At 38.3% G+C, this 124,412-nt stretch overlaps 1 pseudogene; it reads left to right on the top strand.

Moving 5' to 3' along the window:
- Window positions 1–19,991: 19,991 nt before the first annotated feature.
- Window positions 19,992–69,797, top strand: LOC101099120 (annotated as a pseudogene).
- The last annotated feature ends 54,615 nt before the right edge of the window (window positions 69,798–124,412 follow it).

Genomic DNA, 124,412 nt, shown 5'->3' with positions numbered 1-124,412 from the left:
TTACACCAAGAGACATCATTCCACAAACCAAATGGCTCCTCACAACACTTAAGAAATTCATTTGTTTCCCTGAAGAGGAATTCTTAAGCTAACAGTTTATTTTTTCCTCCTAACTACAATTTGGAAAGCATTATTGTAAATAAAAATAAAGCAAAAACAAACATAACAAATCAATTTTAAAGGAGTAATGTTGAAAGGTGAAAGGTGCTATCACAAATATGCTTAAAAGTTCTGACTAGTACCTTATAGTAACAGTGCTTTATTAAAATAATTATAATGGAATTCTCTCCAACAAATACAAATTTATAGATAACAGTATACGTGTGTGTGTACCAATCAGTTTCGAAAATAGTAATAAAAGTCTAATATATGGCAGAACACTATGTGAGGACAAAGAAAAAAGAATGGGAAGTCTTTGGCTAACAGGCACACATAAGCAGAAACCTCAGGAATACAGGCATAGATATGACCCCTGAGAGTTAAATATATTGTGTAAGTCTATGTGTGGAGGGGTAGGGAAGTTTTGGTTGAAAAGGCAAGGATAGTAAACATGAGAACTGCTGAAGTAGCCACTCGAGCGACAATCATGCAAAACATATCGATGTGGTGCACTCGTTTTGCCTTCATGGAAACTCTAAGAGAAATTTGATTGATTAATTGGCCAAGTTAATGAGCAAACTGCAACCTAGCAGTCTGTCCCATCCAACCCTACAATGAACAAATGCATAATGTCTTGTGGAAGAACCAAGAAAGAAAGCCAGGCTAGAGCTAACCAAAAGCATATATCCTGTCCTAGGAAAGTGTCAATGAATCCAGAACCAACACTTTTTGAAAAAAAAAATTACAGGAAAAAGTATCAAGACTCTACACATGTTCATGAGAAGGCTGAAAAGGAAGGGAAGATGAGAGAGTAAAGCTGACTCAGAGCATGTTTGAAATTTTGAAATAATGCAGGTAGTTACGCTACGCTTAGGATTACACACTCAAATGCAGCATGATTGACAATAACTTAAATTTGCAAAGCTCTAAATTGGAAGCAAGTTTTTAATTTGGCAAAGAGACCGTTTCGTTCCACGAACGTCAAGTCAAAATGTAGCCATTTTAGTGAAGCCATTTTAGTGAATGTCTGCAACATTCAGTGCATTTGTCATAACTAATTATTTGACCACATCTTGGTCATTTAGATTTCTTGATAAGAATGGTAGAAAATTTGAGCAATTATAGCTTCGAAGTTTTGGTATTCAACATGCCAAAGAAATAAGGGTTCAAGCTGTTCCTGTTGGTGTCAAATATCATTTTCGAATAAACTGAGTCAATACTAGTTTGCATTTTAGGAAAGCAGAAAGGAAGAAAGGGAAGAAAAGGAAGCAAGGAAGGAAAAGAAAGGAAGAGGAGGAAGAAGGGAGGGAAGAAAGACAGAAGAAACTCATCCTTTTAAAAATATACACATGGGGCGCCTGGGTGGCGCAGTCGGTTAAGCGTCCGACTTCAGCCAGGTCGCGATCTCGCGGTCCGTGAGTTCGAGCCCCGCGTCGGGCTCTGGGCTGATGGCTCGGAGCCTGGAGCCTGTTTCTGATTCTGTGTCTCCCTCTCTCTCTGCCCCTCCCCCGTTCATGCTCTGTCTCTCTCTGTCCCAAAAATAAATAAACGTTGAAAAAAATTTAAAAAAAAATAATAAAAATATACACATGACTGCGTGTTTTGTGGTCATTTGAACTGAGAATGCCACACGAGGAAAGTGTCCAATTACAAGAACTCATTTTCCTCTGACACATTTTAAGTATAAGAGGGAAAGAAATTGTAATCAACCATTTTTATTATTTTGGCAGTATCAAAATATTTTTGCTGGTTTCAAAGATGAAGGACAGGCAATCTGTGGCATACAGAGCCTTCCCGAGAGAACAGCTCCAGTGGCACACTTAGGAAAATGACAAATTGGGAAAAAATTATTGCTGGCATCCTTTAGTCATCCTTTGCCTTCCTTTTAGCTCAAATGTTTTTGTTTTTGGTCTATTGAAATCCCCCAACTAAATCCACTTTTCACTAAAGTGTCCCAAAACACAAAATAACCCTATCTTCAATGAAAATGGCCGTTCTTTTAAGTATGATATAACAAAAAAAGCAATCGTATTGGAGACACTCATACTAAGTATGGACCGGGCTGATACAAGCCCAAACATCAAAGGCATATTTTCTAACTAAAATCAACTGATAGTATGGTATGTGTAGGAAGGTCTTTTTATCTATTTGTCTGGTTGGTTTGGGGGTTTTCGTTTTGTTTTGTTTGTTGTTTGTTTTTGCTCTTTTGTTTGGCATGGAAACTTCCAAAGCACCCCTCGCTTACTCTGATAGAGTAGTTTTATTCCATGTATTTTAAGAGTAATTACACAACAATTCAACAGATTTTTTTAAGTAGACTTCATGCTTAGTGCAGAGCCCAACATAGGGCTTGAACTCACAACCCTGAGATCAAGACTTAAGCTGAGATGAAGAGATCAAGAGCCAGCCGCTTAACCGGCTGAGCCACTCAAGCGCCCCTCAATAGATTTTCTAATACGTTGTTAAACTTGCTAGAAACCAACAACATATCATTCTGTTTGTCCCATACTGGCCTTGTCTTGTCTCCACAGTATTCCTCCCTCTCTTAATCAACCCAGGTGCTACTCAGGACAGGTAGTGAATTTTCAGCCCTACTTACTAAGGAGTTAGGATGAGAAAGTCTTGTCCCATTTCCCCCACAGGCCAGTATGAGTAGATCCTGTTCATCCACAGGTCCATCCTGTTACTGAAGTTCCAACCCCATAACATGCTAGCCCAGTCCATATGAGTAATTTTTTATCTCTTCCTCCACATCTTCTCTTCTGCTATAATTAGAGCCCGGCAATGACTGTGTCTCTCTTGTGAGCCCTTGTCTTTGCATCACACTCGGAAGCCAGGGTTCTGTAAGCATCTCACCTACTACCTTGAGCAAACCAAATATACTCAGCCCCAGTTTCTTTATTTGTCACATGTGGCTAACATATCCTCATAAGGCTATTTAGAATACTTGACCAAATGGACACAAATTACTCAGCACAGTGCCTGACATACAGTAAATGAAATAGCTTTGACTTCCCTTCGAAATAAGAGAGGTCTGTCTTAAGAAAATGTTAAGTATAAGTTTGTACTGGGACAGTAGTTTATTAAGTGTTCATTAACAATTCTAGTTTCAAAATCCGTAAGTAATGTATATTTGTTTTTTCTGTATTTATCCAAAACCTGTTTTAAAAAAAGAAAAAGATAAAACACCCCATTCCAAGATTTTCAAATATTTTAAATGATATTAGAAGATTCTGGGAAGAGATAGCAGTGGTGGCATAGTTTCGGGATCTCCCTAAATCCCCCATAAACAACAAGCAAAGACTCAAAGCCCACAGACAATATCTACAACAAAATTAAGTGACAGAATATCCTTATAAATCTCAAACTATGAGTCATTGGCCACAAGCCACCCAAAGTGGAAAGAACCACATAACATCAGAAGCTATTAAGCAGAAAATAGAGGTAAGGCACAGGGGGTTCTGAGGGCCCTGAGAACTGGAGAAACCAAATATTGCCAAGAGGTATTCATGGAAAAGCTTAGTAGGGCCAGCTGTAAGCAGCCACCAAAACTTCAAGGGAGCTCTTCAGCTTCTGATCTATGGATGAGAACAAAGAGACCATAGTAACGTGTGACTGTGCTGAGTTATCCAGACCCTGTGGACTCCTGAAACTAACCAAATGAAGCTACCTTCCAAGATGAAACCCTGTACTAAGGAGAGACTCAACAACAGAGTGTAAAATGAAGAGGAAAGGTGCCATAGAGATGGCAGGTGGGTAGGAAGAGCGTAGCTCTTCTACACAGGGAGTTCAGGGAAAATCTCACCTATAAGAAGACACTGAAACAAAAACCGGAGGGAAATAAGGGAGTGTGTTAGTTTCCTATGACTGCTGTAGCAAGTTACTACAGACCTACTGGCTAAAGCAACGCAAATTTATTACCTCGCATTGCTGGAGGTCAGAAGTGAGTTCAACAGCTTTACTGGGCTAAACTCAAGTTGTCAGCAGGGCTGGTTCTTTCTGCAGCCTCCAAGGGGACAAGCCATTTCCTTTGCCTTGTTCAGCTTCTGGAGGCCACCTGCTTCCCTTGCCTCATGGCTATTTCTGTCTCACTCCAACTATTGCTTTGGTCATCTCATCTACACTCCTCTCTGATCGCCTGCCTCCCTGCTGTAAGAACACTTGTGATTGCATTGGGCCCACCCACATATTCCCAGATCATCTTTCCATCTTAAAAATCCCAAACCACATCTTCAAAGTTCTTTTTTGCAATGGAAGATAACATTTTTACAAGTTTCAGGCTAGGATATAGACATCTTTGGGGCATATTATTCAGTCTACCACATGGCGCATAAGAAGACTAACCTTTCTGTATGAAAAGCAAAGTAAAAGGTGCCTTCTACTCTCTTAAAGCAAGAGAGTCCTTATGTTCATGTTTCCACTAGGATTTATTATTTTTTTTTTAATTTTTTTTTCAACGTTTATTTATTTTTGGGACAGAGAGAGACAGAGCATGAACGGGGGAGGGGCAGAGAGAGAGGGAGACACAGAATCGGAAACAGGCTCCAGGCTCTGAGCCATCAGCCCAGAGCCTGACGCGGGGCTCGAACTCACGGACCGTGAGATCGTGACCTGGCTGAAGTCGGACGCTTAACCGACTGCGCCACCCAGGCGCCCCATCCACTAGGATTTAAATTAAATTAGTTCCTCAGGGCTCTCGAAAAATGTTTAATGTTTTGAAAACAATCACTGCACTTTGGGTTTTCACTGTCACTGGAACCTGAAGAGAAGACATGTGAAAGAGAAGAAATTTAGATTAAAAGCGATTCAATCCATTTGTTTCAATCCATTTCAAAATCTGCTCTTTTCCTGGCAAGACTTAATTAGTATACCGAATTTTGTGTCAAAATGAAAAAAAAGAAACACTGTACATCAAAAACCAGCATGTCTGCTTCACCTGTACTTGCTAAAGACTGTCAAGACATAAAAAAACATATATTTATGAATCGGTTTGAAATATCTTCCCCCTGCTGAGCATTCATATGTTAATTTCAGTAATTCTCATATGATTTGCTCTAGTCACTCAATGTGACTCATTAGCCCTGTAATCTTAGTGGCTTACACCATAAACTCATTTTCAGGTCTGTAAAATGAGGATAACATATGCACTGCTCTTACATTAGTAAGGATTAAATGAGATGACGTAATGTGAAAGCTATGCAAGATTTAGCCAGAAGGGAAAGTTAACAAATATAAGCAACTACTCTTATCATTTAATCTTTAGTTTCACATTTGAATATTTTAAATAAATCATCCCCCCCACCCCCGCCAATAACCTTCACAGATCACTGAGCACTTGAAACCCAGAAGCCAGAGTGATTGTGGTTAAGTTAAAATATTAGGTCCTATCAGATCTGTCCTCTGGCTCCCATCTCACACTAAGGGAAAGCAGAGATTCTTACAATGGCCTAGAAGTTTCTGCAGCTCTCTGGGGGCAATTACTCCTCCTCCTCCTCAGTCCTTTCCCATGTTGCCTTTTCTGCTGATGCTGGGGATGCCACTTCCTTCCTGCCTCAGGACGTTTATCCTAGCTCTTCCCTGTCTGGAACACTTAGCCCCAGGAATTTAATGGCTTCTTCCCTCTTTCAAGTCTTAAGCAAGAGGCTTTCCCTCTTTACCCAATGAACATTTTCACTTTCTGCTTGGTTTTTCTCCAAAGCGCTTATTCCATTTCTATTATATGTTATAAATTACCTATTTATCTTATCTATTGTCTGTCCTTTTCACCCCTCTATAAACTCTAAGAAATCAGGAAGTTTTATCTATTCATTGCTCCATCCCTTTGCCTAGAACAATGTCACAGAGATACAAGATATTCAGGTGCCCTGTTTAAATTGATGCTTTCATTTTTGTTCTATTGACAGCAGACCAGAGCCCAGTCATTCACTGCAAACTTCTACCATCATATGAATAGTATGCCCCCCTCTGCTATCTTCCTTGGCAGAAGCAGGTAGTTTGTGGGCTTCCAAAAATTTTTATATGTACTTAGATTATATACTTTACTTCTCAATTATCACAAAGCAAGACCAAACATGACTGGAATATCTTCTCTAATTAAAAGAGCTGCAAACTGCTCATTGTAATTTGATAAATTTTTCTTCTCCCTCAGAACTGTCGTCTCCTAGCTGTTAATGTCCTACTCTGTTTAATCACCTATATCCCCTTTGACGCTCACAATGACTTTGCAGGGGATATACTATAATCTCTATTTTACCAATGAGGGAGTAGAGACTAAAGGAACCTGACAGGTGGTTAGAAAGTCCCAAGAGGAGTGGTCTGAACTTAGAGATGTTTCACTCCAAAGTCTATGTCCCTGGAACTCTGCTATATGGCCTCTTCAACAGAAGACTGGGCATTATTTCAAAGAGTCTTGAAGTTTGAAACAGCATTATTTTCTTAAATCCTCAGAGACAGATTAGTATTTGAAATATGTGTGAAAGTATTTCTATTCTGCACAATTTCCCATAAAGACGAATGCCTTGTTTTTATGTTTTTATAATATGTGCAAACTCCAAATATAGCTTTGCAGCAAAACATTCTCTTTATCACTGTAGAAGGCAGTCATCACTTCTGTGTTAAAGGGATAGCATAAGAATCATCAGTATATCCACTTAAAATTTAAGTTGGATCCAGGTAGAAACTGATTTATGAAATTGACTAAGTCATTGAGTCAACAACTGGCAGAAAGCCAGTCTCAAAAGAATCTAGACAAGAGTGAAAACAAAAGAAGAATAGGAAAAAAGCCCATTTGAGTCAACATCGATTCTATGTACTAAAAAAGAAATTAAAATAAAAATGGAGAAAACATCCTGTGTGAGGGGGAAAAAACTCATCAGGATGAATACCAGGTCTCATATAGTGCTCTCAGAGTTAGAGTTGAATTGCCATCAGTGGATTTTGGAGGGGTTCATTATTTTGACAAATCAATGTGCATATTGTGTGATGTTAAAGAAAAAAATGCTCAATCAGAAACAGCATTACTTGAAGCCCAGCCAAGGAGGTTACTAGTTTATAAGAGCACAGCCTATATTCTATTCCTGCATTTTTATTGACATCATTATTTTGGCCTCACAAACATTTTCTAAAATTTATTCCAACTTCTTCCTTTCTTGGATTTCTGAAAAGTATCAAAGCTCAACTTCTCCACTTTTATAATATGCTCTTCAGCTCAGAATATTATCTTTAATAGTTCTCTCTTAAAAAGTTGCAACCTAATCATAACAGAAAGAGACCATCATGTTGATTTGACTATATTGCATAAATCACTTCCAACAATCTCCAAGGATTTTTGTAGCTTGAGATTCATATCATTCCCCTATTTAAAAAAATCTAAAATATACCCCTAATATTTGCCCGATTATAGTTTTACTGAGGATAGTAATTCATGTGCCTAACTGGCAAATCAATTTATCATGTTCTTCATACTGTACTTGTTGATTAATAACTGTTTAGTTGACTATATTATAATACACAAATAAGTGAAAACTAGAAAAACTAAAGACTTCAAGGTAACAATTATACATCAAAAAACACAAAATCTAATATGAAAGACTAATTTATTTCTTATCCAGAGTGACTATTCAGGAGGAATTGCCCTTTTCATCATTTGCAATTGATACAGAAACCAGTTCATGTACGTTATAGTAGAATCAGTATACCAGTCTTACTTAACCCTAATTCCTCTGTGTTACAGACCAGGGAGATGTGGAAGCAAGTCGTACCTTCAACTGAAGTCATTAACTTCCAGTCTCTTAGAATCAGCACCTGTTCCAAATGTTGGAGAATGTTGGCCCAAACTATTTCTGCAGAGTTCTGTTATGAAGATTGAGATTTTCTGATTGGCCTTGACACAGTGAGAAAAGATATTCAAAACTACTGTGGACAAGGGGTGGAAAATTTTTTTGAGAGAGAGGGAGGGCATGTGAACAGAGGAGAGGGGCAGAGAGAGAGAGAGAGAGAGAGAGAGAGAGAGAATCTTAAGCAGGCTCCACTGCCAATGCAGAGCCTGACTCGGGGCTTGATCTCACTACCCTGGGATCATGACCTGAGCCAAAATCAAGAGTGAGATGCTCAACCAACTGAGCCAGCCAGGCACCCCCAAGAGGTGGAAATACTTAAGGGATCAAGTAAATTCCACCAGAATGTTAATAGGTTTTATTATAAGTTACATTTATTTTGAACAGAACCAACTAGTCAAAACCAAAAATGTACTCATTAGAAACCCATTTTCAAGGCATATCTGTGTGCAGTGAAAATAGGTACCTCCTGAAACACAAAGAACAAGTAAAAATAGTTGACCTACAAATGTGAAGCATCACAACATGGATAGGTGATTTACTTTAACCTTCAGACACTAAAATGAGGCTTAAATTCACAAACAATTCCAGCTGTAACTGTTAATTTACTCTTTTGACATTGGTGATATCACCACCCACAATGACTTACTAGATTTGGATTAAACATATGTTCATTTTAATTTGAGGACCATCTCACTAAGATGATCCTAATTGCTAATTTTTTGGCAATTTTGCTACCTTCACTTAAGTGCTTGGCATTTAATTGTCTACTTAATCCTCCTAACAAGAGCATTAGAACTTATCTCGAGGGGTTATCTTGAGGGCTATTGAGTTGATATATGTAAAGTGTTTAGATCTTGGCTCATAATAAGATTTCAAAAAGTGCTATTTGGTAAGCGGAATTATTATTCACATTTTAAAGTTAGAGAGAACCCCTAAGGTTATAAAGCTTCCAGAATCCATGTTCTTGTCCACAATTCTGTGCTTAGTGTGAATTGTATGAAATTAGAAATCATGAGTATAAGGGAGGACACCCATATCTTTAACATCCAATTCCCTTCCCCTACAGTTCTATTCGCTTGATATTACTTTTCACTAACCTCCATTTCATACCCTCTCTGATAGCACGTTTCCTTGCTTCAGACAGACCTTTGAGTCTCTCTGTGCACAAGCTATTTCTCACTTTTGGAACGATTTCCAGGGAAGCATATTGCGTCTTATGTCTAATTATTTGTTTCAATATCTACCTATTTCTGAAGCTTTCTGAAGCTGATTTCATCTTTTTTCAATCTCTAACCTATCTATATAATCCCTGACCTCTTAATATTCTTCATTTTTCCCCTTTGTATTGAGAAGTATGCTTGGAAACACCTCTATTATTCTCTCTATTGGATTCTTAGGAAGTAGAAACTGTATCTGAAGTCTAAGTTGTTATTCTCTACAAAGTCCCAATTTATTATAGATGTAAGCTTCTAAGGATGTCAGCATTAGGAAGCTGCAATTTGGCCAACAGGTTCCAAAATGATACTCTTATCAAGGAAAATTATTTTAAAAATTTGATCACAATATCCAAAATCCTAAATATGCTAAATATTGTACAATTGTGAAAACTACTTTTCTCTCCATTGAACAGGTCTGAAGTTCAAAAGCAAAAGTGTACATTCTAGCCATTAATATATCGTATATTGTGTGTCTAATAACTGAAGTAGAGCGTGCAATGACTCAAGGAATGCACAGTGTTCAAATAATAAATCACCTCAGTATTTAGAAAGTATTGTGCCATGAATCAAAACCTTCATTAGAATCGTAAGATATTTCACTTACGTTACATCACAGTGACTGTGAAATATTACACACATTTTCAATACAAAGTTAGGGAAAAATTTCCCAATACTGGATTGACATTTTGTGCATATTACTATGTCAGTCCTACATCCTAGAAGGATTCCTACAGTAGAGAGTGAGTATGATTGCTGAAGAATAGCCCTGCTGCTCATTCTACACCAAGGACTAACGGGATATCCGGCAAATGATGTTTCTTGTCTTCATCTCAATTTTCTCATCTACAAAATGGGCGGGTTGACACAATCCTGACTTGTTTCTAAATTCTATCAAAAATCTCTGTATATTCCACATAACTTTCAAAAGATTGGTAAAATAGTATTCATGAGAATGACTGAACTTTGTTACCAGACGGCATATTTAATATCTGTGATGTTCATACTTTATAATTGAACTTTCATAATTGAAAATTAATGCTACAGTGCTACACTCAAGATAAAATTATATTTCATGCTATGCTACTCTAAGCAGTTTCATAATTTGTAATAAAACATTCAGCATGTTTTTATAAGCATTTCCTTGATCTTTATAGAAAAATAACCTCCATATTAAGAAAACTTTAGGGAAAAAGTTGATAATGTACAAATGTTGCACAGAACTTTCCATTGGGTATTTTTAAAAAAATTATATATTTCTTTAAGTGATTACAAAAATTAAGGACATTTCAGAGACACGGGAGTGTTTTATTCTATTATTAGGAGGCAAATTTTCCTACCAAATTGACCTCCCCTTTGCTTCTGGGGGGCTCTATTTTCTACTTTCAATTTAGAAATACTGCATGAGGTAGGAAACATACCAGAAAGTAAACAAAATGTATTGGAGTAAATCATACCCATTTCCAAGCATGGATATTGGCACAGTTTTTATGAAGGCTATGTTTCTTTATAATGATCTCTACCCATATCAGTTCTGCTTATCAGTGCTTTTAGAAAACATATTCAGACAGGAAAGATATTCAACACTGAAGACCAAGATGCTAGGGAAGAAAAATGACTTATTGCAAATAATTCATTTCAGATAGTGCTGGAGATTTATTCAACCAGACGCTCCTGAGTTCTGAAGTCTGACGGCTTGAGCGAGACAGTAGCCATGGTTGTCTGCCTCTGCGATGGCTGTCAAAAACAATAGCTTTTAAACACTTTTTTTAATGGAAGTAAAAATATCAGGGAGAGTGGAAATCCAATTATTATTATTATTATTATTATTATTTTGCTTTTCCTTTCAACCACTTTAAATTTTTTTTTTCAAACGTTTATTTATTTTTGGGACAGAGAGAGACAGAGCATGAACAGGGGAGGGGCAGAGAGAGAGGGAGACACAGAATCAGAAACAGGCTCCAGGCTCTGAGCCATCAGCCCAGAGCCCGACGCGGGGCTCGAACTCACGGACCGCGAGATCATGACCTGGCTGAAGTCGGACGCTTAACCGACTGCACCACCCAGGCGCCCCGATACATGTATTTTTGAACTTAGGTTCATCCCGGATTTCCTACTTTATCCACCAAACATGTACCCATTCTTCTTCTGTGAACATTTGAGCTAAAAGGAAGGCAAAGGATGACTAAAGGATGCCAGCAATAATTTTTTCCCAATTTGTCATTTTCCTAAGTGTGCCACTGGAGCTGTTCTCTCGGGAAGGCTCTGTATGCCACAGATTGCCTGTCCTTCATCTTTGAAACCAGCAAAAATATTTTGATACTGCCAAAATAATAAAAATGGTTGATTACAATTTCTTTCCCTCTTATACTTAAAATGTGTCAGAGGAAAATGAGTTCTTGTAATTGGACACTTTCCTCGTGTGGCATTCTCAGTTCAAATGACCACAAAACACGCAGTCATGTGTATATTTTTATTATTTTTTTTTAAATTTTTTTTCAACGTTTATTTATTTTTGGGACAGAGAGAGAGAGAGCATGAACGGGGGAGGGGCAGAGAGAGAGGGAGACACAGAATCGGAAACAGGCTCCAGGCTCCGAGCCATCAGCCCAGAGCCTGACGCGGGGCTCGAACTCACAGACCGCGAGATCGTGACCTGGCTGGAGTCGGACGCTTAACCGACTGCGCCACCCAGGCGCCCCTCCTTTCAACCACTTTAAAACAGATTCAGAAGTCATTTTGCTAAGGAATTTGCTAGTGACATACAAATAACTTCATATTCAAAGTACAATGAACAAAGATGATATAACTATAAACACATCAGCTCCCTTTCTGGATATTTCCTGGTTTATCTCATCACTAAATTTTTGCTTGGTTTAAGCTTGATGATTCCCGTTTAGGATACTTACTATATTGAATGAAAACATGATTTGAAAGGGAGAGCCAGAACAAAGATCGAAGTCACAAAGTATAAGAAGAAAGCCTCCATTTGGCTTACTGCTTTTCTTTCTTCCGTATTGATCTTTATTGTTTACTTACAGACTTTTAGAGCTAGAGAGAGAATGACGCAATTATCTAATTCAACTGTCTATTTTAAAGCAAAGGAATTATTGTTTCATTAATGAAATGTAAAAATCATTGCTGCACTACAGTAATTCAATATTTCCTATTATGAATGTTTCTTGGTTCTATCCCTAATATTGCTATTTATTCCAAAGAATATTCTTTTCAGCAAAGTAAACCTTAAAAGTGCATAGCAATTGGAAACATTATTTTTGAATATATTTCCAAGTAACACTGTCCACTTTTGAAGCCCAATGCTTGGGAACACATGTGCAAGTTTTTTTTACAGCTACTCAGTGACCTTAGGACAGGTCACACCTCATCAAGCTGGTGACATTGTATGCTGTTCAGTGTCAGGCCTGCTGAATCAATCAGAAAAGACATAAACTGAAATATGGACTGTGTCTTGCTAGAATTAAAAATCAGATGTTACATCTGTTTTTTAGTTTGACATGTGCCCTTGATCTTCAGTTGTGAGAGCAACTTTGTTATATTTCTTTATGGTTTAAAAAGTATTTACAGGTGTTAGACCTCAATAATTTTAAGCAAAGGGATTATTCCTTCACAATTCAAATAATCTCATAAATAAAATGCTGTTTATAAACTGCACCTTATTGTTACAACTGGACTAGCCTCATAAAATAGGAAAATAGAAGTCTAGTCTTTTATGGTCCAATGTTTAAAAATTTATATGTACAAATATATGTAGATATTTATTGTTTATATTTATCCATCCACATTTCAATATGTATTAATTATGTGGCAAACTAAAGATTAACATATTGTGTGTATTAGTCAGAGCTTGTAAGCTAAACTCAAAGTTTGATCATTTGTAGACTTACGAACCACAAACAGGCATATCCGATAATCAGAAATGGAGTTTTGTCTCGTTCTTGGTTCTGATATTAGTCCTGGGGAATTCATCCAGAATATCAAAGCAAAGGTTGGAAGGAAAAGGTAACCAGGAACTACCAACATCTGTGATCCATGTCTCCATTGTGGAGAAAAAAAGTTTTAGTGGAAATTTATAGGAAAATATCACTGTCAATAGCGTAACAAACAGGCAGGTAAGAGTGGGAAGGGAGGTGAAACTTAAGGTAACACTATATTGAAGTAAATCTTATCTTACATTTTATTCCACTGGATTTATTCAAGCCTATTTATGAGTATTCTTTATTGGCCTTAATTTTTATCCCCAGTAATAACAGTCTTCAAACATACTATTTGCTAAAACCTGCATGGTTCTAAAGTGAACTATTTTTAGAAAACTACGTTCAACTTAATGGGAATAATTAGAACCATGAGGCCTCCAAGAAATGTTTTAATCCATTTAAACCTTTGTGAGTTTTTAAAATAAGAACTCCTGCTATGCACAGATTATTGGGTCAATATTTATATTTAAATAGGGAGAAATATAATTGTAAAACACAAACATAATTATGTTTGGCTACAGCATTTTACCTTTTCCAAAATGTTTTAATGGACTCCGCCTGATTGGGATGTCACAACAACCATATATTGTAGGTAAGTGAGTTATTATTGTACTCCTTAAGCATCTCCTGCATTGCAATTTCCCTCCCTGTTTTCATCTAGCACTGTATTTATTCTTTCCTCATGACAATGAAAGAAAAAAGCCTGAACTTAACCTGCTCGGGAAGTCATCAAACACTCATTTTATATGTATATGTGCCCCAAATTATAGTTGAAGTCTTAGCAACCTCATCTTGATCTCTGTTTTAAATATCTGAACACTAGTACGGCCAGTTGTAGGGGAAGACCATTCACCGCTAGTAGGGACATGATATTGGTTTCATTTACATGCCTGGGAAAAAAAAAGAAATATTTTATATGCATATCATATATGTAGCACACATCTGCATATATGCATGCTATCACTATTTATAAATTTAGAGGCGCCTGGGTGGCTCAGTGGGTTAAGCGTCTGACTTCAGCTCAGGTCATGATCTCACGGTCTGTGGGTTTGAGCCCCATGTCGGGCTCTGTGCTGACAGCTCAGAGCCTGGAGCCTGTGCCTCCCCCTCTCTCTGCCCCTTCCTGGCTTGTCCTCTGTCTCTGTCTCTCAAAAATAAACATTAAAAAAGTTTTATAAAAATTAAATAAATAAATAAAAATAAACTACAAACTTACAAGTGCAAAATGAGCAGCAGAATTCAATAGGATGAGGAACATATTATTCCCAGAATCAAAGAAATGTCTTTTTGACTTTGGTATTCTACCCACAATTGGGCAGAATAAAGAAACAAGAATTTCAATCTGAATTTCCTCAGATGCTGGCCTCACTTAAAATTATAAGCGTTACCAGCTCGTTCAAATGCCTTGACAGTAAAATTACCAGTAGTCCAAAAGTGATTTCAAGATCTCAGGCTTCATCTAGATGTAGACTTCATCAGGATAACTAAAAATGAAACTAATAACGAGATGTGCAGTACATAAACAATATTGGCCAATACTATTCTCAGGGCACCGCTGATGGTTTTCAAGTTAACAGAGAGACAGTCTGAAGCTTTCTGGTCCCAGTCGTCCTGAGGTTTCCTATATTAATCATGTGTCTGGCTAATAGAAGCCTGGGACTCAAATATTTGCAGTATATGGGATATCATCCCCAGGTATCAAGTTATACCTGTAAGGTTTACCTGAGAGCTGGAGGAAAAATGAAACTTGCAACTTTGTCTTTCTAAATACCCACTAAAGCCTGTGAGACTAGGAATGGGGGCGCAAAAGGGCCCAACATTCACAGATGTTAAGTCCCTGAGAGATCTTACGTTAGAAAGGCTGAAGACAGCACAAGATGCCGGATTTCATAAGAGGATCTGAGCATGACAGGAGAACTCACCATATCCAACCACCCAGGAAGTATTTTGAGCGCTCCAGGATGAAAGGGTCAGGAAACAGAGATGGGTTTAGCATGAAGCAAATGAGGTTTAAGCTTTGGGGGCCCTCAACGTGCTAAGAGCGTCTAAAGAAGTGTTCACATGGTCATGAATTTTTGGAAATTCAGCAAAAATAAGATATTTAACCCTAACCATTAAAGACTACCATCTCTTTCCATCCCAGCCTGCTCTGAAGTTGGAGTCATTACAGGCACGTTTGAGATAGAGTGAAGTAGAAGTTAAGTCAGGAATACATTTATAGCAAGCTTAATGAAGTTTAATGAGATATATTTCTTTGGTTCGCAGGCATGTATGCCTTAGGTTATTGTCAGCTGGGAGAGGCTTAAAGGAACACACTGTTGTGTAGACACACCCAGTTTCATAACACAAGCATACAAGTCCAAAGGTCAAGTCACAATGTGAGCAAATGCTATAGCACCTGGAACCAGAGCATATGGGTAGAGAAGACGATGTGAAATGTACACAGCCAGAAGGTAGACTGTGGAAAATACCCTAATCGTTAGATGAGTTAAAACTGTAAACAGAGAATTTGATTCACATTGATATCTAGTCAAAGAATTGACTTGTGTCAAGAATATGCTTTCTGGATAAGTGTATACAATTATAAATGCACTATGGTGGTTTTCTTAAATTCTAAAACCTGGCATGGTGGTAGCAATTGTAAGTGGTGAAAATATCTCTAAACACAAATTTTAATCAACTATCTCAGAGGAAGGGCTGAATTAGCTTTCTGTATCGAAAATACTATGTTTCTTATGTAAAGAAGTATTCAAAGAGTATCAGCCCAAGAGGAGAAGAAAATAATATCTTAGAGGTGTGGAGATTTTGTGATATCTTCGTCATTAGTCAACTTTTTCAAATGTGATGTGGGTTTTGAATTCTATATCAATAGTTTCTTTCATAGCTAAACCTGCATTCATACTTTTGTATCCTTTTCTCAAAGAGTTTCTACAAAATTGAATAAACTTCAGACTCCACAAAACTTCTATCTTCCTCCAGGTGGTGTATTAATAATATATTGATTTATTTTGTACCTGAATCAGGCTGTTGAATAAGGCTCTTCCAATAGTTTGAGATTTCTACTAACACCAAAGCTGAGGACTATTGGTGCTAAATAGCACACATTGTCGAGACTGCCCACATACACATCTCCATGTGCCTACTGAAGGTTCTGTCTGCTGCTGCAAACATTATATACCCTTCCAGGCTTAGGTAAAATCAGACTAAAAAGTTCAAAGAGAATGAGTAAGAATCAAGAGTCATTAATCTAAGGAGAGAATATAATGTGCTTTTCTCCTCCAATTCAGGTCCACCTTCCAACCCTTCTCCACCTCACCCCCAGCACCCACAATCCCGCCCAGACAGGCTGACCAGTATGGGTGCATCAACGGGTGCTCATGCCCTCTGGCTCTCTCTGGGTGCCACTCTTATGGAGAATGAACAGGAGATGGGAAAGAGGAAGGAGAGTTATAGTGTTACCAAAAGGTGGCTGTTCCTAGCAGTGAAGGACACAACTCATGTTGGTTACCTTCTCTACACAGCTCTGCCTCCAGCTTCAGTAACCACTTTCTCCCTAGTATTTCAGTCTTGGGGATAGTTGTTGCAGTATTGGAGTGGTGGTGGGGGTCCAAAGCCGATGGCCAAGAAAGAATTCTTGAGAGGTCTTTGGTGCAAAAAGATTACTTTATTAAAGCATGGGGACAGGACCCCATGGGCAGAAAGAGCTGCACTGGGATTGTGAGGAGTGGCTGATTATATACTGGGAGTTGGTTGGGGAAAGGGGCGGTAAAGACAAAAGGGAGGTTTCCAAAAGGACTTTCATATGCTAAAGAGGAGTCCTAAGATACTAGAGGCCTAGCTATTGTCAGGCTAAGATATGTTTCCCTCTAGCAAAGCATTAACTTTTAAAAACAGTAGGGAGTTTCTGGAAAAAAAGTTCTAATCCCCTCCCTCAAGTACTTGTCAATGGCAGAAGGTTATAAACAAATTTCCTTTTCTCTATATTTTCTTCTTGCCTTTGTTCCCCACATCACCATGGAGGGGAGGGTGATGTTAAGGCTCCAGGAAGCTGAGTCTATAGGTTTCTGGATATTGCCTTTTTTTCTTGTAAATCATTAAAATAGTTGCAAACTGATGGAGACTAATGTCCTGTATGACTTTGGTCTCTATCAGTTAACCATTTGTTTTTCCCTTCCCTTTGTTCTTGGGCAGCCAGGAGTGCCTGAGAAATATCACACCTATCCTACTTGGTGGGGGAGGTGGGGGTTTGAGGGGTGACAGCTTGCCTTTTGCTCCCTCATCAAAGTGACTGTAAGAGTTCAAGGGTATTGAATTTTCCCTTTTGGTTTTCTTATATCCTTCCTGTATCTTTTTAAACACTCATTTTTTCATGAATGAGTGAAATTTATTGTTTTACTTTGATCATTTTATAACAAGCTTTTATTTTCTCATCCTTAGGCTTTCCCAGGTGAGTTCCTTTTTCTAATTTTGTGTGTGTGTGTGGTGAAATGTACAACATTGACTACCTTAACCACTTTTAAGTACACATTTCAGTGGTATCAGTTTCATTTGTATCCATTATACAACCATTGCCATCATCCATTTCTAAAACACTTCACATCTGGAAAAACTGAAACCCAATACCCATGAAACAATAACTCCCCGTTTTCCTTCCCCGGCTCCTGGCAACCATCACTTTACTTTCTGTCTCTAAAAAGATAATTCATAGAATGGGATAAAATATTTATAAATCATTTATCTGATTAGGGATTAATATCCAGAATATATGGAAAACTATAAAAACTCACCAACAAAAACACAGACACTTCAACTTATAAAACAGCAAAAGGCTGTTTTGAATAGACACTTCTCCAAAGAAGACACGCAAATGACCAAACAAGCACATGAAAAGCCCTTGAACATCAGTAATCAGTAAGATCATGCAAATCAAAAACCACAATGAGCTATTACCTCGCAACCCATTAAAATGGCTATGATAAAGGAAAAAAAAAAGGTACAGGTGGAGATGTGGAGAAATTGGAATGTGTGCACTGTTGTTCGAATGCAAAATGGTGCAGCCACTGTGGAAAACAGTATGACAGTTTCTTTAAAAAGTTAAAATACAGGGGCACCTGGGTGGTTCAGTTAGTTAGGTGTCTGACTCTTGATTTTGACTCAGGTCATAATCTCACGGTCGATGGGTTCGAGCCCATTGTTGGGCTCCACACTGCCAGTGCAGAGCCTGCTTGAGATTCTCTCTTTCCGGCCCTCCCCTGCTCTCTCTGTCTGCCTTTCTCAAAATAAATACACTTAAAAAAATACATAAATAAAAATAAAAATACAATTACCATATGACCTACCAATTCCACTTCTAAGTATATACTCAAAACAATTGAAAGCAAGGCCTCAAAGAGACATCTGTATGCCCACATTCCTAACACGTTGTTTATGACAGCTAAAAGATAGAAGCTATCCATGCCCATTGATAGATGAATGGATAAACAAAATGTAGTCTATATATACAATGAAATATCATTCAACCTTAAATAGAAAGTAAACAGTTTGTCTCTTTTCAAGTTTTGTAAACTGCTTCTCATTTGACCATTTTGAACGTGGTATCTATTTCCTACTGTCACTTAAACTAATGTCTACCAAAACCACGTGAGGGGGTCTTCAAGAAAGCTAATCTCTTTGACTGGTTATCAGTAAAAAGGGGAAGTGGATCTTTGAATAACGTTGGATTTCCAGTTTGTCAGTGGCCTTGCTGATCTTCCTTCTATGCTTCCGGGTCTCCTGCCAGAAGGGGTTCCTCAGACGACTCAGAAGAGCTCACACAGGAACACATTCCCTGCAGCAGGGAATTGAGCGCTGGGAGGTCACCAGCAGAGCTTCCTAAGAGGATGCATGTGCCGTAGGAGAGGACCCCGATTTGAGCTTCTGTCACTCGCAGAAGCAAAGCAGAACCCCGAGAATCAATCAAGAAGAAACTGCTTATTATGTGCTCAGTTACACAAAAGATATTTTTCTCTTTCCTTTCCTCCTTTCCAAGCTCCAACACTCTGGAGGATCCAGAGGTGATAAGAGTAGGGATACCAGATAAAATACATGATGCCCAGATCAACTTGAATTTCAGATAAACAGTAACAACAATGAGCATAACTTGTACTATGAAATACTTGGGTTATACTTATAATAAAAATAATTTGTTTATCCGAAACTCAAATCTAACTATTTTTCTTTTGTGTCTACTTTTGTTTTTGATAAATCTGACAGCCCAATCTAAGACGAGGAGACAGGCTCTCAGGATTAGAGCTTTCCCACCCCTCCCCCAAACATCATTTTTTTTTAGGCTGATCAGTAAGGGAGGACAAAAGGAGAGTTTTAGATCAGAAATGAGATTGAAATGCTAAACTATTCTGGACCATACTAGCCTTTTTTTCTATGAAATGGAGAAAGTTCTAGAGTCTACATAAATCTCTTTAAATGGTGACAAGGAGAAAAGTAACACATATTCATGTTTTTGGGCCCCACCGCACCAATTTCAGGTTTGCCCAACAAGAAAATTAAATTCAAGAGCTTGATAAAATGTCCAAATACAACCTTGGGTTGTCATTAATTCTACTGTGAAGACTATCTACACACAGACTAACGACTACCATCCCTAGAAATAGATACAATGTGTTTTTGAAATAATGGCTGGCTGTGAAAACAGATGTAAGAGTTTTTATGTGGGTTCTCAGACATCAGTGCAGGCTTGGGAAATACCAGATAGCTGAGATGGTGATGAAAATGGGGACTTTCCAATCCCTTCTTAAAAGCCCCTGTGCAGACCTAAAGTACTTGGCTGGAGGTTCAAGTGGAATAACATGAATGCAGCTTTGATAGAGCTTGCTGACCATGCTGATTCCTCTGCGGTGTCCAGGAACTCTTATAAAGAAGGATGTATAGAAAGTGATCCTTAAATCCCACCTCAGATGCTCAGTATTTTTTAAAAAGACTGAATGAACCTCTTCCTAAAGAAAGAATATCTCTGTAAGAATGCCCTACATCTCAGAACCTGGCATCCCTCCCTAAAATGGGCACACCACCAGAAACACAATCTCATTTCATAGAAGGGACAGAAAAGTGTGCAGTCCAGTCTTTTGTGGTAAACAGGAAGACATAAAAATATAAGTAATTCTGAACTTGTCCCACGGGGAAGACACTTTGGAGCCCTAGTTAGAATAGGTTGTTTAGATGTGAGCCCACTCTTCTCCTGCAGTTAATGAAGCTTATTTGGGAAGAGGGAAAGAGGGAAGAGATAAAAAGTTTTTACAGTCACCAAGATCTGTGGCAGGGCTATTTAGTGATGATTTCCATGGCTTGAGACTCAGTAAATCTTCTTCTGCTTCTATGAGTGAGTGCTCAGGTATCAGAGGCCAACTTGGTAGATCTTATGAACTGATAGGATTCTACCTGAGAGTGAAAGATAATACAGAAGGCCTAACTCGTAGGGATAGAGATACATTGTCTTCCACAAGCTTGTCAGAGAAGCCCTTTCTGAGAAGGTAGCATTTAGGATAAGAAGTCAGCCTTGCAAATAGCAAACGGGAAGAGCAACCCAGACAGTTGAAACAGCACAAGGTAGGATTCAAGGTCAAAAGGAGCACGACATATTTGAGGTATGAATAGAAGTCCATTGAGTGGGAACGTGGTGAGAGAGCAAATGGCTCAAAGGAGTTAGGGAGGTAAGTTAAAAGTCGAGCAAAAAAAAAGAATAAATGAGCAAATAAATGTGCGATTACTATAAAGCATATTTGCATTCCACTTATCAGTCAAATTCGGGAAGAAAGGATCTTCTAAGCACAAAGTGAGTAGCGACTGTTTTATACAGAAAAGGAAGGCAAAAATCAATCCTCAGAACCTGCAGAAATAAAAGAATTTAAAGTCTTGGAGAAAGCCAACACGAACGTGAGAAGTAGATACAGGGCTTCGCAGTAAGGAAGACACCCTTCTCCCCACCTTTCAAGAAAGCTGATGAAGAAGAAATTTCCCCCCAAGGTTCCCACACTGGGAAAGCACCAGTACAAAGAAAAGCCCCCTTGTTTCTTTCCATGGACAGTGGAAAGTTTCTGCTTTGTTTTTGCTTTTGTGTGTGTGTGTGTGTGTGTGTGTGTGTGTGTGTGTGTGTATTTTAGTGAGATAAAAGCTATTTACTGACACTGAGTAAAACATATACAAAGAATTCTGAGGAACAAGCTGAAAACTTTCCCTTGCTTATTTTCTCACACAGAGACCCATATTGCCCTGAAGGCAGGATGTACCAGTTTTCCTTTCTGGAAAAGCAAACAGGCAGTGAGCTTCACTGAGAGAGCAGATTTTGTCCTTAAAGACCTGCAGGGCAGAGATCTTTCTAACGAGTGCTAGTAGGTATGGTTGCCCCCAGTGCCAAGACAGACAGGGCCAGCTAAGGGAATCGAGGGCACAGACTAGTGTCCGTAAAGCTTCAAGAAGACCATGGCTCAAAACATGTTAAGGGATATCCTGTGTGCTTAGGATTTTCTTACCAGGGAAAGAACACCCCTTAATTGGCTTTTGAGAAGACAGTAGTCATTCCCACTGACAATAAGTAAGTATGACAGAGTCATAGTGAGAAGAATTATTTAGATAACTATGACCATAACTGTCAATTTCTAGACTAAGTAGAATTTAGTCTTCAAAAAAGAGATCTTTCAATCATGAAATTTTGGAACTGGAAGATAACTGGAAGTACAAGTCATTAATCTCCCTATTTTTCAAATTAGGAAAATGAAACAGAGACAAAGCAGGTGATTTAAAGACAGCTATAACAGGTGCAAGGTCTATGAGTTTCATGTGCTCTCCCCCTCATTCTTCTTACTGCTCCCAAGGGCGGTATAAACGAGACTCCTAAGACCTCCGAAGAGTGTAAAGGGAGTCCAAGCACAGCATGCCTATTTGTGAATTTAATCAGTGGAAGTTTTCATCTATTTACTTATTGCAAGAGAAAAACTGGGGCAAGGGTATGCTTAACATCTCCTTCTTTGAGAGTACATAGCCATATGTACGTGTTGCCTACGGAAGTCTACCACAGCTAGCTCAGTGTACTTGGAGCAGAAGCGAGCATTGATCAGAGGAGAAAATGAGTAAGACTCTGGACTCAGAGACATAGGTTTGTAACAATGCTTTGCCAACAAAATGTACTTCAGAGAAAGTAGTTGTTCATTTTTAATTAAATCACCCTTTTATTTCAAGGGCAAATACATCTGTTTTTTAAGTATAGAGAGTAAAAGAAAAAATTAAAATATAAAGAGCTTAAAAAGGGGCAATAATTCAGAAATAATTACCAGGATCAGTAATTTTAAGAGTTTGGGACTCTGCATATTTCTGATGTCAAAATTTCAAAGTGAATTTTAGAACTCTTGCATCCCAGAGCGTATTTAATACCTTTGCAAATAATCAGCTCTTGTTTTTATTTGTATTTCACTATCAAGAACATGCTTTTCTCCCTTGAAGGTGCAATTAAAAATAATGATAATAATAATAATATATGAACTGCTGTTTTAGATAGTGTGATCTCTTAAAAATGTTATCATCTCTCTGACTCGCTCTATTCCATTTCAATCTATAGTTCTGTAAGCAACAAAATGATGTGGTAGGCAGAATAATGGACCCCCAAGAGAGTTCTAGGTCCTAATCCTCAGCACTTGTGACTATGTTACTTTACATGGCAAAGGGGAATTACCTGTGCAGATGGAATTAAGGTTGTTGATCAGCTGACTTTTGGGATGAGCACTGGGTGTTGTATGGAAACCAATTTGACAATAAATTTCATATATTGAATGAATGAATGAATGAATGAATGAATGAATAAATAAATAAATAAATAAATAAATAAACTAATTAGATGTCTGAAAAAAAAATAGAGGGATTGAGGCACCTGGGTGGCTCAGTCCGTTGAGCATCCAACTTCATGATCTCACAGCTTGTGAATTTGAGCCCTGTAAATCAGGCTCTGTGCTGACAGCTCAGAGCCTGGAGCCTGCTTCGGATTCTGTATCTCCCTCTTTCTCTGCCCCTCCCCCCACTCATGCACGCGCGCTCTCTCTCTCTCTCTCAAAAATAAATAAGCATTAAAAAAGTTTTTAAAAATAAAATGGGGGGGGTATTCTGGATCATCCAGAAGGGCCCAATTAATCACAAGGGGTCCTTAAATGTGGAAGAGGGAAGCAGAAGAGTCAAGTGTCAGAATTACACAATGTGAAAAAGACCTGCATAGCCATTGCCAGCTTTGAAGACAGAAGGGGCCCGAGCCAAGCAATGTCGGGCATTGTCTCCACGAGCCTCCAGAAAGGAACTCAGCCCTGACCTCATCTTGATTGTAGCCCAGTGTGACCTACATTGGACTTCTGACCTCTAGAGGTCCAAACAATGAGACTAAGATGATAAACTTGTATTGTTTTAAGCTACCAAGTACGGTAGTTTGTTACAGCAGTCACAGAAAACTAATATACATGACAAGGGAATATAAAATCACCCAGGTTTGCAAAAAATATTAAATAAGTTAGAGTTAAGAAAAATAATTGAATTTGGAAATTAACTTCTCCACAATTTCATGCCACACTTTCCAAAAGGAAATTAACAAATTCAGCTTCTAAAAGAACATGAAAGTGGTGTTGTTTGCACAGAATATACAACTTGTTTAATGTTATTTTACCCTAACCATATTCTCTATTCTTCATGATTATTCCTTTTAAACTTCTGAACTATTATAAATTTAAAAATAAAACTAATCTGTACCATTTTAGTTAAGTATTCTAATCAATCACTCAATATTTGTTGAGTTCTCTCTGCGCAGCTGTTCTCAGAGAATTTACTGTTTATGTTAAAAGATTAGTTTTTATTTTTTAACATAAAAAGAGTGGTACAATAAAAGTAGGGATTTTACAAATGAATTTTACAAATTCCATTAGATGGAATGATTCGAGAATATTCTAATAAATATTCATGGAACTATTAACAAAAAGGTATTTTTATTCAAGACTTTAAGGGGTAGTATAAAGCTTAGTCTGAGATAGATCTGCAAACTTTCAAAAACCAGAAATACAACAACAGCTCTTTTAAACATGTGATATAAATATCAGTGCTTAATTTTTAGAAAAATAGTTTGATTTACATTTGTATTATAAAATAATGAATATCAATCATTATTAATAAACACATATGACTCTATTTGAATAATCTTATCCTTAAAAGAGAAAACTTAGCATTACTCACCACATACTACAAAATCTCTGATTACTTGGACATTTTTGCCTTCACATATGTTGTGTTTATTATCGCTATCCTTTATGAGAATTTATTTTCAAATTACAAAAGCAGCACATGTTCATTTTAAATAGAGAATAACATAAATATGGTAAAAGAAAAAAATGACAAATCTTGTCTTCTCCAATCATTGTCTCCATTAAGATACCAATATTAATAGCTTGGCATATGCTCTTATTAACATTTTTGTATGTTAACATAAACTAATCAATGCGTGTTCCTAAGTATCAGAGGGTGTTATTGTTGTTTTTACAAAAGTATGAACTTTCACTATACAAATGAGTCTTTTCTTGAGTCTGTTTTCCTTTTACTAATGTTTCACGGATGTCAGTATTGTCACTAACCGCATAACATTCCATAGTTTGGACAGTAACACAGCATAATTTCTCCAACATTTCTCTATTGAGGACTATTTTAGATTGTTTTCAATTTTTATCACAGAACACAATGTTGATTCACATGTCTTTTTTGTATACACAAAATATTTACGGCTTATGTTTTTCAGATAGATTCTACAAAACACACTGCTGTGTTAAATGTATACTCTTAATTTTAATAGGGGCGCCTGGGTAGCTCAGTCAGTTAGGCGTACGACTTTGGTTCAGGTCATGATCTTACGGTTCGAGGGTTCAAGCCCTGCATAAGGCTCTGTGCTGAGAGCTGAGAGCCTGGAACCTGCTTCAGATTCTGTGTCTCCCTCTCTCTCTGACCCTCCCTTGCTCGTTCTCTCTCTCTCTCTCAAAATAAAAAGCATTAAAAATGTTTAATTTTAATAGATATTATAGATTAAATTCAAGAGTCAGATTACATTCCAAGAGTTGTGGCAATTTGACTCACAGACAGTACATGAAAATATGCATCAGTTATCTAAATAACTGGATGTTTCAATCTCCTGATTATCAACAAACTTATGGTTGAAAATGGAATCTCATTGATCTTTTAATTGAATTTCACTCAAATTAAGCATTTCTTCCTATACTTCTTTTCCATTTGCATTTCTATTTCTGTGGAGGCCTGATTTTGTTTTTTGTTCCTTTTTTGTACTGAATAGCTTTCCCTTTCATTTCATTCTTAATTGGTAGGAGCTTTTAATATTTAGAGATATTTGTACTTATTCTACCATATGTCTTATAAATATTTTCTCTCAAATAATTTTTATATTTTGATGTTTTATTGTGTCTTTTTCCACATAGAAAATTTTAATTTTTATATAAAAAATTTGTCATTTTTTTTACTTTTGAGGCACCACTGTAATTTTTTATTGAGAGGAAAGTAGTAATTAAGCACTTTGCATTAGTCCTACTAGTTTTCCATTCATTTCTTAATTCACTAAATTCAATATTAAAAATATCCTGAAACTTGCGTACGTACCAAACTCTCTAACATTATAGTTTACCAAAAATTATTTTCAAAACAAAGTAATTCCTAAATTTAAAAATTCCTAATTTAAAAATTCCTAATAGGGGCGCCTGGGTGGCTCAGTCGGTTAAGCGGCCGACTTCGGCTCAGGTCATGATCTCACGGTCCGTGAGTTGGAGCCCCGCCCGCGTCGGGCTCTGTGCTGACAGCTCGGAGCCTGGAGCCTGCTTCCGATTCTGTGTCTCCCTCTCTCTGACCCTCCCCCGTTCATGCTCTGTCTCTCTCTGTCTCAAAAATAAATAAACGTTAAAAAAAATAAAAAAAAATTCCTAATAATTTTTTAAATGACATACACCTATAGAATTTGAATTTAGAGAAGATTATCATCTTGATTGTTGATAATTGATATTTGCTGAGTTAGTAGCAGTGTCACTGGCTAAATTACTCCCTAGAACATTCAGTATATTCTGTCATTATCAATATGAAATGTTGCACCTTTAAAATAAGACACAATAAACACATGTATCCATGTGTTTGTCTGTAAACAAATGAATAAATGTAGAGATAGATTAATAGCTTGGAGCCAGGTAAATTAGCAGGGATGGTAGGGATAATATGTGAGAAAAATTCAGTTTAGGGTAAAATTTTGCCATATTCTGTTACCTGAATCTTCCTAAATCTATCTATCTCCTTTATGGTAGTATGAAGGTCTGAACACCATTACATGAGAGATTAGGAATTGGCATCATTCTGAAAACCCATTACACCGCTGTATCTCATTCAGTTGAATAGAATGCAAAAGGTCGGCCTGGCATTCACATTCTCTTTTCTCCAAGGAAAATCCACTGATTTCAGAATTCTCATCAATCAGCTCTAGAAGCTGAGCAGAGCTTTTGACATCTTTGTGAAACAAAAGGGGATAAGTCTTGGACTTAAAGGTCCTGGGAGTACGCGGCTACCTGAAAGACAGCACCATTCTCCTAGTCTGCCCTGGGGTGTGACCTGGAAGCCGCGGAGGTGCTGGTCCTGGCTGGATACCGTGTGTAGAAGGAGAACAAGCTGAGTCTGGCACCCCCGGGGACCTGGACTGGCAGGTGTGCAAAGGGCCCGCTCCGGGCTGGCTGCCCGGAGAGCAGAAGGATCTTGTGGCCTCTTCCCCTGAGCTCTTGGGCAGGAGATCCCAGAGACTCAGCCCAGCACCAGGGAGGTACCCTCACTCTGCATACAGCTGAGGTTGCCCGGCCAAATCTCGAGGTCCCCAATGATGCTGCAAAGTGAACTTCAACTACAACCCGGAGCAGGCAGATGAGCTAAAGCTGCAAATTGAGGAGATGGTGGAAGTGATAAAGGGGAATGGGGATGACTGGTGGCTGGGGAATAAGAACAAGAAGCTGGCAGCCTTCCCATCCAACTTTGTGGAGTTGCTGGACAGTGGGCTCCTAAGCCTCAGGAACCCAGACATGCCTTCAGTCAGCCCTGGTCTCCAGTAGGCCGCCCAAGCTGAGCAGCCTGACCTATGACAGCCCTCTAGACTACCTGCAGACAGTCTTCCGCACTGAGATCTACAGGGTCCTGTCCAACTACCAGCCTGAGGCCCCGGAGGAGTTGGTGCTGTGGAAGAAGGATGAGGTAAAAGTACTGAGGAAGACCATGGAGGTTAAGGAAAGTGGTATCTCGGGAATCAGCTCCTACTAAGGAATCAAAGAAGATGCTGCTCAGAACAGCCCTCCCTACAGTCAAGAAGCTGGTGACAGCCCCCCCACTGGGCACAGCACAGCCAAACCATCTGAGACACCCAGTGGAGCCAGTTAGGAGTGCCCATCCCAGACTCAGGCTCCAGTGGCAGCTTCCTCAGGGTGGGTCCAGGCCACCCTGGCAGAAAGGGATTGAAAACCCAGGCTTCCTGGCAGGGCTCTGCAACCAATCATGAGAAAGAGCAGAGCAGCCTAGCAAAGGCCCCTTCTGTGAATAAAACCCCCACCCCAGAGAAGACTCTGTCTCCAGATAAGGCCCCCACCCCAGAGGAAACCCTGACTCCAGATAAGGTTCCCATCTCAGAGGAGGCCCTAACTCTGGAGTTCAAGGTTCTAGCCCCAAACAACCCCACCCTGGAGGAGAGCCTGACTGGACAAGTGCCCCCAGCTCAGACAGTGTCATTTCTGGGGATGAGGCCCCTGTCCCAGAAGTCCCACCTGAGGATGAAGCCCCTAGCCTAAAGATGGCCCTTCTTGGTGACAAGACCTCCACCCTAGAAAAGGTCTCGACCCCTGAGCAGGTGCTCTCTGAAGAGACCTTCACCAGAGACAACACTCAGTTCCATCACTTCTTTCTAGAGCAAGCCCTGCCAAAGTTCAAGTCTCTTGTAGCCAATAAGACTCAATCCCAAGAAGTCCACATGCCAGAGGAGCCCCACCTCTGCATGATGATGTACCATCTCCATCAGAGGGACAGCCCCCCCTTCCAGTCTAAATCCAATCCAGGGTCCATGCCCGCCCTTGAGAAGGCTACAACCCTCCTCTCCGAGGCACCTGGGAGCATGAGGCTACCTCGAAAGAGGCTGTACTCCCCAAAGAGGAAGTGCCCCAGAGAGAGCGGGTATCCTACTCGAAAGAATCCTCATCCCATCAAGTCAACTCCAGACCTCGAAGACACTCCCACCCTACTTTCCTTGGTCCCGCAAAATCTCAGGGACAGCGAATGTGATAGGTGATATAATGAGGCTACAGGATGAGATGCAGTCTTTAAGAAAGTGTGGGAGCAGACGGGGAGTGTAGCTAGAGAGGAAGCTGGCCGACATCTGGGAGGAGCTGAAGACCGAGAAGTAGAAGCTCCAGCTGCTGGAGGTGCAGATGAAGCAGGGGACTCGGGAGTTCAGGATCCAGGCCTCCATCCATGCACAGATGCAGAGGCACTGAGGATGGGGCAGGGAGGGACTAAGGCAGGACTCCGGGGGGGTCACATTCCAGCCACCTCCATCCTTGCACACAACTTTGAGAAATGCAAAAACCTGCCTTGTACGTGGAGGGAAAAAAAAAGACAGGAAGTAAAAAGAAAAGATTTTAAAACAAAAGGTCCCAGTAAAATCTCTCAAGCTCTAGATTAGGAACCTAAAAGCTATGGTTTAAAAGAGTAAACAGGAAACGTGCCAGCCCTCATAAGGGCTGCAGCTACCTTCAAATGAAATAAGCATGTTTAAATAATCTAGCAGGATTCTTATCCACCTGACAGAAGTCAAGGTAAATCATCTCTGAGTAAAGATAATTGTGCCTTAAGCATCAAATTATTTTTACAGATTTTCACACCAATATCCAATTCTCAATCACAAATAAGCACATGAAGAGATGGATTAACTTGATGAAAAACAAACAATAAACAGTAGAAACAGATCTTCAGATATAAGCAGATAAGCAAAAGAGACTTTAAAAATGAATACGTTGGGGCGCCTGGGTGGCGCAGTCGGTTAAGCATCCGACTTCAGCCAGGTCATGATCTCACGGTCCGTGAGTTCGAGCCCCGCGTCGGGCTCTGGGCTGATGGCTCAGAGCCTGGAGCCTGTTTCCGATTCTGTGTCTCCCTCTCTCTCTGCTCCTCCCCCGTTCATGCTCTGTCTCTCTCTGTCCCAAAAATAAATAAACGTTGAAAAAAATTTTTTTTTAAAAATAATAAAAAAATAATAAAAATGAATATGTTGCTTAAGTTCGAGAAACCAAAAGACAAGAATAAGAATACTGCAGAAAACTAGAAAGTACTAAAAAAATAATAACCAATAGAAACTCTAACTGAAAGATACAAAACCAAAATGCAAAAGTACTGGATAGATTTAACAGCAAATTAGACACAACTGAAGAAAGAATTAGTAAACGATGAGGCAAGCTATAAAGAAAATAAGCATCTGAAAGCATGGAAAAACAAATGGAATATACAGAAGAGAATACAGAAGACATAGGGACATGGTAAAAAAAAATTACATGGTCTATTATATGTGTAATTGGAGAAGAAAGAGGTAATGAGGTGAGGTAATATTTGCAAAGACAACAGCTGAGAATTGTTACAGTCATACATTTCTACAGTCTCCAATTGTTACGATGCATTGGTATACTATAAATCATAAAAATGAATGACTTCTAGTTATATCAAAATAATATAGATTAATCTTACACACATGATATTAAGGAGAGGCAGCCAAATACAGATATGATTTATACATATAAAGTTCAAAAACAGACAAAATTATGTTATAATGTCAGAAGTCAGAATAGCAGTTATCTTTAAGACAGAAGAAGAAAATACTGATTGAAGAGTCATAAGGCAGGCTTCTGAGTGCTGACCATGTTCTATGTGTTGACCTTGGTGTCAGTTACCCAGGCATATTCACTTTGCAATATATATATATAAATATACATAGTTTACATTGTATAAATTTGTAATACTTCATATAAAAGTTTAAAAATAAAGCAAAGTAATAATTATAATATGCTTTTGGTAGAGAAAAATGTTAATTCCAAAAACAAAAAAAAATTTATTGTTGTAATATTTATTTATTTTGAGAGGGAGAGAAGGAGGAGAGGGACAGAGAGAGAGAGAGAGAGGGAGAATCCCAAGCAGGCTCCACACTGTCAGCACAAAGCTGGATATGGGGCTCAATCTCACAAACCGCGAGATCATGACCTGAGCAGAAAGCAAAAGTCAGACATGTAACCCACTGAACCACTCAGGCATCCCAAGAAATTTATCATTTTAATATGGTTCTTAAATTAAGAATTACATTTCAAGATTTACATTTTAAATATGTAACTATTAGTAAGACTATAGACTGTTCCACAGTTTCTGTAATTTAGGACTCCTCTGATGAAAAAAAAAAGGTTTACTACAGCTCACTCTAGCAAAAAGAACCTTTGTAATTATACTTATAAATTTTTTCCAGTATTTTTTTTCTGATTTCCAAAATGGTCAGATAGAATATATAAATACTGAAAGCCGCGTGTGAATGTCTTTCCTTTTTCAGAAACATGACTTCTATATACTAAGTAATATATATGCACAAAGAACCTGCTAGTCATAATATCCATTCTGGTTCAGATTCAAGGCAGCAAGTTATAAGAGGGATCCCTTTTAAATTATCTTATTAAGTTAACTGAGCAAATCTTGATTGCTTGCTTGATATGGAATCACTGATATACAAAAATTTTGTGATGAAATCTGAAACCTTAAATTATATTTTAATGAGACTTGAAGAAAGTATATATCATCACCAATAGTTGAAACTATTTAGTGATTTTAACAAGATATCAATATGCCAAACACAAAGAAAATATGTGAAATCTCATTATTAGGTGTGAATGCTAAAATTGAGGGGTCATTTCATTGTTTAACAAATTCCTAGGAACAGGAAACCTAATCATTTACAATGATTACTGTTGATAATTTAAAGCATGAATTACTCTGAGACTTGCCAAGAGAGATGTGAAAAGACATTTCTTCAATCAAGTGTAAGAAAAGCCATAGAGATCAACTTTAATAATAAATAAGTGTTGAAATGTCAAGAGAAATGTTGTAAAAACTAATCTATATATCTCTGCACTATTTTTTAAACTTCTTTTCATGTAGTTTTATCCTTTTAAAGAGGGCAACTTATGAAAGAATAACAAAATTGAAATGTACGTCACTGAAAATTTTTTTCATATAAATAAATCCATGAATCAGCATGTACATAGAGATACACTTATATCTGTATCATTGCACTTAACACATCATCCTAAAACTGTATATTTATTTATTCCCCCAGTGCATTGTAAGCACTACATAGGCAGGAGACAATATCTTGTTTACATTCCCAGGACCTTACGCAATATGATGCTCACTAAACACTTGCTGCACTTAACTGAGACTTAAAAAAATAGTCTTATTTCAGCAATCCCCCCAACTTAAATTATAACAGCAAATTTACACTAGTGCCCCATTTTATTATTTAAAATAAAGAGCAGAGAAATAAGGCCTGTGGGCAGAGACCATTCTCTGCTTCTCAAAATTCATGCCCTTCCTCATTATTAATAATAGAACTCCAATTTTTAGCTGTGCACTTGCCATCCAGTAAAAAGACCTTTCCTTGCTTCCCTTGCAGTTTAGTACAGTCGTGTTAGCAAGGCCATTCAGGCAATGAGTACTTTCAAAAGGAGAAGGCAAGTAAACAAATTATATATTAAAGTACAAAATATATACGATAAAACTAAGTATATTATCAAATTCAGAATGCTCTAATACCACCATATGGTAGTGTGTTAACCACCTAACTATATAAGAATAAAAGGACAAGCTATTGTAACTATAGCTACAATAATTTGTTAATGAATACACAATATAAAAAAAGGTAAATTGTGATATCAAAAATATGTTACATGTTAATTGTGTCTCAAAAAAATAAGAGAAAAGTTAAAACCAAAGGTACAACAGAAAGAAAGAAAGAAAGAAAGAAAGAAAGAAAGAAAGAAAGAAAGAAAGAAAGAAAAAGAAAGAAAGAAAGTCAAAGTGTAGAGTTTTTGTATATGACCAGATTTAGGTTGATATTAACATAAAAGACTATTATAGCTACAAGATATTTATGTAAACCTGATGGTAACCACAAAGCAACGACTTACAGGAGATCACAAAAGATAAAGAAAGTGAATCAAAGACCACTATGGAAATTCCCTAACCCAAAAAGAAGGCAGTAAGAGAGGAATAAAGGAACAAGGAAATTTACAAAGCACCCAAAACAATAAGATGGCATTAGTAAGTTCTTACCCATCAAAAATGAATTCGATTCTCCAATCAAAAGGCATAGAGTTGTGGTGCCTAAGTGGCTGTCAGTTAAGTGTCCAACTCTTGATTTCAGCTCAGGTCATGATCTCATGGTTGTGAGATGGAGCTTTGAGTCAGGCTCCACGTTGGATATGGAGCCTGCTTAAGATTCTCTCTCTCTCTCTCTCTCTCTCTCTCTCTCTCTCTCTTTGTCCCCCCTCCCTCTTCCTCTCCCTTTCCCTCTCTCCCCCGCACCTCCCCTGCTCATGTGTTGTGTGCTCTCTCAAAAAAAAAAAAAAAAGGCATAGGGTGTCTGGATGAATAAAAAACAAGACTCAACAAAATGTTGTCTACAAGACATTAACTTCAGCTTTAAAGACACACATAGATTCAAAGTAAAGTGATGGAAAAAGATATTCCATGCAAATGGGAACAAAAGAGAGTGGGGTAGCTATACTTGTATCAAACAAAAAGGACATTAAGCCAAATAATGCAACTAGAATAAGAAAAGATAATGATAAAAGGGTTAATTCATCGAGAAGATAAAACAATCATAAATACATATGCACCCAACACTGAAGTACCTAAATGTATTAAACGAATACTAAAGGATATGAAGTGAGAAACAGATAACAATATAATGATAGTTGGGGATTTCAATACCCATATTCAACAATGGAAAATCATCCTGACAGAGAGTCAATAAAAAATATTGGAATTGAACCATGTTTTAGACCAAATGGTCCTGACATATGCAAAACATTCATCCAACAGCATCAGAATAAACATTCTTCTAAAGTGCATACAGAACATTCTCCAGGATAGATCATACAATAGGCTACAAAACAAAGCTTCACAAATGAAAGAACATTAAAATAAAATTAAGTATTTCTTTCCAATTTCAATGGTTTGAAAATAGAAATCAGGGGCGCCTGGGTGGCGCAGTCGGTTAAGCGTCCGATTTCAGCCAGGTCACGATCTCGCGGTCCGTGAGTTCGAGCCCCGCGTCAGGCTCTGGGCTGATGGCTCAGAGCCTGGAGGCTGTTTCCGATTCTGTGTCTCCCTCTCTCTCTGCCCCTCCCCCATTCATGCTCTGTCTCTCTCTGTCCCAAAAATAAATAAACGTTGAAAAAAAAATTAAAAAAAAAAAAGAAAATAGAAATCAATAATGGGAGGACAGCTGGAAAGTTCAAAATATGTGTAAATGAGACAAAATATTCTTGAAAAGCAGATTTGCCATCAAAAGGGAATTTGAAAAAATCTTGATAAAAAAATCTTGATATAAATTAAAATGAAAACACAATATACCAAAGTTTATAGAATTCAGCAAAAGTAATTATACATGGGAAGTTTATAACAATACATTCCTACAATTTAGAAAAAAGAAAGATTTCAAATATATAACTTAACATTACATATCAAGGAACTAGAAGAAGAAAAACAAACTAAGCCCGAAGTTAGTAGAAGGACAGAAGTAACAAAGATCAGAGCAGAAATAAATGAAATAAAGACCAGGAAGACAATAGAAAAAAATCAACAAAACTAAGTGCTAGGTTTTTGAAAAGATAAACAAAATTGACAACAAAACTTTGGATAGACTAGAGAATAAGAAAGAAAATACAAATATTTAAAATAAGAAATGAAAGAGAAGACATTAAAACTAAAAACACAGAGGGGCGCCTGGGTGGCGCAGTCAGTTGAGCGTCCGACTTCAGCCAGGTCATGATCTCGCGGTCCGGGAGTTCGAGCCCCGCGTCGGGCTCTGAGCTGATGGCTCAGAGCCTGGAGCCTGTTTCTGATTCTGTGTCTCCCTCTCTCTCTGACCCTCCCCTGTTCATGCTCTGTCTGAAACGTTGAAAAAAAAATTAAAAAAAAACTAAAAACACAGAAAAACAAAGAATTATAAGAGACTATTATCAACAATTATACTCTAACAAACTGGATAATCTAAAAGAAATGGATAAATCTGGAAACATGGAACCTACCAAGGCTGAATCACAAATAAATAGAAAATATGAAGAGACCAATAACAAGTAAGGAGATTGAAGCAGCAATTTAAAATATCTTAACAAAGAATAGCCCAGAACCAATCCTTCTCAAAGTCTTCCAAAGGTTGGAGTGGGGGGAACACTCTCAACTCATTTCAAGAAGCCAGCATTATCCTATACTCAAACCAGATAAGATCACTATAAGAAAACCAAAGGCCAGTATTCTTGAAATATATAGATTCAAAAACTCCCCCTAAAATATTATCAAACCAAATTCAAGAGCACATGAAAAGGATCATACACCATGATCAAGTGGGATTTATCCCAGGGATGAATGATGGTTCGTCATAGGCAAATCAATAAATGAAATACACAGTTAATAGAATGAAAGATAGCAATCATATAATCATCTCAATATATGCAGAAAAAGCATTTGTCAGAATACAACATCCTTTAATGATAAAAACTTTCAACAAATTGGGCACAGAAGAAATGTACCTCAAAATAATAAAAGTGATACATGACAAGACCACAGCTAACATCACACTCAATGGTGAAAGACTGAAAGCTTTTTCTCTAGGATCAGGAACAAGAGTGTCCATTCTCACCATTCCTATTCCACATACAACTGTAAGTTCTAGCTAGAGCCATCAGGCAAGAAAAAGAAATAACAGGCATTCGAATTAGAAAGGAGGAAGTAAAAGTGTGTCTGATTGCAGATATGATTTTATACTTAGAAAATCCCACAGACTCCACCTAAACTGTTAGAACTAAGCAACAAATTCATTAAAGTTGCTGGAAACAAAATTGACATACAGAAAACAGTTGTATTTATATACACTAACAATAAAATATCTGGAAAAGAAATAAAGAAAACAGATTCATTTATAATAGCTTAGAAAAATAAAATAATTAGGAATAAATGTAATCAATGAGGTGAGAGTTCTGTATACTGAAAACTTTTGAAACTTTGAAAACAATTAATGTTGTTAAATGACCATACTCCCCAAAGCAATCAATCTATAGATTCAATATAATCCTTATCAAAATTCCAATGAAATTTTGTATGGAACCACAAAAAAACCCAAATAGCCAAAACAGTCTTGAAAAAGACCAACACTGGAGTCATCATACTTCCTGATTTCAAACCATACTTTAAACCAATAGTAATCAAAGTAATGTGGTACTGGCATAAAAATAGATACATAGGCGAACTGAACAGGGCTGAGAGCCCAGAAATAAGCCTGCACATACAGATCAACTAATATTTGACAAGGGAACCAAGAATACTTGTTGAGGAAAAGATAATCTCTTCAATACATGGTGTTAGAAAAACTGGATAATCACATGTAGAAGAATGAAACTGACCCCTACCTTATATTATTCACAAAAATTACTTTGACATTAACTAAAAACCTAAACATAAGAGTTGAAACTGTAAAACTTCTAGAAGAAAACACAGGGAGAAAACTCTTTAACATTAGTCTTGGAAACATTTCTTTGGATATTACACCAAAAGCATAGGCAACAAAAACAAAAATAAATATGTGAAACTACATCAGACTAAAAAAGAAAATAATTCTACTTTTGCACAGCAAAAGAAACAATCAACAGAATGGAAAGGCAATATACAGAATGGTAGAAAATATTTTCAAATCATATGTCTGATAAGGGGGTTTAAATCCAAAATATATAATGAACTCATACAACTCAATAGCAAAATGCCAAATAATCTCATTAAAAAACAAGCAGAGGAACTGAATAGATATGTTTCAAGAGAAGATATACAAATGATCAACAGGGACATGAAAAGATGCTCAAATTTATTAATTATCAGGGAAATACAAATGAAAACCATGATGAAATATCACCTCACACCTGCTATATATAATGGTTATTACCAAAAGACAAAAGATAACAAGTGCTGGTGAGGATGTGTTGGAAAAAGGAACACTTGTAGGCTGTTGGTGAGCATGTGAATTGGTATGGTCATTATGAAAAAAAGTATGAAGTGTCCTCAAAAAATAGAACTACCATGTAATCCAACATTTCTACTTCTGGGTGTATATACAAAGGGAATAAAATTAGGATATCAAACAGATATATGAATATCCATGTTCACTGCAACATCATTCACAATAGCCAAGATACAGTAACAACCTACATAACCATCCAGGGATGATAGATAAAGAAGATGTGGTATATATGTAGACAATGGAATACTATTCAGCTATGACAAAAAAAAGGTAAATTTGCCATTTGTGACAACATTGATACACCTGGGTGCATTATGCTATGTAAAAGAAGCCAGCTGGAAAAAGACAAATACTGTATGGTCTCACTTATATGTGGAATCTGAAAAAGCAAACTCCTAGACAGTAGAAGGATGGTTAGAGTAAAAGGTGGTTACCAGAGGCTTGGGGGTAGAGGAAACGGAAAGATGTTGATCAAACGGAACAAAATTCTAGTTATAAGATGAATAAATTCTGGGGATCTAATGTACAGCATGGTAACTATAGTCAATAATACTCTATTATATATTTGAAAGTTGTTAAGAGAGTAGATCTTACATATTCTCACCACAAAAAAAGAAATGGTAATTATGTGAGGTGATGGATGCATTAACTTACTGCTACTCTGGTAATCATGTGGCAATATATATAAGAGTATCAAATCAACATGATTTACACCTTAAACAAAATGTTTATATGTTATATGTTATATGTCAGTTATACCTAAATAAAGCTAGGGGGTGGGAAAACCATCTGAAATAGATAATAGCGCCATTTCCTATATTACAAGTGAGGAAACCAAGGCACAAAAAGATCAAATAATTTGCCACACGTCATCAACTCAGTGAGTGGTAGGTAGATCTGGGTTTTGAACCCAACAATCTGGCTCCCAAATCTGTGCTCCTAACCACTATAACTGTTCTAAAGTATTTGGATAAGGAAAATGTTTAAAACGAAACAAAAATAACTCTGAAAAATTTTCAAGTTGTATACTTCTGACTTGTACGTATTTCTGTGCGTATGTTATACCTCAATCAAAAGATTTACTTTAAAATCTGTTTAAAGAGAGAACTATGGGAATTTTTATTGTGCTAGGTATAAGAGGAACATAAAAACAACATTGCTGGCTTCCAGTGGATTCTGGGCTACTCATATCTGAAACAATGAAGGAATAATAGATGATGGAAGAGCAAGGTTTCAGACATGGAAGGAGATAGGCAAGATGATATCTTGGTTGGAACAGCATTTTCTTAACCAAAACAACAACAACAACAACAACAACAACAATAACAACAACAACAACAATTTTTCAAGATCAAAAGATCATATATATCTAAAGATGGAAGAAAGAACTTGTGCATAGAGGAAGACAAAGTTAAAAGCAAGAGCCCTCGTGATTAGGCAAGAGGTGAGTCTAAATCCTATAAAAGGGTCTAGGGCAGGGGCTGGCAAAATATGACCCATGTGGCAAATTCATCCCACTGCCTATTTTTGTAAGTACAGCTTTAGTGGAACACAACATTGTCCCTAATTTACATATCAAGTGGTTGGGACAGAGACTATAAGGCCTGCAGAGATTAAAATAATTACTATCTGGTCCTTTACAGAAGAAGTTTGGTGACCCTTGATATAGAAAAAGAAGTTAAAAATTTGAATAATCCATGATTTTTAACAAATTCTGTGGAATGAGATCCATCTAATTTCCCTGAAAGTCCAACATGGCTAACTTTGTCTAGTCCTTCATGTAAGTGTGTGTGTGTGTGTGTGTGTGTGTGTGTGTGTGTGTGTGTGTGCGCGCGCACGCACTTAGTGATAAATACACATCAAAATTCAAGTCCACTTACTGTTAAATTACAAATGGGGGTACAGAAATAAAATGTTTTAAGTAAAATGGAGATTTATTAGGAATTCAAATGCATGAACACTACGTGAATGGTCAATTAAATAACTAATTATGTTGAAAAATTAATTGCCTGCTAAAGTAGATGACCACACCCCACCACATATCCTTTCTCAGCCCACACAGGTGCTCCATGTCTCCTAGACTTCAAAATGATTTGGCATTCACATTTAATGGCTGGAACAATGAGGCACATTTTTTATCATTTAATTTTTCATTCTACAAACATATAACAAATGACAATTTTGTGCCAGAACTATGTTTGCATTTAGGGATATGGTGAACAAAGATGGTTAGGGACCACCAAAAAGCTTTCTCTCTTTGTCTTTCTGCCTGTCTCTCCCTCTCTCTCCTCTCACCCCCTATCTCTCTCTCATGTGTTTTAGGTATCATTCCAAAAGCTATGCATCCCTATAGCATTTGGTTTATATCTCTATAACAAAATGGAAATGGAAGTAAGGTCATTACTGTTACAAGTGAGGTTGAAGGAAGACTGCTTAGTTTGTAAAACACTTGTCGGGGCCCATTGGTTGTACCCAGATTGGCTCTCAAAATGATGTGGAGGAGAGAGGTTGAAATTAAAATAGGCAAACTTATTCTCTATGGCCAAGTATCATCAACTTTTGATTCTACCTAGTGACTTGGAAACTTTCCCTTAATGTTTAGGAAATAAGAGACAGAAGGTAGATTTTTGTTAGCATCAGGGTGAACCTCAGCAGTATGTGAGAAGTCAGGGTTGCAAAGAAATAACCTAATGAGCGAGTGATTTCCATACACCAGGAATGTCGGACCAAAGTAAATAATTTTGCAATAACATCCGATATTCAACTTCAGGTAGACTCTTATTCTGTACTACAATGAACTTCCATTGTTTCTAGATTTTCGGTTACCCAACACAACACCCTTGTGTTAGTGATTCTTTTGAGGAATAAAGAAAAATATCCACACTTAGAAAGAAACAGGCAGAAGTGATCCAGATTAGAGCTGTTGAAGACTGCAGGTGGGCATCTGCTAGGAGAGGGCAGGTGCACAGCAGGCAGGAATCCTTAGAAACACTATAAATGACACTGAACTTCCCACGGTGTGTGGGCGGGGGTCTTGAATTGTTTTATTGGGGCATAAAAGAAAAAGCACCCAGGAAGCCTTGAGGACTTGCAAACTTTCAGCTTATCATTACAAATCTGATTTTTGCCTCATGTTATACTTATTCAAATCACATTGGCCTCCCCCAGTGGAATGTAAGCACACATATTTATCTTTATATTTCTCCTGTACCATGCTTAGCGTATTGTAGAGAAGGGGCTCATTAAATCAAGGAGAAAAAGAATTTCAGAAGCAGCAGGAAGACTGAATAAAAATGAAGATCTTTGTTTCAACATAAGAAGCAATATAGAATTGGCTGAGGGCTAAATAAATTACTTTTGTCTAGTTGCATTTCTCCAACTGAAAAGAGTTTCCCCACAGTTAGGACCGGGGGAGGGCGGTGAGAAGTGCGTCAGGGAGTGGGTGTTCGGAGTGGGTGTTCAGAGTGGTTGTGAATGGAGTTAACAGTGTAAAGAACTTTTTCTGTAGCAAAACCTCAAGAGAGGGAGAAACCGGGAGAAAAATAATTTAAGGGAGGGGAATACATTTGCCTCTTAGATAAACAGAAAATAGATATCCCTAATGCTAATTTTTTACTTCTTCTGTGGATCATATACAATATGGACCAGAAGTTTCTCAACCAGACTGTACCATAAAATCACTAAAAAACTATGTGGGTTTATTGAAAAGATATGCTCAGGCTCACCCTCTGGAGATTCTGATATTTTTGGTCTGAGGGGAGCTGCGAAATCTGTATTTTTAGTACATTTCCCACAACACATTAAGATCTTAGAGGAAAGTTTCTCCTCCTATGGATCTTTTTAACCCTGAGTCTGCCTTGCTTACTGAATTAATTAGTAATGTGTTCACCATGTAATGCCTATCCCTTGCCTTCATAAATTTGAAAATTGTCAAAAAGATTAGTTGAATCTAATCTAAATTTTACCTTGTTTTCCTTTAAATAAATCCTTGCTATGCCAGTATTATATGTACCTAATATACTCTGCATCCCATCCAATAAGCAGAAAACTTAGAGAATGAACAAAATAAGGCTCTTGGCTAAGAAAAAGATCAGTAGCAAAAACAAAAAAAAGAAAAGAAAAAGAATACTGAATAAGTAATTGTTTATTATATCCTTAATGGACAAGATATCAGCACATAAAAGAGAGAAAATAATGTTTTTATGTTTTCGACTTTCAATGTATAATTCCATTCTTTCATTCTCCTTAAATACTATAATAGATCAACTGATTAATTGTTCAATCAATAGGTATAGTGATATCAAAAGGTAGAGACAGAGAAAGTCAGGTAAAAATCTTGGCATTTAAATCATGTCACACAAAAATCCAATAACCAAAAAAAAAAAAAAAAAGAAGAGGAAGAGAATACAGATTTTCCAGTATAAATTCCTCAGCTGCTGTTTTACCTTAAAGGTAATAATGCCAATTTCTGGCATATAATCACATGGTTCTGGTCCAGATGATAATATAATAAGGGCCACGTCAGTGCCTTCATTTGTCATCTGTTCATGAGATTGTAACTTAGAGCATCAGCTTTGTTCAGCGATTAAAATGAAGGGGTACAAGTCATTTTTTTTTAAGAATTTTTTTTTCAACGTTTATTTATTTTTGGGACAGAGAGAGACAGAGCATGAACGGGGGAGGGGCAGAGAGAGAGGGAGACACAGAATGGGAAACAGGCTCCAGGCTCTGAGCCATCAGCCCAGAGCCTGAGGCGGGGCTCGAACTCACGGACCGCGAGATCGTGACCTGGCTGAAGTCAGACGCTTAACCGACTGCGCCACCCAGGCGCCCCGGAAAGCTCATTTCTGATAGGAGATAGCAGAAAAGTTCAGAGTCCACACATTACCCACAAATGTTGTGACATAAGAGTTCCAATGTCGTCTATCACTCCATTGAAAAAGCACAATCCTGGAATACTTCTCCCACCACACTGAAGCTTTCAAAATTATCTATATAACATTACCACCCAAGTTTCCTTAATTCCAAGTTGTATACTCTTTATTTTCGTGCATACACACACGCGCGCGCGCACACACACACACACACACACTGTCTGAAAGAGAATGGATTTTATAATTGATAGGCATATTTAATGTAGCTTATTTTCCACAAAAATCCTTAATAAGTCAAAGGTATATTTTGCAAACGACAGCATATTCAGATTGAGAAAATACTGCATGTGCATTCCAAAGTTAGTTAATGTTTGTTTTTCTGTTTAACTGAAACTGTCCTACACTGATGCTATGAGCGTAGGCCTTGTGAAAGAGGAAATTTCTTGGAAGTCAGAGGAAGAATTAGAGTTCTTCTATCATCTATGATATCAAGAAGATGTCACCTGTGCGCTTAGACCAAGGGCAATTAATTGACATTCCAAAGGTCACAACTGTTCCATTACTCCATTTAGCTCCCAACGGAAGAATATGACCCATCCTTGCTAAACCCACCAAAACTGACCAAGACCAGATGAGTCACAAAAACAAGCTGAAAGAACATTTGAACAATTCTAAAATTAACCAAGGTAGGTCCCACATTCATTTCAGAGAGGAAGAATAAGTATTTTATAGGTGTGCTGCAACCCACTCTTAGGGATTCTCTAGATCCGACTGCTAAATTTTCAGGAATTTTGTGAGCTAGTTGTTAAGTTGTGGGTAGTTTGAAATCGGCCATACTGGGAGTATCTCCAACATGGAAATCAGTAAGTGCTACAAGTCACAGCTTTTTGTACCCCCAGAGAGCCATTTTCTTGCAAACCACATGCAAAAATATGCAATAGTAGAATATTTGCGTTTTAGGAAAAGGTAAAAACTATCTTTTATTGAGAAATATTTGCTTTAGGACAGCTGTTTCTCTTTTTCAAAATTTATTAACTTTTCGTATTTCCATTTTTAGAAATTACCTGGAAAACATATGAAACTTGATTGATGCGACAGAATTATCTTTAAAAGCAATATTTTAGATTAAAAAAAAACAAGTTGACCTAGTTCTCACCTAGTCAGCAACCCAATGTCATTTTTAACCATCAGTATTTCTGAAAACATAAGAAGTCTTCTCACCCTAAAGCCAACAAAAACTATTGACCTAAATTAAAATTAAATTACACACACACACACACACACACACACACACACACACAGACACGGGCCATACTGTTCCAATCCAAACAGAGTGATTAGAATCCACAAAGAAGCCACCCCTCTGGGTGTCTGAAATCCACAGGGAAGACAGTAGGGCTCCCAGCAGGCATAACCCATCTAAACATTGTCTGCCTGCCACAAAGTACAAAACAATATTCCCTCACAGTTGAAATCTGTCTGCTCCAATGGAAACAAAGGCCTCTGTGAACTCTGAATTGGGAATAAAGGAAACGTGTCTGATTTTATCTAAGATGCTTATACTTTTCACATGTGAATGCTTTGAGAAAACAAATTTAAATTGTTTTACTATCAAAACATTTAGAGCACTGAATTTATTCCAAATGTGGACAGAAGTGACTGATGGCCGTCAGTCTTTTTTTTCTTATTATTTTCATAAATAGTGAAGAGTCTATTTCTTGAGAGCATATTAGCATTCGTATCATTGTTTCTGATACTGAAAATTGACCTAGTCTCGGGTCATCTGATTAAGGCAAGGGAATCTGTGCAGCATATTGGGAGAAGGCTATGGCCGACAAGAGCGCATGAACAAAATAGGAAAAGAAACGGCCCTTACAAACTCTTCATAAGCTTAAGACTCTAATCAACTCTTATCTCACCCTAAGCAAAAGCAATGAGAATGGCAGCTCACAAGGAACTCGATATTCTAGTATGCCTATTTGGTTAGGAAAGAAGGCACATTGGCAGAATAAATACAGGTTTTGAAGATTAAAGTACCTGGATGACATACCTCTACTTCCGTTTTATTTTTATCTCTGACTTATTTTTAAACCATGAGTTTTCAAATTTGACTGTTTCAGATGCGCCTGGGTGGCTCAGTCGGTCGAGCGGCAGACTTCGGCTCAGGTCGTGATCTCAAAGTTTGTGGGTTCGAGCCCCAGGTTGCGCTCTGTGCTGAAAGCTCAGAACCTGGAGCCTGCTTCGGATTCTGTGTCTCCCTGTCTCTCTGCCCCTCCTCAGCTTACACTCTGTTTCTCTCTCTCTCCAAAATGAATAAACATTAAATTTAACTGTTTTCGTTTGGTCATGAATACTAAATATCCATATCCGAAGGTCTGCTCTAATGCGGACTAGTTTCCTTGCTGTTCCTAAAATACTTCATTTTTCTCTTCATTTTTCGTTTTTCTCTCCCACCTCAGAGCCTTTGCATTGGCTCCAACTTCTATGTGGAACACTTTTCTCCCTGAGATCAGGATGGCTCATTCCCTCACTGCCTTCAAGCCTTTGCTTAAATACCACACTGTGCATGCTCTTCCAATATAAAAGAGTAAATTACATTCCCTTCCTCTACCCAATATCTGTTTCTCTTAGCCTTCCTCCATAGCACTTGCCATCACCTAATATACAATATATATACTTTTTTTTTAATTTTTTTTCAACGTTTATTTATTTTTGGGACAGAGAGAGACAGAGCATGAACGGGGGAGGGGCAGAGAGAGAGGGAGACACAGAATCAGAAACAGGCTCCAGGCTCTGAGCCATCAGCCCAGAGCCCGATGCGGGGCTCGAACTCACGGACCGCGAGATCGTGACCTGGCTGAAGTCGGACGCTTAACCGACTGCGCCACCCAGGCGCCCCGAATACTTTTAACATTTTTGTTGTCCATTGTCACGCAAGCAGGATCATTTTCTGTTTTATTCACTGCTATATGCTGAAGCATCGTCCATATGGAGTGATAGCTTAATTAATAAACCTTCAAGAAATGAAAAGACCACAGGGGCCAAAGGAACCCACCTGTTCTCTAATAGCTTTAACATTAATTCATTGCAAAACCACAACCAGAATTACTGCAAACAAACAGAAAACCTTGTGTTTAAACATAGTAAACACTATTTCTGCACAATCCTTTTAGTGAATCTTTACAATTTTATTGTTCGAATATAAGGAGGAAAAGGCTTTTTTTTAATATCACCAAAAGAAAGCTATTTACAATTTTAGTCTAGCATTCAATCTATAAGGGAACAAAAAAATTCTATGGATCAAATCTTTACAAAGTGGAAAAATTAAACGAATCAACAGAACATTACAAATACTGAATTTACTTTTCCATTAGAGAAAAGTTTAAGTATTTTGCAAGTATAAACTGTACATTAATCTATAATTTGATTCCCAGGTTCTTAAAAGGAAGAGATCTGAATTATATACGTAGTCCACAACGATGGTTGAGAATTTTGTTCTCATAAACTAACTTCTGAGGTGGATAATAAACGTTTCTAGAAGGTAAGAATAACCACTACTACCTGAGCACTTTCTGTGTCTCAGGACCTGTACTTGCATTAACCACTATCCTACAACAATTCCACAGAGCAAATTTTCTTTCCCATTTTTATAGATGTAAAAACCAAAAAACACAAAACACACACACACACACACACACACACACACACACACACACACACACACACTAGAGGGATTAGGATTTGTGCACTGATTTAACATTGAAGCTGTCAGGGAACATTCGCACTTCTTCTGACGCTATGTTGTCGTGACGAGCACCGGGTGTTATATGTAAGTGACTAATTTGGCCACCTAAATGGTACACCTGAAACTGAAGTGACTAATCTGGCCACCTAAATGGCACACCTAAACTAATATTGCACTGTATGTTAACTAGCTGGGATTTAAATAAAACCTTGGAAAAAGAAGAACAAAAAGATGATTAACTGAGCCGTTACTACATGCCAACATTTCTCAGGCACTCGACAGCGAATAAAACATAATGATGCCGATTAAAAAAAAAAAGTTGAGTAAATAAATAAATAAATAGGTGAGGGGAGTGAAAACTCTTTGTTACAGAAGAATTCAGAAAAATTTATGTAGATATTCCCCTCTCCAGGAGGTGGAACTTAAGTCCCTAACCTTGAGTATGGGCTCCCCTTACTGCCTTGCAAAGAATAGAGTATGGAAAAGGGAGGGAAGAGGAGGAGTAAACTTACGGTGGTGACACCTGACAATACTTTCTCAGCCAGGTGATCAGGGTGTACATCATCAATAAGTCATGCTCATAGTGTGCGTACTTATATGTGCTGAAGAGAATGCCACATCACCTCCATGCTCTTCCTCCAAAAACGTGTGACCCTGGTCTAATCATAAGAAAAACCTCAGACAAATCTAAACTGAGACACTATACAAAATACCTGAAAAGTACTCCTCAGAGATGTCTAGGTTCTCCCACACAGAGAAAGTCAGAGAAACTGTCACAAAGAAAGCTGGGGCGGCATGACAACCAAATACAAAGCACATCCTGAAACAGAAGACACACACTAGAGAAAAACTGGTGAAATTCAAATAAAGTGCAGGAGTTGAGTTAATAATAATATATTAATATTGACCTTTTAGTTGTGACAAATGTACCGCAGTAATGTAAAATGTTAGTAGCACGGAAAACTGGGAAAAGGATAAACAGGAACACTCTACTATTTTTTACAACTTTTCTGTAAATCTGAAACCATTCTAAAATAAAAGGTTTTAAAATGTATATATTCCAAGTCTTACACAAAAATACAAAAGGACATACACACTCCCATTCCTGCCCAAGCCAATTAGCATCCCCCAACAACAGAGTGATATATATGTGTAGCCCAAGATATTCAAACTGGAGCCTTCATGAGTGTGGTTTGCCTTGGATGAGTGGGGATGACTATTGGCTAAGCGCAAGTGAGAAGCTGGAAAATATAGTTACCTGGATGAAAAGTGTTGGTTTTCTATTTTCAGTGACGGGTAGGAGCTACAGCATCTCAGTTGAGCTCTGGAGCAACAGGTGAGCTCTCTTTCTCATGAATCAGAAAAGGCTCATTAAGAATTTCTGCTACTTGAGATAAAAACAAATCAAGAAGGGGTTACTTTGGAGTTGTTGGGAATAGAGTCCAAAAGAAGGGAGCTCTGGGAGCAGGAAGACAAATTGCTACAGAGCTCTCGGGATCTAGGGGCAGAAAAGCTTGTCTGATCAGGGGGATGTGGCTCTGAGGGTTTTGAGGGAGACATTCCTCATTGAGAGGGACCGAAGTCTCAAAGACACTGTAGTTTATGGGGTTTTGTTGCTGTTAATTAAATTTCTCTCTCAAATCCATATTAAGAATGTATGCAAGTTAGGATATATCTTTTCCCATATGGGACAAGCCAGTGAATTTTTATCCTCTCGTAAGTTTCAATCTGTGTCACTGAAATCTTGAATGTAAGGAATCAAGTATAATTTTTCAATTTGGAAGAAGCCCTACAAGGAAATGAAGCCAATAGGAAGCAACGTTACGAGGAGTAAATGTAATTTTTGCCTTATTTTGTATCTCTTGCCACTGATCAAAAGAAGAAATGAAAGCAAATTTTTTAGCTTGAAAATGAGGTCTGTCCTTCTGAAAAAGAACCTAAAGGAGACACGTGCTTCAAGCAAAATAAAAGGTATATACTCTTCTATTGGGATCTGGTCACTGACTGTCCTTACGTATGATTGCCTTCTCCTGGTATAATAATTTATTGCCTATTAGTTCACTATTTTGCCATCCCTCTTTTCTCTCTTTGGCTGCATGGGTGACTCTATTAGTGGTAATGAACTGTGTCGTCGGTAATCACACCATCAAGACCCATTTACCTTAAGCCCCAAAGCTTGAAACCTTCTCAGCTCTCAGTCCTGCAAAGAGAAAAGGAGCAATGACCTGCAAAAATAGAGACCTGAGAACCTCTGGAGATATTAAGTTTAAGCTTAATAGTGAGTCATTAATAAATAAGATGTGGTATAATTATCAATATGAACCACATTTAATAATTAATACCTTGCAAACAAAAGAGAAATGAAATACCGAGTGGAATTAGACAGAGGTTATATTCGGTTCCCCTTGAAGATCCTGCTTTGAAGGGGAAATCACCAACTGTTTAAAATGATGAGAGAGCCATCTCCCCAAAGCTCACGTAGTGAGCCACTTAGCAAACAGGCTTCCTCACGCTCATCCATCTGTGCTCTTACAAGCTTTACCCATGCTTAATTCTAAAAGTACAACTCCTCCCATTTAATTACAACTTTTCACCTTTCACTGAAGTATTGAAAGGTGTTGATAGAAGTATGTGATTTACAAAAAAAAATGAGCAGGAGAAGTAGTGAAATACAATCTCTTTCAGAGGTCATTCTTCATATAAGATTCTTAGGCTACCATTTGATGACGGTAACCTCCGGGTCCTGCTGACAGTCCTGAGTTTTGACGACCTATCCTTTGTTGAATGAACGCAGGGAACCAATAATTACTGAGCGATTCACCAAGGTAGATGGTCACATTGGTTATCTGATATAATTCTCTAAACAAGCCTGTGAGCTCAGGCTTATTAATATCAATTAATAGTTCAGAAGTTTCAGGCTAAGAGAGGCCAAACCACTAACTTAAAGTCAAAAGTGGTGGATTCGGAATTTCGCTCCTGATCTTTCCAATCCCAAAGCCTATCAATTTTTTTTTCAATTATGGGTCCTAGATCTATCTATCTATTTATGTATCTATCTAGAATATGAAGGCTTCCTTGATGCTTTGTAACTGGCTATATCTAAAATAATGTTACGGTTATTTATATAACCTTTTATCAGTGCCCCATAATATTTAGCAGCTTGTCAACAGTTGGGAGAACAAAGGATCATAGTACTTTCCAAGTCCAAGTCTGATTCAGAAGGAAATCCAGTTATTGTCCAGCACTCCCAGCCAATGAAGTGGTGATGAAGGGAGAGAAACAGGCTTTCACCATCACTCATGAACTCAGCCATCTCACCGGCCTGTCCCCCTGCTCCAGCTCTACCTGGGGTTGGAGGGAAGGGCTATAATTTCTTTCCATAATTTTTAACCTCACACTAGCAGTTCTAACCCTCGTCATGAAATACGTTCACTTTGCCCTAAAATGAAGTCACAGGTGCCTGAAGACATGTTACAGGGCATCCTAATGTAATGCGTTTCTTTCTTTTTTTTTTCCACTGTCTTCTGCTAGAAGTAACAGAAAGCCAAACACTTTCCAGGACCTGAGATTTTCTTAGGAATGGAATGTTAGTTTAGTCATGACCCAATAAGTTTATCATCTATGGCCTCAGTGACCCCAATCTCACTTTCTCCCAAGAGCATCTTCTGGGGTGCTATAACCACAAGTAGGTAGTACATGCTTTTTAGACTGAATAAATGTGTTTGTATTTCAGATTTTGTTGAAAATATTCATTAGTTTCTGTTCACATTGCCTAAATATTACAACCAAATTTTACTGAAAATGCATTTTTTTAGCTTAAAGATTAGGATTTATTTCTAACAATTGTGGAGTATGAGAAGGGGTCAACCAATACAGTTCCTGGTAAGAGCTCTGTTCATTGGTTGCAAAAACTGCCTTCTCTTTGTGTTCTCACATGGCTTTCTTCATTCTTGTGCATGGAAAGAGAGGGATCAAACCCTCTGAGGTCTCTTCTTATAAGGACACAAATTCTATTGGATCAGGTCCCCACACTTATGATTCGTGTTACCTTAACTACTTCCTCAGACGCCCTGGGTTGATTTAGGGCAAGGCAAATATTGGTCTTGGTGTGTGGGCATTTGATAGGAGGTGGATGGAGCTACAGATTGGGATTGCTTGCTTTGCATAGAAAAGATGAGTTCCTAGGAAAATCGTTAACTTTAAGAACTAGATGAGAGGGAGCCCAGTTATCCTGGAGAAGACCTCAAAACATTTAAGAATTGGTAGAATTTCTGAAAATGGGTGTGAAGGTAGAGATAAAAAGAGAAGGGCCAATTGAGTGTCTATTTAGAGCCCCAAATCCTCTCTTTGCCTCAGTTCAGAAAACACATTTTTAAGGTTATAATGATGCTGGTGATGACAATAATAATAATAATAATAATAATAATAATAATAAATAGTAAAATAAATTGTCTTAAGCAGGTTTGTTTTTACTAAAGAATTTTAATACTTAAGTATTAGAAAAAGGACCCAATGCTTATTATAGTCAATGATTTCTGAGTTTAACAATACAAGTAGGTCTTAGATTGTAGAAATTTCCTCATCACAAGGGTCAAATAGGCAACTAGCATCATCTATTATGATTAGAAAGAAAATGAATGAGAAACACAGGACATACAAGTTTGGCATCAACTTGTCAGAAAGAAGTTATCTATTCAAACAGAATTGAATTCAGATCCACTATATATACAAGCTCTCTTCAAAAGAGCTGCAAAATAACAAATTTACCTAATTTCAGGAAACGTCCTCACTACTCTGTGACCTATTCGAACTCTAGCCATCTTTCAAAGCTCTGGGTCATCACATTTCCTTCCCAAAGCCATTGGCTCCTATTCTGGTTCTTTCTCCATTTCCTAAACTCCATTAAGTGCAAAGTTGTGCCACACAAATTAACATACAGCCCAAGTTTATATCATACCGTAAGATGATACACATATCTTCACATGTCATTCTTATCTCTTGCACAAGAAACTGAACCTCTTAAATGCAGAAATTATTCTTATATGTCTCCGCTGTAGCTAACACTGAGCTGGGCACATACTACACTCAGCACATGTTCATAAACTGACTACGGATCTGCTGGTTTTCTGTATATTGTCCTGCTTTGGGCATGTTTTCATCTTTCTTTTCTTGGTTGTAAGTTCATTAGTTTTTGCTTAAATTACAGTTACTTAACATACAATGTCGTATTATTTTCAGGTGTATAATACAGTGATTCAACACTTCCATACATCACCCAGCGCTCATCACAAGTGCCCTCCTCCTCCCCTATCACATTTTTCACCCATCCCCCTGCCCACCTCCCTTCTGGCAACCATCAGTTTCTTCTTTATGGTTAAGTCTGTTTCTTGGTGTGCCTCTCTCTCTTTTTTCCCCTTTGATTGATTTTCTGATCCTGACATTCAAATGTTATTGCCTTTCCTTTTGATCAATCCAACCACTTCACATTAAAATCTGTCCTTAAATCCTGCCTCTTCCAGGAAGTCCATCTGATGCCCCTGTGAATAGCAACTTTCTTTTAGCAGCTAGAAGTTAAATGTCACTATCATGTTTTGAAACCCCTGTTACTTCATTGTTTTCCATTGTATATCTTATTTTCCCAAGTTGATAATAAACTCCCCTAGCCCGGGGGATGTGCCTTCTACTTTTTTTGTATCCTCCACAAAAACAATCACATGAAATGTAAGGAAATACAGATTCATTTGGTGTCTGATGTATATGCTCTGTCACCTTTTGTGGTTTCTTCTATCCTCAATTAGCTGATCCATCATACCCCTTTCTCTCTTTTTTTTTTAAGGAGCGATTATTTTTTACTTTACAACTTAGCCGAAAACGGATTTTATTAAATAGTTCAGACCATTGGATATATGCCGCCCATTTCTCTTTCCAATACAGTGTTTTTAAAAAGTTCCCACTTCCTGAAGATTTTAAAGCTTTGGTTTTTTAAACTTCTCATTTCAATTTTTCCAAGTAGGTCACAGTTCCTTTTCTTAAATCAAGTAACCAAATGATAGACTTTTCCCCATTATGGCCAGAATATTTAGATAGATTTAATTAGGTTGTGATAATTACGAAAAGGCACTGGTCATGAATTACTGTACCATTCCCTTTCTGTTCCTTATATAAACTGACTGTATTTGTCCTGTGGGTTCTGAAAGTCTTATCTAGAGAAGTAGCCCTCTTACCAAATCATGAAATCACAGAACCCTTATTTTTAAAAAGGTAACATTGTATCCCATTTTTAGATCCATAAACTATTACAATGAATACATTTTTGTTATTAACTGTGTGCTTATACAGAAAAACATAAACTATCTTGAACTTCCTAAAAATTATTAAAATTAAGGTTATAACTAAAAGTTTTATTTGTTTTATCTTAAAGAGCCCTCTAAAAGAAGTATATTCGTCAAAAATATTTAATACTCATGTATAAAGCAAAGGAAGAAAAAATAGAGTATGTATAAATGTTAGTGGATGTGAATTTTATTGGGATGGATTTATATTTTTATCATCATCTGCCATAGAAATATCACTATTTAATATTTTAAGATTTTCAATAAGGAATTTGGATAATACACACACACATAATTGCCAGTTACTTAATCTAGACAACTGAACTTTCATTTTTGGCTTAAGACTTGATCATAAACCAATACCTCTTCCAAATGCTTTATTAGCTAAGACAATACATTCTTTCACTATCAATAACAGTGATTTATAGATTTATAAGCTTTTCTCTGTTGTAATGGTACTTGTTTTATAAATAATACATGCTTTCCTCAAAGTAATTATAACTCTAGAAAAAAAAGCGTGAAATGATTTTGTAAAAACATAAAGAGTAGAAAATTTTGGAAAACATAATATTGAGAGGAATAAATGTTGGAGATAAAATGCATTTTTCTTAATTAACTATGAACTATGAAATATGAATCAAAGGCTTCTTTGAGTGCCTTCATTTATTTTTTTTTAAAAATGGAGTCAGAGAGTGAGTGAGAGAGAGAGAGAGAGAGAGAGAGAGAGGGAGAGACTATATTATAATAGGTAAACATGTCTGCCTACCTTTTAGTTGCCAGCCAGTCCCCTTCACCATCATCTCTTCCCCTCAGTGTCAGCTCTCTTGAGCCCCTTTCTCAACATCTTAGTTTCTCAAATTACGTTTAATTCGAGAAGAATAGTGAAATTATTTCTTGACCAGGAAATCCATTGAAAGAGGCAGATGTCATTAGAACTTAATCTAGCAAATGAATATTCAAGCGTCCTGATGCTAAGTGGTGAAAAATCCTGGACATAACAACATGCGGTCTGAATTCTGAGGGTGTCTCTCCAGCTCAGAAAGGATTGCTGCTTATTGCTCTCTGTGAATCTGTCCTTTCCTGGCACCCCTCAGCGTGCAGCATAGGCCTGTGGTGACTTATGTTTTCCACGATGAAGTGAGTTGGAAAAATAATATTTCCACAGATCTCAATGAAAAATCTAAAGACGGAATCTCATTTACATGTCTTTTGACTCTGTATATACAGTTTTATACGCTCCAAATTTCCTTCCCTTCTTGTTTCCTCCCTTCCTTTTACTTCTTTCATCAGATTCAACTCACCTCCTTTGCCAGGAAGTCTTTGCTTACCATCCCAGGCCAGGTTACATATTGTGTCTCTCTTCCTCTGTGCTCCTGCGCATTGATCTTTCATGATGCTTACTACTACTCTGTAACTGCCTGCTTAGTGGTCCATCCTTCAAACCATTCTGCCACCCACACGGAGGGGTCCAAGTTGGTGCTCTGTCTGGGAGTGCTTTGTGTCTCCACTGGGTATCCATCATGGTGCCTGAATTATAAGTTTCAGTGAGTGAATGAATAGCTGTATTTGCGAATAGCTCCCTTCTTCTCACAGGACAGTCTAGACTTGTTAACCTGGTCCCATACTGCCCCCCTTCGTCCTTTCCCTCTTTATCTCCTATAACTTTCCTCAAGTTGTCTGGACACTGAAATGGTCTAGTCATCTAGAACTAATCCTTTCCCACATAAGCTGAGCAGTATTCTACCACAGACTGGTAACAGTCCCATTGAAATCTTTTCTGTACAGGGTGCAGTGAAAATCAAGATTGGGCCCAAATGTTCCTACCTCAATGCTCCCTGGGGACTTTGTTCATAACACTAGTAGAGCACATATTACTAGCTATCACACGATGTAATTCATATATCTTTCCTATCATGCTGACCTCTCCAATGAGAAAGAGCTGTTTGGTTTTCTTTGTACATTCAGAGAGCTTAAGTGATTTGCTCAAGTTCACAGAGCTGGCAAAAAAGCAGAGGCAAACCCAGGTATTCCGCTTGCAAGCCCAGTACTCTTAAAGTATTTCTTCTGAGCTCCCTTTCTCTGCCACCTGCCCAGGGACTTTATTACTTTTAATAATATTACCATAATGCCACACCCCCACCCCCCCACCCTGTACACACACACACACACACACACACACACACACACACACTGCTCTTTGCATCCTCTCCTAAAGTATGTATCTCAAATAACTCTGGAAACCAAAAATGAATGTAAGTGGTAAATGCAGTGGCCTTTACTGGGAAGTATTCTAATGGAAAGCCAGACACCAGCATATGTTCCTCAAGCAAAGTTCTGATGATATTACCTGCCATTGTTACACAGCTTCCTTTGTTGGTGTCTCCTACTCCTAAATTAGAGTTCTGATGCACAAGATGAAGACTAATGAAGGCTGACTACATTGTTTTAATACCTCTTTGTGGAAAAAAAATTTTTTTTAATTTCCCAATATGAAAAACATTTTTGGAGGAGAAACTGCCTGTTAAACTATAATGAAGCCCACTGTCTGGTATATTTTCTAGAGCGTGGACCTCTTTCACATTTGCTGACAGAGTTCAAATACTCACCAGAGAGCTCTGGGGGCAAGAGTGAGGGAGGCAGGACTTACTTAAGTAGGCCAAGTCGGCTTGAAATAAGTATAGTCGGAGCACAGGTCTTGGAATCCGAGGCTTTCTGAACTGTAATCCTAGCTCAGACACTGATCCCTCCTGTGACCCAGGATAAATTACTCCACCTTTTTCCCTTGGTCTCCAGAACCTCTAAATAGGGATAATAATCCTGACCTCAGAGTGCTAATGTATGAATTAAACATCTGAAAGGCCTGATTTTAAAGACAGACAGAATGAAGCATCTCATTCCTTACAGATACAGTAACTCTCTCACCTCAAGTTACCAAGAACTATTTCTGTGAAAGTGGCAAAAGATGGCTGATTCTGGCATCCAACTACCCTGAAAGTGTGGATGCAGCCTCAAAAGGAAGTCAGACTCCTCAATGAAAGAAACATGAGGCTGGAGGCTGAAAACTGAAAACCAAAATAAAAACAAAACAAAACAAAACACTACTGACTTCACCAAAACCACCATGCTTTTCCATCAAACTCTCCAGAGAGTGTTTGAGTCTGAAGGTAGTCAGCCTTCCTGAGTCCTATGTCTGCATACTGAGCTTTGGTAGTGTATTTTGTTGTTTATTTCAATAGTTTACAGATATATGTATTTGGAGAACGAATGCAGTTATAATCACTAATAGTTGAAGGGCCAGACTTTTCAATATCTAGAAGTTCTCTCAAAAGTGCCATTTTAGATGATGCAGAACAGTAAGATTCTGTAACCTTAGCAAGACAATTAAAATATATAGAATTAAGTCACTTAAAAGGGGAAAGTTTTCTCGAATATAACATATAACTCCAAATCCACTCAATTCAATATTAATTTTGGCCCCAAAAGATCAATTTCCCCATAGGAATAAATGTAAAAGAGGGGAAGGGTTAACTAAAGCCAGTAATGTGTTTAATTTCATACTTCTTTTCCTTCTCAGCATTATCTCTCAAATCACACAGAGTCTCTTCCCCTGTATACACAACAGAACAGAACATGGTGGTTATTTGTCCATTGAATCAGTTATTTATCACTGCATAACAAACTGCCCCCAGAGACAGTGGCTTAAAACAACAACATTTATTATCTTACAGTTTCTGTTGCCTGGGAATCTGGGCAGGGTTTAGCAAGATCTCTGTATTAGGGGCCTCTCCCAATCAAGATGCATTGGTGGTATCAGGGAATTGTAATTATCTCAATATTCAACTGGCAAAAGATCTACTTTCATACTCACTTAGAACATGGTTGTTGGGCTCAGAACTTAGTGGGTTCTTGGACCGACGGCCTCACTTCCTCGCTGGCCTTTGGCCAAAGTCTACTCTCAGTTCCTTGCCACAGGGGTCTCTCCACAGAACAGCTCATAACATAACAGCTTGCTTCATCGAAACAAGTAAGCAAGAACTGGAAAAGGAGACTGAGATAAAGACAGAGCCAGCAAGACTCTATAAGTCAGTCTTCTGTAACAAGTTTAGCAGTGACACTTCAATTATTTTGCCATATTACATTAATTAAAAGTGAGTTGCTAGATCTGGCCCACGTTCAACAGGAGGAGATTACACAAAGCTATGAATACTAGAAGGCAGGGATCACTGAAGTTCCTTTTGGAAGGCTCCCTGCCTCAGACTTCTGCATGCCTTATTTTATATCTGTTTTCCTTTCCAGCATTATTGATATTCAAGAGTGTTTTTCAGTGTTAAAAGCATAAGCTTTAATACTTAGTAAATACTAGTATGACATTATTATAAGGTGTAAAAGATCTTTTATTTTTTTTATGTTTATTTATTTTTGAGAGAGACAGAGACAGAATGCGAGTGGGTTAGGGGCAGACAGAGAGAGAGGGAGACAGAAGCAGAAGCAGGCTCCAGGCTCTGAGCTGTCAGCACAGAGCCCAACGCGGGGCTCGAACTCATGAGCTCTGAGATCATGATCTGAGCTGAAGTTGGACGTTCAACCGACTGAGCCACCCAGGCACCCCAGGGTAAAAGATCTTTTAAAGTGTCATGCTGAATGTTAAAATAACAGCACAAAGTCCTCCAAATCACACAGGAAAGTATAGGAACACTGCTGTATCACCAACAAAGACAATAAGGGATCTATGTAAGGGATAAGATGATATTGCTTTATGGGATGCCTGGGTGGCTCAGTCTTTAAAGCGTCTGACTCTTGGCTTCGGCTCAGGTCCTGATCTCACAGTTCATGAGACTGAACCCCATATTGGGATCTGCACTAATAGCCTGGGGCCTTCTTGGGATTCTCTGTCTCCCTTTCCCCCTCCCCTGCTCATGTACACGTATGCTCTCTTTCTCTCAAAAGAAATAAATAAACATTAAAAAAAAACATTAAAAAAGATAACATTACTCTATGGCATCAACTCAGTTTACAACTAATTCAAATGTGCTTTTGTACAATGGCTCTCAAGTAATGCAATTCTTGACAATTGAAAAATAAAAAGCTTAGATTTGCATTAGCACATGCCCATCGAGACTTCAATAACATGTCATGTCACATTATTTCAAATTTAAATAAAATATGTCCAACTCTATATCTCTGTGTGGGCATTTGTGAATATGCTTGTAAAACTAAAGCATTTATTCTCTCAATGTTTTTATATGGAGGAATGTATTCGAAATCTGATCCATTAGCCCATTTGGACCATGGTGTTACTGCAAAGTCATACGCTTGGTATTCATGTAGGTTACCTAGGTTTGCAAGAGAAAAAAAAATGTCACTGAAAATGTCACCTCTATTAGTGGACAGATATATACATATAACAATTTGTATAACATGTTTTTGTGGGTATGTTAATAATATGGACAGATTAGACAAAAAAATGTATTACTGCTTTTATGAAAAAAAACTCAAGGAACATTACCTATAAAGAGAAGGCCAACATCGTGATTTATATGTTCCTCCTCAACAGTAATCATTTGCTTGGAAAAATAATACTTCCTTAAAAATGCAATTTGACTTTCACTCTGATATTTTTGAATACATATTTAATTGTAAATGCTACTTTTATATATTAAATATAAATTAAATATATTAATAAATTAAATATAATTTATCGTCCAATTGGGTGTTCCATACAACACCCAGTGCTCATCCCAACAGGTGCCCCCCTCAATGCCCATCACCCATGTTTCCCTCTCCCTCACCCCCCATCAACCCTCAGCGTGTTCTAAGTATTTAAGAGTCTTTTATGGTTTGCCTCCTTCCCTCTCTGTAACTTTTTTTCCCCCTTCCCCTCCCCCATGGTCTTCTGGTAAGTTTCTCAGGATCCACATAGGAGTGAAAACATATGGTATCTTTCTTTCTCTGCCTGACTTATTTCACTTAGCATAATACCCTCCAGTTCCATCCACGTTGCTACAAATGGCCAGATTTCATTCTTTCTCATGGCCAAGTGATATTCCATTGTATATATAAACCACATCTTCTTTATCCGTTCATCAGTTAGTGGACATTTAGGCTCTTCCCATAATTTGGCTATTGTTGAAAGTGCTGCTATAAACATTGGGGTGCAAGTGCCCCTATGCATCTACTTTTAATATGCTTACTGAAAAAGTCATGTTAGACTTGAGTTGTGGCATACACTACTGCTCACTCACCACTCCTTTTACAAAAAATGTCATCCTCTAGGGGCATCTGGGTGGTTCAGTCGGTTAAGTGTCCAACTTCAGCTCAGGTCATGATCTCGCGGTCTGTGAGTTCGAGCCCTGCATTGGGCTCTATGCTGACAGCTCAGAGCCTGGCCCCTGCTGCGGATTCTGTGTCTCCCTCTTTGCTCCTCCCCCACTCACACCCTGTCTCTGTCTCTCAAAGATGAATAAATGTTTTAAATGTCTTCCTCTATTCTGAAATGTTTTATATTTATTATTTCCAAACACGTGGTTGTTTAGATCAGCCTCAGCTTGGTGGCCTCAGATACATTACAAAAGACAGATTTCATTTTTGTGTCATCAAAGAGAAAAGTTGGGTTTTTGTAGGAATTTGTCTCAAACTTTGTATATGATGAATCAGCTTCTGACTCTGTGGGAAAAGATTCCCTCCCACAAGGGTTCCAAAGCCTCGTTTCTGAGTCTGAAAAGCAGAAGCTCACTGTGAGCCAATAACTTTAAAGGTCGCTGCAACTTAGGCCGTATTAATTGAGGAACAGTAACTCAAAACAACAAAAAAAATTAAACTGACCATCCCTGTCTTCTGTTCACATGACAGACCATATCTGAAATAACATGTTCAACTGCGGCATCACATTTCAAGTGGGATGTTGATACATTAGAATAATTGTGGTCAAAGGCCACAGGATAATATTTCTAGAAAACATAGTTGAGGAAGCTGCCGGTGTTGTATTAGTTTGATGGGACTGCCATAACAAAGTGCCACCACAGATTGGGGGTGCTTAAATGAGAGAAGCTTGCCACCTCATATCTAGAGGTTGGATATCTGAAATCAAGGTGTTGTTAGGATAGGTGCTTTCCGAAAACAATGAAGAAACTATTCCATGCCTCTCTCCTTAGCTTTCAGAGGGTGTCGTCTCTGTTCTTCATATCACCTTCCCTCTGTGTACATGTCTGTGCTAAACTTCCCTTTTTATAAGGACATCAGTTATATCTGATTAGGGTCCACATTAGTGACCTCGCTTTAACTCCATCACTTCTGTAAACGCCCTATCACCAAATAAGGTTACTTTCTGAAGTATTTGGGGTTACAATGTCAACAGACAAATTTTGGAGGAACAAAATTAAATCCATAACAGATGTCTCAGTAAGGAAAGTATCAGGGGCTATATAATAACTATTGTCAAATCTCTGAAGGACTGGGCCGAAAAAAGAGGGATGAGGCTTTTCTGGCCTGCTCTAGAAGACAAAACTAAAACGAATGTATAAACTTAGGGAAATAAGAAATTTCAATTAAATATAAGGAAATATATTCTTTGAGAAGCTATATAATATCCTGTGGGAAAGGCTTTGGTTCTCGCAGTCGTCAGTACAAGAATGGAAAACCTCATCACTAGTAACTGCTAGCTATGGACCTTGGACTGCTTTTTTAATTTCTCTCTGCCATGGTTATTACCCTTCAGTAAAACAGAGATAATAACACCTACTTCGTATGGTTGCTGCGAAAGTAAATGACATGATGTATATTCAACTTCCAGCACAGGGCTCAGCCCAGATTAGAACCTCAGGTAAGGTGGTCATTAATATCGTTATTATTCCTACTTGGAGTTTTCTAATGACTGTAAGGTGATGAGCTCATCCTGAAGAATTAAAATCGTGGCTGGAGGGTCACTCTTCACAGATATTATCACAGGAAGTCTTATTCTGTTTGGAATAAGTTGGATAGGGGATTTTTAAGGTCACTTGTAAGTTAGCATTTTGTAGTTCTTGAAGATAGACGATAAGTTGGAAATAGATTCAGCAGCCCCAATTTTACATCTCCCCATCACTGCTGGAACAAAAACCTGAGTTGCTATAGTTTACTTTGTTTGTAGCAATCCTCAACTGCTTAATTTCATAACTTGTAGCAGTATTTTCCCCTGTCCTGTGTTTGATTGATGTTGAAAAATATCTGTACAAATACCAACTCAATTTTAATGTAGTCTTCAATACCAAATATTATCACAAAAAGCAACCCTGAATATTCTACTGATGTAGCTTCTTGGGACTGAATGTGTGCCTCTAAATGCAAGTGCACCATGTGTTTATTAGAATAATACAAATTAACCTTGTCCTCATGCAATTACATAGAGAGAATGCATCATTCATTCATGTGTTAATGCCTAAGTCACAAAACACACTTTCATACCCTGTTAAAGTGCCCAGAGACTGTCGTGGGCACTGGAAATGCAAAAGTAACAAAATAGATATTCTCACTTTCAGAAGTTTTCAGATTAGTAGCAAAATAATCTCAGTTGGCTTTCAAATAGTGTTGCTATGAGAGTGAAGTATAGATTATTAAAGGCGTAGTGAGTATGGGCACCACAATTTTGATGGTCAGGAAGGACTTGGCAATGGAAGTGTTTCTAAGCTTAGACCTACAGTGTTAGCAGGAGTTCACAAGTGAAAAGGAGGTGGATAAAGGAATCCTAGAAAAGAAAAAGTGTGTGTGACTGTTTAGAGTCACAAAAGGTACTGCATCATAGGAGCAACTCCAGAATCTACCTGGGGTGAGAAGCAACAGGGGCAGAAGAAGATTGCACTGAGCCCAGGAGTCAGAAGACCTGACCTGGTCATTAAGTAGTGGTGCCCCTAACTCCCATCCATGAATGCAGATGTCCTCAGTAACAAAAATGCCAGCCAGCCTCAAAGTCCATACATTATTTAAGATCTTTGATGCAAACAAATTTTCAAAGGTCATGGTATACTCTTACAATGAGATATGGAAAGAATTGTGGGTTGTTCCGTGTTGAACTTCGAAGAGCCAAATCTCTTTTTCTTCATCAGTGGCTGTACCATGAAATTGTAAAGAACTGAACCAAGAGATACTTCTGTCTCTCAAGAAGGAATTTAAGATGGAGTTACACAATCAGGACTGGTTTTTCCAATGGAGAGATGAATTGGGATGGATTTGTCTTGTTAATAGAAGAGGTTCAACTATCCAATGTTCTAGAAAACACCGAAGACAGAAGCCAGATCACAGAGACCTGACATACAGTGGTTCCCAAACTAGTTAAATATAAACTTGGTAATTTTTTTAAATACTTTTTTCAATATGATTCCCTGGTTTCAGCTTTGGACAAGCTGATTGTGTTATTCTAGGTAGAAGCCCATTCATCTAATGTACACTCAAGTTGGGTTGACAGACCAAGTTCATGTCCCTTCTATTGGCCCTTTCTTATGTTTCCAACTTTGTCTTGCTTTGACACATCCCTCTCTTCTTGCTTCAACCATACACAAGTGGTCCTAACATATCAGTTTGTTTCATGTTTTCATGCCTCTGTTATCAATACCCCTTCTGTCTTAAAATACTCTTCCCTGAGCCATGCCTGTCTGTGTTCTGTTTCACACATAACTGCACACACAAATTTCAGGAGTCATCTCCTTTAAATGTCCCCCATCCCTCCCTTGTTTAAATGTGACCAGTTGCTCCTTCGGTGTCCTTAAGGTAACCCTTATTTCTTATTTGTCATGTAATCTGTAACACATTTCTGTGGTTACTTTTTATTTTATTTAATTATTATTATTATCTTTTATTTTTAAAGAGAGATCATGAGTGAGGGAGAGGGGCAAGGGGAGAGAATCTTAAACAGGCTCCACATTCAGCACGGAGCCCCACGCAGGGCTTAATCCTCGACCTTGGGATAATGACCTGAGATGAAATCAAGAGCCCAATACTCAATGGACTGAGCCACCCAGGTGCCCCTCTGTGGTTACTTAAAAAAAAAAAAAAAAACACTTCTTTTTCCTCTTCTACAGTGTTTGATACAATATGCACTCAATGAATGCTTGATGAATGCATGAATGGATAATGGATGAAATACAATATAGTAAGTATAGTGCTTAAAAGCATGGATTCTGGGGTTAGACTACCTGGTTTCAAATCCTCTCTCTACCACTTACTTGCTAGCTGTGTGAATTTGGGAAAGTTACTTTAAGTCACTGCATCTTAGTTTCCCAATTATAAAATGAAAATAACAATAGTACCTGCCTTATAGAGTTGTTAAGAGGTTTTAAATGAGTTAATATTTGTAAAGCACTGAAGCATGTCTGGACCATCATGTCATATGTGTTTGTAAAATAAATGATTATGAGAGTAGGGAGGATGAGTGCTTGAATCTAGATCTAGATACAGTGATGAAAAGCAAAGACAAATTCATAGGAGAGAAAACTGGTGAGACTTGATCACTGACGAAGCAAAGAAGTTAGAATCACTCTCAGAATTGTACTGCAGGTCACTGAAAGGGGTAGGCAGTCTTCTTCCATCGGTTTATGATTTCTAATTATCTCACCACTTAGGAAAGCAAGAAAAATCTGGCCTTGAAGGATGACACACAATCAGTCTCATTGGAAAAAGAACGGGTCAGATGTTTTAAAAACACTAATGAGAACAATGAGCCCCGAATAGCACTGAAACAAAAGAGCAACTAATCCCAAAAGAGAAGGTCCTGATTGAGACTGAGCAACAGAGAAGTGATGAGAAAGGATGCAACTGGGACCAGGGAAACATTGTAAGGCAGTGTGTTAGCCAACAGAAAGGGCAATTCAGGGGAATAATTTTCTGCAGTGTTGTAATGGAGAGAGAACACAGGATCACAACTGTGGGTCCTCAGCTCAGACATCAGTAAGTGTAAATTTAAACAAATATCTTGATGTCTCTAAACCTTTTCATTGTGTTAAATGTGAATGATAATGCAGCCTTCATAAAGTTACCATGAAGATTAAATAAGACAATGTTTGAAATTACTATACACCTGAAAAATAAGGTACCGCAGTCCTTTGGATAAGCACAGTGGGGTAGGACCATCAGGATCACTGTGGAAACGGACACTGTACAAAGCAATCTTAGTAATCAGTAGGAAAGATGATGATTGCCTTGGCCTTTCAATTTTTTGGCAAAACATTAAATGCTTTCTTACTGTCATTTACAAATTTATAGGAAAACAACAGATAGTAAGACATATTGATTCAGTACATGTTAATATGAAACATTAACCATGTTTAAAATTTAAGTGTTTTACTTCTTTTTAAAAAATGTACGAAGAGTATAGGTAATATAATAGTAGCGAATAATGCTTGCCTTCTTGTCAAATAATTAACGACAGGAAGGAAGCATCTCTTTTGCATGTTGGCCAGTTGGCATACTCCTTTGTCAGGCTGGATCAGCTTCCAAAATTTCATTCCTGGTTCTTTCAGTGCCTACAAATATCTCCAAGACTTTTGTGTGTGTGTGTGTGTAATGTTTTGCCCAATACCTTCATCAGAACTCTCATTTACGTGAATAAAGTCTCTTGCAGTAAGCCCCCCGATCTCCCATCTGGAGGCTCTCAAACAGCAGTGCCTGGGCCGCGATCTTCTCATCTCATGTCATATCCTGCACTCTTACTTTCCACTTCTGGGCTGCACTTTTATACGGTGCGCAATTCCCTCTTTCGAGAAGCCATCTTTGTAAAATGTCACGTGAGTGTGCCACCAGGAGACAAGGAGGCAACGCTACTGCATGCTTTGTTGTCTGAGTGTTCACTGAGAGACAGCTATATGGTAACCACACGGAGGCGACTGGTGGCTGGTGGTGATGTGCGTCGCTTACTTACACGCAGATTTCGGAGCCAAAACACCATCAGCAGTTTGTACTTCATGCAGTTAATACACTGGAGCAAATGAAATTTGAACTGTGCTGCTGACGGATTGGCATTCTTTGGCTAAACCATGGTTACTGACATACATATATATATATATATATATATATATATATATATATACACACACATATATATATACACATGTATATATACATGTGTATATATATGTATACATGCGCATATATGTATATGCATATATGCATATGCAAAGCAAAGGATGCCAGTATTTTCAATTTTATCCTTTGGGAGAAAAGTTCTTCATTTTTCTTTAACCAGTAAAACATATGTTCACATGAGCACTGTTGCAATGAGAATACCCAGATTTTGGTGGGTGAGCTACAATATGGAGAAAGGAGGTTTGGGATTAAGCTCAATTCCTAACCCACTCTGAGTGCTCCTCCTTTTCCACAGCAGTCCAAATGTGCAATTGTGACACATGCCTGGGCTGGGAACTGCTGCTCTGATGCCCTCCACAGCAGTTGGAGGTTTAGTCACTACCTTTTTAACTTGAAAAAAAAACACTAAGTAAGCCATTAATTTGGATCTGTTGTGGTTTCGCTTTTAATTATTTGTTTTTATTTTGGTTTTGCTTATTGCATTTCCAAATGGATTATTGTAAGGTAATGGCTCTAAGTGAAGGAAATTTAAATGACTTTGGCTTTCCAGGGTGTGTCCCAAGACCCCACTTCACACAGACATCTCTCCTTTTTACTCTTTCTGTCTTGAGAAGCACAATGAAAGATAAAATGCAAGGGAAGGTAGTGTGAGTAGCAAAGACCACAAACCTAGCCCCATGTAAATTAAAATGCTAAAAATAAAAGGATATGTGCATATTTAAAAAGTATTTTCCCAGGGTGCCTGAGTGCCTCAGTTGGTTAAGCACCCCACTCTTGATTTTAGCTCAGCTCATGATCTCATAGTTTATGAGTTGGAGCCTTGCATTGGGCTCTGCATGGAAAGAGGAGAGGCTGCTTAGAATTCATTCTCTCTCTCCCCCTCTCTCTCTCCATCTCTCCGTTCCTCTCTCTCTCTCTCTCCCTCTCTCTCTCTCTGTCTCTCTTTCTCTCTATGCCCCTCCCCAACCTCAAAATAAATCATCTTTTTTTTTTAAAGTATTTTCCCATTAAAAGTAGGAATGAACCAAACATTCATGCTAAAGAAATAAATCTGGGGGAAAAACATTCCTGAGAATGTTCATTTTAGGTTTTTGATATCAAATACTGTCAACAACCTAAATAGTGGTGGATATGGTTTAAAACAATGTAATATACTAGCTAGGTAGAATATTGCACAAATTTAATCTTGATACAATGTTAAATTATAACACTATGTAGTATAAATGTTAATCTCGAATAGATTATAGCAACAAGGAAAAATGCAAAGGCTATAAAGTGAAAAAAGTAGACAACAAAACTTCCAGTCCCAGACTACAATGCAAGAGAGTTGATATTTCTGCCCTTTTCCCCAGAGCAGAAATGCTGCTGCTCAGTCCTTCCCAGTCCCAGCATGATCACAGGTTGATGCTCAACCAATTCCTTAGTTATCTCTCAGATATACTTCAAGAGAAATAGTACTGGCCTGACAAGTTCCCATTACATCCAGCTTCCTGACATTAATGGAATCAAAATAGTGGACAAAACCCATCCCAATTCCTGATATAAATGTAGTATTATGTTCCACTCTGAATCTCCAAGCCTACCCCCTACCCATCATATCTCAAAGAGAGTACCAGTGTGGTCCATTACCAGAAAGGCTAGGATAATCTTCCTAAGCAGAGGTTATACTAAGAGAAATAGAGGGTCCATGGGCCTGGAATTCCTTCTCCCCTTGTCTATCTCCTCCCCACTTTCTTCTTCTTCTCCTCAATCTTTTTCTCCTTCTTCTCCTTATTCTTTTCCGTTATTTGTTGGTTGGTTGGTTGGTTGGTTGGTTTTAGAGAGAGAGTGTGCAAGCAGAAGAGGGGCAGAGAAAGGGAGAGAGAGAATCTCAAGCAGGCTCCACACCAAGTGCAGAGCCTGATATGGCCTTGATCTCATGACCCTGAGATCATGACCTGAGCTGAAATCGAGTCAGATGCCTAACTGACTAAGCCACCCAGGCATCCTTTCTTGTCCCCTTTTATATCTATCTATTCTTTCTGCAGAATCTTAGTTTCAATCTAATCAGGCCAGGGAGGTTATCTTTTCTGGAAACCTTCCACCCTGAAATGATCAAAGTGGACCCATGGGTCAGTGATCCTATAGTCCTCTGAGGAAAACTTTTTTCTAGTGTTTCCACTTCTTCAGAGTGGAATCTGAAGACAAGAAGACAAATAAAACTCCCTCTTGATAATATTAATCTTCTGTCATGATATAACTGGATGTCTGCTACTTTTCTATAATTCTCTTAGGCTCCATAAGTGAGAATGGGGAAGAATAACAGGGATGTTAAAATATACATATTTTTGGACAAGGCTAAAAGTCTTCTATTGAAAACTGAGGACTAGAAATGTATATAAACCCTTTGTTCTCCAAGTACTGTTTTTCTTATCTCACAACCACAAACTTTGTGGTAAACACATGACCGAAGACAGTGGTCATCTGGGCCAGTGTCAGATCACAAGGGTGCTTCTTAAAATGCAGACTCCTGGACCCCACTGCTAACCTACCATGTCAGAAGTGAGGGGGGATGAAATGGAGGTGAGGTGGCATTAAGAACCTGCATTTTCAACAAGTTGTCCAGGTGATCCTTCTGAACTAGAGTTTGGGCATCACTGCAAGCCCATTTTCTTCCAGTCCTAAGAAGAATGACCCACAGCCTCCAAAACATACCATATTACCTCCATAAGCCTTCAAAACAGACAAGGATTGAGGAAAATGGCATCATTCTTCCTAATTACTCATTTCCACTCCCCTTTCTAAAAGAGGATTACATTTGCCCCAGTTTTTGCCTTGTAACTTGCAGTGCTTCTCTTTGGGAAAAGCATACTCCGCTGCTACCTCATTTACACCACACTTGACCATGTGACTACCTATGGCCAATGCAATGTAAGTGCAGGTAATCTATGTGACACCTGGGCAGTTATTTCTAGCACCACTGCACTGCAGAGGTCTGCAGGGCCACATAAATGGAAAAGGTCACTTGTTCTGGCCCAAAGACAATGCAATAAACGTACGTGGCCATTCCCAATGAAAGGACAGACCCAACGTGTGCACAGTTACATACTAGTCTCGCCCTGCTATAGCTCCCCGGCCTGCACTGTCTCAAGGACAACAGTGACAGCTCTAATCTGTCTTCAAAACACTGCAAGGAGGGCTTATTTGCCCAGCTCGTCACACACACACACACACACACACACACACACACGCACACGCAGTTTGGGCAAGAAAGGATACCACTGGGCAAATTGCCTTCAAATACACAATCTATCTCATTTCTTCAAGGCTTTCCCTGTTTGCTTTTCCAAATTCACCTTCTCATCTTCCATGGCAACAGGACAAGACAGAATGGTTCTGTTTTAATATTCAAGAGCTGTTGCTCACGGACAATGTAGTGCTGTTCAGCAGAAAAATCCCATTCAGCACACAAAAAATTCCTTCAACTTCCCTCCTCATCACTTGTGAATTAAAGATACGCTGTACAATACCTTTGCCAGACCCCTGATTTCATCTTCCTGATAGCGTTGGCTACAAACACAAAGCAGGATAAAAAACAAAGTGTATGGCTAAACCACTTGCTATCTACTCATTTCTTTCTATAAATCACCAAAATGACAGGATTCTGAAATAGATATATAACATTAGCTTGATAAATACCATTTGTATCTGAAGTCCTATATATGGAAAAGAATTCCCATGAGCTACCTTTCTTTAACATCGGGTCCTCTAAAGTAAATAAAAACATTATGCAAATTTAAAAAAAAAAAGAAGAATTCTAAAAGATGCTGGAAACAAGTGTGATTAATATGCTGTAAACATACATGCAAATCTACTCTGTACCTAGGTGACAAATAAGTCACATGGAATTTTGCTAAAGCAATTATCACATGCCATTTGTGCTTCATGATTAGTCTGGCATCATTATATAGTATAAAGTCAAATATCTCTGTTTGATAATAAAAAGTCACTAATTCTTCCAAGTGTAATTAGAGTCATGTCATTTGGCACAATGTGTTTTTTTATTTTTTAACATTTTATTATTTATTTTTGAGAGACAGAGAGAGACAGAGTATGAGCAGGGGGAGGGGCAGAGAGAGAGAGAGACACAATCTGAAGCAGGCTCCAGGCTCTGAGCTGTCAGCCCAGAGCCCGACGCGGGGCTCGAACCCACAAACTGCGAGATCATGACCTGAGTCGAAGTCGGACACTTAACCGAAGGAGCCACCCCGGGGCCGCTGGCACAATGTGTTTCAAATGGTACGTGACTACCTTCAAAGCCCAAAGACTTATCAAATATAATTTTTCAAGTGGGCTTAGAGCTGCTAACATAAACTAGAGTTCTTAATTCCCAATATATTGTTTCAAATGTAAAGAAGAGATAATTCCTTAATGAATAGGGCCATTAAGAAGTCATAATCAATCACCAAGGAGAATCAAGGATCCCTTTGCTCCATGACTCAAGTCAATTGAGGTAGAGGTAATAATAGTGACAACCCTCCTTGTTACTTCACTTAGAAGCCCTTGATGTGGCTGCACTATTTCTAGTTAACTCTTACAAGGATCCCAATGTAATCCAAGAGTTTCTGAGGCTGGGAATCGAGATTGGAAAACAAAGGAGTCCTCGACTCCAGGAGATGCCTCCAATGGGGACAGTTCTGGGCCAAGAAAACCAGTAGAAATCTGACAAATGATTCAGATTCTTTCCCCCTTCCTTCCCTAACTGCAAGCATCCAAGACATTCCAAAAGTTTTAGAAGGCATTCACTTGGTCCAGCATTTCCTGGAGTACCTCAGATGGCCCCAGTATTGTTTTGTAATCCCAGGGAACATCCAGATTTCTGGAACTGACAGGAAAGGACACAAGCACCCTGATTATGGGCTGGACTATGTGCCCATTAGCTCAGACTTGCAGTCAAGCAGATGCCCAGGTAAATCCAGTCTCCCCAAAGTTCAGGGGTACAAAATGTCAGGCCTCATTCATCGAACTGGCATCACCCCCACAGGCACCTTCATCCCACACGTATCATCACTTTGATGGGGACAAGGATGCCCTCCATTTCCCAGAGATTCTTTTACTTCCCTCCCACCTTCTTCTTATATCATTTTCTTCCCTAACCCCCTCCAAAATATATGACCATAATAAGAATGCCATCTAGACTGGTTAGGGCATTTGTTCATTAAAAAGCCAACTCTCAGCTAAATGAAGAGCCAAAGATCATTAGAGGTGACAGAGCATAGAATTTTTGAAATGAGTACCTCCCATAAGGCCTCAAATATCACCTTGGCCGTTTACGACTCTCTTGGTGTGTATTTTATACACCATTTATTTAAAACAGCTTTGAGAGAAGGTCATTCAGGTATTTGGATGTGGGTTAACATCTAAAATGAACCATGGTTTATTATTCTTCTTATTGTCCACTTAGTAAGGATAGTACAGTAGATGGTTGAAGACTATAGCCTCATTTGGGAAAGTGCAAAAACAGCACTTTTCTTCCATTCACATTAGAATGAATATCTTGATATTTAAGGCTCTAGCCCTTTAGGAATGAACGGTGATTTTGTGCATATAGTACATCTGTACCTCATCCTTCTAACTCTCGAGCATAATACCCTAGCTCAGACAGAGAAGAGTTGCAGAAAAAGGACATTAGTGTCTGCAGCAGTGTTCTGTTTAAATGAATTGGATCTATAAGACAATCTTATCAAGCTTGTTTTAGAGTAAGTGGCAGCTTTATGTTGAAGAACAAGGGGAAGTAGTGAAGCTTCATAAACCTGCAGGATTTTTACAAGCCAAGATAGATGGTGAGATAATGAGAACAGATTTACTTGTCAGAGGCTCTGATGTCAAGACCAGTGTTTTCTATGATTTTCAAAAGGCATACTTTTTAATACATTCACAACGCAATAGCACTTAACAGCAATTGATGATCCACAGAAATGTGTGTAAATTAATATTGAAAAGAAGCATCTACTGAACATCAGCACTGCCTGTAAGTAACAGGAGAGGGACTTAAACGCTGTGGTGTTTTTGAATGTTATCTTTTGCAAGCCTATTTCAAGTTTGTTCTCATTATGCTGGAACTAATTGAAGGGTCATACATAGAAAGAAAAAGCAATTCATTTGAGAGTCTTAGCAGGATTTTTATGAAACCTCTTCACAGGTGGGAACTAAGACGATTTAGTAACCATATGACCAAAGATGAAGCTCCATCATTAAAACATCTTTGAGCAGAACTGAGAAGAATTAAATGGTTAAGACTAAGGGTGTAAAGAGGTTAATGGTGGGATGCCCCAAGAGTATGCTTTAAAATGGTTGACGTTCAATGAATTTATTAACCTGGGAAAAGAATGGATTGTGAATTGAAAAGTTTGCTGGTGTTGCAAAAGTGTTAAGAGAATTGGGGAATGAGAGAATTTGAAGAGCTACCAGGGGCCATCTGATCCCTTTTTGTGATGTCCTGTGGGTGAAGCCCGTAAACAGGCCTGATGGAGAATGCTTTTGCATTAAGAGACCACGCCTGGGTCTCCTACAAGAGGACCAAAAAAGGTACTTTAGATTCTTTAAAGAGGAAGAGGGTAAAGGGTACTCTTGTCAGAACTACACTAGAAAAAAGAAACATCTAAAGTTTTGGTTGCTTCCATAAATGTAACCATCTACATTGACAAAACAATCCATACAGTAACTATTAGGAATCAAAAAGAATCTGGACAATCAGCTCAAACTAGCTTAAGAAACGAAAAATGAAGGAAAAAAAATATTATTAGTTCATGCCAGTGTATAAACCGGTATCGCAGACATGCAGTGAACACCATTTTTCACTTTGATAAGCAAACTTAGTACAATTTTACTTAAAAATGTAAAGGGATTTCAAACACCAGCCCCTATTATTTCCCTCAAGACCAGTACCCCCAGCTGCTCAAAATGGAGCAGCAAAGTGAAATTAACCAATTCCCTTGAAAGGCTGTAGTGGTTCAGCTTCAGGGGGCTTGTTAATTTCTCTTCTCCGGGGGTTCCAAGTGAGGCCTGAGAGCAGAGCAGGGAGGCAGAGTGAAAAAGAGAAATTAACAAGCTTTCTAAAGTATTGCTACCCCCACTCCTTTCCAGGGAATTGTTTAATTTCACTTTGTAACTCCATTCAGATGAGCTCAAATTTGAGATAAGCTCCAATTAAATAGAGGGAGAGGGGAAACAAAGGCAAAAGGGTAGGAAAGGGAGGGAATGGATAGAATTTAAATCAATGACCTCAATTCAAAGCATTCCCCTAAAATACTCAAAGCACTTCATGCATGAAAAATCTAGCCAGGGTTAAAAAAAAGTGTTGTTGTTGTTGTTTTCAAATTTTTATTAATGGTAGTCTCCTTTAGAACCTTGGTAGCACTTCTGAAATACAAATATTTTCTACTTTACCTGAATAATAGGGTTAAAGGCTATTTGTTTATATCTGATCTGTATAACACTCATTCAGTCTCTTCAACTCTGCATAACATGACTACCCATTTCCAAAATTAAGGGGATCATAAGTAGAAGAGATATGAAGGGAAAAGAGGTTTGAAGGAAAGAGTGCATATAAGTTACCTAAGGATGAGGTATCATTCTTTTTTTCAAGATGTTGTGAAGGGTATAGGTCAATACATGCATTCAATTTATAATATCACTAAATAATGGACAAATTTTCACTTAGAAACCATAGAATATGTAAAAAAATCACTGAAATATATAATGTAATGCAGTCCTTAGCTTAGTAGAAATAAGGGCTCAATAAAGTACCATATCTTAAAATTACTTGACCATAATCTATAGACCACTTCTCTTCATGCTTCTTTTCTATATGGTTTATAAAACTCTTTCTCTACAGAATACTTCACCATTGATACATTTGACTGAAACCAACCAATAATAGTAAAACAAGAATATATGGATCAAAGTATTTTTGTAGGCACCATGACAAAAAAAGAGAAAGCACAGCTTTGATGCTAGATATAGCAAATAAAATCTAAGTTGATCATTTTCTAGGTGGATTCCATATGTGGCCTTAGGCAAAGTACTAGGCTTTGCAAAGAAAGAAATTTCACCTTTCAGAAAATTAGGTAATAAGATCCATAGTAAGATCTCTCCATCCAAATGAGAGACCATTTGATTAGAAGGTATGTATGTAAGGTACCCAAGACAATGTATATCAAGGGTCCAGCAAACAGCAGCTATTATCGTCATTATTAATGTTTAATATAGATAACACTAAAGCCAAAAAGTAATTGAAGAGATCATCTAGACTAGTTGTTCCCAAAACTAGTTTTACATCACTCTAAAAAGGTTCTTTCTCAAAATTATTAGATCAGAACCTTTGTGAATGCTGTCCACATATCTATTTCCAGGCCAACATATTATTTTTACTAACAACACTTAGATAAGTCACTTGACAATATCTTACAGTGTCACACCATCTGTGATTGCGACACAAACACTAGAAACCTACGGTTCCTACATCTCAACTTCAGCTTGACTGTTATACACTCTGCCTCTATGGTGAACTACAATGCAATGCTCATTGTGTTCTTAGAAGTCTGCTTAGTCTTTTTTTTTTCTTTTGAACATTTTGTGGTTTGATTCTACTCATGTGGAAAATCCCACTGTCCTGTGTTTTCTAAACCCCAGATTCTCCCAGACAGACAACACCCGAACACATGTTTTGCCTACTTCCTATAGATTCTTCCTGTAACTTTGTCATGGTTTTGTTTATAGAGACAGAGTTAAATCAGGAACTCAGCTATACCAGCTTCAATGAAAGCACATAAAAAAGAATATTTAACTTGTAAACCTGTACATCTAAACAAGATAGACTAACAGAGACCATATTTATCCTCCTGTCTGAAACAACTGAAAATCTGGACAGAATATATAAAAAAAGTTAGGACATTAAACATCAGGGGGTCTGAACTAGAGGGGTTTAGAGTATGCTACCCCCAATATGCTAGTTTGGAAATAGTGACTATTTTGAACTAAAGGCATATGAAAAAACAGCAGATAGCAAGAAGGGCATGCTGACTTTGCATTTTCTCCCTGAAAGCTAAAAATCCCAAGGGAAAGATGCCTCCCTATCCTAGGCAGAAAAGAATATTCTTATCATGAGAGAGGGCGCCAAGGGCGCCAAGGCCAAGAGAAATCTGTACAGACAAACCTTGTTACAACGACCCTACTCTTCCATTAGCCTCCCCATGTACATTAGTTACTTTTTCCCCATTACTACTCTTTGTTCAACCTAGTATATGAGCACTTAAGCCTTACCTCTTTTTTGGGTCTTCCTTTTCCTATTGGAGATTCACAAGTACATGTAAAGGTAAAACTGGTATAGTTTCCTCCCGTTGATATGTCTTATTCAACTTAATTCTCAGGCCCAGCTGGAGACCCTAAGAGGGTAAAGGAGAAGTTTTACCTACCTTCACAACAAATGACTGTGCTCCCTGAAAAATGGGAAATAAATAAGGTAATGTTTACAATGTCCATCCTACTCTCACAGAGTTTCCAGGTCACAGTGAAGGGAAGGGAAAGCCAGGAACTAAAAAAAAGTTTAAGTCACACAGAACACAACAGAATTGGATTAGAAATCAGCAACAGATCTCTGGACGGTCTCTAATATATGGAAACTAACCCTTTACTAAATAACCCATGGGTCAAAGCAGAAATCAAAAGTGAAAATAGAAAATATTTTGAACTAAATGAAAACACAGATATATCAAAATTTATGTCATGCAGCTGCCTCAATACATGAGCACTAAACATACAGCACTAAGATGCCTATCTTGGAAAAAAGAAAGGTCTTGGTTTCCACATGAAGAAAAAAAAAAGAGCAAATTAAATCTAAAGTACTCAAAAATGAGAAAATAACGAAATATCAGAGTGGAAATCAATGAAAAGGAAACCGGAAAAACAAAAGTGAAAAATCAATTGTTGAAATGAAAATCTGGTCATTTTAGAAGATTAAGAAAAATCTACAAATCGCTAACCATACTGATCAGGAGGGGGAGACATAAATTATCAAAGGAGACAGAATTGAGACAGATGGTATCATTACAGATTTTACAGATATTAAAACAATCATAAGAAAATGTTATGAACAGCTTTATGCTAACACATCTGACAACTTAGATAAAATGGACAAATTCCTTGAAAGACACAAACTGTCAACACACACTCAAGAGAGAATAGCTTGAATAGCCTTCTATAAAGAAATTAAAATTAAAATTAAAATCTTCCCACAAAGAAATGTTGTAGGGAAGGATTACAAAGGGACATTGGGATATTTTTGGAAATTGATGGATATGTTCACTATCTTTATTGTAGTTACATTTTCAAAGGTGAATACATATGTTGAGACTTAAACTAGATTTTATATATGTGTGGTCTATTGCATGTTAAAGAAACTGATAAAAATGTGATGCAAAAAATTCTGATTACATTTAGTAAGTCTGTGATAGTTGGCAGCCTGTGCACTCAGGAGGACACAAAAAATGAACAGTCAGAAAACATACAACTCAAATCTTGATAAGTGGTCCAAAAGAGCACGTTCAACCAGAGAGTACAAATTCTTCAAGTTGAATGACATCTTAGCTCTTCTAGAAGTATTCTTTTCCTTCTTTGGGTCATATGTGATTATTTGATTATCTAGTAAAATAAAAAAACCTAGTACTTTCAAAAACCTTGTGTTTCCTAGTGAAGAGAGAAAAGTGTCTGAAATCAATCAGAGAGTAATACTTCTAGGTCAGGGTGTGGATAGCCTGTTTCTCCCAGTCACTTATCACTAATATCTGCCCCCACTTCTCTCCCAGGCCTTTGTGATGAATGATTGTCTTCTGCCCTTTTTATTTCTTGGTGCCTCAGTATCTCTTCCCTCAGCTTGCTATCGTGGGAACCTATGTTACCTATTTAGGATCTAAAGAGAACAGGTAGAACAGAAAAAGGGGCAGGAGAGTTCTTATATAATGGGCCCCAGTATAGCTGTGTTGGAGTTGAAAGCAGACCCTTTCCCTTATGGGAGCATTCATGGGTTCCTGGGAGACCCTCCTTACAGAATATCTTTCACCAGCAGCTCTCAATGCAAATACTCCTTCGATGCTTGCTCAGAACTCTTTAAGGTTTTGGACGCATGACTGTATACTTCTAACATCTTTCTTCTGAGTTTTCCTTGCCCTTTCAAGCACTCCACCTGAATAAAATTTAAAGTGATGCTTTACCATCTTTCTCTCATGTGACTCACTTTCTGTCTGTGGGAAACCTCCTAAACTTTGCACTCGTTATGAGTGCAGTGACATGCTGTGTTAGTTTTCTAGGGCTGCCATAAACGACCACAAACTGAGCGGATGAAAAGAATAGAAATGTATTGTTTCACAATTCTGGAGACTAGAACTACAAAGTAAAGGTGTTGGCTGGACCATGTTCTCTCAGAAACCTCTAGGGAAGAATCATTCTTATCCTCTTCTATCTTCTGGTACTTGCCAGTAATCCTCGGCATTCCTTGGCTTATAGATACACTACTCAAATCTTTACCTGTGTCATCACATGGCCATTTGGTGTCTCTGTCTCTTCTCCTTTGTTTATAAAAACACTAGTCTTATTAAATTTGAGCCCACCCTAATTCAGTATTACCTCATCTTGACTTGATCACCTCTATAAAGACCCTGTTTCTAAATTGGGTTCCGCTCCCAGGTATTGGGGTTAGAACTTCAACATAGCTTTTGGAGGGGAAGCAATTCAACCCATAATACATACAAACCATTCCAAAGGTAGCCCTATTCTCTACTACCATCAGAACCTCAAGCCGATGGGATTTCTCAGGCATGAGACAAGCGGCAATCCTCAGTGCCCTTTAAACCTCCAAGTGGTTGCATTAGAGCTCCTCTCATTACATCCAAGGTGGGAGGAAAACACCTCCTTCCCACCCAACATCCACTTCCTTTAAAGTCCCACATAGATGGGGCAGCATTTCCTTTTGGAACATGGATACGGTTAGCACCTATTATATTAGGACCTCAGTCCAAAGGGAAACAGAAACAGCTCACTATTTCATACACAATTATAAGAATAGTTTAACAATTCTTCTGTTAAGGCAGATGCAAACTAACCACATCTGGGATCAGAAATTTCATTCTCAAACATTAAACTAAAAAGCAAGCGTTGCCCAAAGTAAGAGTTTCTGCTTTCTCTGTTGCTTCCTCAATGGGTGAAGCCCAAATGATCTTCATTAAAAGTCGTGTGGTATTCCTGGTTTATAAAAATGTAGTGAAACTACGAGTAATAAACCCCCACCATGACTGAAGTCAATAAATCGTGCAGCAGGCCAAGGTTAGTCGATAGCCTACACAGTCATCCCTTCAAATGATTTTTGTTAAACAAATAGTAAAATTTGTTAATTGGACATCTTTCACCTAATTGGCTTGTAGGTAAAATTCTGATGGGAATAAAAATGGCCAAGAATGAGCATTTTATGCTCTTCAGCAAAAGCCGAAGGAAGCAACTTAAAGGATAAGAATGATCAAGAAATGGAATCAGTGTTTTAAGAATTATTGAATATATATTAAAAAGTAAAAAGTAAAAAGCAAAAGTGGTTTTATTTCACATGACTCATGAAGACAACTAAGTTCTGTAGGATCTATTCCTTATAAGGAAATTGTTAGTGGCACACATAAAAGCTAAGATTAAATGACTGTGTTTGCAATCACTCCAGTTATAGAATGTACATGCATATCACACACTTATTTTATATATATATGTTATATATTATATATTATATATATTATATATATTATATATATTTATATATTTATATAGTTTTTATATATTTATATATATATTTATATTTATATATATTTATATATATTTATATATATTTATATATTTTTTTATATATTTATATATATAAATATATATATTTGAGTTTATAATGTAATCGCATATGTCCAAACTACACCACTAATTATAAAAGCTACTTTGTGCTACTGAAAAAATTTTTGCATACATGCACAGCAATCCTTCTTACCTACAGATTACCTACATTTATACACACTTGCCTTACACTGATACTTTAGTATATGCTTTGTTCAGTCGTCCCTGCTTAGGACTTTTTGCAAGTCAGACCAGCATCAGTGACTTCCTGTGACACATACATGGTTAGAATTTCAACATATTCTTAAGAAAACCTAGCCGTGACACCCTCTCACTTCTTTACATCACCTGCTCCAACCTCTGGTTCTTTGAGACTCTCTAGTCTCTCATAAAATCTGTTACCAATAGGCTGTACTTAGTTTCTATTTTATGAATGAAAGTTGTCAAACTTTGATCTCAACTCCAGCTCCATTATTCTAAACTTTCTATGACTTTGAATGAACTCGCAAAACATATGCAATGGTGAAGGAACAAATACTCAAAGCAATTCAGGATTCACTTCTGTGCGACTAAATAGACAACCTTTGGAAATTGGGGAGCTAAATACAATTGTCTTTTCCATTGTCCATTCACATTTACTTTTCCTAAGCATCATTTTCTTGTTGCTATCTGCCCTCCTCTGCCAGCAAAATGCTTTCTATTCTCCAGAAGTATGGTACTAACATGATGGTCAATGTGAAAATGACCCACATTTATTTTCAAGAAGGTTTCTATATCTGATAAGTTATACCTTAGGGATACTTATGTTTCTAAATAGTACTTCACAAAAGGCAGAAACTCTTTAAAGATGGGAATCAGAACAAAAACTCAATGATGGAATTTGGGGTACACTCTCAGCCCCATTTAGTCACACAAAAAAATCTAATTTTAGTAATTTTAAGAGCTCTATCCAACAATGTAACAATTCTGTACCTTATCCTTTTGGAAGCTTCTCCTTTTCCTCCCTTCTCCCGTTTCAGGGCTAGAAATCTGAAATGCATGAGTGGCTGACCTCCTCTCCCTTCCTAGCTCCCGCTGTTCTCCTCACTCATTGCTGCTCCTTTGATGGCCCCAGGGTCAGGCCCTGGTAGCCAGAGAGGATTAAGAGGAAATGGTTCAACTCCACCAGGTTGGTGGAATTACCGTCAGGGAACTTTGGGTAATTGATGGTCTCACTGGTGGTTTTGCAGACTCAATTGAGCTCTTCTGATGAGGGTCCTCACCTACAAGTCACTCCTGAGCAAAGCTGCCTCTCCAGCTGGCTGCTTACAACTCATCTGTGCTTCTGGTGGTCCCCTCTGTTGAGAAGTTCCCTCCATCCTCTAAGTCAGTCTTTTTGGGGAGAATCCCTTTCAACCTGACCTACAGTCGGTTCTCCTGAGCAGAATTCAAATCTGGAGCATGTGCAGCTCCTTCCCAGAGATCTTCTTTTGCTATCAAGTAGGGGCAGCTCCAGTCACAGCTATTCATCATTAGACTATTTAAGAATAGCTCAAATCTGGGGCGCCTGGGTGGCTTGGTCAGTTGGGCATCCAACTTCAGCTCAGGTCATGATCTCACAGTCCGTGAGTTCGAGCCCCACGTCCAGCTCTGTGCTGACAGCTCAGAGCCTGCTTCACATGCTGTGTCTCCCTCTCTCTCTGCCCCTCCACCGCTTATGCTCCGTCTTTCTCTGTCTCAAAAATAAATAAATATTTTAAAAAATTAGAAAAAAAAAGAATAGCTCAAATCTTGGGACACCTGGGTGGCTCAGTCAGTTAAGCATCTGACTTCGGTTCAGGTCATGATCTCACAGTTTGTGAGTTTGAGCCCCGCGTGGGACTGTGCTGGTAGCTCAGAGATTGAAGCCTGCTTCAGATTCTGTGTCTCCCTCTCTCTCTGCCCCTCCCCTGCTCACTCTCTGTCTCTCTGTCTCTGTCTCTCTCTCAAAATTAAAAAAATAAAACATTAAAAAAAAGAATAACTCAAGTCTTCAACATCAAGAGCTTGACCAATACATGCCAGAATCTTAACCTCATCCTTCCCTGAAGCCTTCAGGGAGGAAAGTTCTTATTCTTCCCCATCCCAGTAACATGTAGAAAATGCTCTCCAAAGAAATGTGTTTCCTAAATCTTTTCAACCTCCATCTTTTATATTGCCTGTGGATGGGTGATGGCTGATTTGGGCAGACCCTGGTTATGATCTCCCCCTTCTCAAGCCTAGTTCCTTGATGCAGAATATTTTGGGGGTGCCTGGGTGGCTCAGTCGGTTTGAGTATCTGACTTCATGTCAGGTCATGATCTCACTGCTTGTGAGTTCAAGCCCCGCATCAGGCTCTGTGCTGACAGCTCAGAGCCTGGAGCCTGCTTCGGATTCTTTGTCTTCCACTCTCTCTGTCCATCCCCTACATGCATTCTCTTTCTCTCTCTCAAAAATAAACTTAAAAAAATTAGAATATTTTGTTCTCCAACTTGGAAAATACCACTGAACATCCTGTTGCTTACCTAAAATGTTTTAATAATTAAAGCAGTTCAGAAAATGTGACTGTCAACTTTGTGAACATCTAAGGAGTCCAAGCAGAGGCTAGATCTCTATCTAGACTGTCAGAGCACAGGTAAGACTCTAGCATAGACTGGGAAGTTAATGAAAACTTAATGATCCACAGGCTGCCTCCATCTCGGATGAGCCAAGGGGTTCCCCCAGTTTTCAAGGACAGAGGAAAGAACATCAACAGAAAACCAAAATACCATTCAACTCAATAAACATCTCCACGTATCCTACTTGGCTATCATTTATTTGATCTCTTCTCATTTTGTTTGAATTGGCATATCATGATAGCACCAAGCTTGTTATTTCAACCTTAACATAAAATCCCTAGAGGGATAAAAAGAGAATGCTGGGTTGTGATACATCAAGGATTCAGATAATCAAAAGAACTTTAAAAATAAACAGTAACAACAAGTTAAGTAATGTGGACATATTCAACATCGCTCTATTTTAAAATAATTATGAATAATTACAATAATAACAATTAAAATAATTTCGTTCTCTCCTTCCTTCCCCTCAGGCTCTTTTGTTTTAATTGCACTTTGGTATTTTCTTTCTCAGGCCAGATATTAGCAAACACAATCAGAGTCCTCCTTGCCCCCCACAAAGTTGCTTTGGTTCAATTTCTGTTCAGTAACGAAAATAAATGTTTAAACTCTAGGTTAGCTCTTTCCTAATCCTCTTGCTCTGGTGTTCATCATCACATGTGCTTTTTTGCTTCTTCTGAGAAAACCTCAATGCAGAACTCATTACTTCTCGGAGTGGTCCTAAGGAATACACACACACACACACACACACACACACACACACAGGAAGTGAACAATGTAGAATCAAACAAATTAAAACCCTTCAGATACTCCTGCCTCTACTGTTCTCTTTAGCTAAACCTCCATGGAAGATTTTTTTCTTCTTTTGACCTCTCCCTTCCTTTCTGTAATACCTAGACTCTGGGTTCTCTTCTCCTCTCTCCCAGATTTTCCTCAATCATTTCCCATTTTCCCCTCCTTTATATGTGCAACAAACCCACTGCGCCTCAGCATCTCCTGTAAAATTTGTACACCCAAACACATCCCAGTGACGATCTGCAAATAAAATTCCCTTATAACAGCTCCTGCCTCCCCGAGAATACAATTTAGTCCCCACCTTTGATTACTAGAACATGCTCACCTGGCTTACCCTTCCTCATCCCTAGAGGTTTATACAGCTAGTCTTTTGAATGAGATGTTCTCCCTATATTTGGATATACAATCTGATTGAAATAATGCGAATTTTCTTCATGATTTGTTTCTCTGTTCTGTCAACTGAAGTCTAATGGATCATTTCTGGTGTTATTGTCTACTGTAGTCACAACAGAGAATTCAATAAGATGACACGAATACATGACAAAGGAGGGCCTGACTTAAGCTGTGGAAAATGAAATGGATGATGCCACCACTGTGCTCGGCTCTGCATTTCAAAAGGTCATGAGTTGGCAAACCCTGGACTCTTCACCAGCAGGACGCTTTTCCTTTCTGGGGTGCCCAATTCCCATGGCCCTGAAGGATTACATTCCACAAGACTATTTTTATTTCCATCTATACATCTAGAAACTTGTTTAGATGGAAATAATGGCAACAATGATCCAGGTAATTATACCTTGAATTTATAGGGCACTTTTCTGAGGAACTTAGAATTCTTCTTGAGGATCTAAGGCTCCCCGTCATTTTTCTTCCCTAAGTATCATAATCCAAAAAGAAGTGATTGCACCTATAAATGCGGACTTATTTCAAATGGTTAACCCTAAATACAGAGCACTAGAAAATTCCACCCATACCTCGCTCCAGGAATGACTTAACAGGAAGCTGGCAGCGAGTTATGATGCTTATGGTGGTTGTAAAGTAGTTTACTTTCTGCCTGAGTAAGACATTAAGGCATGCGTCAGGTGTCATTAAAGAAGGTGTTCAGCAACTGTCAGCCTCCAAATAATTACAGACCACGGTTTCTTTTAAGACATGCTCCCCACTTTCCACACTGTGGTAACTGCCTTACACCACCTGTTCTGTCAGCACTGCATGGAGAGAATTTGAGGGGCAGGCCGGCTGCTCACCTGAGGTTAATGATTACCCTGTGGCTTTTCTCTATGGTTTACACATTCTAATGTTTTCCTGCTGTATTATCACCTGGCAACCTCCACGGGGAGAGAAAGAAGTACACTGCAGGTCCAAATTACCCACAGACTTCTTCATTGACATGTGTGTATGGGTATGTGTGTGTGTGTGTGTGTGTATGTGTGTGCACAGCCAAAAATGTTGTTGCAGTACCTTTAAACCAAGTTGGAAAAGAAAGAACCAAAGGTAAGGACCTTTCTTGAATCAAAATCCTCTCTCTAAAGATATATTGTGGAACCACTGAAGGGATGTCCTTCCAGGAGTACAAACCAATGTTGATGTGGGCTTTCTGCATGGGACAGATACTACTGCTCTGTTGCCTTAAACTGTTTTGAAATGTGCACATAGGCATAAACACACATACACACAAAAGCACACATATCAAGAAGCTGCATCGGTATTCCTTCATCTACATTCCTTAATACTGCCTTTACTAGGAAAGCACCGGTCTTTATGTGGTTAAGAGACTATAATTTGAGCCCGGCAAGGCTGCTCGTTATGTTGAGTAAATGAAAGCCCTTTTAGATTAATAGGTCTGTGTGTCTTCCTTCATTTTGCAAGGGCACAGCCATGCTGATTCCTGAACTGTAGCAATTTAAAGAGAGCAAGTATTAGCATCAGCTGAGAGATATGAGTCATGATGCAATTTTCTACAGATCGCCCCCATTTGTTCAGTCTTCTGCAACCTCTCCAATTCACTATGTCAACACCCATCTCCTCCAGACACTTCCGAGAAAAGTTCAAGCTGGATTTCTCAGTAAATATAAAAATATATGAAGGGGTCAGACTTCTTGCCCAACAAGTTATCATGTTTGGTTTAGTATATATTAAAACTCCCTGAAATGGTGTTTTGGGGTTTCTTGGGACATTTCCTTCCTTAGGCAAATGCAGTACAAAAAAAATTGTGTATTTCCCCACCATGCATCCATCCTATGATTCAGGTCCATCCACAGGAAAACAGCTGTCCTGCTGTGGCTTCCCGTGCCTGGGTCCCTAATGAGGCTCTGCTAATTTCCAATTCCTATAAGGGGCTCATTTTTTCACTACATCTTATGCTTACAGCTGTGTGGCTTTTGGGTTGGGATTCTTTTTTTTTAAAGCCATGTCTAAAGGCAATCCATTTGATCAGAGAGTAATATCCTGACTTCCTCTTTTATCATTTCCCAGTCAGACTCGGGCTGCAGGTAGAATCCTGCAGTTACTTTGTTTAACATTAAAAATAATTTCATTTTCCTGCCAAAAGCTGGTCTTACTAATCATGTTGCTGCTTAGAAGCCTGGAGAATCATGGCTTTCACCTAACTTTAAGTAGTGAGAAATGGCAGATGATCCTAATTAAGAAAGAAACACGGACAGGGAGAAAGACTGTGATATAGAACAAGAAGAATAACAACTCTACGGTAGTAGCTATTTCCATAACCCAAAAGAGAAAGGGAAATTGTCAAGGCAGCAGGAATTGCTTTCAAGAGAAGTCTCTACTCCAAGGCTAAGGCAGGGATGCAGCTAAATTTACTCAGAACTACGACTTCTTTCTTCAGCTCAGTTGAGAAGTTCAGTTTAATCTAGTACTGCCAAACCACTAGGTCAGTAGAAAACACCAGATCCTGAAGGAAAGATGACTTGTATTCAAGAAGCAAAAAGGATGCATTTGATTTGAAATCAAAAGATCTGAAGATACTTTTCCGTAACTATTATTTCTTTTCTCCAAATCATCACTTAAAAATCTTCCATTTTAGACTGAGACTTGATGTAGGAAATGTCAAAACCTGCAGTACTGTGACCTGGAACAGTTCATAGCCAGCCTTTTATTATTATTATTAAGGTTTTTAATTCCTGTGCAGTTAACATGCAAGGCTATATAAGTTTCAGGTGTACAATAGTGACTCAATTCTATACATGACTCAGTGGTGGTCACAAGTGCGCTCCTTAATCCCCATCATCTCTTTCACTCATCTCGCCACCAACCTCCCCTCAGGTAACCATCTGTTCTCTCTAGTTAAGAGTCTGTTTCTTCATCTGTCTCTTTTTATCCTTTGCTCATTTGTTTTGTTTCTTAAACTGCATATATGAGTGAAATCATATGGTATTTGTCTTTCTCTGATTGGCTTACGTCACTCAGCATTACACTCTCTAGCTCCATCCATGTTGTTACCAATGGCAATATTATATTCTTTTCAGGGCTAAATAATAGTCCATTGTACATATGTATACCACTTCTTTATCTATTCATCAATCAGTGGACACTTGGGCTGTACCACATCTTGGCTATTGTAAATAATGCTGCTATAAATATAGGGGTGCGTGTATCCCTTTGAATTACAGTTTTTGTACTTTTGGGGTAAATACCGAGTAGTGCCATTGCTGGATAGGAGAGTAGTTCCAATTTTAACTTTTTGAGGAAACTCCATACTGTTTTCCACAGTGATAGTTGGCCTCTTGACTTGGGTGTCTGATGCTATTGCCAAACGGTTGAGTGTTTATTAATTATATATTAATTGTTAATATAGGGCAGCATGATATGAAGGCTAAATCTGAACACAGCATAGAGAAAATCCAGGAATCGCAGCTAATCAGAACCTATTTGTTTGTACAGCTCCCATAATATATAACAGATTTTCTATGTACCTGTGATAAAGAATAAGAAGTAAATTTATAGAATTTGATAGACAGGGCATGGGTTTTAGGCTCAGACAAACCTATGTCTATGTAAACACATAAAGACTACACTGCCCACTGGGTACTTGAGAGTGTTAACATTTGGTATGGTTTCTAACTGGTAGAGCCAACACTCAATGACCCAAAAATGGAAGCAACTGTGGAAAAGACCTTGGCCAAAACAATGTTGAACACCAAGTATCTCTCATTCAACACTGAAAATTTACAGATTTATTCTCTAAAATTCAGAATTTAAAAGACTCTTAACAGAGTCTAAAGGACTTCCCCAGAACAGAATCAAAGGTCCTACAACTGACTAAAGATATAATTCAAGTTCTGATTTGTCCAGAAAGGAGAAGAGAAATAATTTCAGTTCAGCTCCTATTGCATACCAGACATTTACATACAGCCCATTTATTTCTCAGTGTAGTGCAGGCATTATTGTCTCTATTTTACAGGAAAAATAATTGACACTGATAGTAATAACACCCATGTTTTTTGTAATTACTATTACAGTTAACATTTGGAGGAACAATATGTCAATTACTGTACAAAGTGCTTTAGATGTATTTCTTATATAAACCTCCCCAATAAAGCAAGATATATTTTTATTCTCATTTTAGAAATAAAGAGGGGCACCGGGGAGGCTCAGTTGGTTAAGCATCTGACTTCGGCTCAGATCATGATCTCGCTGTTCATGAATTCCAGCCCTGTGTTGGGCTCTGTGCTGACAACTCAGATCCTGGAGCCTGCTTCAGATTCTGTGTCTTCCTCTCTCTCTACCCCTCCCCCACTCACACTCTCTTTCTCAAAAATAAACATTAAAAAAAGAAATGAAGAAATTGGGGCTCACAGAGTTGGAATAACTTGCCTAAGATCACATAGCAAAACAATCAGGTCAAGATTAAAACCCCAGTGACTTCCTTCCACTAGGCCACAAATACCTGGGAGGCAGATATAATATACTTTACTCGCTATAAATCTTAGCATTTTTTAGTTACCATTTATGTGAAATATGGTACATCTCTCTAAATTACTGCTAACTGCAATAATTAAATGCTTATAGTATTTACGGGAGGTGGCGGGGGGGGGCAGGCAATACTGAGAGTATGAACTCTAATGTCAGGTATCTGAGTTTGAGCCAATGGTGTGCTTAGTTGTTAGTGGCAATTTAGAGAGGCCTACCTACTTTAGTATAATAAATAAGAAGCTTTGTGCACACAACTTCCCTAAACATCTTACCAAGAAATTTAGTGATGATACAAAAATTTCTTTGAGTGCCAATAAATATGTTTTTGTACTCATTTCCCTTTGTCATTTAACCTGAATTTTATGAAAGCATAATTATTGACTTAATTATTAAAAGTTGTTTTCAAAAGTGGGGCCTTGAAGATTTTACATCAGCCAAGGTCACATTTCCCTCTTGATTATGCCCTAGAAAAGTTATGAAATGTCTTAAAATCTATAAATTTTTTTTAATCCTACAAAGAAGTTTGGAAATATCCTCACATTGTCCTAAAGCATCTATAGGATTTCAAAGTGATTTTGCCACACACGTTTTCTAATGTAGGTTTTGGAGTCTTTGGAGCTCTACTTACTGGCTGTGTAACAGGTCCAGGAACTATTAGAGCTCATAGGTATCAGTGTGCACCTCTCTACTTCCCAGCATCTCTCACAGGTTGACCATGTAACTGACAAGACACAATGGAATATGGGAAGAAATAATATAAGGCCAGGCTCCTAAAATACACCAAGTAATTTTCCAAATATACTCTTCCCAGTCTGTGCATCAAGAAATGAATGTCTCATAGATAGGGAAATCACATAATAGAAAGACTTAGATCCCTCAGTAGTCACTTGGATTAAAGCCACCCAAATAGGAATCTCTGTACCAGTATTATAGATAAGAATTAACCTTTACTGGGCTAAGCCACAGAGAATGGTTCAGTAACAGCCAGCCTTATTTATATTGACCTTGGATCTTGGAAATTATGGTATTTACTCTCTACTTCATAAAGGCCCTGTGAGGATGGCATGAGATAATGAACTTCAGGTGCATGGCAATTATCTCTCTCTTTCTATGAGTTTGAGTTGTAGCCTATAAATTTTTGTCTGTTAGCTAACAAATGTATAAAGTTAAATATGTGCTTTATGGCATATGTTTATATAAATAAATACACATGCACGTGTGCACACACACACACACACACACACACACACACACACTTATCTCACCCAGTCCATACATCCCTCTACTGCTAACCTATGGAAAGGGGACAGTCTTTAGGATGACCACTTGGTGGTTTACCAGAAGGCAATAAAACATGAATTTTAGGACAATCTTTTCGTGCTCATGGCAGACTCCCCACCAGCATTTTTCATTCCTGCAGCAACAGAAGACTATGATTCATATAGAATCATGAAATCACAGAAGTCACTTGATTTGATATGGATCAATTTTACATATGATTCATGGAGAATTATAGAATGACCAGGCACAGAGTGAACCTAGTGTAGCTTCTTACATTGAAAGCCCAGAACTAACATTCAGGTCTGTGTATCAAAAAGACTGCCCTCAATAGAGAGCTACCGTAACTGGTTTCTGGGACTTTTATAAGTTGTACCATACTCAACTGAATCAGCTAACTGAAGAACTCTAACAGTGGTGGTTTCTGCACCAGATAGTAAGGAATAGGAGGAATCAAAATTTTAGAGATATCCCAATACTTTCTCACCAGAAGTTAGAACAACTGCAATATACAGCATGCTTGAAATCAGTTGTACCTATAAAAAGAATATTACTGTTCAAGTCTAGTGCATTAAATGTTTAAGCTATATAGACACTGGGTCAGATTGGTGTAAGAGAAAGATTTAAACTCAGTCACAATCTGTTTTAGCAGTTAATCTCTATATGGTCCTGAAGAAACTAAACCAGGAATCCCAGGCAGGCTAGAATTTAAATCTCAACTGCCATGAATTTTATACACACACACACACACACACACACACACACACACACACACACGAATATTCAGCCATTAAAAAAGAAGGAAATCCTTCCATTTGTGACAAGAATGAACTTTGAGAGCATTATTCTACTAATGCTTGAATAAATTAGAGAAAGAAAAACATGGTATGATCTCATTTATATGTGGAATCTAAAAAGGCCAAAGCTTGAGCACCTGGCTGGCTCAGTCAATATAGCATGTGACTCTTGATCTCAGGGTCAAGAGTTCAAGCCCCCCATTGGGTGTGGCGTCCACTTACAATTTTTTTTTAATTTAAAAAAGCAAAGTCATAGAAACTAAGAACAGATTTGGTTGTTGCCAGGAGCAGAAGATGGAAGTGAGAGAAATAGGTGACAATGATCAAAAGGTACAAACTACCAATTATAACTTGTAAGTTGTAAGATGAATAAAGTTCTGGAGATTTAATATACAGCACAGTGTACATTAATAGTTAATTAATGTTTATAGTTAAAATATAGTGTAGTGTAAGTTATAGTGTAATTTTTATAGTTAAAAATACCGGGGGCCCTGGGTGGCTCAGTCGGTTGAGAGTCCAAATTTGGCTTAGGTCCTGATCTCACAGTTTGTGAGTTCAAGCCCCGCATTGGGCTCTGTGCTGACAGCTCAGAGGCTGGAGTCTGCTTCGGATTCTGTGTGTCCCTCTCTGTCCCTCCCCCACTCACACTCTGTCTCTCTCTCTCTCTCTCTCTCAGAAATAAATAAAAATCATTTTAAAAATACTGTATTATATACTTGAAAGTTGCTATGATTTTTAAAGCTGTTACCACAAAAACAAAACATTGTAAATATGTGAAGTGATAGATGTTTTAATTACCCTTATTGTGATAATTATTTTGTGACACGTACATATGTAAGATCACTACATTGTACACCTTTAACCTATATGACGTTATATATAAATTATATCTCAATGAAGCTGGAATAAATACATTAATTCATTCATTCCTAAATACATTCATTCATTCATTCCAGGTGCCGCCAGTGACTCATCCCTCCGAGCTAAATGTCTTTCTGATATCTCGTACAGATCAAATTTCTTGTTCAAGACTTTATCATTGTCTGCTTTATTATTCCTTAGGTCTTATTGCTTGACTTGTTAGCTTGGCTCCTAGGTTCTTCAAATCTAATTTCTGAAGATGGATGGAAGCTGAAAATATATTTGTGACCCTTGCCTCTTGACACACTGCTCCCTGAAATCTTTTCCTTCCTGCATTGCCGTGGTTTGAGCCATCTAGTGCTACATAGGGATTAAAAGAAGCAGAAGCATGAGCTCACTGCATGAGATGATGAAAAGTAAGGAGATGAAGACAAGTAATATAGGAAAACAGCACAAGCTCTCACAGTAGTCACAAAAGTGCGTCATAAAAACTCTGAAAGTTGCCATCCCTCGGATTGGAGTCTGATTCCCACCTGAAAATTTCAAGCAGAGTGGGGCCGGATAACCATTCCAGGCAGGAGGAGGGAAGGAGAGGCAGCAAATTTCACTTGACTGGGCTCCGAGTCATAATTGACACCAAGTGTGCAAGAATCTTTTCCATAACTAGATGTGGGCCACATTAAGCTCCTCTGTTAGAAGGTCACCCCAGGACAAATAGGCCTCAGCACAGTGATGCTTCAAATACGATCGTGCTCACTTCAGCAGCACACATACTGAAACACGATAGCGTTTCTAGAATCAGAGAGAGTATACCACTTACATCAGAGGAAATACAGGCAAGAGCTCCCCGGTGTTGAGAGTTCTCAGAACACTCACGGCTTCACTATCCAAGAAGGAAGAGGCTTTTAACTTCAGTTAGGTCCTGAGAGTGTGAAATCAGATTTTGTATTTACTACTAATAATGTAAGAGCTGTCCAACCCACATACCTCTTCCTCCACCCTGATCAGGAGGCACAGAGACCACAGCTCCTAAGTTGAGGGAAGAAGAGCCAGTTCCAAAAGGAAAAGGTGACTGAATAAACTTCCTCAACTGCAAGCTTTCTACCAGTTGGTGAGAAAAGGAGAATAACTGTAATTGGACTGGAGCTGGATGTTTTGTCTGTCATTGGGAGCTAGACAAATTCAACAGATGCCTAACAGGCAGAATTGACAGCTCCTGATGGACATTTTAATAGGTAGTGGGGAAGAGAGGGTTTGAAGATAATGCCCGGGTTTCTATTTTGGGTAATTCTCTCCAGGTCTGTTTGATAATCCTATGACTTTGTATTATCTAAGATTGCTTAGAAAAGCCAAAGGACCTCTAGAGTTTCCATGGAGAGTGGAGGAAAAAGTAGCTCCAGATAGCAAACTTTTAAGGGAGTGTGGAGGACCAAATAATTACTCTGTATCCGTAGTTGTGCATATTCTGTGTGCCAGACACATACACAATTATTTCAAATGGTTGTCCAGTGAGAGGGAGAGGACATGACCTCTAAAGAAGCATCTCAGAATCTTGGAGAAGGTGAGTAAAAATTTGCATAATTCAAAATGCCTTCAAAAAAAAGGTTCTGGGGGCGCCTGGGTGGCTCAGTCGGTTGAGCGTCCGACTTCAGCCAGGTCACGATCTCGCGGTCCGTGAGTTGGAGCCCCGCGTCGGGCTCTGGGCTGATGGCTCAGAGCCTGGAGCCTGTTTCCGATTCTGTGTCTCCCTCTCTCTCTCTGCCCCTCGCCCGTTCATGCTCTGTCTCTGTCCCAAAAATAAAAAAAATAAAAAATATAAAACGTTGGAAAAAAAAATTAAAAAAAAAAAAAAAAAAAGGTTCTGATCCTCCCGACCCAGATAAGAATCACAGCAGTGACAGATGTGGAGCCACTAAATGATTACAAACGGAGAATAACATAAACATACTTGTGTTTTAGGAAGCCCACCCTGATGCTTGAATGGAAAATAGAGAAGGACTAACTCTGGAGATTTTAAACATGAACACTTGTTGGGAGATAAATGTAATTGTTGGGGTGACAAATGATGGTAATCTGAGCTAAGGTAAGAATATGACAAAGGGAAGAAATTCAGGGGATATTTAAGAGGCAAAATTAATAGAGCTTCGTGACAATATTGGACACAGGTGGTAGGAAAGAGAGTCTGTTTCATAATGATGCTCAGGTTTCTGACAGGGGTAATCTAACTATATTTTTTTAATGTTTATTTATTTTGAGAGAGAAAGAGTGCAATTGGCGAGGGGCAGAGAGAGAGTGAGAGAGAGAGAGAGAGAGAGAGAGAGAGAGAGAGAGAGTTTGAATCCCAAGCAGGCTTCACGCTGCCAACACAGAGCCCAATGTGGGGCTCCAGTTCATGAACTGCAAGATCATGACCTGAGCCAAAATCAAGAGTCAGACACTCAACCAACTGAGCCACCCAGGTGCCCCAATTCTAACCATATTATAGTAGAGGTCCCAGAGACATGAGCTGAGGTTTAGATGAAGGTGATTCTTACAGTTGTCAAGTTAGAGCCAGTCTTAGGTGAGCATTCCACTGTATCATAGGACTACATCCTATCACCTTACTATGGTAGACAGAATAACGATCCCCCCACCCCCATGTCTATGTTCTCACCTTAGAAAATTTTAGGTTATATGGCAAAGGGGAATTATGATTCAAGGTCTACCCAGGTGACCTTGAAATAGGAAGACTATCCTGGATCATCCAGATGGGCCCAATGTAATCACAAGGGCCCTTAAACATGGAAGAGGAGGGCAGAAGAGTCAGGGCCAGAGTGACACAACATGGGAAAGACTTACAAGCCATTGCTGACTCAGGGGGCCAGGAGCCAAGAAACACTGACACCGTGAAAGCTGGAATAGGCAAGAAAACACATTCCCCTCATCTAGAACCTCCAGAAAGGAATGCAGCCTTGTTGATGCATTGGTTTTATCCCAGTGAGACCCATTTCTGACTTCAGACCTCCAAAACTATGAACTATGATACTATATACCACCACTGTTACAGCAGCAAGAAGAAACAAATACACTTGCCATTTAACCTTCTTTAGCAAATCACTGGCCTTAGATCTACATCCCTAATTTGTTTACCTCTAATGCTTTTTGCTTCTCTTAACTATTTGCCATTTGCAATTTGTTTTGAAAAGTATTTATGAGCTGGTTACTATGTGCCTACAGCTGCATGACTACCGCTATAGTAAGTAACACAACCAGGTGTATTCCCCATGAACAGTCAGGCCCATTGAATTATCTCAATACAAACATGAAAGAAAAGAACACTTTGTGATAGTCATTTTTTGCCCTGCTTATCCAATCACCGTGCAACTAAAACATTCCTTAAGTAATAAATAATTGAGTTATAAAATTTAGGCAGCTTTCTGTCACAGGTATGATACTTATTTTGCTGTTGAATTAATTAATGTTTGGGAAATGCCATGTAAATGTTAGCTATTACCCTTTTCTTATTTATAGTAAGCACGTAACCTTAAATTTACTTCCAGGCAACAGAAAATCCTGTGAAATACATGTGGTGATGATGGATGAACGTTATTTGCCCTTATGACTTTATCTATAACCTACATATAATATTCAGAGCTTGAAATGATGAGGATACTATCTCTCTCAGGCCTAGCTTAGCCCAACACTCAAGAAACGTAAATGTGAATGATTTTGGCTGGAAGACTTAAAAATGAATATGAAGCCATTACTTACATCTTTCATATAACTTTAAAATGGGGGGGGGGTGGGGAGAGGTGGGGCAAGACTCTGTTAAAATTATGTCTTTTGGGAAATGAAAATGTTATATGTAGTTACATAAAGTCCAAAATGTATTTCCAAATCAAGATAAAGCACAGATAATTCGGATTCTATTTTAAAGTCCTAATTGGCCTAACATTAGGTTTATATTGCAGCTCACCCCCCTGGAAGATGGTTCCATCTGGAAGAGTATATTATATTTATTGTGCCACTGCCAGATGTTCCTAGAAGTTAACAGAAAAGAGCAATGGGCCTCCAAAGAGAGAAGCTGTATCATAGTCTTCATAGGACTAGGAGTGATAAGAACATTACGTTCTTGCACGAAGTGGCAGCCAGCCAGATACACAGGGGACCAAAGACTCTGGCCTCTGGGTTATCCTTAGTTATAACACTACCACCTAAAAGGACAAAATGTGACGTGGGTCAGGAAAAAAAAAATGCATGAATTATATAAGTGAAGGAAACTAAAACTTGATTCCAAGCACAAAGCAGGCTAGAGATACTCCACTACACAATTCCAGAATCTTCCACCCTAGTCTATGCCCTTAAGCTACAAAGACACCAAATCCCCTCTGAGAGCGATACTGGAAGCTGTAATTTGATTAGGGTTGAGATACCGTGGTTATAAATTGCACACGAAATAACAAATACTTAAAATATTTGACAATTGCTTGTTGTATTTCTCAAAATTGAGCCAGATGCCTTAAGCCTCAAAATGCAGGGAAATTGCCGTCTCCGTGGCAAGTCTGTTTGTACAGCAAAACCTATATTTGAGCATCTCCAGAGAACTAAGGTGTAATCGGCCACAGCTGTGTAATTGAAGAAGCTCTGATACATGGGACTACACAAGTTATTTTCAACGAGCAGAGTTCAGGATATTTTTCTTTGAGAATGAATGTGCAGAGTTCTGGGTTATAATTGTATTTCTACCACACTAAAGGAGCTTACTAATGCTAACACTATGATAAAAGCAGGGCCTGAAAGGGACCGTCCAAATGTATGAAGTTTCACCTCTACTTGACAATGTAATTTTTAACCAGCTTTTAAATACCATAAGCTAGGGGCGCCTGGGTGGCGCAGTCGGTTAAGCGTCCGACTTCAGCCAGGTCACGATCTCGCGGTCCGTGAGTTCGAGCCCCGCATCGGGCTCTGGGCTGATGGCTCAGAGCCTGGAGCCTGTTTCCGATTCTGTGTCTCCCTCTCTCTCTGCCCCTCCCCCATTCATGCTCTGTCTCTCTCTGTCCCAAAAATAAATAAACGTTGAAAAAAAAAATTTAATAAATACCATAAGCTAAATGCACCTGAGCCCATTTAAACAGTGAATCCTAGGTTGGAATGTTAATTCAAATGTGTGCTTTGCAATAAGTAAATATCCTGAAATACATCGCCTTCCTGTTCATGTCATCAGCTTCTCCCAAACCTTGAAATCGAAGTTATTTCATGGTGTATTCGAAAGAATATTGTTTTCTGTTTACGTATACACGATTGTCCCAGTCGTTCATGCAGACTCTCCTGCAATACTCAACATTTGGAATCTTCCAGAGCTTATGCTATCTAGAAGCTGTGTAGCCGCATTTCCACTTTACTAATTTGAGAGTACATGATCTTTCCCTGAATTTTCTTGGGTGAATTGACCTTCCACCAAGTATCATCAAGGAGATTTGATTCCTGGATCTTGCCTTAATGAATAGCAGTTCCAAGTAATGGGCTATGACCCACACCTAAGTATACCTCTGAAGTAACCTTAGCACAACTGTAGATGGTAAATATTCCAATTCCTTCTCTACTGTAGGAGAAACTAGCTAAAAGGAATGTCACAGGATCACCAGGGACTACTAAAGACCTTCTAGGTTTTTGGTGGTCATTTAAATAACACCATATCATTTGTAGGGCTTGGAACAGTGAGGACTCTCTGTTCTCCATAAATAGACCTTGAGCTTTAGATGCACTATCAGGGAATGTGGCTCTTTACAAAGTCCCCTTTCAAGGTCAGTATCTATGCAGCAGAGCAACCTCTCTAAGAACAAAGCTTGGAAAGAACTCACATGAGGAAGTGAGAAGAGGAGGCTAGTAAGTCAGCTGCCCATGCCAGCCAAAACAAGAGTCAGCAAGATGGCCGATGCCACAGGGAGATTAGCTGGACTTTATTCCCTTTTGTATTCCATTATTATAATTTGAAGCCTTGTTTTGGTACAATAAAATCCCTAATTTGCATAAGGCATAAGTGTTTTAATAACAGCACTGTTAACAGGTTAGAATTAGTTCACACAGAATTAACCTGTAAGCTTCTTTGTTAGACGGTGAATACTGTGAGGCAGAGACACATTCATTTGTTTACGTACACAACTTAGCATGACCTTTGGCAGATAGGGGGTCCTAGGGAAGTGTTTATCAATTTGAGTTTTTGAAAAGATGTCCCTTAAGTGTCTAGTGTCTATGTTTTCCTTAGCATGTACATTTCTTAGTCCCTGGAAACTTACATAATAAAGTATAAAACAAATATTTAACATCATATGCAATGCTACAAGACTGATTATACCATTTCTTAGTTCTTTTGTACCTTTCATTTTACTTAATTAATCGATGTGAGTAAATGCCTCAAGGAAATATACATATTTAAGAATTTTGGACACATTTACAATGTTGGCATATTTATAATTTGAGACATACTTAAGAAAGTGAAATTAGACACATCTTAGACATATTGAAGAATTTTGGACATATTTAAGAATATGAAAATTCTCCTTAGCCTGCAACAATTTACCACGGTTGGAGAGCAACATGATATAATGGAAAACTATTGGTCCCATTCAGGGGTGTGTTCATAGTGGGTACTCAACAAATGCCATTAAGTGCTTGACTGTTAAAGGAATAATGGAAGGTTTTGGCACTCAGTGAAAATGAAAGCCTAATTAATGATGCAAATGAATTTCTGATCAACGTGGGAAAAGCACCAGTACTATTAAATCCTGCATAGTTACAATTGTGTCCACATTCTCATTCTTCAGTTCTGTTAGGAAGATTCAGAATCCGAGAAAATGCGCAAAAGATTCAATAATATGACTCTAAGAGCATGGTTGTCTTGATTCCCCTCCACCCCCCTTCCTTCAGCCCCAAAGAGAAGTCCCACAAAAATATAAGATTGCAACTTTGCCCGCATCGGCTACCTCTCCTCTGCCTAGCTTTTCTCTCGTGGAACACAGAGGCAGCTTGTGATTTAGATCCCTTTCTATCCAGCTCCGTGCAACTGAGAAACCCCTTAGGAAGAGGTCAGTGAAGAGAAGAGGGATCACTGTGCCCCCAGCTTTGCTCAGCCAACAGACTGCAACGGCTGAGTAGTCCAGAGTGAAATGATCATGATCCAAACCTGAAAATCCCCATTAGTAAAAAATGTGCTTTCCTTTAGGGGTGCCTGGCTGTGGGGCTGCTCTCTGTTAGGCAGGCTCTGAAAACCTCCCTCCCTGGGGATGTCACATGCCAGGCAGCTCTGCTCTGCTCTAGGGGTAGCACTTCGTCTGCTCTCAGTCAAGGTAAAATCTGGGAAGATGAAAAAACTGAAGTATTTTTGACCTAAACCTCCATAGAGATCTGGAAGCAGTCAGGTAAGATGCCTGCAGCCCTGGGCAATGAAGCATCCCCTAGCTTAAATAAGGGATGAGTGGTAGGGCAGATAGACATGTGGTTATTCTTGCCACTGAACTTGATTAAAGAATTTGGGTCAGTTGGATGCTCAATTTGTTTCCATTTTGTTGGACAACTAAGTAGAGTTTATGAGGTTACTATATTCTCTACTTTTAACATACATACATAAAAAGCATAGTTACTCAATGTCCAAAAAGGAGACTTTCAACAAACCCCTTATACAGTGGAGCCCTGCAGAGACTTTCAAGTGCTGATGGTGTTGAACATAGCAGGTCAATATCCATGAAAGTTAGACAGCCCTTGAAACAGTGAAAGACACTGTGAGTTACGTGTTCAGAGCATGGCTTTGCATATATACTGTCAGACTTGAAATCCTCGATCTTTTCTACTCAATAGTTAGATGACTACATAAATTATTTAACTTCTCAGTGCCTCAATTTTCTTATCTGTAAAGTGGGGATGATAAAAATGTACCTACTTGACAAGAATAAAAGTGAACTTGGAAGATGAACTTGGAAGAGTGTATGAACTTGGAAACACTTAGTGCCTAGTAAGTTTTAATATTAATGTCTTAATTGGCATTTAAACATCTTGTGAAAAGGAAATATTGAAAGAATATAATGTCTAAATTCTGAGTTCTTATTGAAGGATGAGAAAGTTCATTTGAAAATGGTCTTTAAAGGGGTGCCTGGTGGCTCAGTGGGTTAAGCATCTGACTTCGGCTCAGGTCATGATCGGCTCATGGGTTCAAGCCCTGCGTTGGGCTCTGTGCTGATGGCTCAAGGCCTGGAGCCTGCTTCAGATTCTGTGTCTCCCTCTCTCTCTGCCCCTCCCCTGCTCACTCTCTGTCTCTGTCTTACAAAAATAAATAAATGTTAAATTTTTTTAATAAAAAAAGAGAAAATGATCTTTAAAAAGAAAAAAACAAAAACCCAAGAGCATGAAAGGGAGTAAGAGCCAAGGCTACTGTGGTTACAGATTATATGCAAGAAGAAAGTTCCCTAAATTAGGGCAATAAAGTTAAATGTGTATTTCATGAACAATTGAAAAATTCTGTGACTGAATCAGCCATTCATTAAATTTTAAATTAAGAAAAAGTTTTATACAGTAGACAGCCATCTAGACAACTACAATGAGGATTTTTAAAAAAACAGTTAATTTAATTTTCACATAATTTCTTTATAAGATTAATATAAATGCCTGTAGAACCATCTATGTACATTAAATTTTATATAAAAAATTAAGCTTAGATTAGGTATTCCTAACACATCAAGAAAGTTGTCCATATAAAATATACCCTTGCTTTCAACATCTAAATAGCTTTTCCAAGAGATAAAGAAGAAAAAATCTTGCTCTTTTTTAAAGTTTATTTATTTATTTTGAGAGAGAGAGAGAGAGAGAGAGAGAGAGAGAGAGAGAGAAAGAAAAAGAGAGAGAGAGCACATGTAGGGGGAGAGGCAGAGAGAGAGGAGAGAGAGAGAGAGAATCCCAAGCGGGCTCTGCAGTGACAGCAAACCATGAGAACATGCCCTGAGCTGAAATCAAGGGTCAGGCGTTCAACCACTGAGCTACCCAGCCATCCTGAAAAATTTTTGCTTTTTAAACGTACCCCAAGGTAGCATAATGTTATTCTTTCCATTTAAGATTTATTTACATATTCATTCTATGAATGATAGAAATAGATCAATTTCCTCACTATCATATTAGGATTGGCACAATCCAAGAGTATTGTAGGAATTTGAGACATTTAAATTCATTGACCACGAGCCCTAATTTTCAGGTTTTAAAACTGAGGCCCATAGAATATAACCAATTTGCCTAAAATCATAAATAAAATAATTCACGAGTATGGTTGCTTCACACATAGAACTTGCTCTCACTTAAGGAGGACAATACAACACTGCACTACCAGCATATGAGTTTTCTAGAGCTGTCATAACAGATTGTCACAAACTGGTGGCTTAAAATAACTGAAATGTATTTTCTCATGGTTCTGAAGCTAGGTGTCCAAAGTCAAGGTGCAAGCAGAGCTTCATCCCTAAGGATCATCCATCTCCTGGGTCTTCAGCTTTGTGGTGGAAGCTGTCAACCTTGGTTTGTGGCGTTCTCTCTCTCTGTTCCCTCTTTAGTCACCTTCTCTGAGTGGGTCTAACTCCAAACCTCAGAGACCAACCAGATAATTATGAATAGATCCTCCTCTCAAAATCCTTAACTTCAGCACATCTTTTGCCACATAAGGTAATATCCACAGGATCTAGAGACTAGATTGTACGTATATTTGCAGGATGGGGGAAGAAGGATGGGAAGGGGTGTGGGGGGCAGGGCATCGTTGAGCCCACTTCAGCCAGGCAGTGCTAATGAGTCTGTGGATACTTCTAAACCAGAAATTCCATCTCTGAGAAGCTTCAGGTGATACAAGCTTAAGAAATTACTGTCCTTTACCAATTGCCCTACAACTCACTCCTCTCAATTAACAGTATTGTATAGAACTCAGAATTCTATCAGTAGCAAACCATTTTTATCTAAATCTCAGAGTCCTAGTTAAACTTGACATGTGTATTCTAGTTAAACATGGCAGATTACATGCATCCGATGATCTCCATGTATTCCTGAAACTCCACAAAGAAGACTGTTAAAGAATAAAAACATACAATGTCAAAGATTACAGTACAAGATACCAAAGCAGAAGAGATCTATCAATCAAAGTCTGGAAGATGGAAAGCAGACGGACAAGTGATGACTGACTTAACAGAGCAGGGAACAAACAACCCTAAGTTTGCAAAGCAAGAAGTGAATAATTCGCATATGGATTCATACCTAAAAATCCCATAATAGCTGAGGAGTTGAAGGCAATACTTACCCTCAAAGCCCAAGTGAGAGGTAAAAATTCAATAACTTTATCTGCAACTCCTAAATTCAAAATTCTGAGAAGTAAAATTTTTTAAAACTCAGGTGGCAGCAAAACTTGACATTATGTGAACTAATTTAGTATCAAAGTGACTTAAAATGTGTAAAACTAATTATAGTTTTTATTCACTCCCCTTATGTGAATATTCATGTTTGATTAAGGAGGCTGTGTTAAGCCCCCGAGGTAATACATGGGCCATGCACTATATTATTATCTGAAATCTTTAAAAAACTGTGTAGAATTGCCTAGCACTGGCACAGAGGAGGAAAAAAAATAAGAGAGGTGGGGGGGGGTGGATTTTGCACTCTTTCTGGGGGTTTTAAATTCTCTTTTTTAGCTCCTCAAGCCTAAAGTTTCCTCTGTCTGCACCATAGTGCTCACTTTCAGGGTTCTAGCTCTGTTAGATACAAGCCAGGGGATACCAGAGGGGAAAAAAGGAAAACTCAATGTTGATTCAGATAAACATCACAGTGAATGTAGGAATCATTAGGGTGACAAAATCAACAAAATCGGAAATAAAAGAGGAGACATAACTAATGACACAGAAATTCTTAGGATCATATGAAACTACTATAAACAATTACTCACCAACAAATCAGAAAACCTAGAAGAAATGGATAAATTCCTAGAAATATACAATCTATAAAGACTGGATCATAAAGAAACAGAAAATCTGAACAGACCAATTACTAAGTAAGGACACTGAATTAGTCATCAAAAACTTCCCAACAGAAAAAAAAAACAAACAAAAAACAAAGAACATATCCAGAGATGGCTTCTTTGATAAATTTTAGCAAACATTTAAAGAATTAAAATCAATACTTCTTAAACTCTCCCAAAAAACATGAAGAGGGGGAGAACACTTCCAAACTCAGTTTATAAGGCCAGCCTTACCCTGATCCCAAAGCCAGATAAGAATATTACAAGAAAAGAAAATTGCAGGCCAATATCCCTGATGAACATAGATGCAAAAATCCTCAACAATGTATTAGCAAACTGAATTCAATAGCATTTTAAAAGTATTATATAGTATCATCAACTGGGATTTATTCCTAGGATGTAAGGATGGTTCGACATCTGCAAATCAATGTAATACACCACATTAACCAAATGAAGGATAAAAATTATATGATCTCAATAGATGCAGAAAAAGCATTTGACAAAATTCAACATAATTTATGATAAAACCTACCAACAAATTAGATATAGATGTAGTGTGTCTCAACATAATAAATTCCATGTGTGACAAACCCACATATATCATACTCAATGGTGACAAACTGAAAGATTTCCCATGAAGATCAGGAATAAGAAAAGGGGTCCACTCTCATCACTTCTATTCAATATAGTACTAGAAATCCCAGAGAGAACATTTAGTCAAGGAGGAGAAATCAGACTGATAAGTCATCCAAATCAGAAAGGAAGAAGTAAAACTGTCTCTGATTGCAGATGATATGATTTAATTTATTGAATCCCCTAAAGACTACACACACACACACACACACACACACACACACACACACATAAACTGTTACAACTAATAAACAAATACAGTAAAATTCAGGATACAAAATCAACATATAGAAATCAGTTGCATTTATGAACACTAATAACTAATCATCTGGAAAAGAAATAAAGAAAACAACCCCATTCATAATAGCATCAAAATAACAAAATACCTAGATCGTGAAAGATGTGTGCACTAAAATTTACAAGACAATCACGAAAGAAATTAAAGAAGACACAAAATTGGAAAGTTATCTTATGTTCATGGATCAGAATTAATATTGTTAAAGTGTTACTTCTACACAAAGCTATGTATAGATTGAATGCAATCCCTATCAAAATTCCAAAGGTATTTTTCACAGATGTAAAACAAAACAAAACAAAAATCCTAAATCTCATACAGAACCACAAAAGACCCTCAATAGCCAAAGCAATCCTGGAAAAGAAGAACAAAGCTGGAGGCATCACACTTCCTGATTTAAAACTTTATTACAAAGCTATAATAATCAAAATAGGATGGCACTAGTATAAAAACAGACATAGACAATGAAACAGAATTGAGAGCCCAGAAATAAACCTATACATACACAGTCAACTAATATTTGACAAGGAAGCCAAGAGTACTCAATGGGAAAAAGATAGTCTCCTCATTAAACGGTTTTGGGAAAACTAGACATCCACGTGCAAAAGAATGAAATTGGCCCCCTATCCTATACCATTCACAAAAATGAAATGGAAATGGATTTATAGCTACTATAGAAAATGGTATGGAGTCTTCTTAGAAAATTAAAAACAGAATTATCCTATGAGCCAGTAACCACCCAGCAATTCAGGGTATATGTCAAAAAAACAAAAAATGAAGTCACTATCTTGAAGAGCTATCTACACCTCCATGTTCACTCCAGCATTATTTGCAATATCTAAGACATAGATACAACTTAAATGAATGAAGAAAATGTGGTATGTACACACACACACACACACACACACACACACACACACACACACATATACTATTTAGCCATTTAAAAAACAAACAAGCAAATGCTGCCTTTTGTGACAATGTGGATATACCTCGAGGACACTATGCTAAGTGAAATAAGTCACAGAGAGAAAGACAAATACTGTATGTTCTCATCAATATGGAATCTAAAAAAGCCAAACTCATAGAAATAAAAAATGGAATGGTTGTTGCCAGGGGCTGGAGAATGAGGAAATGAGAAGATGTTAGTTGAAGGGTATGAGCTTACACTCATTCATAAGAATAAGTTCTGGAGATCCAGTATACAGCAAAGTGACTACAGTTAACAATACTATACTATATACTTGAATGTACTAAGAAAATGTATCTTAAAGGTTCTCAATACAAGAAAGAAATGATAGTTACGTAAGGGGATGGAGGTATTAACTAACCTTCTTGTGGTAATCATTTTGTAATACATACATGTATCAAATCATCACATTGTACACCTTAAACTTTTATATGTTATACGTCAATTATATCTCAATAAAGCTAGAAGAGAAAACAAAGGAGCAAATTTGAGACATCCTGTTTCCTGATTTCAAACTATATTACAAAGCTATAGTAATTGAATTAGTATGGCATTGGCATAAAAACAGGCATATAGATCAATAAAACAGAACAGAAAACCCAGAAACAAATCGATACATATATGCTCAATTAATCTTTGACAACATTGTCAAAAATATACAGTGGAAAAAGGATAGTCTCTTTAATAAATGGTGTTGGGAAAACTAGACAGCCACATGGAAAAGAATGAAACTGGAAATTTATGTTACACCACAGACAAAATCAACTCAAAATTGATTAAATACTTGATCTGAGATTATAAACTTCTAGAAGAAAACATAAGGGATAAGCTTTTTGGCATTGGTCGTGACTATGATTTTTTTTCTTATTTGACACCTAAAACAAAAGGAACAAAAGGAACAATAAACAAGTGGAACTACATCGAACTAAAAACCTTCTGCACAGCAAAGGAAACCATCATCAAAATAAAAAGGCAACCCGTGGAATGAGAGAAAATGTTTGAAGACCACATATAAAGGAGTTAATACACAAAATATGTAAGAAAACCATACAACTCAATAGGAAAAAAAGTGACAATAATGTGGTTAAAAATGGGTAAAGTTTCTGAATAGACATTTTTCCAAAGAAGGCATACAAATAGCCAACAGATACTTGAAAAGATGCTCACCGTCATTAATTTTCAGGGAAATGCAAATCAAAATCACAATAAGATATCCCTTCAAATGCCTATTATCAAAAAGACAAGTATAACAAGAACTGGCAAGAATGAGGAGAAAAGAGAACGCTTGTGCACTGTTGGTACAAATGTAATTTGGTGCAGCCACTATAGAAACAGTATGGAGGTGCCTCAAAAAATTAAAAATACAATTACCATATGATCCAGAAATTCCACTTTGGGTATATATCCAAAGCAGATGAAATCATGATCTCAAAAAGATATCTGCACTCCCATATTCATTGCAACATAATTCATAATAGCCAAGGTATGGAAATAACCAAAGTGTCCCTTGATGAATGGATAAAGAAACTGTGATGTGTGTGTGTGTGTGTGTGTGTGTGTGTGTGTACATACATACACAATGGAATATTATTCAGTCTTTAAAAAGAAAGAAATCTGCCATTTGCAATAACATGAATGAACCTGGAGGGCATTATGCTAAATGCCAGACAAAGACAAATCACTTACATATGGAAGTTTTAAAAAATAAAAATTAAAAACAAAATTTAACTGAACTCGAAGAAACAGAACAGTTGGGGTGGGAGGGACAGGGGAAATGATATTTCCACCTAATATATTAATTTCAATAGCAGCATGTAAACATATAATCCTTTAAAAATACTATCTCCCAGGCATCATAGAAAGCTATTGAAGGACATACCTTAAGAAAACCAGGGAGTAAAGAAGAAATCATGAAATCAAAGAAATAGTCAACAGGAAAAAAGGAAACTGAAATTTCAAAGATAGTATGTCTTGGAATAACATTATCCTGAGAACAATCTTAGAAGCATCCAGTCTAGACCAGCACAAAAGAATGACTATTCTACTGAATATTGAAATATTATTGTTTTGACCACATTGAAAGTGCCATAGAAAACTAAGTAAATAAAAAACAAGGCAATTATTATTATTATTTTTGAGACAGAGAGAGTGCATTGGTGGGGGGGGGGAGTTGCAGAGAGAGATTGAGAGAGAGAGAGAGAGAGAGAGAGAGAGAGAGAGAGAATCCCAAGTAGGCTCCGTGCTGTCAGTGCAGAACCCAAGGTGGGGCTGGAATCCATGAACCATGAAATTGCGACCTGAGCCCAAATCAAGAGTCAGACGCTTAAGTGATTGAAACACCCAGGCACCCAAGGCAATTATTATCTTCAATAAAACCAAAAGGTATATAAGAAAGGAAACATAATAATTGCAGTAGTCCACATGGCTTTGAAATACACAAGATTTATACACAAAATGAAAGCATCAAATATCAATTTGCTATATGGTTAATACATTCCCAAGAAGGGGGAAATGAATTGTGGGACTGAATATAGGGGATCATGGATTGGTGTGAGAAAATAAAATTTTCCAGAGTAGAGAGTCAAAGATACTATTTAAAGTTTAAAATAAAGAAACTAGGGGCGCCTGGGTGGCGCAGTCGGTTAAGCGTCCGACTTCAGCCAGGTCACGATCTCGCGGTCCGTGAGTTCGAGCCCCGCGTCAGGCTCTGGGCTGATGGCTCAGAGCCTGGAGCCTGTTTCTGATTCTGTGTCTCCCTCTCTCTCTGCCCCTCCCCCGTTCATGCTCTGTCTCTCTCTGTCCCAAAAATAAATAAAAACATTGAAAAAAAATTAAAAAAATAATAATAAAATAAAGAAACTAGACATATGCATTTAAATTTAGAAATAAAGAAGCAGGTATTGGAAGAGGCAAGTAAAAGAGGTGAAAACTGTTAGTTCCATGACAGAGACCTGAACTTGTTTGACTTGAGTGGGAAACTTATTTATCTTTGTAAATCCCTGACTTTTTAAGATATACGTTAATTGTACATAAGTAAAAATATAATTTTTAAGAGAGATTAATGTTTGTGTTAGCAAATAAATAAGACTAATATAATTGCAATTTCATGCCTGTGCAAGTGTAATATTTTTCTTCATCTCCTTTTTTTTTTATCTAACCTGCATTTTTCAAACTAAATTGCATTCTTTTACCCAATTACTCTTTCTACGGTATAGTTCAAATCATTTTCTCTCAAAAAATTGTTTAGTGACAAAACTCACTAATTTATCATGCAAGTTATCCACAACTTATTCCCCAACTATTTTCCTTCCACTTAATCAACAGATATTTGTGGAACAACTTCTGTGTGTTCTGTTGGAAGCCGAGAAGACACGAACATGACAGACAATTCCAATCTTTGAGTCACTTAAATTCTATATACTTATGATTAACACCCTTTTTTTCTGAACCTTTGTTCTAAGACTGGTTAGCTTGTCAATCTTCTGCTTTCTCTTCAAGTATGTATATACAAACCCTGGTCATTCTTCAAAGCAGAATGCAAATGTCACCTCTTTTGTGAGGTCTTCTGTCACCTCCCACCCCTGAGGGAATAAATTGTTTCTTAACCAAACATCTTTGAACTTTTAGCCATGTGGCTTGTATGCACTTATGGCTTTTCCCTTAGATTACAGCAACTCATCAACATGTTTTCCCAAGTGGAACATGAGTTCCTACAGAATAGGGTACTTGACAGATTCATTCCAATATGAATTGGAGTATGGAGCATGCTTAAGACTCTCTCGCTCCCTCCCTCTGCCCCTCTCTCTCATTCGCAGGTATGTGCTCTCTCTCTCTAAAATAAAAATAAAAATAAAAATAAAAATAAAAATAAAAATAAAAAAAATAAAAATAAAAATAAAAATAAAAATAAAAGATGTGGCAGACAGAATACCCCCCAAATATATGTGTGACCTAATACCTGGAACCTATGAATATGTTAGGTTATATGACAAAGGAAAATTAAGATTATGTATGCAATTAAGTTTTCTAATCAGCTGACCTTCAGAGAGGGAAGTTATCCTGAACTAGCTGGGTGGGTCCACTGTAACCAAGAGACAGAAAGGAGTCAGAGATGTGATGAAGGTAAGCAGTTTAATGATGGGATGTGAGAACCAGACCTGTTGTTGCTGGCTTTGAAGGCCGAGGAAGGTGGTCATGAGCCAAGGAATATGGACAGCCTCTAGAAGCGGGAAAAGGAAGGAAACATTCTCCCCTAGAGCTTCCAGAAAGGAATGCAGCCCTGCCCACCTCTCAGACAATACCTTGATTTTAGCCAAGCATTATTAGACTTCTAACCCACAGAACTAGGAGACATTAAAGCCGTATTGTTGTACACCACTAAGTTGCTGGTAATTTGTTACAGCAGCAATAAAGACTATATCAGATAGTATCAGATTCTTCCACTGAAAAAATTATTCTTTTATCCCCTTTCCACAGATCACTCTTTGGAAGGAAGGTACTCCACACAGTCCATATGTGACAGTGGGGCTTATACTCTACATCCCTGAAGGTAGAGTAGCTACATAAATTATTAGGAATTCTTTTGCAGAAGAAAGTTATCTAGTCCCCCATTAATTTATTCAATCATTTATTTCAGTGTGGACTTAGGGATATTTATTTGATATTTAGGATAATTAAATCTTCACTTATATCCCCTTGGACAAAAATGAGTCATATACCTAGCCCTGGACCAATTGCTGGCAAAAATAACTCCATGACTGGTTTTGATTGACTGTGATTCACCACTGAGGCTGTACAAAGTGTCTATTACCCCCTCTAACACACACACACACACACACACACACACACACACACACACACACACTAAAAAACACAAGAGGGAAAAGTGTATACTTTGCTGTTCAGTGGGCAATAAATGCTACAGGCAACTAACTGACAATCTATTTCTATTTTTGCTTTGTTTTAATGTGAAATGTGTTCGAAAGACACTGGTGCTCTAAATCTATCAAGCAGAGACACTGGACTGATTGATTTATCATCACATTTGAAAATAAATGTCTTATGGTCTTGACATATATAGGTAGCTTGGAAAGACAAAAGCATACTTTCCACATTTAAACAATGTGAAAGTCAAAAGGTTTTTTTGTTTGTTTTTTGTTTTTTTTTTTAAGTTAAAAGTCTTTTAAGATTTCAGGAGTTTGCTATACAAATCCCAATAAAGATTCCCAGAATACAAATTTACAGGGTGAATTACCTAGTTTTTTTTTCCCCATCATTCTAGCTAGACTACAGTTCCCAGTCATTTAAAACTATTTTAGGAGTTGCTGTGAAAGAACTTTTCAGATGTATTTAAAATCCCTAATCAGACGACTTTAAGGTAAATTATCCTGGATAATCTGAATGGGCTTGATCAAATCAGCGAGAAGAATTTAAAAGCAAGGCTGCAGAAATTCTACCCATGGACAACCACCACTTCTGCTCATATGTTCAAGCCCATCTATGATCTTCCCTTCCTGATTATCTGCTTGATAGATTTTGGACTTGCTCAACCAGCTCTCATAATCAAGTAAGGCAATTCCTTGTAATAAATATCCCCGCCTCTTTCCTTCCCTCCCAGCCACTGATCTATCTACCTACCTATCTACTTATCCATCCATCCAACCATCCAGCCAGCCACCCAACCATCCAGCCAGCCATCCATCCAGCCATCTATCCATTCATCAGTCCTACTGATTCTGCTTCTCTGGTTGAATTCTGATGCATCTAGAGACACATTATTTCAGACAGGTTCATCTTCTGCTTAGGGTTAAAGTAATATTCCTTCTTCACTCTGATATCTCTATAATGCTTTTACTCTTAAAACTGTATCTTCTTAAAGAATCAAATGGTTTCACTGTCATCCATTAAGTGTTCAATGCACTCTTTATTAGTCACATTCTGTAGAAGATTTCTTCTGAGCTTGGCAAATTAGAAGGGAAGGCTTGAGATGGAGAAAAACTAGGGCAGAGTGCAGAAGGTGAAGATCCGTATTCAAAAGAAGAAAAATAATACATGTTGATGTTTTGACAAAATAAAAACATCTAAAACATCTGCTGGTTTGGAGGTGTTTTCAATACTCCACAGGCTTCTTGACACAGTGCTAGAGGTGAACAAGAATTCGAAGCCAACTAACTCTGGCTCCTGCCTTTCAATGAGGGCCAAATAACGGTTGTTTTTTATTTGTTTAAAACTTAAACCTCTTTAAATTACGTAGCTGTGATGAGGAAACTTTGTTCTCTCCATTATAGTTATTCAGTCTTCATTTCCTACCTGAACAATAATTAATGAACCACAAAAATTATCCTTTCCCATGAATCCCCTTGGACAATCTTTTCAGTCAATAATCCCACGTTCTTGGTATCTTTTTGTAATCAAAGTAGCACAGGGTTTGAAAACAGAATTCCTGGGTTTGAGTCCAGTCAAATCTTGTATCAGAACACTCTCGATTCCCCATCCCCCTTAATTTTTCACCATAATACTCACCACCCTCTTACATTCATTATCACTTATTTATTCATCTTGTTTATTATCTTTCTCCCTCACTAGAATCTAGAACATAAACTCCGGAAGGGCTGGGATTTTTGTCTATGGATTTATCGCTGAATTCCAGTAAGTAGTACAATACCTGGAACATAGTCGATGTTTACCAAATACTGAACAAACAAACCTCATCCTGTTACTGAAACTGTGATACAGACATAATAGTAGTACCTAATTTATTAGATTATTCTGAGGGAAGAGATGATAATAACCGCACTGCTCCAGAATATCCTAGCCAACTTGAATTCTGAGACTTTCTATAGGGATTCCAACATCTGCTTCCTTCCACACAGAGTATATGAGAGACAAAGAAATAAGGGACAGAATTAAGCATGATTAATTTTACCCTTTTTCAGAATTAACTACTCTGCGATAAGCTTGAAATTCTTCATCTACAACATTGTCTTGGGTTGGACATTGGAAAGTTTGTTAGTTTGCTTTAACCTAGTACTATACCGAGTAGGGATTTAAGGAGAAGTTTTACTGCTTATCATTTAGTTAAGTCAGCCAGCCAGTCAACAAAAGATAACAGCTGCCTGGCATTCTGCTCCAAGTGGTGAAGTATTAAAGTAACCAGTAAAAATATCAAGAAATCTTTCCTCGGACATAACCCAAATACCTTACACTGCACTTTGCACATTATTCTTCTTATTCTTTCTTTAGTGGAAAAGGAAGAAAAATGGATATCCCTTCTAAAATAAAATACTGAAAAGACCTTGCAAATCAGCTCTTTTGAATATTCAATTTTAAACCCCGAGACCAAAATTTGCAAGGATTATTATTGTCCAGTACTCTGAAATTGAGAATGAATGATCCAGTGTTAAATAACAAATACTCACAAATGAAGTCATCAGGGACACACAAGAATGCTAACAAGTGGTTCTCTCTGGGTCACAGGAGAATTGTTGTTGATATCTTTATTTTTTTCCACAGTGAGCTTGCATTATTCATGTGCATATATATTAATTCTAAGAAGGGTTTTCTTTCCCTTTAAAATAGCATTTTAAATCTTGGGGTAATAGAAATTTTGCAAATGTCTGCAAGGTCTTATTATCATTAAGTAGAATGGGGGAAGAGATAAAAAGCAAGCAGGAGTTTGAAACATGAAAACAGATAACCACAGGTCATATAAGAAATATGTAGCCAAAAGTTCAATAAACAAACTGTTTCGGCAACACAGCTAACTCATACCGTTTATAAGCAACCTCTCTTGGCTCTTCTGATATTTTCCCGTAAACACTAAGACATCACTGTGTTCAGGGACTGCCAGACTATTGGCAGGGGACAAAACACAAAGCACATTTTTCACTAATAATATTTTATTTTAAAATGCCATTGGTCTTAAGCAACCTCCACAATTGCAAATTGGGGGCTTTTTCAAGTAATTTATAGGGAAAAACTGTGAAGTTTATCTGTGAAATGAAATGAAATAATACCTACACTTCCTACTTTGGGGAAATTTTATGTTAAATCACCCCGACAGGCAGAGATGACAAAGCATTGAGAAATATTTAAAGATTTCATTTCTCTTCCTGATCACGACAAGGTTCATTTTGCGCCCTCAGAGGGGAAATCAAATCTGATTTACCGTCAACTACCTCAGTGCCACGATTCACACTTCACATTCTTTCAACAGCCTCAGCGTAGCCACGATAGTACTGTCCTTTCACAGTGGGGTTGATCAACTGCCAAATGCCTGACAAATCATCAAATGCTTTCATTTAAAGCTACCTGTTTCTTTATCATGATAAAGCATGATGCATAGCATGTGGCAACCCATCATAATTTTACGGGTAAAGAGAACCTGTATTTGCACAACCTTTCTTTGAAAGGGCAAACAGCAAACAGTAGGAGGAAAAGGACGGCCTGCAACTGTAAGTATTCTGCTAAACTTCTCTCTTTTCCTCCTTTCTTTATTTCACCCACACAGCAAAATACTCCACTCCTTTCCTCGCCCCGGGAAAAACAAAGTCAGATTTTAAGCAAGCCCCCGAAGCATCTGAAAAGGAACACTGACCAGCCTCACTCTCCTAATCTTCAAATTACTATTCGGATCTTGAATCCTGAGCAGACCAGTAGTGAGTGAGCTTAAGAGGAAACAGTGGTGAACAGGCTGGGAATTTAAATGTCGTCCAGCAGGAAAGGAATTAAAATGTTTAGTCATTCTACCAAGTTCGTAAGGTGCAACAAAGTGAAAGCTAGCTGTCTCGACTGATTTGCTGTTTGGAGCAAAGATGTTTTGCCATTCTCTGAGGGTGGGTGGGAATTATGTGTTATTGTTTCCACGTTTTCCAAGAGCTGGATCCAAGTTGGTCAAAATCATGGTGCAAGGTCAAACTCCTAGGGGCACATTTCTATTCCTGCCTCCCCGAGTCATTGTTATGTCACCTTTGTGTTTTACTCTTCTGTTACAACTGCCATAAATTCTACATGATAAGATTTGGAAGTGGAATGAGGAAGGCAAAAGACAATATACTGTGTTCTTGAAGAGATACCAAGATAAAGGATATAACTCGATCCATCAATGTTCCTCTCTTGGATAACTGAAGGTGGATAACTGAAGGCAAATAGTAAGGAAAATGTTAGGGGAGTCAGGTTAGTGGTGCCAGGAAACTGAATTCATCGCTCAAGGAAAGCAAAACAAAACACTATGAGAAGTGCTCATTTTAATACAAAGTATAATAAATACCCATTTTTCCCTCTCCGAAGCCCAAAAAAAGTTTGAAAGAGTTATATCAAAATTGCTCGGCCTTCCCATTCGAAATCGTTGCTTCTCTTTAGAATCGTAGATTTCCCACCAAGATATGAATTTCCTGCCATTCACTGAAGATCTACCTAATTTATTTTTAAATTCGGCCATGCAGTCTGGTTATTGACCCACTTTTCAATTAATTTTTTTTCCATTAATTTTTTTCAGGGGTGGGGGCCGACAATAAACACTGAAACACTTCACTCTCCTTCACGAGTCCAAACGTACACAGAGAGGAGGAGAGAGGTTAGTCACCTAATAAAAAAGGTTTCTTCTTCAGGAGCGAATAACCCCACCCACCTCTCTCAACTCTGCAGCCCGTGGATGGCCTTCTACTGAAGGCAGCATCCCAGAATTTGACCTTCACTGGTGTGCAAAACCACAGTGATTTGTCTTGCCACAGGGCAGCAGGGCTTGCTGCCATCCCACATCCCTGCTCCACTGTTGGTGCAGTCCAGATTCCCAGGCTAATACTGGTGTTTTTCTGTGCCCAGTTTGCTACTTTCATCGTTTTGCAACCAAAACCCTGGGTACCTGCTTCAACATCCCTTTAGACACCTGCTTCATGACCCAACTGTCTCTCTCGTCATCACCTTTGGTCATCTTATATCCTTCAATCATGAGACCCAAACCCCACTTATTCACTCTCAGTCCAAGAGCACGTGAGAAGGAGGGTCCATCAATTTCCTACGCCTTTATCACCAGCATAGTCCCGACCACAATATTTATTTCTTCCAGACAAGAAACAATTCTTCTGGACTCCTTACCTGGGCAGTCTTGCCATTTGTGGCATGGCCCTGGCTGTTGGGTAGGGCTAAGAGGTCTGAGGAAAACAGGCCAGGTGAGCAACACTGTTCAGCTACTTGCCTTCATCTCAGGATTACCAGGAAACGTGGAACTAGGATTATCTACTCAGATTGCCAACCCCTATTCTGTGGAGAAAAAAAGAAGCAAAAACTGATGCTGCCATGTGTAGGTAAAGAAATCCATGGCAAAACTTGGTGCACCAATTAGGGTCTGTCAATTTCCCATTTGCTAAAAGTAGACAGAGCAGATCGTTTTAAAGAAACTTTAATCAGCTGTGTTTGTAAAATGTGCAAGTTACCTCTCAACAAACGTGTTAAAGTGGCCACCATGTCTTTGTTAAGCTTCTGTTCCCTTGGTTTTGAACACTTTAGTGCTCCTACCCTTCAAGTTATTAGACAAATCTCCTTTCGTACCTCTTCCTTCACTACTGAACTTTTCAATGTTGAGATTCCACTCTTTGGCTTACATTATCATGAATATGTTACTAAAATGTTTATTTTGCAGGAAAACAATTTATTATTTACAAGCCTCCCTTTCCCTCTCACCTCTACCACTCTTTGGCAGCTAGCTTCTGAAACGGGTCTTTGTTTTGCAGGAAGAACTGACAGGTGACCTTAGAAATGGCAGGAGGTCGGGAAAGCTACATATAGAAATCAAGGATTTGTCATGGAAGATGGGTCGGGAGGTCAGTGGTAAAGGTAAAAATAAGGATCGTGGAAAGAGGGCGAAGAGATCAGGCAGCTACCTATGAGCGAGAGCCTTTGGGAAAAAGCTGAAATATTGAAAAGGAACTACATGAAAAGTTTAGCCTTACGATATGTAATACATCCTTTTTTTGTCTCTCACAAAACCTTAATAAATCCATGGTATTCATCAATATTTCTCCAGACAGATTTGTGTGGGGGCAGCTTTTATTTTTTGCTTGAGGTACACAAAGATATGTGGAAACTGATCTCAATGGAGGAAAAATAAGAACAAAAGCAGCTTACGTTCTGGGTCCCCTCCAGGCCAGTTCTCTCAGATATACATTGAATATCCAGGGGGCGCCTGAGTGACTCAGTCGGTTGGGCAGGTGACTTCAGCTCAGGTCATGATCTCACGGTTTGTGAGTTCGAGCCCCGCGGCGGGCTCTGTCCTGACAGCTCCGAGCCTGGAGCCTGCTTCAGATTCTGTGTCTCCCCCTCTCTCTGCCCCTCCCCTGCTCATGGTCTGTCTCTCTCTCTCTCTCAATAACGAATAAACGTTAAAAAAAAAAAAATTGAATATCCAGTTGCCTTTCCCACAGGACCACTTCACACAACTGAAGCTCAACATGACCCAAACTCGAAAACTTGCGTTTCTTCTACCATTTCCCTTTCAGTAAATGATAGCACTGCCTACCTAGTTGTGTGCGCCGCAAATCTTGAAGGACAGCTCCTTCTAACTCTTGCCCGCAAAGCAGCGGTCTAGGTTTTTCCTCACGGATCACATCTTGAATCCATCTTTTTCTTCACTGTCTCCGTCACAGTCCTGATCCAGGCTACTATCATCTCCCTCTAGAACTACTGGAAAGGCTTCCTAACGTGGTCTCATGCTTTCTGTCTTGCCCCCTTTCAATCAGTATAATCTTTAAAATATATCATCTCCAGGGGCACCTGGGTGGCTCAGTCAGTTAAGCCTCTGACTTCGGCTCAGGTCATGATCTCACAGTTCCTGCGTTGGAGCCCTGAGTTGGGCTCTGCACTGACAGCTCAGAGCCTGGAGCCTGCTTCCGGTTCTGTGTCTCCCTCTCTCTCTCTCTCTCTGCCCCTCCCCTGCTCAGGCTCTGTCTGTCTGTTTCTCTCTCTCAAAAACTAAATAAACATTAAAACAGTTTTTTTAATGTGTCATATCCTAAGAGCAGGGTTTCTCATAATTTTTAGAATACAATTCAAACTCCCAATTTTTACCACCAAAGCTCTTCATGATGTGTGACTCCTGCTCGTGTTTCCACCCAATCTCACACATCCTCCTTTCCTCTCTTGGCATTCTCAAGGTGCAATGATCACTTTTTTTGTTCCTCTGAAGAGCTAAGTAACTTCCGGCCACCAAACATGCTGCTTGCTTTGCCTAAAAACTCTCAATTCCCATTCAATCTCTGATCTCCAACTAGCTAACTTCTCTTTTCTACTCACACTGGGTCTCAGTTTGAATATCACTTCTTCAGAGTTTTCCTAACCCTGCCCCTCCCCCGACTCCTTTGTCACTCCCAGACCGATGGGGCCTTTCTGTTACATGCTCTGCTTGCACAGTACACACTTAGGTCGTGGCATTTATTTCATCTCTAATTAAATAACCTTTTCTATAATTATTAATGTCTGCATCCACCATAGACTCTCAATTATATGATCCATATCGATGTTGTCAGAATTATGTTGGTGACTATTTAATATTGTGTAGGCAGTCATTTCTGGGCTCACCATTTCTGTAACAGATTCTTTTAAAGCTAAGACATTAAAAACTAAACACATAAATCACGTTTACATTTGCTATTTCTAGTTCTCTATACTTTAGAAGAAAGAACATACCCACAATATCCAACGTATATAGGAAATTAGGCTTGCGATGAGGATGAGACTAAAATAAAATTTCTGGGAATTTTCGGGAAACGGCATTTTTTCTTCAAAGGACGTGTCAGTCACTAGCAAGGACAAGATCTCCCACCTTCAAACGTAGTCCTCACACCGCTAAAAATAAAGATCTAGTATCCATTTTAACTCAAACATCACTCTCATTGCTGAGGGAGCTCACAAAAAGGAGTTCATTAGTGTCACCTGGGGTGACAAGTTTATGGTTCCATCATTACATCTGCTAATAAATGAACTGATGCTATGAATCAAATTCACTAAAATCTCTGTTCATCTTGAACTACGTTGTAAAAAATCCAAGTCAAGATGATGTGCTCCATAGTATCTCAGATGTAATAAAGCCTAACGCTCTCACTGTGAAATGAGAGTTATGTGCAGTCAGCTTTCCTATTTAACCCAAAATGTTTCGAGGGCTAATAGCCCATGTCACACTGCTCATCAAAATGGACCCAGAAAAAAGACACGGTCGCAATCAGTGGCTTACACTATTGCCACTCGCGACGGTTTCCACCTCTAAGAGAATTAGTATAAACACAGCGATCCACAGATATCTCAGAAGCTTTTCCCTGGGAAGTCACTTCGGTCCTTTCCTTCATTTAACTCTCACTACTTCTAATTCTTGATTCCCTCATTTGATAGGAATTTAATGTGTATTCAATAAATGTTCACGGCTGCCTCAGGCTCTGCGGAAAATTGTAACATGAAATTAAATATAGAGTCAAAGCTTCAAAACTAGTTAGCAGGATGGTATTTCTATCTTTCATACACACACCTAAACAAAACTAGTGAGCAATTATTTGAAAGAGTGGGGACTCCTTTTGTAGAGATACCATGGTGGGTTGTAAGTGAATTTCAAAATAAAAGAAAGGCCATTGTGGGATAATTTAAGACTAAGAAATATTCTCAGAGGAACACCAGAGAGTATGGAATGTTACCTGTGATTGTACCTATAGCTTGTTTACTGTTTCGAGAAGAGAGTTGAAGAGAACAAGCCACCAATGTTGAAAACAGTAAGAGAAAATATTGATAAGGTGAGGCCACATTAAGAAAGATTTTAAATACTGGGATGGGATCTGAACAATATTAAAAGGGCTAAGGGGGGTTATACTTGGAGTAAGTAAGTATGGTATTTCAATCGACAAACTTGGAAAATCAGAGGGGGACATCAGTGTGGGAACTACTCATGTTTGGTATATAGGATTTCACAGTAAAGGGCAGAGATTCAAATGGAACTCCCCAAAGTTAAGAGTGGAGAAGACTTTAAGGTCCATGGGGTTCAAGTTTCCAGCACAGGATTCAGGAATCCTTTTTGTATTATTCCTAACAGAGGTGTAGATACGTTCTGTATTTGGAGACATTACTTGGAAAAGCTTCCTTATATTGAATTAAAATTTACACCCCTGTAACTTAAAATTTTCATTTCTACCTTTTGGAGCAACACTTCAACAAGACTATGTCTTACTACATGTGATAATTTTTCAAATATATGACAGTCATGTATCCCTCTTTTATTCCAGCTTTTTAAGAAGAACCACCTCCTAGTTCCTTAAAGTATAGCTTATTAACGTAACTTATACATTTCTTATTTATTAACAGAGATTAGGCATCACAAATACCTACCAGCTATCAGGATTACTGATTGCTGTTTCAGTTTTATGGCTGAACTTTATAATACTTTCTCACAAAAGAGGACAGGCATCTTTTTTTTTCCCCTGAGAGTAAACAATATAAAAACTATATGCAAAGCTAAAATATCTTACGTCTAATGAAAACTTCAGCAAGTCTGAAGAATTTGTGGTTGGGCTTCCAACTTAAATTTTAAAAATAAATTAAAAAGAATCTAATTCAATTTTCCAAAGGACTGTATTTCTCTTCTTGTATTCATGCTCCAAATTTGACAGACCATAAAGATCCCAGAAAAATTATTGTTATTATTGTCTGATATGTTCAACAGTGCATTTGCTTCTAAACCTTGAGGTGCATTCATGAGGAAGAAAAATCCATTTAAGTATCTATTATCTCCGAATGGAGACTGAATTTGATGAAACCCCCATACAACTAGCAAATGTTTGCCTACCCAAATGACTTTTGCTCTGGCATCGTGCCTCAGAAAATAAATTATTATTATTTATGATCACAATAATGTGTATTTACATAATAAGTTCCTCCAAGGAGTTGAAACCAGTTTTTGCTTATTCTATAACACCTCTCATTTGTAGAAGCCAGAAACCTGCGGCTTTGTTGTTCCCAGAGGGAAAATGTGTCAGAAAGGCACAGGCATATCATTCTTTTCTTTTTTAATTTTTATTTATTTTTGAGAGAAAGAGAGAGAGAGAGAGAGAGAGTGAGAGTAGGGGAAGGGCAGAGAGAGAGACGGAGGCACAGAATCCGAAGCAGGCTCCAGGATCTGAGCTGTCAGCACAGAGCCTGATGCGGGGCTCGAACTCACAAACCTTGAGATCTGAGCCGAAGTCAGATGCTTAACTGACTGAGCCACCCAGGGGCCCCAGGCACAGGCCTATCAAAGCAAAAGTCAGTATTCAATGTGCCAGCAGTCAGAGTATGCCCAGGAATGTCGTGAATCAACAACCATGATGTTTAATCTTTCTATTCGGTGTCTGCTACTCTGATGAAATAAATATCTTAAAAACTCGGGGCGCCTGGGTGGCGCAGTCGGTTAAGTGTCCGACTTCAGCCAGGTCACGATCTCGCGGTCCGTGAGTTCGAGCCCCGTGTCAGGCTCTGGGCTGATGGCTCGGAGCCTGGAGCCTGTTTCTGATTCTGTGTCTCCCTCTCCCTCTGCCCCTCCCCTGTTCATGCTCTGTCTCTCTCTGTCCCAAAAATAAATAAACGTTGAAGAAACTTAAAGATAAATGCCAGACACTGCAAGCACCTACTGTGTGACCAATGTTATGTGATACGCAAGAAATGGCCCAGTCTCAAATCTGAGAAGACTAAACACCAAAATAAGAAATATCTTGAGACTCTTGTAAGAGAGAATGCAATGACTTGTTTAGAAGAAACAGCAGCATTGCTAAATTACGGGGTACAAAATAAAAAGAGCTCTGTTTTATTCCCTGCTCTGCAACCAACCTGAAGCTAGTTATTTATCGTACCCACAAAATGTAATAAAACAGCATACGCACATCCTATCCCAGAAGGATAGGTGAGGATTAATCTCTTGTAGGTGTCTGGAGTTTCACAAACGGTCTTGTGATATACAAATTGCAGAATTTTCATTTTGCTTTTATAATACATTCATGGCCCTTACACACTGGAGGGTACCGTCAGTTGTCCAGATTGTACATCAGCATGGATCCAACATCCCTCTTCAACATCTCCTGAGGATTAGCTGCACACCAAGCCAAAAATATGATTCAGTGATTACACATCATATCATGCAAGGTTGAGACATACAGAGCCTCGATTTACTTTTGCAATACAAAATTAACCTTGTAGGTACAAAATTACAGTATTATTTTATAATTATAGATATAACCTCTATGTTTATGAGACATGACAAAACACCTGACCTTCTCAATGTAGGTTAGCTAATTATTTTGTGTCTAGCAAGTTCATTAAACCTGTATCTCAATGTAAGTGTGATTAACACTTCTTCATCTTACCAGTTTCTATTACCATCGCTCATGACATATTAATTAAATTCCATATTCAAGTATGAATTTAGAATTAAAAAATTTAGCCGAGTGTACCCCAGTGACCACTGTTTATAATATCATACTCTCAGTGTACAAAAAAATCCATAAATGACTTTATTTATCTGTATATTTGTTTTGTCTCTCTCTACTAGCTTCTAAGCTACCTTGGGGCAATGAAAATTATTTTTTTAATTCATGTTTGCAAACGTAGCTCCTATGACACTCGGCACACGGCCAAAATAATAAATATTTGTGGCATTCTTGAACAGTATTTGGATTGAAATGTAAGATACGGTTTTTTCAGTGAATTGCATTGTTACGTGAGTAGAATGTTGCCAATTTAAATTAGTCAGGTTTCAACCCTGGTCATATTTGGATTTACATGGGTTTTAAACAATTACAATCCAAAACCCAAGATTCCATCTAACATAGCTAGAGTTACTTGTCTTCCCTTTTGATGATCATTTCATAAAGAGCCCAGTGTACTGCAGGCATATAATATTGTGTGATACTCACTGAGAAATGCAGTCTTCTCAAAGTAGCTAGAATCAAGGTAAGGCAGGGACTCATCTTTACAGCAGGCAGTAAAAGATACAGAAATCCCCCTTTCTTTTTCTTCAATTATAAATATTCATTTAGAGGAGAAACATCTCAGTATCGAATGTGCATAAAAATACTTTATTATAAAATAAGTTGAAATTATAAAATAAAAGCTGAACCTTGAAAATTACCTTCTAAGTATAAAACCAAGAAAATACTCCGTGTCAAAGTTTTGATAGATGCATTCTCCCTGACCATTGCACGATCCTTGCTTAGATTTTTTCAGCTGCAACTTTATCTGTGTCTTTCTTCTCTGTTAAACATGTAAGAATCATTTGGTTTCTACTTTCTTCCTGTGAGTGAAACTTATAGTAAACCTGTATCTTTTATATGAAAGTTTAAACTTAAGAATTCTAATATATATCATAGAAGTCCTTTATATAAAATGAGAGGAGCACCTGGGTAGCTTAGTCAGTTGAGCTGCCCGACTCTTGATTTCGCTAAGGTCATGATCTCCCGGTTGGAGCCCCTTGTTGGGCTCTGCACTGACAGTGCAGAGCCTGTTTGGGATTCTCTCTCTCTCTCTTTCTGCTCCTCCCCTACTTGTGTGCTCCTGCTCTCTCCCTCTCTCTCTCAAAATAAATAAACTTTAAAAAAATAAAAGAGAAAATTAAAAGAGAAAAATCAAGATCCACATCCAAGATCCAAGATATGACTATGGAATCAGGTGAGATATTGTAAAAGAACTTTTCTTTTTAACATATATATTTCACATACCTTGTAGCATTGGTACACAATCAATTTGACATTATTCAAGTGAGCTGCAATGTCAGTTATCTGAAGGTAATTTGATTTCCAGTAATAGAAAACTATTAGGTGCTGATAGAAATACAAATGAAATTGGGGCGCTTGGGTGGCTCTCTTCAGTTAAGCGTCCAACTTTGGCTCAGGTCATGATCTCACAGTTCATGGGTTTGAGCCCCACATCGGGCTCTGTGCTGACAGCTCAGAGCCTGGAGCCTGCTTCGGATTCTGTGTCTCCCTCTCTCTGCCCCTCCCCTGCTCACGCTCTGTCTCTGAATAATAAATAAATGTTAAAAAAATTAAAAAAAAAAAAGAAATACAAATGAAATAAAGAAGCTTCATCTTGAAGAGCTTAAAGGAAATTTGTAGGAATAAATCATAGATTCAAGAAATGAGTAAGAATAATTATCAATAGTCAAGAAGTACAAGCAATACTCTATTCATTGTATATGTAAACCCTTTAGGGAAAAAAAAAAGCACTGCTCATTAATGATGGTGGTGGTTTGATAGGCTAGCATTTCCTACAAGTAGACTTAACAGGTTATAACAGACCAGGATCAGCTTCATTTCACATTCACTTGTACCAGGTCAATTAGCAGTATCATTGGCCACAGTGTACATATTGAAACGACAGATGAATAAAGTCAAGAAAATGACAACAATCAGGCTCTAAGAGTTTTCCTATGACACATAAGCTTTGATTCCGAAGCACTGGTGTATTCAATCTCCCTCTTGAAGGAGGAAAGGGAGATTTGGTGAACACACGATAGCATTAATATTTTTAAAATGTAAGCATCGGAATCCTGGGAAGATGGCGGTGTAGGAGGACACTGGGCTCACCGTGCGTCCTGCTGATCACTTAGATTCCACCTACAACTGCCTAAATAACCCAGAAAACCACCAGAGGATTAGCAGAACAGAGTCTCCGGAGCCAAGTGCAGACGAGAGGCCCACGGAAGAGGGTAGGAAGGGCGGCGAGGCGGTGCTCACTCCAAGGACTGGCGGGAGGGAGCCGGGGCGGAGGGGCAGCCTGCCGGCCAAGCAGAGCCCCCGAGTCTGGCTTGCAAAAGCGGAGGGGCCCGACGGAGTGTGTTCCGACAGCAAGCGGGACTTAGCATCTGGGAGGTCATAAGTTAACAGCTCTGCTCCGAAAGCGGGAAGGCTGGAGGACAAAGGGAGGGAGAGTTGCTGAGCCCCCCGGATGACAGAGATGTTTGTTGGGGAACAAAGGCGCTCACCAGCGCCATCTCCCTCGCCTATCCCCCAGCCAAAATCCCAAAGGGAACCAGTTCCTGCCAGGGAACTTGCTTGCTCCTCGCAAACACCCAACACTGTGCTTCTGCGGAGCCAACCCTCCGGCAGCGGGTCTGACTCCCTCCCGCTGCCACAGGGCCCCTCCTGAAGTGGATCACCTAAGGAGAAGCAAGCTAAGCCTGCCCCTCCTGCCCCCGCACCTTGCCTATCCAACCCAGCTAATACGCCAGATCCCCAGCACCACGAGCCTGGCAGTGTACAAGTAGCCCAGACGGGACACGCCACCCCACAGTGAATCCTGCCCCTAGGAGAAGGGAAGAGAAGGTACACACCAATCTGACTGTGGCCCCAGCGGTGGGCTGGGGACAGACATCAGGTCTGACTGCACCCCGCCCACCAACTCCAGTTATTCAAGGCAGCACAGGGGAAGTGCCCTGCAGGTCCGTACCACTCCAGGGACTATCCAAAATGACCAAACAGAAGAATTCCCCTCAAAAGAATCTCCAGGAAATAACAACAGCTAACGAACTGATCAAAAAGGTTTTAAACAATACAACAGAAAGTGAATTTAGAATAATAGTCATAAAATTAATCGCTGGGTTTGAAAACAGTATAGAGGACAGCAGAGAATCTATTGCTACAGAGATCAAGGGACTAAGGAATAGTCAGGAGGAGCTAAAAAATTCTATAAACGATCTGCAAAATAAAATGGAAATGACCATGGCCCGGATTGAAGAGGCAGAGGAGAGAATAGGTGAACTAGAAGATAAAATTATGGAAAAAAAAGAAGCTGAGAAAAAGAGAGATAAAAAAAATCCAGGAGTATGAGGGGAAAATTAGAGAACTAAGTGATGCACTGAAGAGAAATAATCTACGCATAATTGGTATTCCAGAGGAGGAAGAGAGAGGGAAAGGTGCTGAAGGTGTACTTGAAGAAATAATAGCTGAGACTTCCCTGATCTGGGGAAGGAAAAAGGCATTGAAATCCAAGAGGCACAGAGAACTCCCTTCAGACGTAACTTGAATCGATCTTCTGCACGACATATCATAGTGAAACTGGCAAAATACAAGGATAAAGAGAAAATTCTGAAAGCAGCAAGGGATAAACGTGCCCTAACATATAAAGGGAGACCTATAAGACTCGTGACTGATCTCTCTTCTGAAACTTGGCAGGCCAGAAAGGAATGGCAGGAGATCTTCAATGTGCTGAACAGAAAAAATATGCAGCCGAGAATCCTTTATCCAGCCAGTCTGTCATTTAGAATAGAAAGAGAGATAAAGGTCTTCCCAAACAAACAAAAACTGAAGGAATTTGTCACCACCAAACTAGCCCTACAAGAGATCCTAAGGGGGATCCTATGAGACAAAGTACCAGAGACATCGCTACAAGCATAAAACATACAGACATCACAATGATGCTAAACCCATATCTTTCTATAATAACACTGAATGTAAATGGACTAAATGCGCCAACCAAAAGACATAGGGTATCAGAATGGATAAAAAAAACAAGACCCATCTATTTGCTGTCTACAAGAGACTCATTTTAGACCTGAGGACACCTTCAGATTGAGAGTGAGGGGATGGAGAACTATTTATCATGCCACTGGAAGTCAAAAGAAACCTGGAGTAGCCACACTTATATCAGACAAACTAGACTTTCAATTAAAGGCTGTAACAAGAGATGAATAAGGGCATTATATAATAATCACAGGGTCTATCCATCAGGAAGAGCTAAGAATTATAAATGTCTATGCGCCGAATACGGGTGCCCCCAAATATATAAAACAATTACTCACAAACATAAGCAACCTTATTGATAAGAATGTGGTAATTGCAGGGGACTTTAACACTCCACTTACAGAAACGGATAGATCATCTAGACACACAGTGAATAAAGAAACAAGGGCCCTGAATGATACATTGGATAAGATGGACTTGACAGATATATTTAGAACTCTGCATCCCAAAGCAACATAATATACTTTCTTCTCTAGTGCACATGGAACATTGTCCAAGATAGATCACATACTGGGTCACAAAACAGCCCTTCATAAGTATACAAGAATTGAAACCATACCATGCATACTTTCAGACCACAATGTTATGAAGCTTGAAATCAACCACAGGAAAAAGTCTGGAAAACCTCCAAAAGCATGGAGGTTAAAGAACACCCTACTAAAGATTGAATGGGTCAACCAGGCAATTAGAGAAGAAATTTAAAAATATATGGAAACAAATGAAAATGAAAATACAACAATCCAAAAGCTTTGGGATGCAGCAAAGGCAGTCCTGAGAGGAAAATACATTGCAATCCAGGCCTATCTCAAGAAACAAGAAAAATACCAAATACAAAATCTAACAGCACACCTAAAGGACATAGAAGGAGAACAACAAAGGAAGCCTAAACCCAGCAGAAGAAGAGAAATAATAAAGATCAGAGCAGAAATAAACAATATAGAATCTAAAAAAACTATAGAGCAGATCAATGAAACCAAGAGTTGGTTTTTTGAAAAAATAAACAAAATTGATAAACCTCTAGCCAGGCTTCTCAAAAAGAAAAGTGAGATGATCCAAATAGATAAAATCATGAATGAAAATGGAATTATTACAACCAATCCCTCAGAGATAGAAGCAATTATCAGGGAATACTATGAAAAATTATATGCCAACAAACTGGACAACCTGGAAGAAATGGACAAATTCCTGAATACCCATATGCTTTGAAAACTCAATCAGGAGGAAATAGAAAGCTTGAACAGACGCTTAACCAGCAAAGAAATTGAATCAGTCATCAAAAATCTCCCAACAAATAAGAGTCCAGGACCAGATGGCTTCCCAGGGGAGTTCTATCAGACATTTAAAGCAGAGATAATACCTATCCTTCTCAAGCTATTCCAAGAAATAGAAAGGGAAGGAAAACTTCCAGACTCATTCTATGAAGCCAGTATTACTTTGATTCCTAAACCAGACAGAGACCCAGTAAAAAAAGAGAACTACAGGCCAATATCCCTGATGAATATGGATGCAAAAATTCTCAATAAGATACTAGCAAATCGAATTCAACAGCATATAAAAAGAACTATTCCCCATGATCAAGTGGGATTCATTCCTGGGATGCAGGGCTGGTTCAACATTCGCAAATCAATCAATGTGATACATCACATTAATAAAAGAAAAGATAAGAACCATATGATCCTGTCAATCGATGCAGAAAAGGTCTTTGACAAAATTCAGCAACCTTTCTTAATAAAAACCCTCAAGAAAGTCGGGATAGAAGGAACATACTTAAAGATCATAAAAGCCATTTATGAAAAGCCCACAGCTAACATCATCCTCAATGGGGAAAAACTGAGAGCTTTTTCCCTGAGATCAGGAACACGACAGGGATGTCCAATCTCACCACTGTTGTTTAACATAGTGTTGGAAGTTCTAGCATCAGCAATCAGACAACAAAAGGAAATCAAAGGTATCAAAATTGGCAAAGATGAAGTCAAGCTTTCACTTTTTGCAGATAACATGATATTATACATGGGAAATCCAATAGACTCCACCAGAAGTCTGCTAGAACTGATACATGAATTCAGCAAAGTTGCAGGATACAAAATCAATGTTCAGAAATCAGTTGCATTCTTATACACTAATAATGAAGCAACAGAAAGACAAATCAAGAAACTGATCCCATTCACAATTGCACCAAGAAGCATAAAATACCTAGGGATAAATCTAACCAAAGATGTAAAAGATCTGTATGCTGAAAACTATAGAAAGCTTATGAAAGAAATTGAAGAAGATATAAAGAAATGTAAAAACATTCCGTGTTTATAGATTAGAAGAATAAATATTGTCAAAATGTTAATACTACCCAAAGCTATCTACACATTCAATGCAATCCCAATCAAAATTGCACCAGCATTCTTCTCGAAACTAGAACAAGCAATCCTAAAATTCATATGGAACCACAAAAGGCCCCGAATAGCCAAAGGAATTTTGAAGAAGAAGACCAAAGCAGGAGGCATCACAATCCCAGACTTTAGCCTCTACTACAAAGCTGTCATCATCAAGACAGCATGGTATTGGCACAAAAACAGACACATAGACCAATGGAATAGAATAGAAACCCCAGAACTAGACCCACAAACGTATGGCCAACTCATCTTTGACAAAGCAGGAAAGAATATCCAATGGAAAAAAGACAGCCTCTTTAACAAATGGTGCTGGGAGAACTGGGCAGCAACATGCAGAAGGTTGAAACTAGACCACTTTCTCACACCATTCACAAAAATAAACTCCAAATGGATAAAGGACCTAAATGTGAGACAGGAAACCATCAAAACCTTAGAGGAGAAAGCAGGAAAAGACCTCTCTGACCTCAGCCGTAGCAATCTCTTACTCGACACATCCCCAAAGGCAAGGGAACTAAAAGCAAAAGTGAATTACTGGGACCTTATGAAGATAAAAAGCTTCTGCACAGCAAAGGAAACAACCAACAAAACTAAAAGGCAACCAACGGAATGGGAAAAGATATTTGCAAATGACATATTGGATAAAGGGCTAGTATTCAAAATCTATAAAGAACTCACCAAAATCCACACCTGAGAAACAAATAATCCACTGAAGAAATGGGAAGAAAACATGAATAGACACTTCTCTAAAGAAGACATCCGGATGGCCAACAGGCACATGAAAAGATGCTCAATGTCACTCCTCATCAGGGAAATACAAATCAAAACCACACTGAGATACCATCTCATGCCAGTCAGTGGCCAAAACGAACAAATCAGGAGACCATA

Source organism: Felis catus, chromosome B1 (genome assembly GCF_018350175.1).
Source record: "Felis catus isolate Fca126 chromosome B1, F.catus_Fca126_mat1.0, whole genome shotgun sequence".
Taxonomy (NCBI): domain Eukaryota; kingdom Metazoa; phylum Chordata; class Mammalia; order Carnivora; family Felidae; genus Felis; species Felis catus.
Note: the sequence above shows the minus strand (reverse complement) of the source record. Positions and strands in the feature narration are given on the sequence as shown.